General features: G+C 38.2%; 8 protein-coding genes across 16 annotated transcripts; all 8 read right to left on the bottom strand.

Moving 5' to 3' along the window:
- Positions 1 to 3,212: 3,212 nt before the first annotated feature.
- Positions 3,213 to 5,870, bottom strand: LOC131330696 (uncharacterized). Its single transcript, XM_058364373.1, has 2 exons — positions 5,443 to 5,870; positions 3,213 to 3,727 (listed from the first exon to the last, which is right to left on the bottom strand). Exons 1-2 carry the CDS (start codon positions 5,717 to 5,719, stop codon positions 3,477 to 3,479), a joined length of 528 nt encoding a protein of 175 aa, XP_058220356.1. The 5' UTR covers positions 5,720 to 5,870; the 3' UTR covers positions 3,213 to 3,476.
- A 4,437-nt stretch (positions 5,871 to 10,307) lies between these two features.
- On the bottom strand, positions 10,308 to 14,782 carry LOC131330700 (uncharacterized). Its single transcript, XM_058364376.1, has 2 exons — positions 13,442 to 14,782; positions 10,308 to 11,123 (listed from the first exon to the last, which is right to left on the bottom strand). The coding sequence occupies exons 1-2, from the start codon at positions 13,716 to 13,718 to the stop codon at positions 10,903 to 10,905; spliced, it is 498 nt and encodes a 165-aa protein (XP_058220359.1). The 5' UTR covers positions 13,719 to 14,782; the 3' UTR covers positions 10,308 to 10,902.
- Positions 14,783 to 16,415: 1,633 nt separating this feature from the next.
- Positions 16,416 to 29,324, bottom strand: LOC131330648 (DNA repair protein RAD16). Of its 3 annotated transcripts, none has more exons than XM_058364299.1 (16): positions 28,919 to 29,324; positions 28,230 to 28,328; positions 26,759 to 28,065; positions 25,486 to 25,608; positions 25,325 to 25,398; positions 23,598 to 23,661; positions 23,361 to 23,507; positions 23,172 to 23,257; positions 22,473 to 22,542; positions 20,915 to 21,040; positions 19,404 to 19,634; positions 17,829 to 17,933; positions 17,594 to 17,746; positions 17,007 to 17,095; positions 16,843 to 16,923; positions 16,416 to 16,741 (listed from the first exon to the last, which is right to left on the bottom strand). In XM_058364299.1, the coding sequence occupies exons 1-16, from the start codon at positions 28,956 to 28,958 to the stop codon at positions 16,669 to 16,671; spliced, it is 2,868 nt and encodes a 955-aa protein (XP_058220282.1). In that variant the 5' UTR covers positions 28,959 to 29,324; the 3' UTR covers positions 16,416 to 16,668. The 3 variants fall into 3 exon arrangements, with proteins under 3 accessions (XP_058220282.1, XP_058220285.1, XP_058220283.1); XM_058364302.1 differs by having other exon boundaries at positions 26,759 to 28,053; positions 28,239 to 28,328; positions 28,919 to 29,274; XM_058364300.1 differs by having other exon boundaries at positions 26,759 to 28,053; positions 28,919 to 29,273.
- Positions 29,325 to 37,138: 7,814 nt separating this feature from the next.
- On the bottom strand, positions 37,139 to 38,446 carry LOC131328650 (glycine-rich cell wall structural protein 1-like). The gene has a single exon (XM_058361567.1). The coding sequence runs from the start codon at positions 38,444 to 38,446 to the stop codon at positions 37,139 to 37,141; it is 1,308 nt and encodes a 435-aa protein (XP_058217550.1).
- A 10,948-nt stretch (positions 38,447 to 49,394) lies between these two features.
- Positions 49,395 to 50,970, bottom strand: LOC131330674 (glycine-rich cell wall structural protein 1-like). 6 transcript variants are annotated; one of them, XM_058364343.1, is made up of 2 exons: positions 49,902 to 50,970; positions 49,395 to 49,865 (listed from the first exon to the last, which is right to left on the bottom strand). In XM_058364343.1, the coding sequence occupies exons 1-2, from the start codon at positions 50,875 to 50,877 to the stop codon at positions 49,576 to 49,578; spliced, it is 1,266 nt and encodes a 421-aa protein (XP_058220326.1). In that variant the 5' UTR covers positions 50,878 to 50,970; the 3' UTR covers positions 49,395 to 49,575. The 6 variants fall into 6 exon arrangements, with proteins under 6 accessions (XP_058220326.1, XP_058220327.1, XP_058220329.1 ...); XM_058364344.1 differs by having other exon boundaries at positions 49,395 to 49,859; XM_058364346.1 differs by having other exon boundaries at positions 49,395 to 49,847; positions 49,914 to 50,970.
- Positions 50,971 to 57,975: 7,005 nt separating this feature from the next.
- LOC131330659 (L-ascorbate oxidase homolog) lies at positions 57,976 to 64,173 on the bottom strand. Its single transcript, XM_058364324.1, has 8 exons — positions 62,455 to 64,173; positions 62,248 to 62,357; positions 60,921 to 61,191; positions 60,431 to 60,533; positions 60,002 to 60,347; positions 59,074 to 59,439; positions 58,804 to 58,882; positions 57,976 to 58,446 (listed from the first exon to the last, which is right to left on the bottom strand). The coding sequence occupies exons 1-8, from the start codon at positions 62,602 to 62,604 to the stop codon at positions 58,195 to 58,197; spliced, it is 1,677 nt and encodes a 558-aa protein (XP_058220307.1). The 5' UTR covers positions 62,605 to 64,173; the 3' UTR covers positions 57,976 to 58,194.
- A 3,046-nt stretch (positions 64,174 to 67,219) lies between these two features.
- On the bottom strand, positions 67,220 to 77,086 carry LOC131330679 (arogenate dehydratase/prephenate dehydratase 1, chloroplastic-like). Its single transcript, XM_058364353.1, has 11 exons — positions 76,383 to 77,086; positions 74,680 to 74,738; positions 74,436 to 74,528; positions 73,914 to 74,114; positions 72,973 to 73,053; positions 72,724 to 72,819; positions 69,512 to 69,589; positions 69,338 to 69,427; positions 69,194 to 69,261; positions 68,206 to 68,287; positions 67,220 to 67,745 (listed from the first exon to the last, which is right to left on the bottom strand). The coding sequence occupies exons 1-11, from the start codon at positions 76,672 to 76,674 to the stop codon at positions 67,689 to 67,691; spliced, it is 1,197 nt and encodes a 398-aa protein (XP_058220336.1). The 5' UTR covers positions 76,675 to 77,086; the 3' UTR covers positions 67,220 to 67,688.
- Positions 77,087 to 92,135: 15,049 nt separating this feature from the next.
- Positions 92,136 to 95,093, bottom strand: LOC131330673 (transcription factor MYB101-like). 2 transcript variants are annotated; one of them, XM_058364341.1, is made up of 3 exons: positions 94,320 to 95,093; positions 93,203 to 93,971; positions 92,136 to 92,637 (listed from the first exon to the last, which is right to left on the bottom strand). In XM_058364341.1, the coding sequence occupies exons 1-3, from the start codon at positions 94,626 to 94,628 to the stop codon at positions 92,351 to 92,353; spliced, it is 1,365 nt and encodes a 454-aa protein (XP_058220324.1). In that variant the 5' UTR covers positions 94,629 to 95,093; the 3' UTR covers positions 92,136 to 92,350. The 2 variants fall into 2 exon arrangements, with proteins under 2 accessions (XP_058220324.1, XP_058220325.1); XM_058364342.1 differs by having other exon boundaries at positions 92,456 to 92,637; positions 93,181 to 93,971.
- Between the last annotated feature and the right edge of the window lie 14,680 nt (positions 95,094 to 109,773).

The raw sequence follows: 109,773 nt of genomic DNA, 5'->3' as shown, positions 1-109,773 counted from the left end.
CAAAATTTTTAAAAGTATAGTAGCACAATAAAACATAATACCACTCTGTATTGCCCCAAGACTAACCAATAACTTTTCGTATTGACATAACATTGAAATTTCTATGTTAATAACAAGTAGCATGGTATATGGAGTACTATCGAATTTATCAGTACTATTTTGGTGGGGCTAATAGTTTATTGTGAAGGCCATAACTCTTTCTCACATTTTTTTATTTTTTACTTTGGCCGGATTGGACGGTTTGAGCAGATTGGGCAGCTCCAATCTGCATCCGATCCGCTCGCGGCGGATTGTTGTTTTTTTCATCCGCATCTATCCGTCACATACCTCAGTTTGGTTCACAGACGGATCGAATTCGGCGGAATGGTCGATTTTGGCAGTTCGGTTGATTAGTTGGGCAGCCCTAGTGGGGCCTACTTTGAACCCCACAAAAATATAATAGAAAAATATCTCTAAATTTAAAAAAAAAAAAAAACTGGACTCTGTAAAAAATCGGCTCGATAAGGACACAACATTCCACTACAATACCAAGACATCTGACTACGTGACACTGCATAATTGGTAATGGAAAAACAATCATATTGTAACCACTTTGTAACCACCAATCATATTGTAACCACTTTGTAACCACCAATCATATAGTGCCCACTTAGGTGGATGTGATGGTGTTGTGATGAAATTTTTGTATATGTGACATTATAGATGCAAATTATGAAATGCTATTGGAGCACCACACATGCCTTTTTTTTTACCACGCATTAGTGTGAGTTCCCTCACACTTATTGTATCTAAATTTGTATGGTAAAAAATGACTCTAGAGCACCACGTTCCGGCGCTCAAGAGGATTGAGTAATCACTCGAGAGGCACACTACACCATGCCTCAGACTCGATGGTAGGGTTCAAGAAAAAGTCTATGGGCAATTACTCATATTTTTTAGTCTTCTAAAACAATTGTATAGGTAATTGTTTTAATTTTTTTGTCACATTCTTTGAAATTAAGTTTCTTTCTTAACGAAATGAATTAAAAAATGTAAAAATATGAACTAAACTTTCAAAAAGCCGAGAAAAGACAAATTAAAGACAGCAATACTATCGTTTTTGGATTTTCAATGCATCATGAATCACCCACATATTCTGATAATAAAAAAAAGTACGTAACCATTTTGTTTAACTGATTGTGTAGAACAAAGGACAAATGTCAATTTTATGCTTTAATTGTACTTAATGAGCTCTTATAGAGCACTTATACCAACACGACACGATCATATGTTGGAATTTTGACACGTAAACTTCAAAATATTAAAGCATACAACACATTGACCAATACATATTAAAACATAGAATCATACTATATATATATATATATATATATATATATATATATAGAGAGAGAGAGAGAGAGAGAGAGAGAGAGAGAGAGAGAGAAAAGAAGCTCTGATTGTGTGTACACGTAGCGGATTTGGATCCTCCATCCTTTTTTTTCTCTTATTGTATCAATATCGGCTGAAGTTTGACAGGTAGCTGCCACAGCATTAAAGAATGTATCAAACGGCCGAGAAGTAAGCCACGCAAGCCCGCCAAAGAGATACAGAAGCAACGCGTCGTCCAACCAACATTTATCGTTGCATCATTCACAAAAGTATTTCAACAACAAAAAACCTCATATATAATCCCCGTAAACGATCATTGTCGCACAAAAACAATACTCCAATTTTACTACCCTTTTAATTGGAGTCTATTGGAGTATTTCGTTTCAGACATCAGGACTTTTATTATGCAAGTGTCCCGAGTGTCCAAAGGGAAAACATTAAGCATAATAAGACACTTTGAAGTACAAGTGTTTGGAAAGTATCGGCATTCAACAAGTTTCCGACACCGATGCGTGACCTTTGATGAAAAATTCATACTGCATAGATGAGGTTGATCTAATTTATTTACATATAAAAATACAAATAGGAAAATAATAATACTAAAACCCATTTTGTTGCTGCCGAAACCCAAATAGAATTTCCACTTAAATGACTTATTTGTCCTCCTAAATATTAACCCGTTCAATGCTCTCTCTTTTTGTTTTTGATCCGTAACCCATTCAATACTAGCACTATTCTACAGTTGCTTCGTCCTCTGTTTCTCATCCCCAATTCTACTATGGGATTATTCTATCTTCTTGCAACTCAACTACAAACATCCCCAATTTTATTTTGTCATTTATATAGCCACAAATCGATTTGAACAACGTTCTCCCTTCTTTACTTTTGAATCCCAGTTTTATGACCTTTATACTATCCATTTATCTCGAATTTGAAGAAATTTGTCAAACCCACTCAGCTCAGCAATGGAGAAAGCAACTTATTCTCTCACATAATTCGAGTTCTTCAAATTACAACACACATTCGAACTTTGAAAACAGCTTCGATTTATAATTAAATCCTACAATTGGCGATTTAACCATTGACGAAGCCGTTACTTGAACTGGGTTATTCAGAGCTCAAGCTCGAGAATTGCCAGCTTCAAAGATGGAGGCCACCTGGTTTTTTTGAAATGGTCCAACATTTGGAAAAGGATATTCCTAAATCTCGTACTTTATCAAACAACCAACTTTTGTTCCGTGGTTCGTTGTGACTTGACGAGTTAGCGTTGTGACTTGACGAGTCAGCCTCTATCGACGGTTGCTCAAGATTTATCGACGGTTGCTCAAGATTTCTGATCACTCTCGCTCAAGCTTGATGAGGGCTTTAATGGTATAGGATGAATTTGGAATGGGGTAATGGAGCAGTAAGGGAGGAAGAAAAAACATTGAAAAGAGGGGGCATTGGCGTTGAAGGTTGGTTCAGGACTTACAAGTTACAAGGACAAATGAATCAGTTATAGATATATTTAGTATGAGTATTGGCAGCAACAAAATGAATTTTGGTATTATCATCTCCCATAGAAATACTATACCATGTAAAAAAAACAAACAGAGAAATACTTTACATGAGCTTGTGTTGTGCACCCGTGCCAGTGTAATTCTTTGCTTTATCAGGCTAGTGCTGTGCCCAAGTTGCTTAACCAAAACGACGGCCAAACTCAGCCCACCTATATTGTTTGTGCAGTTCGACCCATATCGTGTCGGGTCCAGGGTCCGGTGGCACGTAAGCATAACATTTTCTCTTTTGAACACTTTCTCAACATAACCTTTTTTCTTCAAAGTTTATACCAAAAAAGAAAAGAAAGAGGAATACAACACATTGATTGACATTAAAATCAAACATGTTTCCCAGAAACTATAGCCACATTACCAAATGCATAAAAGACGGACTATTGCTTCAACCAGTTTTGGCACTTCTGAACTGATCTTCAGAGTTTCACTCACAGAGTACAAGTAAATTGGTTGTTAGCTTATGTGATCTTCTTGCTATCAGAATCAGACAAGCTCCGGTCAATTGGCTGCAGCTGATTTTGGAAGTTTGATTCTCCTCCGGTAAGCAAGCGATCATATGTCGGCTTCTGCAGCCTTCACCTCTTTCCCTTTTGATTCACATTCAGATTCCAGCTGCTTGATCTTTGTTTTCAATGAGGAGATCTCCTCATCCAAGACTTTGAGCTCGTCTGAACTGCCACTTTTTGCATCTTCCATAGCTCGGTTTTGCTTCTTTGCAGCCTCCATGGTTTTCCTGAGTATGCGAAATTCCCTTATGTAGTGGTGTAGTCTATCAATCACTAGCAAGAGAAACAGCAAAAATCCTGCATGCCATCATACCCTCATGAACTCAAATCCACAGATAGATTTAGATCTTTACTCTTCGTCAAAGACAAACCTACAATGAAAGAACCAGGCACCAAAAATAGAATCTACCAAAGTCTTACTCTGGGTGCAGACCAGTTCAATGCTCTTATTCAGAATCACTCAAACTATAGTCTACTACCCAAGCAAACCAATCTGTATTCAAGAGAAACTGTTCTCTCTTGCCAGGAGACGTTACTTCTGACACCACAACCATGGGGTTTTCAGTTGTAGCATATCGTAAAACATACAACACAAGGACTTGAGTTTAGAAAGAGCATATCGTAAAACATACAACACAAGGGACTGAGTTGAGTTTAGAAAGAGCAAATCAACTTATACTAGCAAATATAAGTATATTGTGAGGGAAACACATTCAAGGAGCTATCAACCATCAAGTACCAAAATACTAGCCAGTCATCACTACTTCTACTCGGCTTAACTGCTTTACGCACAGAAAGCAAGCAAGTGCATGGACATGGACATGTTGACGACCTCTTCCTAAACAAGAAGCCACCCACAGTTGCAGAGGGGGCAACATATAAGGTACCAAATTCCTATATGGACAAATATTCACTGTAGTTTTTCCAGATGACGATATCACTCTCTTTGAGATGCTCCAATGCAAGGGTGAAGCTGTCTATGGCCCGCTCCCAATTTCTGCATAACCCCCGTCTGTACAATATATGTGATCGATCTCCGACAAAGGAGATGTTATTGGCAATCTTTCCACAATCTGCTAAATCCTCTTGAAATTAATTTTCTTATAATGGGCCGGGTGTTCCAAGGTCCAAGTTCCAACTATTTTTGTGAATGTCCTAAACGGCTAAACCAAACAAAAGAAGAAATTTATAGTTATGCTTTAATCAGTTAAATGTACTCCAACTCAAACAATAAGCCTAGCCATCAAGTATGAGCAAATGGGTAAAAGGAATCTCACATGTAAGATAAAATATAAAGCTCAAAAAGAACAGGTCAATAGGATGAGGATTTTGCACTCCATTTCACCGAATATACAACTATGTTTTTGTTTCATGTTTTTTGTTAAGCAAAGTAAACCAGAAAAATGCCATTCTAAGCACTGAGGGTTTTGAATTAGTTACAGTGAGAACGAGGTCGTTTTTGTTTGGCCACCATTGAGTCAAAATCATGCTCCATCCCTACTCCAAAATCATTCAAACGAAAAGAGCACCCACATAGAACTGTTATTTACCTGCTCAAAATAAATTACAAAACCATGTATCGACTATTTGGATCTTCGTATAGCAGTACAATAGAGTTCAGGCGTCAAGTCCCGCGGCCACAAGTTCTGCCCATCTATCACAATCAAAGAAAAGTCACCTCCATTTGACAGATCATTGAATTTTCTATTAGAAACTCTTACTTCCACTTCACTTTCATACATACTTTAATTTTACACTCATGCTTGAGCTTCTAAATTTTGGCACCCCCAAAAGGAAATCCTGGTCCCCTACAATAAGGTAGGCTTTTAGATCAAAACAATAATTGATCTCTCCCTTACCTGAAAAGGCACATAATTGAGCCACATTCTACAAACAAATGCAGCTACCTAAAATGTGACACTCAAACATGGTCACATGGTCACAGTAGCATTGGTCAGATGAACATCCAATATAAACCTTTATATATAGAGATGGAGTACGAGATTTTGTACCCATAAGAGAAGCTTCAAGCATATGCCTGCCGAGGAGGATCTGGTCCGTGGGATTGAGGGACTCGATCGGACGGCTATGGATTTCGGTAATGTTGTAGACGGTGGTCGACATCATGAGGAAGACGACCCCGGCGACGGTTTTCGCGACGAGAGGCCCAGCACCTCGCTTCAGGCGGTTCAACGCCATGACCGCGAGCTTCCTCAGAGGGGTATTGAAGAGGAGGATCAGGATCACCACCATTTCCCCCAGTATCGCCGAGAAGAATAGCTGTATCATTTTCAATACTCTCTCTCTCTCTCTCTCTCTCTCTCTCAGTATTCCCACAGTTCACACTTACTTCTCACCCCAGTCTACATTCAACCAGCTCTGGTAAATTAGGGTTTAAGCGCAGAGAGAGAAAGAGAGACTGGTGGTTATATCTGCCAGTCCGTCGAAGTTAACAACATTTATGAATATTAAAAATATTCTCCGTAGATATTAATTATCAAAACACGTTATTGGCTGTTATTTTTTCCATTTAATTTAATTTTGTTCACCGTCCATCGGATCCCCTCAATTTTGTTCGGACCAATTTGGTCCATTTAGTGCATCCGAGCCGTCTATTTTGAACGACTCAGATTTAAAGGTGTTTTTGTTTTTTTTATTTAAAAAATGTTCCTTTAAATCTAGGCCATCCAAAATACTTTTGGACGGCTCAGATGCACTAAATGGACCGAACTAGTCCGAAGTCAAATTGACCGGATCCAACCCCTTTAAGATAGTGAACACTGTCCTCCTTCCTATTGGTTAAAATGTTATGTACCCCACCACATATTGATATCATGCTTACCAAAAAGTGTATTGCATAGTAGAATCAACACCATTTCAACCAATAAATAAATGATAATATTCACCAATTTTTTAAAGAAAGTAAATAAAATTGCACTATTTATTCCATTAATAAAATTGCACTATTTATTCCATTTAGTTTAGCGGTAATACCCCTAGGCTTGCTTTGGTTTATTTTATGGGAAGGAAGAGGAGACGAGGGAAAAAAAAAAAGTACCCAAAACAATTCTTTCCCATTATAGCATATCCCGCGTTTACCATTTTTTCACTCAAAGCCCAGAATAGGAGCAAACCAAACCCCCCCCCCCCCCCCCCCCCCCGTTCACCAACAATAGGTGAAATACCTAGCCAAAAATATAGGTCCATTTCTATTTTGTCTACTTCTATTTCTCTCCCAAACTGCAGTAGCCTCTCTACTATTTTCTCTATTTCCATTAAACAAAATAAAATTTATAGTATAAAACAGAGCGATTTTTGTTGAAAATGTCTAAGTATATAAACGAAAACAACCTTTACAACTGTGCTTCCTGTTAACTTGTGACACCACAATCAAGGGGTTTCCAAAATTAGCATTATAATACGTAGTAGTGTACTACCAAGGAGCTGAGCTGAGTTGAGTTATAGAAAAGAGCAAATGACCTTATAATCGCTTATTGAGCCTAGCCGTCAACATGAATACATGATCAAATGGGTATGAGGAGTCTCACATGTAAGAGAAAATGTAAAGCTCAAAAGGAATAGGGTGGTCTGTGTTTCTTCCTTTTTCCGTCTTCCTGTCCGGAGGCCCGGCTCCAGTGACGGGGTTCCGTACGATTTTCCGGCGATTCTGGTGCAGAGCGGTTCTGTGAAGGCGACGTGCGGTGGTCCAGCAAGCGGGGGCCGATGATGTGGTTAATAATTAATGGTAAGGTCAGGGTTTGGGGTTTTGTTGTGTGCTTTTTTCTTTTGCCATCTCTTTGGCTCGGTTTTTCCACCGGCTGGTCTCCCCAATCCGGTCTATACCGGTCTAGTCTCCCTAGATCCGATGGGTGTTGGTGGTGGGCGAATAATTTCTTAGTTTAAGCTTTTTATTGTTTGGCCGGAGTTTTCAACTGCGTTAGGGCTTTGTTCATTGTCTGGGCTGTGCCGGTAGTTTGGTTGTGCGATTGGGTTGTAGCTGGGTTCATCGGCTAGTGTAGGTTTCACGGCCGTGATGCCGTTCAAATTTCATATGTGCTTTCTCGGGTTTGAGCTGGGGGTCCATTTGAGATTCTCTACTATCTGGACCTAGATTGGTTCTCATCTGGTGATTTTGTTAGTCTTGCTTTTGCAAAGGTGCCTGTGTTGCAATCAGTGGCGGACCCAGAAATTTCATATACTAGTGGCACCTATTATTCACAATCTTAAAAAAAACTTCTCTAAATGTATACCATTAAATTATCGGTCAACTATTGAATATTGATCACTCATTCTATTCCAAAATCGATTTTTCACAATCTTTATGATTGAAAATACCTTTTCAACTATCGCAATGACAACCGTAAGATTAATGTCAAAGTCAAGAGCAAGTAAACTAAACAATATATAGTAATTTAGTAATTTGATTTTTGTAATATTTTGGATTGGGAGGAAAACAAAAAGAGGTAGAACAAACATGGAGAAATAAAAGAAAGAGGTAGAATAAAAATGGAGAAATAAAAAAAAGTGGTAAAACAAAAATGAAGAAATAAAAGAAAGAGATAGAACAAAAATAGAAAAATGAAAAACATTTTAGCATCAAATCCTGCTTCGTCTCTAGCCACTTCTATACCACAACTCTAAATTCTACCACGTGTCCCGAATTCTCAGCCAAATGTAATCTCAAGACTTAACACCCATTAATTTCTATTAATAAAGGTGGCTCTTAGCCCATCTGTTATAATCCCTGTCTTCCGGGGGATGTTTATAGGGAGACACGTCAAATTTTCTTTGATTGTTACTCACTAATTTCCACCCCTAATGATGTAAAGTTGTAAACAATATTGGTAAAAGAAGAAACGAAAAGAAGAACTCTATTCAATGTATAAGCCCTGTCAAGTGTAATAATTAGGCGAATTCCGGTGATTAAGTAGTTTTTGTGTGCTTTGATGAAGTGTGAAAAAACTTATGAACTAACTCTTTGGAACCCAAAAGATATGAATGAATACCTTATAACTAGAAATGGGAGTACAGAATGGAACTTAGAATGAGTGAAAGGGCGCAAAAATGTGTTTTAGCCTCAGTGGCTCCGACAATCTTTGAATTGGTCTACTTTTGACCAACTTTTTATAAACCAAAATCTATTATTCTCATGATTAGGTCCCACCATCTTTTGGTAGGTTGAATACCCTCTTTATCGATATATAATAGGTTTTGATCCGATTTGAAATGAGGGAGATGCGAGCGTTTTATGGAACCGATTTATTTTTCGACTCACTAAGGATAAAATAGTCATACATATTGATTTACAAATAACTTTGGATCCAAACTACTTTAATTAGAAAATTAGACTCAACAAGCTTTTTAATGGTTCAAACTTTGATAAAATAAGAGTTCAGGAGTGTCTGTAGCAAGACTGCAAAATTTGGTCGATTTTGAAATTCGAGAATGCGCTTGGGGCACAATGAAATGCGCTTAAAAATTCCACAATTTGGTTGATATTGCAATTTGAGAATTCGCCCAAGCGTAATGAAATGCGCCCGAGGCTCAACAAACTTTTTAACGGTTCAAATCTTGAAAAAATAAGAAGTTCGGGAGTAACCATATCAAGACTATAAAGTTTTGGTCGATTTTGAAGTTCGAGAATGCACCCGGGGCGCAATGAAATGCGCCCAGGTGCATTAAAACCCCACAATTTATCAAATTTCGCGGGTTTGTTCCGGACACTCCCAGACTCCGATTTTTGCAATGTTTGAACCGTTAAAAAAGTTTGTCGAGTCTACTTTCTAACACAAGTAGTTTGGATCCAAATTTGTTTTGACTTCAAAAGATATGACTATTTTTACCCTCAGTGAGTCAAATAATAAATTATTTTTGTAAAACACTCTCATCTCCTTCCTTTTAAATCAGATAAAGCCCTATTATATATCGATAAAAGAGATTTTCAAATCACTAAAAGATGGCAAAATCAAACCGTAAAAAGAATAATATTTAGTTCATAAAAAGTTGATAGAAATGAGACCACTACAAAGATCATGTGAACACTATCACCCTTCCACCCCCAACATTGTTACCGTAACACAACCCCTCCGCCGCCGTCACTTGACAACCTTCCACACCGCTACAAAGATGATGTAATGATCTTTCTTCAATCAACGAAACTCTTCTTAACCTTTGGCCAAAAAAAAAAAACACATTGACCAATACGTATTAAAACATAAATTTATACTCCTATATATAGAGAAAAGAAGCTCTGATTGTGTACGTACACGTTACAGATTTGGATCCTCCATCCTTTTTTTTTCCCCCTATCAATGTTGTCCGAAGGTTTGACAGGTTGCTGCCATGGCATTAAAGAATGTATCAAATGGCCAAGCAGTAAGCCACGCAAGCCAGCCAAAGAGATACAGAAGGAACACGTCGTTCAACCAACATTTAGCGTTGCATTATTCACAAAAGTATTTGAACAACAAAAAGCTTCATTATTCAACCAACATTTGTCGTGATGCTTTTCTCTTGCCCCGTTTAATCATTGTATCCTATTACATTTTTTTTATTTATCAACAGTCATATCCTTTTACATTTGATTAATAAAATTTCTTCGTTGCTAAAAAAAAAAATAGTAAAACATCATAGTCACACAAAAATAAAAAAAAACAAGAGTTTTACTACAGTTTTAATTGGAATCTACTATTTCGTTCCACACGTGACACAACAGGACTTTTATTGTGCAAGTGTCCCGAGGGTCTGTGGAGCATTTTTCAAAGTGTCCTCCGAGTGTCCAAACGGAAAATATGAAAAAAAATAAGACAGTTTGAAGGACAAGTGTCGGCATCCAACAAGTTTCCGACACCGGTATGTGACTTCCGACGAAAAATCCGTACTACATAGATGAGTTGGATCTAATTTATAGTAGTACATAAACAGTAATACGATACCATGTCAAGAAAAAAAAAAATACATGAGCTTGAGTTGTGCCCCCGTGACAATGTCATTCTTTGCTTTATCAGGCTAGTGATGTGCCCACGTTGCTTAACCAAAACGACGGCCAAGTCAGCCCACCTTTACTGTTTGTGCCGTGCTGGCCCATATCATGTCGCGCTAGTGCTAGGCCTGGTCTGGTGGCACCCGTAAGTAAATACCATTTTCTCTTTTGAACACTTTCTCAACATAACCCTTTTTTCTTCAAAGTTTTTAGAAAAAAAAAAGAGAAGAAGAAGAATATGAACACATTGATTGACATTAAAATCAAATATGTTTCCCCGAAACTATACCCAAAATTACCAAATGCATAAAAGCTGAACTATTGCTTCAATCAGTTTTGCCACTTCTGAACTGATCTTCAGAGTTTCACTCACAGAATACAAGTAAACTGGTTGTTAGCTTATGCAATCATTCTTGATATCAGAATGAGACAAGCTCCGGTCAATTGGCTGCAGCTGATTTTGGAAGTTTGATTCTCGTCCAGTAAGCCATCATACATCGGCTTCTGCAGCCTTCACCTCTTTCCCTTTTGATTCACATTCAGATTCCAGCTGCTTGATCTTTGTTTTCAATGAGGAGATCTCCTCACCCAAGACTTTGAGCTCGTCTGAACTGCCACTTTTTGCATCTTCCATGGCTTGGTTTTGCTTCTTTGCAGCCTCCACGGTTTGGTGTAGTCTATCAATCACTAGCGAGAGAAACAGCAAAAATCCTGCATGCCATCATATACTCATGAACTCAAGTCCACAGATCGATTTACATCTTTACTCTTCATCAAAGACAAACATACAATGAATGAATGAGGCACCAAAAATATAATCTACCAAAGTCTTACTCTGTGTGCAGACCAGTTCAATGCTCTTATTCTGAATCACTCAAACTATAATCCACTACCCAAGCAAACCAATCTGTACTCAGGAGAAACTATTCTCATTCCTGCCAGGATACGTTACTTCTGACACCACAACCATGGGGTTTTCAGAAGTTGCATATCGTACAACATACAACACAAGGGACTGAGTTGAGTTAGAAAGAGCAAATCACTTTATACTACCAAATATAGCAAATATAAGTATATTGTAGTATCAAGTAGCAAAATACTAGCCACTCATCACTACTTTTACTCGGCGTAACTGCTTTACGCACAGAAAGCAAGCAAGTGCATGGACATGGACATGTTGACTACCTCCTCCTAAACAAGAAGCCACCCATAGAACACTTGCAGAGGGGGCAACATATAAGGTACCAAATTCCTATATGGACAAATATTCACCGCAGTCCTTCCAGATGACGATGTCAATCTCTCTGAGATGCTCCAATGCAAGGGTGAAGCTGTCTATGGCCCCCTCCCAATTTCTGCATAACCCTCTTCTATACAATATACGTGATCAATCTCCAACAAAGGAGATGTTATTGGCAATCTTTCCACAATCTGCTAAATCCTCTTGAAATGAAATTTCTTATAATGGGTTGGGTGTTCAAAGGTCCAACTATTTTTGTGAATGTCCTAAACGGCTAAACCAAACAAAAGAAGAAAAATATAGTTATGCATTAATGTACTCCAACTCAAATAATGACCCTAGCCATCAAGTATGAGCAAATGAGTAAAAGGGATAAAACATAAAGCTCAAAAAGAACAGGTCAATAGGGTAAGGATTTTGCACTCCATTTCACCGAATATACAACTATTTTTTGTTTCCTGTGTTTTGTTAGGCAAAGTAAACCAGAAATATGCCATTCTAAGCACTGAGGGTTTTTGAATTAGTTACAGTGAGAACGAGGTTGTTTTAGATTGGCCACCATTGAGTCAAAATCATGCTCCATCCCTACACCAAAATCATTCAAATGAAAAGAGCACCCACATAGAACTATTATTTACCAGCTCAAAATAAATTACAAAACCATGTATCCACTATTTGGATCTTTGTATAGCGGTCCAATAGAGTTCAGGCGTCAAGTCACACAGCCACAAATTATGCACATCTATCAAAATCAAAGAACAGTCACCTCTATTTGACAGATCATTGAATTTTATCTATTAGAAATTCTTACTTTCACTTCACTTTCATACGTATTTCAAATTTTCTCTCATGCTCGAGCTTCTAAATTTTGGCACCTCCAAAAGAATTCCTGGCCCCCCTACAATAAGGTAGGCTTTTAGATCAAAATAATAATTGATCTCTCCCTTACTTGAAAAAGCACGTCATTACGCCACATTCTACAAAGAGGTTTTTATTTCTTAAACTATAATGCATTTGTCTACTTTCTCCTTAAACCACAAAAATCACCTATTTCCTCCCTCAACTTTCTGATTGGAACCGATTAGGTCTAATTGTTAAAACCTTGTTCGTTTTGATATTTGGATTTTGGATAATGAGTGGAGGGAGATAGAGTGAGAAATTATTAGGAACCGTGCACAGAGAGAGAATAGGTCTAATGGATTCCCCCTTTTTGGACGGAAAAGTTACCAGATTCTCCAATTTAGTCTAATATTTTATCCCTAAACTGTACTCTGTTTGTCTACATCGTCCTTAAATCATTCTCTGTTTGTCTATTTCGTGAACTATCAGACCAATCAGGAAGTCGAGAAATGAAATAGGTGAACATGATTCCAATCAGGAAGTTGAGAGATGAAAGGGGTGATTTTTGTAATTTAAGAATAAAGTAGACAAATGAAACATAGTTTAGGGGATAAAAACAAAAAAAAATTAAAAAAAAAACCTCTTCTACAAATGCAATGATAACATCTTACATGCTATGGAGCTACCTACGAAAATGTAAGACTCAAACATAATCGCCGTTGACAACCACTGCTTAGTGCAGTGTGTCATTCATTGTCTTTCCTTTGTGGAATGTCTTGGGTTCGAGCTCCACAGAGGACAGGCCCTTTAGGGGACCAGAGCGTTGGATAGCTTCTGATCTCCTCGTGTTAACTCTAATACCCCACTAACCCCCGCTGATGACCGTAGTATTGCTCGATGAATATACAATATGAACTTTTATATAGAGATGTAGTACGAGATTTTGTACCCATAAGAGAAGCTTCGAGCATCTGCCTGCCGAGGAGGACCTGGTCCGTGGGATTGAGGGACTCGATGGGACGGCTATGGATTTCGGTAATGTTGTAGACGGAGGTCGACATCATGACGAAGACGACCCCGGCAACGGTTTTCGCGACGAGAGGGCCAGCGTCTCGCTTCAGGCGGCTCAACGCCATGACCGCGAGGTTCCTCAGAGGGGTTTTGAAGAGGAGGATCAGGATCACCACCATTTCCCCCAGTATCGCCCAGAAGAATAGCTGTATCATTTTCAATACTCTCTCTCTCTCAGTTTTCTCACAGTTCACACTTTCTTTTCACCCTAGTCTACATTCTACAAGCTCTGGTAAATTAGGGTTTAAGCGCAGAGAGAGAAAGAGAGACCTTTGGTTATATCGGCCAGTCCGTCGGCCACTGGCTACAGAGAAATAGAAATTGTATCAAGATCAATACTCAATCAGATCGATTCAAGAAGTAGAGAGAGAAAATCTCAAGAACAAGAGAAAGAAGGCGTGGTTCAAAAGTCCAATCTCAGGTGGTTTTTTCCCAAATAACAACTCTGCTCTCTCCTGGTCTATTACTGCGAAAGGTATATCTGGTTTTTGGCAATAGCAATCTTTATCGCTTGGTATATCTGGATCGCCAGGAATGAGATGGTCTTTCAGGGTAAGGTTGCGTCTCCTCACGTAGTGCTGGCTCGTGCTTTGGGTGCGTGGGGTGAATTCATAGCTGCTAGAGAAGCCATCCAGATTCGTGTCCCTCCTTCCGACAGGCCTCCCCGAGCTCCCAAGCTCTGGTTAGCCCCCTCCTCCTGGAACTCTCAAGATCAACTGTGATGCCTCACTCAGAAAGGTTTGGGGGGCATTATCCTCAGGAATTCTAGAGGTTGTTTACTTGATGGTAGGAGATTTATTTGTTTCTCTGCTAATTCGGCTTTCCTTGCAAAGGCCTATATTCTTAGAGAAGCATGCCTCTTTGTCAAAGCCTTGAATCTGCGAAAAGCGTCGTTTGAAAATGATTGTGCTAATCTTATATCGCTGAGTGTTTCGGAATTGGTCCCGAGTGTTTCGGAATTGGTCCCGCCATGGGAGGTGTCGGCATTGATTACAGATATTCGTAAAATTAGTGCAGATTTGGAGTTGTCTTTTTCTTGGACTCCAAGGGAAGGAAATGAAGCTGCCCAATGGATTGCTTCCTCCAGGGCCTCTCTGCTTTAGGTTGTAATTGGGTGTCTATTCCACCTGTTTCTCTTTTGACTGTCCTTTGCAATGACGCTTCTGTTTATCAATGAAATTATGTTTCTGATAAAAAAAAAAAAAGATCTTTTCTGTTTCTGCATTTCATTTCATTTCATTTCACCTTTGCATTACAACTGAATCTCAGATAGAGTTTCTATATCCTTTCCAGTTTCCACTAACTCAAACTTACTTTACTAAAATATCAGTCACTAAAAAACCAGTTAAAGTGACGACGAGGCAAGTTGTTGGGCTGAGATCTGGTACTGCAGCTACAGAAACTTATTGTACTGCATTCCTTAGCTGAGAGACCTTCCTTTACGCCCCCTGCAAACTCATGGGAGGATCATGAACCTGAGTTTGGTCTTGAGAAGCTGAAAACGTGATACAAATGAGGCCTTGGTAAAGATATCTGCAACTTGAGCGTCAGAAGAAACATGATGAATGACAAGCTGTGTGGATAGCACTCGCTCTCGAATGGAATGGTAATCAAGTTCCATGTGTTTTGTGCGAGCATGAAACACGGGATTGCAGAGGTATTATCACACCATAATAGTGTGGTACTGTGGTAGTTGTGATGTGAAGATTTCAGAATTTGAAAAAATTCTCAAAAGTTTTCAGACTATTCTTTAGGTTGAAAAAATTCTCATTCGTTTTTGTGGATGGTGTGATTTTGGCCATGGTGGAGGTGGTTGTGAGAGGTGAAATTAAAAAAATTTCGAATCACAAAAATTATTTTTTCATTAACTTTTCCACAGATACCCGGCACAAACCCTAAATCTTTTTTCTTATTTTCCCATTCAAGTTTTTCCTCAGAGAACTAGAGAAGCAGACTTTCCAAGTAAGTTTCTTTCCTTCTTTTTTTTTTTTTTTTTCCCACATTGCAGAATTACAAGACCTCGTGTGCATGTCCAAATGTTCTGAAAAAAAGCTACCACAGCCAAGATCTTCATTATCCTACTTATTGCAAATTGCAAAATGCATTCTTGAAACCATTTGATTTTTATACTTTCTTGCTCTGGACGGGTCACCCTGCGTATTTATTTTGCACTTGACCAGAAATAGACCAAATGTCTTCCCCCGAAACAAATATTTTGTTTTCGTCACCTAATACAAATTAGCGGTGCATTTTTTTCACTTAGAAAGCGTAAGAAATTGCATAGATAGTAGTGCGTTATTTTTCTTTTCTTTTTTCAATTAAAAAACATAAGAAATTGCATACTCCATATTAGTGAAACATCTTCCTCACTGCTTGTTGCGCTTGCAATCAGTTGGTACAAAAGTTTTGTTTTCCCTATTTCTTTACGTGAAAATAAAACTGTCTAGGACTTTGCCAACAAATCCCGGTACATTAAGGTACCCGCTTTATATACTGTACTAAATCTAAGAGCATCTCCAATAGAAATCTAACTTAGCAGTTGCCTCCTAATTTACCTTTTTGGAGCTAACAAACATTAAACGGTTTTTTTTTCCTCCTCCAACGAAATAGCCAAAGTGACTCAAACTCCCACGTTTGGCTTCTTATCGCAAATTCTAAAGTGCTCCAGGTCTATGTTTTCATCTTTTTGATACAATTTAACAAATGTTTGAGCTGATCTACTAAGTACCCTTCTACTTCTAAATTAACCAACTCTTAACACACAAAAATAGACCACATTGTACTGGAAGATACACTTTAGGAGCCAGTTTTAAAGACTCCATTGGAAATGCACAACTCTCAAGGTCAACCAGTGAGAAATAAATCATTCAACCATTAATCAAACCCTTCCAGATTCGAACCCACGACTTGTCATTTGACAATCATAGGCTCTGGCCAACAAGCAAAACCCATCTAACAGACAGCAGCATTGCGATAACAAAGAGAAACGCAAGTCAAAAGAAGTTGATGTTAACCTTTAGGTCAAAAGAACAGCAGATGTCAAGTCAAAAGATGGTTTGAACTCTTTCCCACTAGTGGGATCATTCAACAGGCAGTTTCTTTCGTTTAGGTCATAAAGAGAAACCGCAAGTCTGCCTCTGTTAGTTTCGCAAGTGCTTCAGAAGAGCCACCCACGGTCCTGTAACAAGCAAAAATGACAGAAAGGTTAAGCAGTTTACATAGGTGTGGATCCTTCACAATTTGGCAATTGCAACATTCAAGTAAAGAATTCGAACTAACCCTTCAAAGACTAGTTCCTTCTTCTCTTGCAACTTCAAAATTCTTTCCTCAATTGTGTTCTCAATGACAAATCTCACAATCCTACACAATCACCCACTAACTTTAAACAACTATAGAAGGTTTATAATGAGTAATGGGAAGTGGTATGAACAGACTAGGGGCACCTGATGGGCTTGTATTGGCCTATCCGATGGATTCTATCTTGGGCTTGTCGTTCCACTGCTGGATTCCACCAGGGGTCCATCAAGAAAACCTGCAACGAAAAACAAGAAAAGCCAGTCATGGATCAAGATTACCGGAGAAGTGATAAAAAAGGATGAAACGGAAGAAATCAGTAGTGGGAGAGAAACATGGAGCAGATATAAAAAGAGGCAACATGCTTCATGGAGATGGCACAGATGGCTATTCCATCAAGATTCATGAGAGAGAGAGAGAGAGAGAGAGAGAGAGAGAGAGAGAGAGAGAGAGAGAGAGAGAGAGAGTCTAATTACAAGGGTCAAATAAAAATTCGAGAAACCAAAAAGAAAAGAGAAACAATAAGCTTCATGCTCAAATGATTCAACAACTGAGTTCATCATAAACTGGAGCAGCTACATTATAGCAAAACAAGAAACGAAAAATTCAATAAATGGAAGACAACGAAGATGGACAATGTAAGCAGGAACAAAATTACAGGGGTAAATGGCTTCAATCACCAGTCACCACTAGTCAACTTGATTTCAGAAACTATTATGAAAAGCAGCTTTCTTACATGCGAAGCAACGGTGAGATTCAGAGCAACACCTCCAGCTTTTAAGCTCATAAGGAAGATTCTGCAATCTGGATCATTGGTAAATCTTGAAATTGCAGCATCCCTAGCAGCCATGGACATGGACCCCACCAATTGAACGCAAGTAACGCCAGACTGCAAAATGTTGGATCACATCACGATGGCTACATTTTTTGGTGTATTGAATGGAACGGTAAACACTAAATATTATATTTACCTTCCGGAGGGAGTAGTGTATCAAATCCAAGAATGATGTGAATTGGCTGAAAACAATTCCTTTTGCTGAACCATCCCTTTCAACCATGAATCGGATTTCTTCCCTCTGGAACCAATCACATCAGTTGACAGAAATGGAAAGAATATGAGCGGTGATAAAAACATGTGATAACCAAAATCGACAATTTAGTAACCAAAACATTAGGTACCAAAAGTATCAGTAAAAACCTATGCATGCTTAATTTTCCCTTTTCTTTTCATATTCATTGTTCAGTTTTTCTGCACCCAGATAGGTGGAAAATAGAAGCAAAGGGGCTGTACATCAAATTTTCCAATTCATTCTGGTTTTGGGGGGTGTTCACTGTGTGGAAGGTGGTTTAATGGTTCAAATGGTCTACCATATAACTTAGTTGACCATTAAAATGGTGATAGGAAATGCCAACCTTAACAAGGTGTTTCTATTCCAATAAATAAACAAAACAAGGTGTTTCTATAGTTACGTTTAACATTGTTAGAAATTTAACGTCCTGATATGGTATTGTCAGAAGAACTTGAATACTAACACAAAACGCAACATTCTTATGTTGAGAGACATGTTCTAAAAATCGCCAGGTGCAATTGGGCGGAAGAGAGGCGCCTAGCGCCTAGGTCCACTAGTCGGGGACTACTTGGGTCTGAGAGATTAGTTTGTTTTTCTACTTTTTTTTCTTTCAAAAAATATCCCAACCTCCCCCAAGTTTGATTAAAAAATAACATAACCCTAGGAAGGAAAGAATTAAGACTAAAATAACAACTAGAGTAAGTAATAACTCGTTTTAATAAATATTTAAGTACAACGTTCGATTGTTAAAGTTCAAAACAAAATGAAATCAAGTACTTAACACATAAAATAGATATATTGCCTATATTTTGTTTTTGTTAATCACTTAACCCCCAATTTTTTTAATGTTGCACATTCAACCCTAAAATTTTTAAATACTACACATATACCCGCCAACTAGCTAACTAATCATAGACTAATGTACCAAACGCCTAATCAATGCCTAGACCCCAGATCTAGGAGTTGGGTCGCCGCATAGCGCCTAGGCCGACTTTTAAAACACTGGTTGAGAGATATTGAAGGAGTGTTATTGGCTTACACAGCCTTGCCTTGTTTCCACCCCATCTACAAGAAATATGATACTGACTTGTATTAACTCTTAAACATGCAATGCAACTAGTTACATGTTGAGGCATATTCTACGAGGCAATAGACATTCCCTGATCTCTCAGCGTAAGCGGTAAAGCATTTTGCAACATGGTAATTGTACACGGAGATAAGTGGTGGATGTAAACAACTGCCAAGAGATTCCATTTCTCAGAAGAACAAGCTGAAAAAATCTCACTTCCAAACTGCCAAAAAAGTTCAGCTCGAATTGTATTTACAGATCAACCACAGTTATTATTGCGCTCACAGGCATACTTGGCCTTCTTTAGCATCTTAATAAAGCTTCTGATGACCAATATTGATGATAAAAATTATAATTCATAGCAACTATGATAACAACATCAAATGAACAATTTTATTTCAACATACCAAAGCATCAATTTTCGTGCTTGTCTTGAAATTGTCAAGCCTGATCCTGTTTAGAATACTTGATGATTTAAAACCTTTAATAGTTGTTTTAGCATTTGGCTCTCCATGGCCCACATTTGTACTGAAGTCAACAGTAAGTGGTTTTGAACATGAAGGGCAAGAGACTCGTCCCCTACTTGCAGAGAAATCGATCAAACATGACTTGCAGAAGACATGTGCACATGACGTGACCTGAAAAAAAATTAGAGAATGACATCACTGTCAATGTCAGGAGACAATGCATCTAGGCATATGTCGAAATTACTTCTCTTCAAAATACTAGGAAGGTGTAGCCAATAGCACTCCTCAGTATATTGTTGGAAATTAAGATCTAGTCATTTAGTTGAGAATCAACAGTTGAACTGTTTATTGCATTGTAACTTATAGAATCATGAGGTTACTGAAGAGAATACTCTAGTCATTTATGTCCAACATAGCTCGTCATTCTTGTGTGTCCAATGGAAAACTGCATCTTGAGATTCTTGGAAAATTAAGAGGTACATACGTAGAAATCCACCTTAATAAACGAGAAACCCAAAACATGGGAGCAAGGAAAAAACCATAAAATTTCTATTCTCACAAATTACAGCCACCATAAACCTTGTGTTAAGTACCTTCAAGGCCATGGCATGGGGTAAAATAACGGTCCCAGAAACATAGTTTGAATCTGCGGATTTAACCAAGGTGCTCACATTCGGAATTGTCATTTTCTCAGATTCATCATTAGAGGCAAGATGACTTGGTCACCCAAGCAAAATGTCACCACCAACGACATGATTACAAGTTGAGAGAGAGAGAGAGAGAGAGAGTTTTAGGGATGAAATGTAGACTATGTAGTACAAAGAACATGTAATTGTACAACACACGGCGCCTTCTCTATTTTTGACCAAAAAAACCCCGAAAAATTCAACGTCAAACAAGGAAATAAAAACTTAGATACTTTATACTCAAAGTTCTTGAGAAAAGTCGTTTGGGTAAATTAACCTTCTGAACTAATGGAGCATCAAACGTCTATGCACTAAGTACCCCCGTGCATTAATAAAGCACCGAACTTCTATATACTAAGCACCAAATTTCATTTCCAAAGTGTGGAAATGACTTTTCAGAAATGAACACTTTTAGATTTTCTTTGCCAAATAATTTGTCGTATCACCTATTCATACAATCACAAATATTTGAGATTTTTAATCTTCAGAATGGATCTATTGGTTGAATGTACGATTCATAAAATTGTTTTGCAGAAAAGTCACGTAAACCATCTCGCCGTGTATCGCATGGGTTTCGTCGCTTGTCATAACTAAGTTTCTGTACAACTTCCCTGAGATGTCAGTCTACTCTGTTATCCATCAAGAAGATTAACACTGGGGTCTTGCAAAAGAAAATTTCCAAACAGAATTGGCTAACAATTTGTAAATCCCAAACGAAAAGAACAAGCTAAACCATGAGAATCGGAGACAAATATGACAACTCACCACAGGATCTTCTACTGTCTCATGACATAAGCCACATACTTGTTCATCACCACTGGAATCAGCCTCGAGTCCAAGTCTTTCCATAGCAGTTTTAGAATATACCACAAGGTAAGGGTGATCAACGGCCTGTGGTGTCAAAAGATAGGTTAATTAGAGATGCCAGCTCTCCCTGTGCCAAGAACTAACAGCAGACAACAGCAATCCATTTTCAAAAGCTTAGTATACATCTAATGACAACATAACCACATAACCACATAACCGGTGCATAGAACAGATCTCTTGTATGTATAGTTGAACTAAAAATCACAGACATTTGGGTTGTTCTTTTCGAACAGTTTATCCAGGAAAAATACTAAGTAACAGTACAATTTCTTCCTCCAGATTATAACTCTCAACATACAAATAAAAAAAGTATTTGGACAACGTGGAATGGCATTTCTAATAACCCACTTTAAGATAATCAGGATGCGAATTGTTATATAACTAATATTCGGAACGGAATGAATAATTAGCAGCTCATAGGCCTTTTTCTTCCTTCCTTTTGCATCCATAGAAACTCAAATTAGCCATTTTGGTCAGGCACCCCTTCTCCCAAAATTACGGGGCACAGTAAATCTAAAATCAACCCATGGATTTTTGTTAATGTGGCTATAAAAACTAAATAACAGGATGAGTCCCCAACAAAATTGATAGATCCTGGCAAATATGCACACTAATCAAGCTCAAATGCCAAAGTACATCACAAATACTTGTACGAATCAATCCCATAATTCCTGAAGTGCATGTGAATTGCTTCGTACTTATTTTAGGTTATATTTCAGGAAAGATCCGGCGGGGTAATGTTCAATGAAGCAGCCACTTTCCCCTGTACTGAGTGGACTTATTGGCACTTCAAGAAAATTGGCCTTCATTTATGCATGAGTTGCAAAAAAACACATTCCTGACAAGTTCACAACTATAGAGTGTGTCCTAGGCGAGGGATTACAAAATATCTTAACTTTGGGTCAGGGTTCGGTGAAGAATGCATAACAAGAATGTATCTTTAACACCATTGCCTTAGGGCCTTACATAATGCAATATGTAAACAAGAATGTTGTCTTTTAAGTTTTACGGAGTGTTCTGTGAAATGAATTTCTCATCCCATGAAGACAAAACTTCATCCCAAGAGCAAGAGCCAAGTAGGCTCCTCTGAGTTTCACTAGTAATTTAAATTGGTTCAATGAAATGCTGGGTTCCTTGGCTGGCGAATCCAACTGTAGGTGCTTCAGAGTATATGGAGCACATGTTGCCATGTGTATGTGAGTGTAAGCCAATATCAATGCAAGAGTTAAGAGGTGACATATGATAACATTTTAGTTAAGTACAGTCAACCAGCGACCCATTCAGCCCTGTCTGTGTTTCTCTTGTCAAGCTGCATTGCCAATTTGGGAACTGTGTTTTTCAGTTAATCCCTCCAAAACTGGCCTTGAAAACAGTTGCACCTTGTCCAACCTACCACGTTGCTTTCTATAAGAGTATCAAAGACATCTACAAATACTATACTCAAATGATCTTTAACCTGTCTCAGTCGAGTAAGGAGGTCAAATATATGAGCATAGTTATTCATCAAAGTTCCTGCCTCAACATATCTGCACATCAGAAAGAGACACATACAAAAGGTTAAACGGGGGGGGGGGGGGGGGGGGGGGGGGGGGAGATGTTGGAATATCACTTAAGAAAATATGGATTCCTAAATCCTAAGCAAAGAAGGACCTAGAGGTGACCCAAATTAACTTGATAAATGACATTCTTTCCATCTAAGTGCAGGAAGACTTGAAGAACATGCATGACAGATATAAAAAACCATCTTTTGAACCAGAACTGCAAAAACCATGAAAATACAAATAGTCCTATTTTGACAGCCTAAAAATTATTGATTGGCCACCCCAAAATCCAACACAGCCGTAGCATAAAAAGACCAAGTTGACCAATGCCTGTGTAAAATAAAAGAGCCCTGACAAGTGACAACTCCAAGCCCATGTCAAATGAAGTCTCATTAAAAAAATCCTATTACTTCAACATCCAATCCACTCTAAGAGTCTAAATCAAAGTGCAAACTCAAGAAAGTTTAAATGCAGTGGCTGGAGATGCATAGTTTCTTCACACTCAAGAAAAAACCACGAAAATCAATCCATCACATCCGTGGAGAGGGAGGATAATACAAGACACCTCAACAACCAAACTATGAGCAAAACTATGGATAAAGAAGGTAACTTACGTATTAAATTGTGATTGACTTTCATTGTACAATGATGTGTAATAGTCTTCTTCTTTCATATCAAGCATGTCCCGTCTTAATGAAACCTGTAGAAGAAAGTCAAGATAAACGGTGAAAAGTTGATATCAGAAAATATCAAAAGTTGGCTGCTACTTCTAATGCAGTGGTGGCACATAGCAAAATACATACGATTCTTGGAGGAAGTGCAAGATCTGCTGCCCGGCCCTTTTTAGTGCGTCTTAGCACTAGGCTCTTCAACATTTTATGCTTTAGCAAGATCATGGCTCTTTTACCATCACCAATATTCCCTTGAGCTTGTATTGGTGTCGCAACATACTTTCATAAATTGCAAATTGGAATATATTACAGCACCGCAAGATCTCAAAAATATGACAAAAGAACAGAAGAACTGAATACATTACTCACCTTGTTCCACCAGCAAAAGTGCCTCACAGATTTATGAGGGCAGTTCGAACACTCGGTTGAGGAACTGTAATGGGACAAAGTTACAAGGAGAAAACTTACTTTTCATTCCAACCGTAATAAATACAAAGCTACATGAAAGAGGGAGAACAAATAATTAATGTTTAGCAGCTGCAAAATTTTACAGAGTTGGAATCGAGGGACAGTAGATATGAAGATGGAGAAAAGGCACAACATAGGATGTCGTTTGACAGCTCTACAACAAGCTGACATGGAATACTTTGGGCTATCTAAATTTACCATAGTAACACATTTTTTTAACGAAAACTAAATTTCCGGGATGAAGTCTGCATTGGCCTCAATAAAAAAACAAGTCTCCAAAATTGTCCCCCTGAATTTTTTAGATAGCTTCATATAAATTGTTGGGCCTATTTCTCAAAAGTTTAAGCGCTTTTGGGACTACTGATAACTTAACATGGTACCAAATCTCTCTGGTTGGGAGATCTCTGCTTGCAGTTTCCCTGTTTGCATTCTGCTCCTTCACATCGTATTCTCTTTCGCTCTATCTATGAAAATTTGGATCTCCACGTGCAAGGCAGGATTGCATGTGAGGAAGGGTGTTAGATAGTTTGATATACATTGCTGGGCACATTTCCAAACAGTTAAGCTTTTGGGACCCTAGTAACTTAACAAAATTATCAAAAGAGGGAATACAGTTTTGCAGACTACAATTCACCTAAAGAAGAACCTTCCTAAAATTTCTTCATCATAAAGTTTCCAAATTATAAGGGAGGATGCAAATGTCTCACAACCTAATAAAAAAACACAGCAACCAAAACTGTACGGAGTTAAACCATAAGAGCATCCACAGTGGTATAATCAAAAACCAAAAGGTTGCTAAGGTTAGCAACCTTTGCTCAAAAAAGAGCTCACATTGGAATAACCAAACTTAGCAACCTCTTAGTAACTCATCAAATTTTGGCCCATTGGATAACCAAAACTAGCAACATTTTGCCAATAACCAAATTTAATTGTCCCACATTTCCTCAATCAAGTACACCATCATTACACAAAAATCTTCTCTCTCTTTCATTTTCAACATGTTTCTAAGAAAAATACTTCTAAAAACAGTTTTTATTTTTTTGCAAAAAACTGTTTTTTTCAAAACTTTTTTTTCAAAAACTGTTCTTTTTTATTTAATTTTTTTTTTCAAAAACTGTTTTTTTTAACTTTTTCCCAAAATTTTTTTTTTTTTAAATCAAAGTTTTCAAAAAACTATTTTCTCTTTTTCTAATAACATGTTTTATTAGTTTGAAAACTATTTTAAAAAAATTGTTTTCTATGTTACAATTTTTAGATTTTTATAAGTTGAAAAGGTGATGTGGTAAGTTTTGATTATTCAATTTTAATTGTACCATTGTGGACCTCTACATTGCTAACTTTAGCAACCGTCTAAATGAATAATCAAAAGCTGACGTGACAAGTTTTGATTATTCACTTTTGATTATTACTTTGCGGATGCTCTTAGCAACCCCTTAAATGGTGGATAACCAAAAGATGATGTGACAACTTTTGATTATTGACTTTTGGTTATTCCACTACGGATGCTCTAATAGCTTTTTCCTGATGGGTCAAAGGTATCAAATTCAGATAGGTATGGAATCTGCCAAGTTCCTTTACTCATAGAAAGTCAGACTGGTGCATAAAGCATATACAATGTTATGTCATACCTGTAATCAAGTGTCCTACAATCACAATCTTTACAGAAGTAATATGAGTATGGGACTATCTGCAGGAAGCGAACCTGTGAAAATAAAACAAAATCTATGACATGCTTTAGGTGCAAAAGCTATATAGCAGATGTTAGCCCACATAAATGCAATATACAAACCAGTGAATAAAGCTCTCCGACACGATTCTGCAGAGGAGTTCCACTTAAAGCCCATTTGAACGAAGATTCCAAAGCAAGGACAGCCTTTGCAGTATTACAATGTCTATCTTTAATATAATGAGCCTACATTTCAAACCAAAAAAGTTACTGAAGTCACAAATCAACTTCTTCTGAGAACAATAATTGTAGTAAGATGCTGAAAGTGTGACTATTGTTTGATCATAAAGAGTTAATGAGAAAAAACATTATCAAAGACAAGTGTTAAAAAGGCAGAACTTCTTTTTTAATGATTTTTCTCTTTTTCGATTGGCCTCTTTTAATGACTCTGCTATCAGACATCCGTTGCTGAAGAATCCTGATGAATCTTTACAACTTTGAATCATGACAGATACAATAGAAAGAAAGAATTATATTTGTTGCCATTGCCACTAGCAAAAGAAATGTTATTCTTACACGTTACAAGATATATAATGCAACATTGTGCCAATAACAAGTATATTAATCCAAAACGAATGTTGTTGTAGTGATCCCTTCAAATGAAACTAAATCTTCTACAAACATGTTAATCCAAAGTGAATAAAGTCGTAGCGATAGTATCATAAACGTAATACATGATTTGCCTAATGTTGAAGTTTTGAAGTTGTCAAATAGGCATGCGAGCTTCATACCTATCTTACATGGTTTTTGTAAAATGTGTGCAAGTATCTGTACCATACACTCAAATGCATATTCTTGTGTATAACATGTAAATAAATGTCTACAAATGCATATTCTTGGTTTTTCTGTAGCTGTGTTCGTCTTTTTTCCCCTCTCGTTAGCTATAGGTTATAAGGCCTGCAACAGTCTATTTGTGGCAAAATAATTAATGTAGAAGATGTAAGTATGTAACTATAAGTCTACAATTGGTTTCATCTAGTTGTATTCTTTCTTTTTTTCTTTGGTTGGCTTAGGTTTTAAGGCCTGTGAGGGGTCTATTTCTGACAAAATTGCAACGCATGTGCACTCACCACTACTACATGTATATTTATTTATACCTATGGATGGTGTCGCATGCAGTAATTCGGAAATCCCAGACACATCAAATATTATGTTCCCATAATCTTTGTTACCAATCCCTCAATGACAAATTCATAGAGAATCTAATGCATTTCTTAGGAGGACAGAGACATTAACCTGCACTTGACTGCGAAGTCACAAATATCCCAAGTTCAAGCAAACTTGATAAAGAACAAGCACATACGAAAGACTTACTTAAAGAGCAAGCTGAACGCACCTCATCTAAAATAATTCGGTCCCATTTAACAGCGTGCAAAATAGAGTTCTTTCTGAGTATGCTTTCTTCAATGTCTGCTGAATTATCCTTGGATGAACAAACTCCTGGTTCTTTTTCCGTATTGTCCCGCTTCCCAGACTTCTTGCAAGTGCCCTTATCCTTGACACCCATTGATTCATCTTCCTGGCCTTCAGTAGATGCTGACTTATGCTTTAATTTGTTCAGTGAAAGTTTTGGTCCCTTCCTCTTTTGTTTTGACTGCTTATCGGTCTTAACAGCATCAGGGCCACAGAAATATTTCAGGTGAATATTCATCTTACGATCGTAAAATGCCTTCCCACACCACTCGCACTTCTTTTTCGGCGGCATCACATTTTTCCTGTATTCAGACTCGACGATGGAGTATGTAGTTATGACAAAGTCATATTCAGAGAACTGCTGAAGACTCTTTCCCCTTTTAGCCCCATGATAGACAAGTATCTTGTTGCTTCCTTTTGTGGTGAAACGTTCAATCTCACTTACCCACTGAATTACAGCAACCAGGGGACAAATAACAAGTGTGCCTTTGATTTCAGGTAATCCACTGGATGAACAGGGTAAAGGTTGTCCATCAGGGTCACCAATTGCTCGTCTGATTTCCCGTTTAGCAAGGACGAGGGCAATTGCTTGAATAGTCTTCCCCATCCCCATCTCATCCGCAAGGATCCCGCCTCTGGTTGCAGATTCTTCTTGCTTCAAAGCCCAAGCTAACCATTCCTTTTGGTACCTCAGCAGAGGCATAACCACATCTGAAGGAGCATCAACAGTTTCAGCAACCACTTCATTGTGATTCTCTAAATCAACATCCTTCAGTATATTCTCTTCAATCCATTTCTCTTGTTCTTCTTCCCAAACTTCCCACAACAAGATTGGCCCTTCCCCTTTCTTCTTTTTCCTCCTTTTCAGTTTTATCTTCCTCTCCACTTCAAGAAAATCAATCCCCAGATTATAATCTCCATATGCTTGATAATTATTATAATCTCCACATGCTTGATAATTGTTTCTGACAGCACCCTCTTGCTCAACTTCTCGTTCCCCTCTCTTGGAACTTGAATGCACCTCATCTTTCTTCATGCCCACTTTCCTCCTTTTCGTCACATAATCCTCGAGATCAGAATCACTAGAACTACCTCCCTGATAACTAGGTCCAGCAATATCCTTCAGTGCAGAGTTTAGCGAGGCTATTATTTTGCGTGGTGGGGAGAAGGCCTTCACGTTTCGCATCATCTTGTTCAAATTGTTTTCCATAAGTTCACCTATATTTACACCTATATTTGCACACACTTAAGCTAAATCCCCTCCTACTCAACCAAATAAATTTACGACTCTGACTCTCAACATTTACATAAAACAAAAGTTCATCGCAATTCACCAAAACCTTCTTACGAAAACTTCAATGCAACGCAAAAACCAACAGAGAAAGAAAGAATACCTTCATCACTTTCATCACTGGTGGCACTATAATCAGAATCTGAATATGACAGAGGATCATCATCTTCCTCAGTGCTATCTATAAAACCGGGATCTGCGCCTGCATTCACAACGGTACATCTTAAACTCCACATACGGACAGAGGGAGAGCCCAGCGGCGGGGGGAAAGCCCTTCCCTGATAAACTCTTTCAAAGCCAAATCTTTTTTGTCAATGATAGAAGAACCTACTTTTACTCGGCAAACAAAAAAAAAAACCTATTTTTTACGATAACCAAGCGCCCACTGGCCTAACCAATCACAACTGTATCAAACTCCTCTCCATAGAATTCGAGCCCGCAACCTCACAGCACTTAGTACTTCTGCTCCAACCACTGGGCCAACTGCCTGGTAAATCCTAATCCTAATAGCAGCAGCACTGTTAAAAGCTCGTTTCATACATTTCTCTACCCAAGGTCAAAATCGCGCGTCCGTCCATGAAAACCATCCAATAGAAATCAATAAACTTAAAAACACACAAATAAGAAACTAAACAACAACCTAGTTTTCGACCCTGTGATCATGCTTGTCCCCGCATTAAACCAGAGACTAAACCGAACACCGATCGCGTAACAAACAAGATTGTTCCACATAACACACATCGTAATTGGGGGAGAAAGTGATCAACAAAAAAGAGTGGATTCGAAAGGTACCGTGCTTTGAAGTCCCAACGCGACGAGAGCGAAGCTTCATGGCGGTGAATCGAAGGCGAACGGGCTGCAGGAATTAGGGTTTCGTGAAGTGTACCTAACCGGTTCACACCAATAGTCGTGCCCAGAGAGAGAGAGTGTGAACTGTGAAGCGTTGTAGGAGTATTTTAGTGTGGGACGAATGGGCGGCGGGAAAGTGCTTACTGGGGGCGCGAATTCGGTGGGGCCAGCAGTCAGTCTACGCCGTGATCAATCGCTGTTGACGGACACGTGGTGGATGGAGATGGACGGACGATGCTGTTCGTGATTTTTCTTGTAAAGGTGGGGCCTGAGATCACGACAGTGGATCACAATGCAGGCCTGCAATTAGAGAGTTGTCACTTCCACGGGAAGCCGCTAATTTTTTTTTGTCAAACGGAAATTCACGGGAAGCCGCAAATGTATATACTCAAATATTAGAAGAAAAAAAGAAAAAAAAAAAAGGACTTAGGACTCTACTCCCATCCAGTTTGGGCTGCTGGTGAGCTCTTTTCGGATCCACAATAATAATCACTACCGTCCACTTTAAAGAGCTCGCCAAAAAAATTGACCACGTCTAAATTCAGGTTGATCGAATACCATTTTGATATAATATTTGAAATGCATTAAGTTTCAGACAATTTTGTTAAATAGGTGTGTTGCACACTATTTTTTCTGAACAAGGCTAATTCATTTCAAAATCTTACAATCAACTAGATTTTCGACGTGGTCAATTTTTTTTCCGGCAATCTCTAAATAGTGAAATGATTCGAATCATTGTCGTAAGCCCGAAAAGGGCTCATATGAGAGAACTAGTAATTGCCCGTGCCTGAAGGCACGACGCAACACCTTTTGAGCACAACTAAATGGAATTACCCTCTCTTCTGACCAACCCAACAACAAATCCAGATTTCACAATCTTATTGTTATCTTAAATAAGCTTCAAACAATATCCATCTAATTAGATTCAATTAAGCAGATATAAGAAGGAAAAAATTGATCTACAACAACCAATAAAAAGAAACCTGTCTAAATTTTAGGACAAAGTATAGTATCAACTTAGGCGAATTAAACCACTAAATAATGACATGCCCTTTCTTTCCAACCGCCCTAACTTCCGCCAAAACATATATGCAAAGGGTCGAGACAATGCCTACCTACTGCTTTTTTTTTTTGTTTTTTTGCTTCAACATACAATGCCACAAAATCAATCAATCACCGATATGAAAACCAAGAAAAATTAAAAGAAAGATGAATATAGGCAATAGAGTCGAAACTAATATGATTACAATAGCTCGTATGTTTGGGCGCGGATATCAATTCCCTTCCTTGAGGGTCTTCTTAATGGTGATCATAGACATGCATAGAGGCACAATTTTTCAATTTGAAGGAGGCACCTCCCTCGAAGCTATCTAAAGATGACATGGCATAACACAACCGAGCAACAAAAGCAAAATACGTTGAGCACATTATGAGAGTTCAAAAGGCTGAACACTTACAACTCCATCTCAATTTTCCTCTATCTATAAAACTTTCTAGACCAATTAAAATTTTTAGCATACATTCAAAGTACCTACCCGTGTTCGATCCAAATACTTCTGACTTCGAACTTTCTACTTACACTTTTTCAATGAACATACTTCTGACATCAAATTTCGTACTTAACGTATTTACTTAACAAACGATCTAATTGAAATCATCCAAGAAACAAATAGATTTTTACATGAAAAATATGAACCAACAGCTCTGAGCTACAACTTATGATCACTAAGGAATATTTCAACAACCTTGAAATGCTAACTTTGAACATTGCCTTCTATGCCTTCAATTTCAATCCTGGCTCATTTGCGTTCCTTTTAATATTGCATATCTGACCATGAATAAAGAATTACCCTGAGTATTCTGTTTAAACTTTAAAATTTTGAGAGAGGAATATTTCTCTTCACCAAGGTTATAAACAAATCTAATTTGATTGAACAATACATAAGCAAGAAGGAGATAAATTAATTATGCTTGAAAAATGAGATGTGAAATTGGTTGTTTTTTTCCTACTAAAATTCGTGTTTTAAAATAAGCTTCAGATATCCAAATGGTCAATTCAATGCAAAGAATATGAGTAGCAACATATCGGAGACGAATCCAATGTTACCCATTTTGCTCTCTTTTTAATCACATGCAAAAGTCAATCAATGATTCAAATTTTCTTTCCATTAGTCAAATTTCTTCAACATTGATATCAAAACTTTAATAGAAACATACAACAATTTTTTTCAATCCTAAAACAAACATCAATTGAATTGATTAGAACTCAATAACAAAAACTAATGAAGAACTCGTAAAATAGAGATTCTTACTGTTAATGATGGATTAGTGAGAAGCTGATTGCTATTGTGTGAAGTTCTCGATTCAAGCTTCACTTTGCCAGTCAAATCCCAGGGCTACAATAAAAATGAAAGTCTGGGCCTTATCAAAGACATTGAATGCAATGAGAAAGTTAGGTTGGTTTTTTAAATATAACTTACAGTGTCATTCCCATCCGATTAATCGTCATCATAGAAACCTGCAAAGTAGGAAATAACATCCATTCAATATTCAAGCAATTATCACATATTGTGTAAATGCACAAAGATTCTCATTACTGAATGGTGTTTAATTCAATGTAGTATACTACGACTGAAGGGAAAAAAATAAATGGACACGGAAAAAATGGCCATAATCGAGTACTTATATAGATTTGCAAAGAAAGAGAGAAATTATAAAGTCAACTTTGATAATGGACTTTAACGTTAATATACAAATATGTTAATTCTAATTGTGGTAAGATTTGACCCGATTGGTGATTTTTTTATTTTTTTTTGCAAATGTATTTACAGGGTGATATTTTTTCCATTGAAAATGCATAAATAATGGTTGCGATACATTACTTTTCCAGAACATTTCCAAATTATAAGCATGATTTAAGAAAGACGTATACCAAATGTGTGTCCTAACATCTTTGACCTGAAATCCATTCAGCGCATGCATAGGTATACTACACACAGATATCTTCTATCTTATAAAACAGGAGGGTCTTTGGGAATATTCCTAAAGAATATTCTCTTTCAACGGTTCAGATTTCTCATTTTATCTACTCATACAAACAAATCCAACGATCTAGATTTTTCTTCCCTTCACATATAAGGTAATGACATGTTTTTGTAAATAGTGTGCAATCCTAGGGCTTAAAATCCTGGGGCTAACTATTCAATAATGGAAAACAACTATACGGAGCCTATTGATTGAGGCACGAATGGTGGAGATAAAGGAAAACTTCTTTTTTTATCAAAATGAAGGAAACCTAATTTGATTTTTATGATAAAGATGGGTAAATTATTGGGATTAAATTACAAAGAATACAAACTTCAGTTTCTCATTTCCTTAAAGTACACCATATTGATTTACATAAGTTTCCTATCTTAAGAAAGAAGTTATGTTAGATGGCCTAAGACATGTGATTTTGCATCCTATATTGCAATCAAATTTTAGCACACATGAGTTCGACTTAGTTTATTTATTTTTGGCAGAATGATACAAAAATTATTGAGATTGATTGTGGAGTATTCAACAATGCAAGGGCTAAATAAATTCTTCAGATTGAGATTGAATTGATTTCTTCATATGTTGTCACTCTTAAATTTTCGTGTCACTAAGAAGAGAATCACATGCTACACACTAATGTTTGAGCCATTAGTTAGCAAGTGCCGTAGGCACAGACAATTTCAACCGGAGTGCGTAGTGCCGTAGGCACGGGCAAGCACTAGTTTTCTAATAAATTCCAAAACTGATTGTTCTACTTCCATAATAAATAAAATAACTCAAAAAAATGGAAGGGGAAACGTGTAAGACTTAAAAGGAATGTTGAATGAATGGTCTAGATTTATGCAGAAGGAGGATAAATATTGAGCATTGATTATCTATTGAATTAAAAAACAGCTTTATTTTATTATATGGATTTGGCAAAATGCCATTTGGTGAATTGATCTGATGGGGGAGTAGCACACTTACCATTTTTTACTAAATGACGCACGTTTTTCATTGCCAAAAAATAGAAATGGCAATGATAGCTTTGGTCTTATGGGTGCGGTGCGGGTGCTCTTAGAGATTTAGTGTAATTGAAAACATCTTCATGTTGGATTTATTTCCCATTCCAATTTGACATCTTAAAAAAAAAATTTACATACTCCAACTAATATGACAAACTTACTATCATCGTATAATGTATTTTAACATTTTTATTAATCTTTTATTTTAACAAGATTTGGACATGATAATATTGTGGGTTTCATAAAATAACGTAACCAAAGAAAAACATTTACTATCACATTTTCTCATCCTCATAAGTCGGCCCATCGGATTTCTACCACTTTGGGCTAACTTATAGTAAGAGTTTAAATTCTTTCTACTTAAATTAAGGTGGAAAACCCCACGATTTTCGTCACCAATTGTGAGCTACACCATGCATTCATTGTAGTAGTAATTAATATGATTCGTTCATCTTGTAAGGTCCCGCACAACAGTATATCCATGTAAAAAACTAGTTTGATTGATCAGACAATAATAAATACATCAAAAATTGAATTTTTATTTATAGAATAGACGATCATGAACAATTTAATTTTAAACTTATTGACCGTCTATTTTATAAACTGTTGCTCTCATACAGTCATTAACTTAATATGTTACGTGCCGAATTTCAAAAACTGTTGCTCTATTTGATGACTTTTACCACAAGCAATAGAGAGAAAATTGTGAAAAAGTATAGATGCAATCTAAGGACCTGTTTGATAAAACTGAAAACTGAAATTGAATGCTGAAAAATTAAGTACTAAAAGTTGAATGTTGAATTTTTTAAGCTGAAAAGCTGTTTGATAAATATATTAAGTACTGAATTAAAAAAATGATAAATTAATTTTAGTTTCGATTCTCTCTTAATTTACTAATGGTTACAATGTACTTATAATAATTGTGGAATGGTGGTGGTTTGTTGGTGGTGGCGGCTGCGGCGGTGGTGGTGTTGGAGTGCTGACGATAGTAGTGTAATGGTGGTGGAGTGGTCACTACAAGAAAAAGTATGTTTAGTGACAAAAAAAGTGGCGACAAAATTTAATTTCATCGCTAAATGAGTATATTTGGCGACAAAAAAATAAATTCGTCACTGTTTTGATAACTTCCTTGACGAAATTATTTTGTCACCAATTATAACTATTTAGCGACGAAAAAGATATTTTTGTCACCAAAGGCTCTTATTTGGCGACGAAATAAAATTTTCGTCGCCAATGAGTAAAAAAGGAGACGAAATTATTTTTTGTCGCCAAAGATAACTATTCAGTGACGGAAAAAATATTTTGTCGCCAAATGAACCAATTTGGCGACGAAAAATATTTCGTCTTCTTTTTACGTTTTCAGTGACGAAAAATTTATCCTTTGGTGACGAAATTTATGAATTACGCTTTGTCACCAAATATATTTCGGGCATAACTCTTTGCTCAGAACTCCGATTGAGATAATTTAAATTGGGTTTGAACAATAACATAAAGAGCAACGACTTTCATGTTTATTAAAATTCCTAATTTCAATGTTTAATAGTTCAAAATGCCGTTCAAAATATATTTTAGTGTTCAATGTATGTGTTATATATTAGATATTTCAAACATATGCTGAAAAGTTTGTGTGGTGTAGTTGGTTAAAGCTTGCGTGCAAAACTTAGGAGACTCGGGTTTGAAATCCCGCAGGAGCAAGAAAGTGAGATTTATTTCACATATAAGAATGTCTTTTGCGACGAAAATTTTTGTCACCGATGGGTCACCTTTGACGAGCCAAAGAAAATAATTTGTGACGAAATTTTTTGTCATAAAAAAAGCACAATAGGTGATGAAGAAAATTTCGCCACCAAGTCATTTTTCCGTGACGAAATTTTTCGTCACCAAAAGGCATTATAGGTGACGAAAAATAAATTTCCTCGACAACCTTTAGTCGACAAATTTTTTTTCATCACCTATATTATTTTTGACGAAAAACATACAATTTGCGACGATTTTCATTCGTCACTCAATGCAATTTTTCTTGTAGTGGGTGATGGTGATGTAAATGTGGCAGTGACTGGTGGTGGTGGCGGCGGTGGAATGATGGTGACAGTGAGTGTTGTCGGTGGAATAATAGTTGTGCAATGGTGGCATTGTGGTAGTGGCGGCGACGACGGTGTGGTAGTGGTGGTGGCAGTATGATAATGGTGGTGGTGGTGATAGAGTGATAGGGGAGTGGTGGTGGTGGTGGAGTGGTGGTGGAAGTGATGGTGGTGGTGGAGTGGGGGTGAGAGTGATGGTGGAGTGGTGGTGAGAGTGATGGTGGTGGTGGTGGCGGCGGCGAAGTGGTGGTGGTGATGGTGGCGAAGTGGTGGTGGTAGTGGTGGTGGAGTGGTTGTAGGAGTGGTGGTGGTGGTGGTATGGTAATTAAATACAAGTACACAAGAATTCAGCCATAATTAAGTAGCTCAAAGATACTTAATTTTTTTCAACTTTTTAGCCTACATTTTAAGTAGCACTTAATTTATTAAGCAATGTATAATGTCGTTATCAAACCTATTGAATCACTTATTACTTAATTGATTCAGTTTTAAGTGCTGAATTTAGGTTATCAAACAAGCCCTAAGTCACGGGAAATTCTATAATACACACCCCTTAAAAAGATGTACTATATGTACCTATTTTGTGGTTCATTCATAACATATTTTATAGTGTTTCATAACTTTTGTTCTAGAATTCATAATTTTTCAGCAGTACGATTCGTAACATTTTCATTATGATTCAAAATATTTTGGTGTATCTCGTAACCTTTATACGATTCGTAACTTTTTAGCAATACGATTCGTAACATTTTCTCTATAATTCATAAGATTTTGGAAGGTGCATATGATACACACCCAAATTAGGGGTGTGTATTGTAGTCTTTCCCCTAAGTCACATAATTTGCGTGAGCGAGGGTGTGAAAGTGTCTTCAAAAATATCCCAAGCCGCTAAAATTCACGAGAGTAAAAATCGAAAGCTTGCATGACAGAGCGATGATTAAGAGCAAGAGCGAAGAACATTCTCGAAAATTATGTAACGAAAGTTACAATAATATGACTTTTGGCAACTTTTTCGTTGTTACCTGGCCTCCTTCTATGCGTTTTGATGGTAAAAAGTTTTCGCAAGTCCCATTGAGAAACTAAACTAGCTACAAGAATTGAAGAAGGAAAAAATCTAAAAAAAGTTATTGAAGATTTCTGAAGAGTCCTTTGAACACAGCTCTTCTATGAACTTGACCCACAAAATTAGTAATTTTTTTTTTTGAACAGACACAAAATTAGTAATTAATCTTCCATATCTAACGTACTCACGGAAAACTTTTCAATGATCTAGGCAGATCTAGGCAAGTACGGAGTAATTTAGACTGATGAAGTTACTCAGTGAAAAACCTTTTCCTCCGTAAGCTATTAATTGTAACTAGTACTCCTGTATTTTGTTATAAAATCAAAAATCATTATTGAAAAAGGCTCTCTCACATTATTAACAAACATTTTTAAAAATTTATTTTGCCCCTACATTTTGCTTGGGAGTTGTCAAAGAAAGACTTAATTATCACATCATTTTGTAGGTCAAAGGCTGGGAAATTAAGATCGATGAAAATGGATTAGTTTTTTTTTATAACCAGATGACTGGACCACATTGCGCGCACCTCGATCAATTTCGGGAGTTTTAAAGGTAACGACCGAACATAATTCTCAGTAGCTCCAATGTTTAGAATTGTAAACCTCTATAGAATTCGAACACGTGACCTTATGGTCCACCACTTATTACTTTCTTTGCCAACCCATTCAGGTTTGAATTAGCTCCACACAAACATAAAAGGAAGCCATTTCAGATGAGGATAATAGATGGAGTAAATACTTAGCAACCAGTAAAAACTTTTTCAAATGATCAACATTAATAAGATGAAAATATTAATATAGTGTGGCATTGACAACTTATTAATTCACAGTTTGAAGTGACACAACAACTCAAATTCTCTCTCTCTCTTTATCAGGGGAAAAAAAACACTCTTTGGCTGAGATTAAAGCTCAACGTACAAACTCATGCAAACATTTTATAAGGTGTGCAACTGGAGGGGACCCAAGCATGGGTTTACCGTTTACCGTCCACCACCACCACCAACACCGGTGCCAGATCCAACTCCAGCACCAGTACCACCACCAGCACCTCCTCCAACTCCAATACCAACGCCCACACCGATTCCGATTCCGATTCCTCCACCACCACCAATTCCATGACCACCGCCCAAACCTCCACCGCCACCTCGGCCGCCTCCCAAACCTCCACCAGCTCCTCCTCCTAGACCGCTGCCTCCACCAACTCCTCCGCCTTGCCCTGCTCCACCACCTACTCCACCACCAGCTCCGAATCCTCCACCTTGGCCTCCGCCTCCACCACCACCTCCTCCACCACCGCCACCACCCAAACCTCCTCCTGCACCACCTACACCTCCCCCGGCTCCGAAACCACCACCATGACCTGAACCGCCCCCGACGCCACCGCCACCTCCACTACCGCCACCTCCACCACCACCGACTCCCACTCCTCCCGCACCACCGCCTACACCGCCCCCCGCTCCAAACCCACCACCTTGACCAGAACCACCTCCAAGACCGCCGCCGCCTCCGCTACCACCTCCTCCACCACCACCGACGCCCACTCCTCCTGTGCCACCACCTACACCACCCCCCGCTCCAAACCCACCACCTTTACCAGAACCACCCCCAAGACCGCCACCGCCTCCACTACCTCCACCTCCACCACCACCGACACCCACTCCTCCCGCACCACCACCTACACCTCCACCGGCTCCAAACCCACCACCATGACCCGAGCCACCTCCAAGACCCCCACCACCTCCACTACCTCCGCCTCCACCCCCACCAACACCTACACCTCCTCCTGCACCACCACCTACTCCTCCGCCAGCACCAAACCCACCGCCTTGACCTGAACCACCTCCAACACCGCCGCCACCACCACCTCCTAAGCCACCGCCCCCACCAACACCTCCTCCAGGACCCCCACCAACGCCGCCACCAGCTCCACCCGAACCACCTCCAAGACCTCCACCACCTCCACCCCCAAGCCCTCCTCCACCACCCACACCACCTCCGGGTCCTCCACCAAAACCTCCTCCAGGTCTTCCACCGCCACCAGGTCCTCCACCAAAACCTCCTCCAGGTCCTCCACCACCGCCCCTACCACCACCATAACGGCCACCGCCCTCGCGTCCACCCCAACCGCCACGACCACCGCCCTCACGTCCGCCCCACCCACCACCGCAACCCCTTCGACCAAACCGGCCGCAATCATCACCATAGCCAAGAGCGAGGGCACTCAAATGCAGAACAATGCTGAAGAAAAGAAGAGAAACACAAGCCCATTTTTGAGAAACACTACCCATAATTGCTAGATAATGCTTCTCTCACAGTAAGTACTAGTACTTCACTTGCCTTGTTGTCTTTCTGGAATGAAAAGAGAACTCCTTATATAGTATAGGCCACGGCCCATCTGCTATGCTCTGAACTGGTCCACTGGGGGAGTCATTAATTTGGGCAATTTGCATGGTTATGTGACGCGTTGAGGCCGTTGGGGGAATGGTTGTTTTGAGAGGGAGCATTGAATGAGTTGTTTTAGAGTTGAGATCGAGGGAGAGAGAGTGAACAATCCATTGAGTGCGAGTGATGTTAGTCAACCCACCGAGTCACCGACACTTCATCATTTAGTAGATCGACATGGAATGGATATGGCATATGGGTTGAAATATTTTCAACGTTGTGATGTATTTTTTGATTGTCAAAGAAGATGACAGATGTCCCGGTCAATTTGGACGTACCTCAACGAATTTCGAGGCCGTAAAATTAACGACCTGACAAACCTTCGGTTGTCTCAATATCGCCTATCAAAAGAAATAAAAAAACCTCTGGCTGTCCTAATGTATGTTTGACTTTTATGGAATTCAAACTTGTGAACTCATGGGGGAAGTCTTTTAATTGTTTTCTCATACTTAGTTGGCCAAATCTCATTGGTTAACTATATAGTACATTGATAGTTAATTTAGACATCTCATAAATTTCTATTTGTACTAAACATTTATTGTAATGAGTTATTAGTATGTGATTATACGTATCAAAATATAAAGTCTCCTTGTCCCGTGGTTGACCATGCAATCCGAGTGAATTGATATCTCTCCTCAACTAACTTAATAATTCATGTCTGGGACAACTTAATAATAATAGATGTAAGTCCCACTTCGTATTTAATTTCTAGCCAAATTGAGAATGAGGTTGATTGGAAGCCAGATTTTTTTTTTTTTTTTTTAATTGGATCCAGATCTCCCAAGACTAATACCATAAACTAGGCCCAACTTTAGGCCAATTGGGGGATGGTGCTTTCTCTCTCGTTGTGTTGAAGTGATACTTAGAAAGAGTTTGGATTAAATTGTTGAAGTTAAATTTTTTTTCTATATATATCCTGAATTATTGTTAAATTGGGGTTAATTTCTTGAGTTTCGCCATTCATCTAGATGTCCCAAGACGTATAAAATTCACGTATAAAATTCGGACAAAAAAGCAGAAAAAGAAGTTCACAACATACAAAATAAGTCACTTTTTATATAAATAAGTTGGGAAAATTTCTTTTATATTCCTTCGACTTTGACTAAGAATTTATTTTGGTCATTCACCTTTCGATTTCGACATAAAAATACTTTGACTTTCTAATTTTTTTCAATGTCATCCTTTTGAAGGAATCCGTTTTCTTTTTGGACGGAAAAAACGACGTGCCCAGCACGTGACTCCTTATGAGGGGCATTATTGCCCTTTCCCCTCCTCCCTCTCCCCTCCCCTTCCTTACCTTAGGTCCATTGGAGGGAACATTTGCCGAAAAAATGGCCCCCCTTTAAATTATAAGTCATTTTGTCTTATTTTTTTTGTTTTTATTCATTTTTTTCCGCATTAGTTAATTTTGTGTGAAACTTTTGTGACTTATTGATTCGTCTCGACGAGAGAAATCGGAAAAGTAAAAAATTTGGATCGAAACTCTTATTGACTTATTTTTGTCTTTATTCAAAAAATTATGAGTTTCGATCCAAATTTTTTACTTTTTCGATTTCTCTCGTCAAGACGAATCAATAAGTCACAAAATTTTAACACAAAATTAACAAATGAATTTTTTTTTGAATAAGGACAATAAAATACAAAGTCATTTAACTTTTTAATCCAAACCGAACTCCTTCTCCCAAAATCTTGGTCAGCTTTTCGCCCAAAAAAAAAAATATAGTTTCAACAAATTGTTTCAACACAGTTTCAACAAAACTTCTATACATTGGCCAAACCAAAAAATAGTTTCACGTTTTTGTCAAAATAAAAAACAAAAAAAAAAACAGTCTACACATTGGCCTACTTGCATATATATACCTCTGGTTCAACACAGTTTCAACAAAAAAAGCAATTTCAACACATAATATTCAATGCATATACCTGCTTCCCATTGTCTCACAAATCACAGGGGGACCATTTTATATATAGGGGAACCATTTTTGGTAGCAAATGTTCCCTCCAATGGACCTAGGGTAAGGGAGGGGAGAGGGAGGAGGGGAAAGGGCAATAATGCCCCTCAAAATGAGTCACGTGTTGGGCACGTCATTTTTTTCATCCAAAAAGAAAACGGATTCCTTCTAAAGGATGATATTGAAAAAAATTGGAAAGTCGAAGTATTTTTTATGTCGAAATTGAAAGGTGAATGACCAAAATAAATTTTTTATCAAAGTCGAAAGGATATAAAAGAATTTTTCCAAATAAGTTTATTATTGTTGACAACTAGTGCTACCATACTAAATTCATGGATCAACCACTGATTACAAATTTAAGCCCTAATTAGGGCTAACACGATCTTCATTGTTGGCATTGAACATATACAGAAGTAGTTTAAGAGAGTGTCGATTTATTTGTTGTTGAGATTGTTCTTACCGCGCATTCTTCTTCTGCACCACTTTTTAAATAACTTTGTCCTTATTTAATTCATGTGGAAAATCAGGGACACAATTAGAAGAAAAAGAATAATTTTTTTTATTATTGCTGAATGGAGCTTTTCTTTAAAAGTGGAAATGTATATGGCACCAACTACCAATTAATTGCTGCTCATCTTTCACGTAGAGATTGAACTCTAGGAATCAAAATCCACGGCTTATAATGCATTCACTCTAGTACTGGCACTCGAGTATACAATTGTTGTGCTTTTATTTATTTTTACGTAAAATCGCCAAAAAAAGAGAGATGAAAAAGATGTTATAGATCGACGGTTTTATTGTTTCATTTTACCCTGGATGATTTACAACCTAAACAGCTCGTTAAGGGCCAATTAAACTATTGCTTATTTGCCTAATGCCTCATATTAGCGCTCATATTTCATAAATATTAGTGTTTGTGCGCAAGACCAACTTTTAATTAGAGTTTGTGTTTGGATTATAAATTTGTGAAGCCAATTTAATTAGTCCCTAAACTAAACTTGTTTGTGGAGTTCCTGTAAAGACCCGGTATTTTTAATAAATAATTATTATTATTATCAAAACAAAAATACTATTTTTGTTAATTTATTTAATGCGAAAAATTATTTATGTCGTTACACCAAAATTTTATTCCATAATCGATTGTGCGCGCAAGTGCCCGATGAATTAATTCTTTATTGTGTGTGTGTACACTGGATCATTTTACCCAAACCTTAATCCAACTAAATCCTAAACTAGAATCCTAACCAAACTATTACTAAACCCATACTCAACCCTCACCATCACCTCACATCTCCTTTTTCCCCAAAATCAGCCGAACCTCCACCCTCTCCTCTGCCATTTGCAGCAACCCATTTATTTTCCCTACACTGCATACTCTTTTTTTTCCCTGCAAAAGTAAACCCCATTTCCTTTCCCATTTATTTTTGGCAGAGAACAAGAGAGAGAGAGAATACATCACCTTATATACAACCTTATCTCCTCCACCACCCTCTCGGCCTCCCATCCTCACCGCCCGACACCTTCTCCTTCCACCACCTCCGGCACCACCGGCCCATCCCAGTCACGAAACCCACCTTTTAATCAAATCCTTTCGAGCTCTGAATCAGCCCCATTCTGGCTCCGAAACACAGCTTCGTTTTCTCTCCGAATGGGCCCGAAAAGTCTGCTCGTTCCGGCCCCGGTACTAGCTGCAAAACAGTCCGGAAAACAGCCACAAAAACAGCCGAGTTCCGCCGCCGCCGAAATCCCTCCGAAAATCGTATCACCGGACGAGAGGTAGTTCGGGACTCACCTCCCTAAGTATATATTGTGTTTCTATTATGATTTTTAGCGTTACGGTATGATATTAATCGAATCCGACGTTGCCGGTCGAAGTCCGGCGGAAGCCCACTGATTTCCGTTGAAAACAGTACTGGAATTTGAAATAGAAAATAGAATAATTACAGTTTAACCCCTCGTGATTTAAGAGCTTATAAATCTAACTCTTAAATGGTAAAAGTTAATATTAAGCCCCGAAGTTAATTAGTTTCATTCCGATGCCGCCGGTCGAACCGGCCGAAACCCACTGTTTTTCCAGAAAATGGTAGCCACTGGATTTGAAAATTTCTTAGAATATTTGCTGTTTAGTCCCTCAAATAGATTAGCTCATAAATCTAACCCTTGAGTATTAAAGGCTAAGATTATAAGTCCCGAGGTGATTAAGAGTAAATCGTAGACTTTAGTTTCAAAAAAAGAAAAGAGAAAATAAAAGGAATAACTTAATTTGTTTTAATCGCATAATTAGTGTTGTCGCACGATTAAATAGTTTTTGCATGTTGGTATGTTTAGTTGGATTATTGAATTGCATGATTAGATTTAACGTATGATAAATTATTCGCGTGTTTAGCCTCATCGCATGATTTGTTTTTATTGCGAATTTAATTGTTGTTATAGACCATGAGCATGTTTCGAAAAATGTTGAACTGTGTGAAATGCTGTTATACTGATAGATTGGACAAATAGGATCCTGGGATGGTTGCGATGTGCGGATTTATCATCTTAGACATTGAAATATGGTTAAAAGGAAAAATTGAATAAAGTGAGAGACTGTGATTGGGATTCCGGACAAGGAATCCGGGGATTTGAATTGTTGAAGGTTGATTGGTGGTGATCTGTTGAAAATATGGATTTACGAACCCTAGGTACGGCATGGTGGTGGTCGGCTCTCGGATGTTGGGACGGGACATAAGGGTGGCATTGTGCTTGCGTCACAACCCGGGCTAGACGGCGCTTGAGCGTTGCCGGTGAAGTTCAACCCGGGCTAGACGGCGCTTGAGCGTTGCCGGTGAAGTTTTATCCAAACTTATGGTTGCGGATGGGATACCCGGGTATATAACTTAGGTATCTTTCATTCGGATCTGGAAAAGGGGAGTCGGACCACACCAGTGTTTGTGCCAGAGGTTATGGGTAGGAACGGATCTGTGGATAAGATCTGAGATTTCACTTAGGTTAAAGAATAGTGATGAAATAATAGATTTGTTATCTTCTGATGTTATTTTTATTGCATTCCTATTATATATCTCGTTGCTTGTAAGTTATGGGTTCGGGTGGGTTTTGGCTACTGAGCGTCATCGCTCACGGTACTATGTTGTCCTGGTAACTCAAATGCCAGGTACCGAAGATGGGACAGAAGTGTCGTACGATTCGATCGAGTTAAATCCTACTGAGGAAGAAGCTGAAAACCTTGGTTTCCGTGCGCATAGTCGCTCTGATTAATTTAAGTCTACTTTATTTTGGAAGCTTCTAAGTGTATTTGGATATTGTAATATTTTGATTTATTCGAAACGGTTGTAAAATAATGACATCTGCTTTTGAAATGGTGACGCAGTAAATCTATGAATTTCTTTTGTGGAAATAATCTTTTCATTATTATTTTTAATGTCTCCGAATATTCGGGGCGTTACAAATGGTATCAGAGCTCTAGGTTCAAACCCTCGGCCTTGGGTAGATTGGGTAGAACATTTTCCAATAGTGTTGTCCGGGGTAGTTATATGCTTAATCTACCTATTGTCTTAGCTACTATACGATATTTTATTTTATTATAAGAGTAGCATATGAATATGTTTTGTCGCCCGAAGCAACTCATCAAAGTACTGAAGTCGACAACTCCAAGAAAGAGATAGAAGAACTCGCCTTATTGTATATGTAAGCCAATCAACACGGTCAAAAAGTTCTCGTTCGAAAACGATGTGGTAGGCCTTGACAATCGTGGGAGAAGCGATCGAGGTCGTCGAAGAGGCTACCTATGAAATTAAGTACCTGTTGAAAGATGATTTTTCCTTCCTCTTCTAGGCTGCGATCAAAGATAAGTTGGAAAGGATAGGGTCGTTGTGTGAACGTACCATGAGAAAACTTAAGTCTTGCATGTTTGACTAGCAGTAAGGGCAAACTGTAGTAAGCATGCATTTCTGGCCCATGTGGCACTCTATGCATAGATACTTTCAATAGTTCTTGTTCATTTTATGTGTGTTTAAAAAAAAAAGGGGGGGGTTTTGTTTAAAAAAAAAGAAAAGGAAAAGAAATTATTTGCATGTCATTGTATAGAAAAAATTCAATTTTTTTTTATTCTTGCAATTTCAAAATCCTTTGCTACGAATCCGTAGTAGAAACCCTTTAACAACTTCGCATGAACACTACTGTCGACGCCGCCCACATTATCAACATGTTAACTCCAATCTCGAGGTCAACGCAACACGAAGTTCAATGAGATATCGAGTAACATGGAGGTTATGCAACTTCTACAAGCGATTGCCAGATCGACTATTTTGACACCCCAACCTCCAGCGTCGTACACCCCTCGAGCAAGTAGATAGATCAACGAATAAAATCATGATGTTGTCAGAGATTCAAAATCATCACCCAGCTATATACTATGCAAACTACATCCAATGAAGGCACCATCATAGTTCAAACAGATCATGAAGAGCTCAAGGTCGTCAATATCTGAGAAAGCAGCAACCATTCTCTTGCAATGAGGTTCTATTTTTTTTTTAAGGGGGATAGACGAGCTATTAACGAATATTCATCTAAGTCACCATTCTCATTCAATCGATTGTATCCTAACTGTCCGCTACCTTCAATCTCTCTTGGCTCTTCTTAAAATCACCTTCATTATGGCTCTTCATTGTTAGAGCTGCAACTTCAACTAAAGCTCAAATCGTTGAACTTCTTGTCTATTCCAAGCACCTAACTCTCGTGACATTTTCTTTTGTGAGTTGGGTATTCCTAAAGATCATATTGTTCCAACCTTTTTTAATTTGATTTGAAGTCAACAAATTACTCAATTATGAGTATAACCTTTCTGATCCATTGAATACTGCATGTTTAGAGCAATTCTCGTTTATTTTGATCAGCGCACTATCAACTATCCACAACTTTCAATTCTTTTGATATCGCAATAAGATATGTGTCCGACCTTTCAAAACTCTAAAATTCCATAACCTAGTTCCGTTTCAATATTGGAGATGTCAAGTCCTTGAACATGTTGTTGTTATACTCCACTTTCCTTGAGCTTTGTATAATGTCTTGAGCTAGTAAGATCCAATCATTGTTCTATTAATGACTTTTTCTATTTTTGGATTCGAAAGTCATCGTTTGCTCTTCACTCGTGTTGATTATTTTTTCCTTTCTTTTAAATAACTAGAGTTAGATGCTTGTTTTGAAACACATTTGGCCAATGTGGTGCAAAATAAATATCTAGTTCAGTTTCATCATTGAACCTTGTAATCCTTTAGCACCTATTGCAGTTGATCTGTATTTCTTAAGAGGACCCGCCTTGTTTGTTCCATAGCAATGCTTGAAAGCCCAAGTACGTGTTTGTTTCACTCGCATAATAAATCTTTAATCAGAACTATTACAATGATGAAACTCTTCTTCCAAATCATTGAGTTTACTTCGTCTAACTTGATCCTTATTCTCATCATGTTCCAACTCCAACTCAAAAACTACTCATACTTCTGACTCTTGGAGGAGGATTTATTGTACTTTTATTTGGTGCTTTAACCTTCGAATATTTGATTCATGCTTAAAAACCTCTTGAAATTTTTTGTAATCTCATCATTTTCTTTTGGAGAAAAGTACCACCCATCTTTTAGGAGACATGGACCAAACTTTCAAGAATTGATCAAGGAAGACGATTGCTGACGACTCAACTTATACAAGAGTTACGCCAACAAGAAAATGAAATCGTAGACTTTCAATGTACTTTTTGTTCAAGTCGCTCCGTGAGATCATCCAATTTGGCAAGAAAGGAAAGTTATCGCCTCACTACATTATTCCGTTCGAGATCTTGAAGCGAATTGAGAGGTAGACTATCGCCTAGCTTTATCGCCGCAGATTGCCAAAGTTCACAATGTCTTCCCCGTTTCTATGCTACGGAAATACATGGCTCATCCCACTCGCGTACTCAATTGAGAGGAAGTCACACTGGACGAGGAAACGATCTATAAAGAGCAATCGGTGAAATTTAGGATAATAGAGAAAAAGTTACCCGAGGACGAACAATCAATTATTCAAGATCCTATAGAGACACCGAGCATTGGAGGAATCAACTGGGGGACAAGAAGACATGATTCATGCCAACTACTGACGATTGCATTCACTACGGAGTATGCTTTAATTTCGAGGACGAAATTATTTTAAGGGGGATAGATTGTAAAGACCCGGTATTTTTAATAAATAATTATTATTATTATCAAAACAAAAATACTATTTTTGTTAATTTATTTAATGCGAAAAATTATTTATGTCGTTACACCAAAATTTTATTCCATAATCGATTGTGCGCGCAAGTGCCCGATGAATTAATTCTTTATTGTGTGTGTGTGTACACTGGATCATTTTACCCAAACCTTAATCCAACTAAATCCTAAACTAGAATCCTAACCAAACTATTACTAAACCCATACTCAACCCTCACCATCACCTCACATCTCCTTTTTCCCCAAAATCAGCCGAACCTCCACCCTCTCCTCTGCCATTTGCAGCAACCCATTTATTTTCCCTACACTGCATACTCTTTTTTTTCCCTGCAAAAGTAAACCCCATTTCCTTTCCCATTTATTTTTGGCAGAGAACAAGAGAGAGAGAGAATACATCACCTTATATACAACCTTATCTCCTCCACCACCCTCTCGGCCTCCCATCCTCACCGCCCGACACCTTCTCCTTCCACCACCTCCGGCACCACCGGCCCATCCCAGTCACGAAACCCACCTTTTAATCAAATCCTTTCGAGCTCTGAATCAGCCCCATTCTGGCTCCGAAACACAGCTTCGTTTTCTCTCCGAATGGGCCCGAAAAGTCTGCTCGTTCCGGCCCCGGTACTAGCTGCAAAACAGTCCGGAAAACAGCCACAAAAACAGCCGAGTTCCGCCGCCGCCGAAATCCCTCCGAAAATCGTATCACCGGACGAGAGGTAGTTCGGGACTCACCTCCCTAAGTATATATTGTGTTTCTATTATGATTTTTAGCGTTACGGTATGATATTAATCGAATCCGACGTTGCCGGTCGAAGTCCGGCGGAAGCCCACTGATTTCCGTTGAAAACAGTACTGGAATTTGAAATAGAAAATAGAATAATTACAGTTTAACCCCTCGTGATTTAAGAGCTTATAAATCTAACTCTTAAATGGTAAAAGTTAATATTAAGCCCCGAAGTTAATTAGTTTCATTCCGATGCCGCCGGTCGAACCGGCCGAAACCCACTGTTTTTCCAGAAAATGGTAGCCACTGGATTTGAAAATTTCTTAGAATATTTGCTGTTTAGTCCCTCAAATAGATTAGCTCATAAATCTAACCCTTGAGTATTAAAGGCTAAGATTATAAGTCCCGAGGTGATTAAGAGTAAATCGTAGACTTTAGTTTCAAAAAAAGAAAAGAGAAAATAAAAGGAATAACTTAATTTGTTTTAATCGCATAATTAGTGTTGTCGCACGATTAAATAGTTTTTGCATGTTGGTATGTTTAGTTGGATTATTGAATTGCATGATTAGATTTAACGTATGATAAATTATTCGCGTGTTTAGCCTCATCGCATGATTTGTTTTTATTGCGAATTTAATTGTTGTTATAGACCATGAGCATGTTTCGAAAAATGTTGAACTGTGTGAAATGCTGTTATACTGATAGATTGGACAAATAGGATCCTGAGATGGTTGCGATGTGCGGATTTATCATCTTAGACATTGAAATATGGTTAAAAGGAAAAATTGAATAAAGTGAGAGACTGTGATTGGGATTCCGGACAAGGAATCCGGGGATTTGAATTGTTGAAGGTTGATTGGTGGTGATCTGTTGAAAATATGGATTTACGAACCCTAGGTACGGCATGGTGGTGGTCGGCTCTCGGATGTTGGGACGAGACATAAGGGTGGCATTGTGCTTGCGTCACAACCCGGGCTAGACGGCGCTTGAGCGTTGCCGGTGAAGTTTTATCCAAACTTATGGTTGCGGATGGGATACCCGGGTATATAACTTAGGTATCTTTCATTCGGATCTGGAAAAGGGGAGTCGGACCACACCAGTGTTTGTGCCAGAGGTTATGGGTAGGAACGGATCTGTGGATAAGATCTGAGATTTCACTTAGGTTAAAGAATAGTGATGAAATAATAGATTTGTTATCTTCTGATGTTATTTTTATTGCATTGATGTTATTTTTATTGCATTCCTATTATATATCTCGTTGCTTGTAAGTTATGGGTTCGGGTGGGTTTTGGCTACTGAGCGTTATCGCTCACGGTACTATGTTGTTCTGGTAACTCAAATGCCAGGTACCGAAGATGGGACAGAAGTGTCGTACGATTCGATCGAGTTAAATCCTACTGAGGAAGAAGCTGAAAACCTTGGTTTCCGTGCGCATAGTCGCTCTGATTAATTTAAGTCTACTTTATTTTGGAAGCTTCTAAGTGTATTTGGATATTGTAATATTTTGATTTATTCGAAACGGTTGTAAAATAATGACATCTGCTTTTGAAATGGTGACGCAGTAAATCTTTGAATTTCTTTTGTGGAAATAATCTTTTCATTATTATTTTTAATGTCTCCGAATATTCGGGGCGTTACAGTTCCCTATCATAAGTCAAACACAGCCTTAACAAAAAGTATTAAGAATGGAAATTAAGTCACAATTCCAAGATTTATAAAAACGTACACTGGAATTTAATTGATTTTGTATGATATTATAATTATTGATGAAATATATATTACCGTGTCCTGACCAGGAGTACTCTCCTTTTGGTTAAGGGTGCGAAAATCAAACACGGTGCACGCATTTCAGATGAACATAAATTATGGAGTACTAGTATGCGGTTAATATTGTTTCTTATTAGTGACAATTAAACCACCCTCAATTGATTAAGGGATGACAATATATCATAGGAGTAATACATTGATTGGCTTTAGCAGCTTAAAGCTCTTTTCACGATTTATAAGCTACACAAAAACAGTCTTTTGCTTAGATAGATTTCAAATATTCATGCAAAACTTCATGCCCCACCGCCAATACCTCCGCCTGCGCCAAACCCACCGCCTTTTCCTGATCCACCACCAACTCCGCCGCCACCTCCTCCTCCAAACCCACCTCCACCTCCAACACCTCCACCAACTCCACTTCCTCCACCTACACCTCCACCAGCGCCAAATCCACCACCATGGCCTGATCCGCCTCCAAGACCGCCGCCACTTCCTCCTCCTCCTCCGCCACCTCCACCTGCACCTCCTCCAATACCACCACCTACACCACCTCCAGCTCCAAATCCTCCACCTTTGCCTGACCCTCCTCCGACACCGCTGCCTCCCCCACCACCAACACCTCCTCCAACACCACCACCTGACCCTCCTCCTACACCACTGCCTCCCCCGCCACCAAGGCCGCCACCTCCACCCACACCTCCTCCAGCACCACCGCCAACACCACCCCCAGCTCCAACGCCACCACCCTTACCTGACCCTCCTCCAACACCGCCACCGCCCCCACCTCCAATGCCGCCACCCCCACCAACACCTCCTCCAGCACCTCCACCGACACCGCCCCCAGCTCCAACGCCGCCACCCTTACCTGACCCTCCTCCAACACCACCGCCGCTCCCACCTCCAATGCCACCACCCCCACCAACACCTCCTCCAGCACCTCCACCGACACCGCCCCCAGCTCCAACGCCGCCACCCTTACCTGACCCTCCTCCAACACCGCCGCCTCCCCCACCTCCAATGCCACCACCCCCACCAACACCTCCTCCAGCACCTCCGCCGACACCGCCCCCAGCTCCAACGCCGCCACCCTTACCTGACCCTCCTCCAACACCGCCGCCTCCCCCACCTCCAATGCCACCACCCCCACCAACACCTCCTCCAGCACCTCCTCCTACACCGCCTCCAGCTCCAACGCCACCACCCTTACCTGACCCTCCTCCAACACCGCCGCCTCCCCCACCTCCAATGCCACCACCCCCACCAACACCTCCTCCAGCACCTCCACCGACACCGCCTCCAGCTCCAACACCACCACCCTTACCTGACCCTCCTCCAACACCGCCGCCTCCCCCACCTCCAAAGCCACCACCTCCTCCAGCACCCCCGCCACCTTTTCCTGACCCACCTCCAAGCCCACCCCCACTACCACCACCACCACCGAAGCCACCACCGCCTCGTCCTCCCCAGCCATGATTGCCGCCGCCGCAGCCCCTCCGACCTCCAAAACCACAATCTCCGAGAGAGAAAGCACTCAAATTTAACTCAATGCTCAACAGAAGAAGAAAAACGAAAATCCATCTGCGAGAAGCACCCATTGCGAAATGCTTTCTCAGTTCACTAGTGTACTTGTTCTCTTTGAACCGAAAGAGCTACGTACCCTTATATATATATATTAAGGCAACCCCACCTGCCAAACTATGAACTAATTAGTCCACTGGGTCGCGCCAGTAGTGTGTGTAATTTTGTCCACGGCTAATTATGTCACGCGTTAGAAACCGTTGGGCGAATTGCTGGGGAACATTAATGTTGGATGGATCCAAAGTCAAAAGTTCGCTCCAATTGTACACTTGGTTAATTTTGCCTTCCTGGATTGGGGCCTTAAAGCATAAATGCTGTAATGTACGTACTGAAGGGGTGGGTCAACTAAAACTAGGCTCCACTGGGCGGATCCAGTAATTGTATACAAATGGGTCACCTCTCAATCATAGCCTTGATCAAACAATAGATAGTGAAGAACATTAAGAAAAAATAAACGGAATACTTTCTCCGTCCCAATTTAAATGCTCGCTACCGAAATTAATTCGTGCAATTTTGAACTTAAAAAAAAAACATATTTCTGCATATTATTATTTTTTATTTTCTTACACTAAATTAAAGTATTCAATAAGACTTTAATTTGATGTAATAAAAAAATAATATGTGAAAAAATATATTTTTTGGATTCAAAACTGCAAGGGTTTTTTGTTTTTCAGTCGTTTGAGCATCATCAATAAAAAGAAAAGTTGGAGGAAGCTGCACCTATGGCATAACAGCCAACGTTCTTAAACTGCTTGTACAAGGCGCCAGTCTTGCTATAATTTGGGTAATTATATATATATTACTTATTTTCTCAGTTAAAAAAACATAATTCCAACCATTTCAGGTGGGTCACGTGACCCACCTGTGCTTTACTTAAATCCACCCCTGACAATAATGACAATCAAAACCATTGATTTCGTTAAATTTGTTGATTAAATAATTCACGTAATTTTTTGACTCGATAGGATTTAGAAAGCCCTTTCATCGGCACTTGAATTCAATATTAAAAGGATTTTTTTTGTCTGATTAAGGGTCTAATAATAAGCGATCAACTTTATTCTTGGTACATGTGATCTATTCATATTATGTAAAAGATAGACGGTTCCGATCAGAAAAAAAATGCCTTAGATGGGGCTCGGGTGGTGCATTATTAGACTTTAATGTATTTGGATACATTAAATATTTTTCGATTACGTAGTTGTCGATATCTGATGATATCTAATTTTGGTGACAATGCTGAATATCATATGACTTGATATTCTAACAGTTATGATCGATTATTCTAAAAATATACTCACTAACGACATTTAGTTATGATATGATATTTTGCCGATTACAACTATCGTTAACTAAATATTCTAATTGAATTTTTTTATACGACACGTTGTGGGTATGAAAACGTCAATTTATAGTGTTGTCATAATAAATTTGATTATATTACTGAATTTGTGGTATTTTAGACATATTTTACTTGAGTATAACTATTGTTGTTCATGGTACGACATATTTTAGTCTTATTACGGAATATTTTAATCAATTTTTCTTTGGTACAACACATTGTGGTAAGAAAACGTCAATTTATAGTATTGTCAAAACAATTGTGGTTTGTTATACAATTTGTGGTATTTACATTTTTTTTTTGATACGACACATTGTGGTAAGAAAACACGGAGTAACAATTTTAGGTGTTGTCATAACGATTGTGGTTATTTTATATAATTTGCAGTATTTTAAAAATATTTTTGGCTTGGGTATAACAATTGTTGATTCTGGTACGACATATTTTGATTTTGTTACGGAATATCATATGAGTTAAATAATTTTTGGTACGACTTATTGTGGTAAGATAATGCCAATTTATGGTGTTGTTATAACATTTGTAGGTAGCATTATTTAATTTTTGATATTGTATGCATATATTTGATTAGGGTACAAGAATTATGAAATTTGGTACGAATAATTATAGTTACATGATAACAATATTTTTTAATTATGGGTAACCTGCTAATGACCTGTTCAACAGGTAAATTTTAAAGTATAAGTCGTAACTAGCGCCATAAATATGCATTAGAAAACCAAAAATCGGCATAATGAAAATCACAATTTATCATAATTTAGACATACGGTATACCCTATGTACCATAACTTCTCCCATTATGCTCTTCCCTTCCAATTTACTGCATGTAAAGATCAATACATTAAATAGAAGGCCATGTGGCCCAATACCAGAAACTTCTATATTTTGAAGGAGGACAAGAAGGTAATTTCACGTACCAACTCACTTAGGCAATTGCTTACTAGGGAGAGGCATAATGGATCCTTTAAACAACAAAAACTTCGATGTTATGGGAGCCCTTTCTATCATTTTGACTGGATTGGTAGTTCTTCCATAATTTGCGTGAGCGGGCTCGAATGCGTCTTTCAAACTCATGCCAAACTATTTAAATTCTTGGGGAAAATTTCAAAATAACACCTGAACTTTGCACCAAATGTCACAGAGACACCCGAACTTAAGTTTATTTCAATTAAACACCTGTACTAACAAAATCTACAAATTTAGATACCTGAACTTAAATTTATTTCAATTAAACACCTGTACTAACAAAATTCCCAAATTTAGACCCTCGCCGTTATACTCCGTCCCAAAAATTGCTGACATGGCATCTCCAACCCGTTTAAGTTGCCTCATTGCACATATTTCTAACAAAGGATGATGCACCCAAGCGAAACTCATAGGCAGACTTCAGGTCTAGGGTTGAAGTGAGGGAGATGGTGGAACAATAGGCAGACTTATGGAGAGAGAAATGGAGGGAAATCAATTAGGTTAAGGCCATTTTCCCTCCAACCCATGTTTTTTGGCCAAACCCAGTTCTTCTTTCTGCTCGGCATACTTCTAATGATGGGTTTCGCTTGGTTGCATTGTTCCTTGTTGGAAACATGTGCAATGGGGCAACTTAAACGGGTTGAAGATGCCATATCAACAATTTTTGGGACGGAGTATAACGGCGGGGGTCTAAATTTGAAAATTTTGTTAGTACAAGTGTTTAATTGAAATAAACTTAAATTCAGGTGTCTAAATTTGGAGATTTTGTTAGTACATATGTTTAATTGAAATAAACTTAAGTTCAGGTATCTCTGTGACATTTGGTACAAAGTTCATGTGTCATTTTGAAATTTTCCCAAATTCTTGAGAGTAAGGTTTGAGAGCGCAAGTGCGGTGCGAGGATTGAAAGGGTAGAACATTTTAAAGGAGATTATGTGATTATGGTTCTTCCCTAGTGAAATAGGCTTTGTTTAAGGTTCATTCGTGGAAACTCAAGACCCAGTTGGACAAGGCCCAAGCTTAGCCCTTTATGGGGCCTACACATACTCCTAAGTCCTACCACTAATCATATGTGGTGAGATTTTAGCTTCAGTCATAACATAAGTGCAGTGGAATCCTCTACAAATAGTAGTATGGTGAGATGAGACAATACTTCATGCATGATGGAGGTAACACCGTAACAGGTTACCACTTCCATCTTTCGGGGGGGAAAAAAAAGGCTTTTCAAAAACAGGCTAGCCACAATCGGAGCAAACGAAAAGGAAATGGAGCAAAAAAGAGAGAGGCTGCCTCATCATAGAGTCAACCTTTTTTTTGGCTAAGCCATCATAGAGTCAACCTAAGTTCCATAATGTAATATCTCAGCTGTGGAAAATGACCCAAATGAGAGGTTTTTGAGTCCCTCTCTAGATACAATTTTTTTTCCTCCATTGTATATATCAGAAGAGGTTAGTGGGAGAGTTAGTAGGTTAGTGCACGAGGAGTTTCAGAGACTATCCATAGCTTTAAAGCCCCAAACGCCCCCGACGGAAATAAAAAATCAAATGGACCAGGGTAAAAAATACAAACATAACCATTATATGTTTAACCCTCACTTTTTCTACTAATAAGTAATAACAAATCCTACACTAGCACCAAATTTTCACATTTGGCGGCCAATTTCCCCCCAATCCGTCCTTTTACTTTCACAAACGTACAAAGCCATTCCTATATTATTTGTAAATGTTAATATTTTAAGGGATTTGTTCCTTCCCAAGTTTTCAAGTTCGAAACATCTTAGGTGCTATCAATTTTTTTGGGACTAATCCATATAAAATATTGCCCTAACTTTAATTGGGATCCTCAAGTGGGCGATGAGATTGATCTCCAAAGATTAATCAAAGTGCGCAAAATTTGGCCCGGACACCTGAGTTATAAAAAAAGAAGAGGAGGAAAGTGGCAAAGACACAAGTATTCTTAAGGTTAAATATTCATACCACCCACAAAGATATACATTTTCATTTGTAATCATCTATCAACATAATTAGAGTACTAGAAAAACACACATATTCTAGAACTACTACTCATAATACCCAAAAAAAAAACTTGCACATTTTCATCGATTAATTACTCATTAGACATCAACATACTTAATACCCGCAAATAATACCCACGTTCCGTTGAATAATGTTGTTTTTTCAACATGAATTTTTTTCTCTGACGCGGGAGGTGCCACGTGCCACCCCAGCCCCTTGTTACCTCCGTCCCACCTCAATGATCTATTTCTTGGGTTTGAATCTTACGATAGATTACGAATTCGACGAGAAGAATCGAAAAAATAAAAAAAATTATGACTTTTACACAAGTATTTTTGAAAATATCCAAGAAAAGTCCAAAAGCTGACCTTTTTCAGTTTTCTTGGATATTTTCAAAATACGGATATTTCTATTTTTTCATTTTTCGATTCCTCTTGTCAAAACAAACCAATAATATATAAAAATTTGTTGCAAAATTAACAAAAGCAATAATTTTTTTTTGGAATAAAGACAAATTCCAAAAGTTGTAGTGGTTAGTGGAAAGGGCCCATTTAGGCCCCATTCCATTTAATTTTTAGCACTTTTTTTTTTTTGGAGGCTTTGTCCTTTTTGAAAAAAAAAATCATGTTTGTTGTTAGGTGTTTTCGGTAGTGAATAAGTTGTTGTCTCAAGTTGTTTCCGGTAGTGAATAAGTTGTTGATGGGTTCGTGAGTAAAGTTACTGTAACAAAAAAAGTTCTTATTGAAAACTTTTTCGTTAGTGAGAACGAGATGGTAAATTGCTAAAAAAAAATTGTTAATGAAAATGAGATGGTAAAATGCGTTAAATTTTGTGTATTTTTTTAAGTAAAAACACCCCCCAAGTGGAGAAGAACTCAGCCTTGGTAGAGACCTGGCCTAAGGAAATGGAGTAATTTGTTTGACTAAACCGTGGAAGGTTACAAGGGTAGACTTGTCATATAATAAAAGAGACTTGAATGCCATCAATTATTTTGCTGAAAGGACAGTGCTTTTCAAGCCGGTGGCTTTCTCCCAAGAGAGAGAAACAATAGAGTATTATCCGCACGGAAATTTAAGCTATGCGCATTGAGCGGAGAATAGCGGAACCGTTATTAATATTGAAGCAATTGCTTAATAAATCCATCGCTAACTTACCATAAACGTTTACCGATGTCTTAAGTCTGAACAGCAGGAAAGAATTAAACAGTGAAAGAATAAGAAGGGTCAAACGTAACTGATCACACAAGCAAACCAAGAGATTTCATAGATAACTAAAGGTTATCTGCTTTCTACTACACAAATTGGACAAAAAAAACTTAAATTTTCAACCCAATATCATTATCCCCTTACAGTACCTTTCCTACAAAGTAAAAGTTCCAATAAATTCCACTCCAAATTCTCCTAGTGGGGAAAAAAAAAAAAACCTATGTGAAAATTCCAAAAATGAGAAAAACTTTCTTCTTCAACGTAATTCCAAGCAAGGCAGAGGAAGATGCAGCAAAAGCCACCAACACCCAGTTCCAGGCGACCCGGGTGTTGGTGGAAATAAGAGACTTGTACCCACCACCACCACCGGACCCTGCCAACCCGTGGGTGATCCGAAAGCGGCCCACCTCAAGCGATGTTGTGACCGGAAGGCTAATGTTGTCATACATCGAAACGTTTGAACACATCTTTAGGCACTGGACCCTGGACATGGCAAATTATGTGTTGTTTGGAAACAAGGCTCCCGTGTTCGTGTGGGATTTGACTGAGGAGAACAATCCGTTGAGTTACCGGAACGAAAGTGTGTTTTTTGAGAGAGGGGCTAGTGAGGAATTTTATATTCTTGGGTGGATGGATTTGGTGAGAAACAGAGCTGTCAATGGTGGAGATGAGATTGGGTTGTATTGGGATAGAGGGTCTGCTAGCTTTCATTTCAAGTTGTTTCATAGGCAAGTCCCAAATGTAAGTGGATGAATTTTGCTTGGTTTTCTTAACAAAAATGATTTTCTTTAAGAGAAGTTCTTTGGGAATGGTTGAGACACCATTTCAGATGAGATGCGATTTTCAGAAGAGTGCACGGCTGCTTTGAGAACCGTGTGAACGGAGAATGGGATCAGTCTTTAGTATTACTATGATCCAGTTTTACAACGATATTCTGTCTGTTCTTTGCTTGTGCGAAAGCATAACAAAAGATAAACAGATCGATCGCCTCATTGTATCTTAAAAGTAGATTTGTTGTTATCCAGCGCGCACCTACTCCTAGTCTGTCTTTCAGAAAGCGGCTCCGGCCCTACTGCACCTCAAAAGCTGTTTCTATCAGTTTAGTCATCGACAGACCGACATCAAGTTTCGGATTCCAGAAGTTTTAAGCCAACCAGCATTCTTATGTCAATTTTGTTATCAGTAAAAACTGACAATAGTTTTACCCACAATTGCAATGTGTGGTGGATTGAAAGTCACACTGCGTCGAGTTTGAATCTCTACCGTCGGCTTCACTTCTCGGGTAATTATTCCAGCACCTCGAGTTATTTGTTTTATTTGCTGACCTTCGGAATTTGAATGAGCATGTACTAACTTTTGGTTTAGTTTTCAACTTGTGTCCCTCGTACTGAGAGAACAAATGATCTCATTTGTAGTATAATGTGAGTAACCTCGCTGAATCTGATTACCGATGCTACACCAAGAAATCGCTAGCACAAGGGGAATGTGACAATGAAGAGTTGCATGTTTAGTGAAGCTAAGCACAGATAAACGAGGGCTGAAAAGAACGACAAAATCGCAGGACAATGAAACGGTGGTTAGAAACATTACAAACTTGAATTCATGAATTATGATTTGGTTACAGGGAAAAACATGGAACAATTTCTGCTATCTAAGTACTGCAAAACGCAGATCTGAGTCTTGAGAGAACTTAACGCATTGAAAAATAAGAGCGAAAACACGCGCTCAAGCAGAGCTGTGGCAGTATCAGAGAATGTCACCCTTTCGTGACAATCTACAGATTGTAACATTCTATAAGCGAGTACCTACTCCAGCCCTGTATTGCCAGCCAGCTTGAGGCCGAGTCTTACGGCCTAATGCTCGACCACAGACAAGAGCGTTTGTCGGGATTGGGTACTCATCTCTAATTGAGTTTACAGGGGAATAAACGCGGAGATAGAATTGCTGACCTAAATACTGTCGAGCCCAGTTCGCAGATCTTATGTTCCACATTCCCACATTGTCCAAAGGCATGTAAACTGCAGTCCACGAATTCGGATACACCTGCAATTACATCGAATGATTTCAAACTCTTTCAGCATGAGATTGATATCAATCACATTGGCTTAAAACTGCGATTCATAATACAAAAGTACATGTTCTAAAAGATTTTCTATCTCTACAAAATAGTGTTCAAAAGTCATCAGGAAGCTAGTGATTTGGATGATTAGAATGAAGCTGGAATTGAATTCTCATTCCCAGGCATGGTTCACTACTAAATCACGATTTTATTTCACAAAAATGGAATCATCATTCACCAGTTTAGGTGAATGACCATTCCGTTGGGATACCAACAAATGGTCATTCTTTTCACTCCCACACTCATTTCCAGTGAACGAAAAACACCGAAATAGCATATACCTGAACCGTGGAACGAGAAATTGTGTCCCTTAAGTTGTAGCTTGATCTGCTGGCGGATGACCATTGTCCTCCATTCATTCTGGTCATAGCACAAGATTGACAAAGAAATTTTCATTTCATTTTCGCTGGGAGATTGGAAACTAGCATTTCCTCTTCTGATTTTGCAACCTCTTTATGATAGCATGATTGTGTACTTTAAGTACAACGCTAAACCATAGGCCAAACATGGCAATTAGCACCTCCTAACCAACATGAGCCAAAAGAACTTACCCCACAACAAACAAAATGTGGCCATCAATGTGCCATGACTGCACCGTGCCTTCTGTATTCTCAAACACAATCTCAAGATAAGCTCGAAAATTGGCTGCCATGACAGAAGTCTGGAGAAAACCACCACCTCCGGTGGGGTTGTCTGAGATGCTTCCCAGGGAGAAGACACCTGGAATCTTGAAGTAGTCAGCGAGTTTTAGAGGAGTGTCAGCTGGGATGAATGACACGCTATTGACAGCATATCTCTGCTTGCCGTTGATGATTGGAGCTGAGTTTGCAAGTCTAATTGTGCGGGTAGTGTTGACCATACCATAGTGGTACGAGCCTTGTGGATTTGGCCTCGGTCCACTTGCTGTTAGATTTTGCCTGGTTTAACGTATGACATGACAAAACGTGAGAGGTCCCGTGTGTGTACCCAAGAAAAGGGGAGGAAAAAACTGAACAAAGAAATTCCAAGGTGAGACTGAATGCAGAGGCCTTCTTATCTCATCAAGGGTTCATAACATGGAGGGAACTAGGACAAAATGTGGGATTGACTTTACGACAATATTTTCCTTCAATGTAAACTTCTTGCTGCTAATTGAATACAACTCGGATGAACGATGATAGAGAAAATGGAACTGCTTTCTTTGCATTTCGTACAGAGTAAATGCAGGCATGTACAATCAAGACGAAAATAATACAAGAACTGAATTTTTAAAGAGAAGTGCACATAATGACTACATTGATTAGTGCATCCGTTCTTGGTGGAACCCGTAGACTTATAGGACAAGCGTAGACTTATAGGACAAGTACAATGCAGCCACATTGCAATCTGGACCTTTTGCTGTGAATATTTTCTGGGTGAGACATTTGATCTAGGAAGTGCGAATTTATGTGTTACTTTAATCAGAGGACTAACATCTATGAGAAATAACAACTAACGTACCTAATGGACAGTGCTTGGTTAAGCGACCAATCAACCTCAATTGTCGGTCCAGCAGGGGGAGGGCCGGAAGCACTTCCTCCAGAGTTACTGTAATGAAGGATAGATGTGGCTGTGAGCACTTGAGAGGTGAAACGAGTTGAGACCACAATAAAGTAGTCTTGTGCAGGTTGATCGGCAGTAACCAATACAGAATAGGACTGTCCCAAATGGATATCGAGGGAATCATAAGTATTCTGCAGTGTGTGGGTGCCTTCTACCTCAACTAGCAGCATCTTATGCCCCTGGATTCTGAAGTTAATGGAAGTAGTCAGCCCGACGTTTGATATCCGGAACCTGTAGGTCTTGCCTGGCAATTGCAAGAACATAGTTATCAAAATAGGCAAAAAATGGAAGATGGCGATTCCATTCCTGTTGGGAAGATAAGTTTACCCTGATCAACTGTGAATGTGTTGCCGTTTGATCCACGACCGTTTATCAGAAGACCATCAGGGAAGGGAAGACCATTTCCACCATCCAAAATGGCTTTTAAATCCTGTTAGAACCAAGAGAGGCTCATCATGAAAAACTCAAGACGTCGTAGACTTCAGCTAAGCAATTATCAAGTGGTGTAGGTCAAATTGTAATGCCATAACGAATTCCAGAATGCATTGTAGATGGCGCCCAGAATTTTGTAGGGACGAATGCATGCTGTCAAAGTGTATTCTGGACACTTTGTTTTTTCTGAACATCAAAAAATATCATTCATAATGCCAACGAAATGTAGAAAGTGATTCTATCACAACAATATGAAAATCGGGACACATTGTGGTGACATTTTCGTAATGTTTTCAGCAGATCAAAAAGATCTCATTTTTCTTCCATACCAACTAACCATGCATATTTGGTACTCTTTTTCCTCTCTCTCATATACAAAACTTACCGTGTGATTTTTTTTGAACCAGTCACCGGCTAGTACAGTGTAATCTCCAGCAGGGGGATCAAAGGGAACGGGGATCAAAGGACGGCTAGAAATTTTGATGCCACCGAACCCTCCCGCAGCCCTGTGGAAGGCAAGAGAGGGGAAGTAGAAGTAGCTACCAATCTGATCCTTTACTTGAAGGATGTAAGTGAAGTTCTGCCCCGGTGGGATGGGGCAGTTGGTGCCATACACTCCATCCTGCCACGAGTTCCTTCTCTGCTGCACCCCATTCCTACGCATCAATCACAGCACTTCCCGTAAGTTTCCAACAGTTAAAATCCCGTTATTGGTTCATGACAAGAATTGCAAAACCTTGCATGTGTATTCAAGGATATGGAAACCAAAATCAATACAGAACTGAAAGCTGTGTAATCGTGGTGACTTCCCAGTTGAATCGCACGGTCCACTCCAATTTCCAACTCCGCATCATGATTTCAAACGGCTGGTCGAAACTCTTATGAGTCGTACAAACTTTATAGGAAATCGCTTCGATTTCTAACAACTTGGTCAGTGCAACTTAGCTAATTTTGGTTATGCTATTCAAAAAAGGGTGGGAAAACTTCTCCTCCAAGGCTAGTATATCACTTTATCAGCACTGGGAAGTTCATGTCTATATAGCTCTTTTTGGTGGGCCAGTGAGCACACTTTCTAAGATTGTAGATCAAGTATTAATCCGCAGTCCTAATTAAGAACAACAACTGTCTCCCTTGCTCATAGATTGAGATCAACCTGTTCAAATCCGTTTAGAAAACACTTTTGACCAAAAAAAAAATACTTGTCGCTAAACGAAGAACCACCACTACCAATACACAACTCGGTTTAAAAACGAAACCAGAATTACATTCTTCTGGCAAAATGCTTGTTCATTTGTTTTGTTTACATTTCTTCTTCCTATCTGGTGTTTTTCGCTTATAAGATCCTAGATTCAGACAGAGGGTTGTTTGAACTTCAATATGATCAAAGCTCAACTACGTCATATGTTATTATAGCAAAGCATTATAGTAATATAAAGGGCGCGAAAGTTGTTTTCCAGAAAGAGAAACGATAAACTGGAATTACGCTAGCTGCGATGATCTCTACGCAATGCCAAGCGTCTAACACCCAAGTTACTGGAAATTACAGCGGTACGATAGGCTACTAAGAAGCAAGGTAGTACATAGTTTCCTGTCTATATCTGATAATCAAATTGATTATCAAGATATTGGATTAGCTGAGTTGCACTCAGGCTGGTCGGGGGAAAAAAAAAGAAGAAGCAGCAGCAGCAGCAGCAAGTGTAAGAGTAACTAACCAAGTGAGGAGAAAGGGCTGGTCCAAATTGTTGAAGACACTGACAATCAAATTGTCATTAGTCACCGACTCGATGGCTGGCCCCGGAAACTGCCCGTTAATCAATATCCCCTGCCATAATACGATGAATTTTCATGTCTAGTTGAATACTAAAGATGGAGAAATAAAATTACAGAAGAAGAAGAAGAAAAGAGAGTATATTAAGTACCTGTTGTTTAACACCAAGAGGGTAAATATCACCAAAAGTGACATTCCACGTAAAGAACCTGTATGGATCGTCCCCATTTATGCACTTGAACACCACCAGTGTTAGGCATATCAACAATCTCACACCCCACCATCTCCTCTTCTCTTCCATCTCTCTCTCTCTCTCTCTCTCTCTCTCTCTCTCTCTCTCTCTCTCTCTCTCTCCCCCCCAATGCAATGAGTGATCTCCCGAACAGAGCCTTCTTTCTTTCCTTCCTTTTCTTTTTTCTCTTTTGCTTTGTACAAGAGAGAGAGAGAGAGAGATAACAGTCTCTCAGCGCCAAAAAAACTGCTGGGTATTTATGCAAGCATTCAAGCAGAGCAAATGAGCTGTGCTCTAATAAAAGTTAGCCGCAGACACTTTTACCAGCATTGAGGAATGTGAAATATACTCATGGCAAGTGTTAAATTACTACATACCCCTTTCGGATCTGTTGAAACTACAGCTTTGTCCTTGTGGAAGCCATTACACGGTATAGTTACGAATGGTCAATGGATCAATGGTAAATACTAGTACTACTACGGAGTAGTAAATTGTCAACTCGGCTAGTCTTCCCGCCGTAGAAGAGGGGAAATAAATACACCGCCGGCGGGAGGGTTCACAATAACTAACGAACGAGCAATACTACAAATACAACTTTAAAACCCAACTCCGGACACATCCGTATCGAAACTATTAGATGCACATGTATTCACATACACCAAACGGTTCCAGACACAGTTTTTGTGTACAGAATTGTGTTTTAGAGGCGTGTTCCTAGACTTTTTGGTAACTAAATTACAGTTGTATTAGGCTATTAGCCAATTGGTTCACACTTCACAGTACTAATACATATCGTTCCTTGCTATCTGTCCAAGCTGAAAAATGTTAATTGTAAGATTTAGACTTTATGTTGAGAAAGTTGCCATGAGAGTTATAGAAAGAGAAAAAATTTGCAGTTATGGTCGTAATGCTAGTTCCTTTTTATACTAAAAAATAAAACACGCACAAATATGTGTCGAGATTGCCTGTCAAATTAATTTTTGCATGGTTGGTTAACTTGCGGAGCCTAGCAAAATGAGCTGCGATAAATCTAGAATTCAATACGTTTTACTTTCGTTATTATTAGTCCATTGTTTTCTCAAAACTTCCAGAATGCATCAATTTTAGCCATCAACTTAAGCGATATCATTCGGTTTCCCTCGTTTGTTTTAATTTTTTAGTATACAATTATTTTTTTCAAAGCAAAGAGAGAAGAGATAGGGAACACACCGCGTCGGCACCCATCCTCTTGTGATTGATTGGTTGGAATTCTTTATTAAGAGCTCCAAACACAAGGAAGAATATTCTTTCAAAAATAGACTTGTTTTTTTAAGCCAAAAAAATTGAATTCAGTGCTACTTTTGGAAAAGACAAGAGTCATGTGGAGTTTACTAAACATACTAGATTTCTTAAGGATGACTTCTCCTGCATAACACGTTTGCTTCTTCCCTATTATTATTTCTTGATTGTTAGTACAATTATGTCCCCATGCACGTGCAGAATCTATAAATCTCTCTTCTTCTTCTTTTTATATCCTTTAAAATTTCGACCCACACCGACAAGATGCCGTAGCACACTTTCATCTCCAGTAGGACAAATTTGTTCTTAATTGATGTCGTATTTTTAGTAAGCTCGTATGTGCCAACCTTGTTGGGATACTATTCATCTTTCTCCTATTAGCTTGTCATAATTCTCAGGTTACTAAAATTTTCTCTTTTCTTACCAAAAAGAATATTTAGTAGGAGGAATTTGTAGCTGAATATGAGTATAGGACTTTTTGTGTGTTGGGTTGGGTAAAAAAAAATATGGGACATGTACATTGTACACGATATATAGTAGTATGTTTTATGTTGACGAATCTAAAAAACACGGGAGTTATGTGTATGTAGGCGTCAATTATTTTTTAAATTTCTAAGTTCTAAATTCTAACCTGTAGATTATAAATTTTTATGTTATAATCATGAAAATATGTAAAAGCGCTTTGATAATAATGTGCAAAATAGATTTTAGAGAAGGTTAGCAAGTGAATTTATATTAAGAATTCAAAATACTTTCCGGATGTGATTTTTGACAGAATTCCATTACACGTACAATTGGGTCCAAATGGGCAGACAAACGCCTCCTTAGGTTTATGGTCATTAACCTTATACACTTGTTATTTATTTATTTATTTATATAATCGTTTAATAGTCTCTAGAGGGACAGAAATAAACATCAACTATAATGTACTATTTAAAACGAAGTGTAAATATGATTGATTCTAAAATTGCTTGATGGGGGTCCATAATTTTTGGGAGAAGTACATGATTGGTGATAAATAAATAAATATAAAAAACAAAAAACAAAAACGAAAACGTACATGATTGCCTAACCACTAAGTAAACAACTTTGAACATATGCCCCATAGCCTTCCGTATCTTTTGAGTGTGAACTTTAGGTCAAAAAGCATATATATAATGGAGGGTGGAACAGGGATGCTGCTTGCAAAGTAATGTCAAGCGGTCGATTCGGCTATTCATCTCGATACGGATGGTTCGGATTGAATCTGAATGCATATAAATCTAAACCGTCAATTGCTCAGCAAAGATTCAAGCCGACAATTACCGAGATGAACAATCGAATTGATCGCTCTACACCCTTTGCAGGGAGCTTGGAAGCATCCCATTCCGGAACGGATATTATATAGTAGGAGTAGATTATAGAGATGTCTCAAGGACCCCTTCTCTCTCTCTGCATGTGCTTTCTCCATTTCTTGCATTAATTAAAAGACATTGAGTGACAGTATGAAATTGAAGGGTTAGGTAAGATTTACCCATACGAATTTATAATGGCTTTGACTAAATATGGTGGAGAAGTTCATGCTGTAGGCGGCTGCTTGAATCAAATCAGCCCTAAAATAAGAGGGATTATTCAGTGCTCTTGCAGTGTTTTTAAATGGAGATGCGCATCGTATATCTTTTTTCATTTCATAAATTGTATCGGAATATCTATCGCATATCGTAAGATATGTTAACTATAATTTATATGGAATTAAAACTTAATTATACCTTATAACACAAAGAAATTATGCAGATATTTACTGATAAAAAAAAAAAAAAACCTATGCAGTTATTGAAAGAAAAAGTTTTTTAGATGCAAAATTCCAAGTTCTCAACTAGGGTCTATCACATTGAGACTTTTTTTTTTTTTTTTTGATAAGCACAATTCCATTGAAAAGCTCAAACGAAATACAAACTAAAAGGGGCATCCCCCAGTATGAACTCTACAGACGTAAAAGGGGCATTCCTGTAGGAAACACAATCTACTTTAAGGTATCTACTGTCTATACAAAGAAACAACATTTACATTGGAGAAAAGATACTATCCGGAAGCCTCCATTTGTCACCCAAAGCCCTGTTCAAAGTGGAGTTCTTAACACGTCTTCTGGAGCATAGAAAATCTCTGATAGAGAATCACACAATCGAAGAAAAGAAGAGACCTTAGTGATGAAAGAAAAGAAGAAACCTTATATGATTCAGGCAAGGCAAAACACAATCGAAGTATGATTCTTTCTTTTACTCAAATTCTAAGTATGATTCTTTCTTTAACTCAAGCCCTATATTGAGGTTGAATTTTTTCTTTCAAATGGTTTGAATGTCACCATTATTAGATCAAACGCCTTAGATTATTGCATTATGAGTTGCTTCTTATAATAAGGGCCGACTTTTTCCCAATAAGCAATCATAAGGTACATTATACATACCGAATCGGGACATGCGTAGATATTGTAGGGCACACCATCACATCGTAGGATTTCTATTCAAAAAGGATTCGGGATGTAATATAAATTGTTTTTCAAAGGAGACAATACAAAGCGTAGGATTCGTATCCTGTGTCGCAGGTTTTTTAACAACTATGCTCTTGAGATAATGTGGGGAAGGGGACCATTGCGCTCGAAATATTTTTCCCTAGAATGTGAAAGGTGCTGTCAAATTAAAATAATTTGTTAGGAGTATTTCACATTGTGAAAGTTAAGAAATGAGTAATTTTGATCAAGAGAGAGTTTGCGTGAACAGATTTGAATTTACACACATTAGCACAAATCAATGGTCCAAATTGTTCATTCCCGCGAGCCTCAAACCAATAACGGGAATGTTCGTAGATCGGACGATAACGAGGAACCCTTGTACATCGAACGCTCGAACGATTTCAAATATTATGCACATGCTTCGAACGACTTGAGACATTAACGTCTGGGGATTGGGACAGCTCTGTTTTATTATTTGGGCACAGAGATTCCAAATCTTTAGACCTCTGCCTTTCACAACTGGCAATCAATTACTTCTACGCGTTTTTTCTACCACCGTCTTTAATTTCTTATGGTCCTTTTTATGTGATCTGACGTAAACCAAGAAGCTTTGATATCTGTCTTTGATTCTCTTTCACTTTTTGTTCTTCCTTTCTGCCAAAGAAGATGTTAACAGGTTCACAAAAGACACCAATAGGAAGGGCATTTCTGGCAGAAACTTCACTGGGGAGAGTAGACAGACAGAGAGAAAGAAACTCCGTTTTATCAAACCATAGAGAAAACAAAGGTCTCGGCATCAAACATCTCCAGCCAATTTTTCGCAGGTCAGAGATAACCTATTGGTTGAAGTTACCGTGCCCGTTTATATGCCCGAGATTTCCCTACTGCCTATTCAATATGGAATTGAGGAGACCGCGGTGACAAGTTACTCAACTTAAAAAATTGCACTTTATGGAGTATATATGTCAGTTTACACAATGTTATAACGACAAGTCATCGCCTGAGCTACGAATTTGAAACACAAATGGTCCATTTACACTTTAGTGGGAGCTAACTGCTCTTTTTCTCATGTATACAGTAAAATGTATTTGTAATCAAATCATGCAAGCCAGATTGTTAGACTAGGGTTCAATCTCAACCCGTGGAGACGTCTTCTACGCACAAACAAAGTTGTTTCATGTTGATACATTTCTTACCTCAATTGGCTGTAACACACTGGAAAATGGATTCAAAATCAGTGGATCTTATCCTTCAATCTTGTGGTTTCAACTATCTTGATGTCTGGAGGAAAGAATGTAGGTCACTGCAACAAATTCTGGACAAATCTATTTTGTCGCTAGCTTCAATAGGGCATAAATATTAATTACGTCGCGAGCATGATGGATATTCATAGAGCTGTATCCATGGGATAGCAACCAAGAACACGAAGAAAGGTTGCGAATTCCTGAAAAGAAACAACAGATAATCTGAGGGGTTTGGTACAACTGCGTCATTGCGAAGGTATTGTTAAACAAAATAGTCATCGATGCTAGCAGAGAAAAAAGGTTCTTGCCTTACAACTCTTGACAAGGCAGTAACAAAGAAGTAGAATGACAATTCCATGTCTTGTGGGATGTTTTGAAGGATTATGTTATACTCATTTAGTACTTCGCAAAAGGCAACTTGTACTGCTCCGAGGAGTCTATACCTTAGAATTTCGTTTTGATGAGTTGTTTGATAATCTAATTGGATTCAGAAGATAGGCTTCAGTTTAAGGTTGTGCCTAGAGTATTCTGTTTCAGTTAAATGAATAAGAGCTGTCTAGAATATTTTCAAATATGGCAGACAGTTGTGAGGAATTTAATGGCATCCTACGTGAAAAACAAAATGAGAAGGCATAGCTGGATTCAGCGTAAATAACAAACCTGCAAATGTCCCAAAGCACTTTGTGCACGAGGCTCCGCCATAGAAGCCTCAAAATCAATATAGAATAGGTAATCAAAATACCTGCAACAATAAATAGTCAACTAATCTGAAAAGGATATCTCAAAGTAAATCATAATCCCAAGACAAAGTAGGACAAGTTAAAACATAGTTTACGGGAAGAAAAGGATACACAGTTTCAAACAACAGCAGAGTATGATCATCGACAGAGAAGTAAGTCCATAGACACAACTGGGAAGACATGTTTCAAATTCTCAAACTTGATAAAGAATAAGGGTAGTAAATTATCGATTTCCTCGAAGGATGTCACAGAATAATAATCTGCACTTAAATCTCTATGATGACAACTTGCTTATTAATAAAAGTTGAATGAACTAATCAGGTTTTGGTTATACACTCTCTCCTAACACACCAAATCTTTGGTAGGTCTGCTTTCACCATCATGACTCAAAGTTAAAGAGTTCTTGTAAATAACTCAAAAACCAGCCTTCATGGACAGAGGAAAATATTACTAATAGACAACTCAAGACTCATGAGAAATCACAATACCTGAAAACACTGAGAGGACATCAATTTGGGTTAATGCTTATTATAACCTAAACCTAACACAATATTTCGCTCTGCATAGAAACATTAGCATGATGTATATTATGTTTGCCTTTGCCCATTTCACTCTGCATAGAAACATTAGCATGATGTATAATATGTTTGCCTTTGCCCTGTTTACAATTGTACTTCAAACTTTTAAGCACTCAATGAGCCAGCAATTCTGACTACCCACTATATTTCCCATGTCAATATCCATCTAATGTAGCCTTCAACCAAAACATGTCAAATGCATCAAAAGACATTTTGGGAATGTACCCATATGGTTGTAGTGATCAGCTTTTTGGTACTTTATCCAAGGGAAATTATATGGGTTCCATGTGGTCTTCTTCTAGCCTACTCAAATTGAATGCAAATACTCACTTGGCAGTTCCAGTGTTCGAGTCATCAACTACCCTCAAAGGGCGCTTTCTCTGTGGCCGGCTTTCAATCTAAAATCGCAAAAGTTGTAAGCATGGGACTTTTCTACAGAAGAATAACTTAATAGAGACAGCAAGTTTAAGTTACCTTCGTCAAATTGATGCCCCTCAATGCAAACACTGCCAAGGCTTTAAACAACACTCCAGGCCCTTCTTGCAAAGTGAATACGATGCTCGTCTGGAATAATGGGCATAAAAAAGTTCAATATGGAAGAACATCAAGCAATGATTAAACCAATAAGAATAGCGAACAGAATTCTACCTTAAAGGGCTTATCAGCTCTTGGAATGATGGGATCCCTTGCAAGTACCAAATAACGAGTAATAATAGCAGAGTCATCCTGAGAGGTCATGTACAAGCAACCTGTTTAGAATCAACCAGACTAAACCAAACTGAAGCTCCATAGGCCGAGCTCCCTTTTGGTTGGCACATTCATGACCAAATAACACCTTTCCGTGTATCCCCATTTTATCGAGGTGTAATTTTTTTCTTTTGATTAGAAGCGTCTGTTTAGGATGAGGAAAGGAATCATTATATTGTATTTATATTTTGAGTGCGGTAGTTGTTAGTCAAGTAAAAGGGTATGTTCTTGATATGTTGAAGGAAGGATAACGGGCTCAGCATTTTTACCCAGACACGGCAACACTAGATAATTTTCTAAATACATCAAGGTGTTGCCGCTGTATTGATTTGGCGTGACTGACCTAAGTTTTATTTTAACGGAGGCCACCAACGCTATTGAGATTATGCAATTAGGTCAGAATAACGGTGGTGCGGCCGTGAGTTTTCTTGGTGCTTGAGAGAGTATATCAAAACAAGTCTGGAGAGCTTCAATTGGGGATCTCGAAGAACTATAAAGATTGATAGAATCTCCATGCAACAGAGTCATCTTCGAGAGGTTTTTGCTACACAACAAAATCGTCTTTTTTGAGTAAAGTCCTTTCGTGAGTTCGAAAGGCAATCGTTTGGAAGGCTTGAGGATTCAAGATATGGTGATCATGCAGAGGTACGATGAACGTGGATTCGGCAAATAGTTCTTAGGACTCGTGGAGAGTATACACAGTCAATTAGTAAGAATATTTGTAATCGTACATTTGTTTTGGTGCATGATTCCTTCCCGTGATTTTTACCCGATTTTGGGGTTTTCCACGTAACTTTGGTGTCTAGTTCTTTGGTTGATTTTTGCTGTGGGATTGAAGTAATATAGTAAGGCGAAGTTAATACTCCTAGCATCACTTCAGAGATTTCACAAACCAAACCAAACCAAGCCTTATGTCCCAATCACTTGGGGTCGGCTACATGAATCCTTTTCCAGAATCAACCAGACTACAACAAAAAAAACTCAAACAGCATATAACGTATGGTTAGCAAATTATATTGCATAATTCGGGTTATTTGGTGCCACCCCTTCAGAATATTCGATGGACAATTGAAATAGATTGTATCACCGCATTCATATTGTACAGACCATCAAGTCAGCAACCCCATCGAGGATATATATTTCTCAGAAACTGAAAACACAGTAGCCAGTAGGGGCCATAGTGTAATGACCCGACCCGACCTAGCGTGATAGTGTCCTCTTTGCCCACCACACGGTCCACACCCCATGCACTCGCCCATATAAGTACGTCTATGAAGAAAGTTCACAGTTTTGTTCTACCTAAGTTTCCTTGGGAAAAATCTACCGAGAAAGTTCAAGTTCCTACATATAGAGTGCCAAGTAGGGATGGCAATCTCGACCAAACCGATGGGTACCCGAACCGTAACCGCTTTTTTTCCCCGAACCATAACCGAAATATTCCTCATTGGTGCGGATATGGTGGAAGGTGGGAGCTAACTGAACGGGTTCGGTTCAGTTATGGTTCAGCTGATACCCAAATCGAACCGTTACCCGAACCGAAACAATTTATTTACCAAAACACCCCTACATATATATATGCACTTATACCACTAAGGGTTTGTTCTCATTTCATTTTCCCCACTCCTCCACATCAGGTTAGACCAGACGCTGAGAAGCCGAGAGCGGCGATCGTGAGTGACTCCTAGATCTCTCTCTCTCTCGATCTGTAACTCTATTTTTGCAGGTTGAGCGATCATGAGATCTCTCTCTCTCTCAGCTGATTGTTGTTTGTATGTTTGGTGTGAAGCAGAAACTGAAGACTCGAGTAGTGAAGAAAAGTTTGAATCCAGAGTGGAACGAAGATTTGACACTTTCTATTGCAGATTCAAATACCCCAATCAAGCTTGTATGTGCTTTTTCATGTATTTTACTCTTTGATAGCCCATAAACGACCCCATCCGCCGTAACTTCAGGTCGGTGACTGTGATGTAAGTTGTAACTGTCATGAGAGACATTATCCTCCTCATCCACCATAACTTCATGTATTTTGTTTTTTTTGAAGAATTTCCGAATTATCCAAAAAAGAATGGCTGAATGTTGGTTTTTTTCCTCTTTTTTGATCTGGTTCGGTTACCCATTCTGTTCGGGGATTACCTGAAAACCGAATGGTTCGGTTATGGTTCCTTTTCCCCCTCTCCGTTCGGTTATCGGGGCGGATATGGGTAGTACATCGGTTTCGGAAATCGGGGACGGAAATCCCCATATTTGCTCCAAATGCCATCGCTAGTGCCAAGAACTTACCCTCCAAGCGATTTGGGACAATTTGAGGCTCTCATCCCCATATCCCGTGGCTTGGGTCAACCTTGTTATGTGGGGTTATTACCCTACCACAGGCAATTCAATATCTGACTAAAGGTAAGTGCATACGATGTTCAAAACAATAGGCTCGTCAGAAAATACAGTAGAAAGGAGCAAACAAAGGGAAGTTAGAGATCTACTTTTAACAATCGACTTGTACAAATGCCGAATGATAAACTTGCTTGCAATGTCATTTAACTATGCACTTACACATATAGGTATATATATTTTTATATAGTAAGTATGTTCATATCCTCTTCGTGGGTGAGAAGTTCTGCCCTGTTGAACATTAAAAGCCCTAAAGGGCAAATTATACATACATTCTCAGTGTAAATACCCTCCTCTCAACCTGACGGATATTTATAATGCCAAAGGCACTACAGCTCCAACTCAAGCTCCATGTTTGGGTAGATCATCAAAACGCTTCTTGGCTCCACCAAATTATACTCCTAGCATGAACCATACATTCTTTTATTTGCTGTAAGCTTTTTTCCACTATAACAAAAAAAAATAAGGTTGTACCAACTCGACAAGGAAACCGCTTATGGTCTGGGAGATATGGTCCATATGGAAGGTAAGCATCCTAAGTTCCTTACCCCACTTCTTTTTGGATAGTGTTATTCTAGTGATATGAACCCCAACCTTCGCACTGGTGCCATCACACCAGTTCTTTCTTTCTATGCTTTCAATTTCCTTTGTCCAATTTCTTGGCAATCGAGGTTAAAAGATTAGGGAAATTGGAGGCTATTTTATGGAAGGGTCAAGGAGAAACTAACCTGAATTCCCTCAGCAAGTATAGTTAGGCCATAAATTTCTGCAGCTCGAGCACTTGCAACAACACCAGCATCCCTAAGTCCAGTTGAGGCTACCAACTGAAAAAAATTGACACGGTTTGAATTAGACTTTGACCTAGAATGGTATGATGAGGTTAAAAGATGCCAAAAAGTATTCCACACAGACACACACCCCTAAAAAACAAAAAAAAAATAATAATATTACTGGCTAAATGGACAATCGTATTTCACCTGGGCAGCACCAGCTGTATCATCGACGTTTTCTCTGACAACACCTAACTTGGTCAGGAAAATATCACTTTGGGCAAGTGCCTGGAAACGAAATGTCAAACTGTAAAACTCAGACAAAGCTTAAAAAATTCACAGTATCTTCATCACATAGACACCAATTTTTTTGGATGAAAAATATCTGCAAAATACAGAATACGTCCCACATATAAAACAAGCATTCCTCCACCATGACCAGCAGAAGCGAGGTAAGAGGTGGTTGGTTGTTCATTAAATATAACATCTCAGTCAATATATTTCAGCAATAATTGTTCTAGGCTTGCCTCCTCTACGTATAACTAATGTATTAGTCACTATCACTAATCGAGATCTCTATTTAACTCGAATTCCAAATTCAAACAATGTCCAGCAGTACACAGTTGGATATTCTAGCTTGCTTCAACTTCTGTTCACAAGTACAACTCAATTCCTGCCAAAAAAGACTGAACCTTACTTTTAAATTGAAGTTTACTCCAATACAAATTTAGAACACTGGCAACTCTTTAATCATCACAGAGTTTGTTTTACTATTTTATTTTTTAACATAGGGAATACATACTCTACCTAGCCTAGGGGAGAGAGAAAGGGGAGGCGCTGGGAATTGGACCCCTAACCTTATGAGCTGGGGTGTGAAGCCCCGCCACTGGGTCAACTCCCATGCTCTACTCAACACAAAAATGAAACATCAGAAATTGATAGAAGCAATTGCTCCTCTAGGGAAGGAAAAAGATTTGCACATGAACAGTCGAGACACGTGAATAACAGTATAAAACAAGTCAAGGGTATGGAAGGTGTCTTATTCTCTTATAGTTAGATTATATGTTCAGTTAAACTCAACTCAGCAATGTATATCACAAGATCAGGGAAAAACAATGGGAAGGAAACTAACCCAAATAAAGCCTGACCTGGGCATGGCTGAGAACATGTTTCAAGTGCTCTGTTCGGACACCTGGTAATGCAAGAAGGCAGAGGTTAACTGTCAACTGCACCTCACCCACTATGTGAAGCCTATGACGAAGGAGTAAATCGTAGTTGCGGTGAATGCTTCCACCTAGCGTATTTTCAATAGGAAGAACTGCTTTATCAGCCAGCCAGAGCTCAACAGCCTGAAAATGAAATTCAAGAACAAAGGAAGCAGGGATGACTAATTTAACTTAGCAGAGGAGCCTTCTGGATACAGTACAAACCAAATGATTTGATTTCTTTTGTGCAGCATTTGAACAGGAAAATCCATTTTTTAGAATTCATTTGGTACCAAAAAGGGAGTTACTACACTTTATGGACTCGTTACAAAATAGTATTAATTAATATACGCAGAGATATAGCGGAAAAGTAAATGGAGTCTACTCAAATATTTTGAAATTTACGATGGAATCATCTGGTTTTTCTAAATCTGGCTCACAGGCTGTTAGAGTAAGATCTCCAACCTTGAATGCATCTTCAAACTCGTCACAAGGAACAGTTTCACATCCAGGATAGGCTTTGAGTGCAGCATCCTCACTGTAGGCACCTGGTAGCCCCTGCATCATGTATCGGATAGCAAGTAAATAAATGGCAAGAACTTAAAGCAAAACCAGAGACTTTACCCATGTGCCTTTCTATGTTGTAGTGGAAAAAAAATTTCTATTTTGCTGAGCATTGCCAGCTTGAAAATCTAACGCAATACCGTACCCTAAATGATATCCGCACTTTTGTTCCATCATTTGGAGACGAAGAAAGAGTTAATGGCCCTGCAATTGCAGATTATAGAAAATGAAAGTGAGAAAACTTACGAGTTATTAAACAAAATCAGCCAAACTCCAGATGCAAAAGACAGATTAAGCAAATCCATCAGAAGTGATTCAAACAAATACAAAGAGTCAAAGAGACCTTAGGCGTATTGGTGTGCCATAAAAGGGAACAGAAAAAGAAATAGGCAACTCACTACTAGATTGGAGAAGTTTACACACAGGTTACTTGCAATCATATAGCTACGATATGGACGTATGGAACTATGATTCTAACTTAAACTGGCATTTCTATATCTATTGCACAGATGATTTATTACTCATTTTCAACTGGTTAAAAACATCAACAACTCTAAAACTGATAACATGGGATTGCTTGAGCTGACATTCCATTATACCAAAAAAGTAGGTGTTCCACCTATAGGCATTCCTAAAGCAGGCATATATCGATGGACAACATATATAACATTGCCACGTCTTCCTCTTATGGCATCAAACCATTATTACTGCAAAATCAGGTAAAGAGATTCTATTTTATATCAGACAAATGAAACGTTGAATATGGCCAATGGGTAAGAGCACTTTTCGGTTGCACTGTGCCACCACTTGTTCCATCAACTCACTGTAAAGTCCCTTGGTTTTGCAAGTCAACAAGGCATATGATAATGACACGGTCCAAATAAAAGTAGATGGACAAGCCACATGGCGTGTCCTGGCAGGTACAGCAACCACTCAAGTGTATTGTTCCTTCATAGCAGGGCACCAAAACCGATCCTGTAAAATAAGTAACTACCACCGGCAATATGTGGAAAACAAGGTAAAAAATTCAAAAAAGAAAAAGGAAAAATAACCCCTCTTGGAGACCCTAAAACGTTATCATTACCAGGTGACACCTTATCAATTGGAACCAAGATAATGCACGCTAATCTAATATTACATCTTGTATCTACTTCCAAGTTGAATCATATCCTTCTCACTATCCAATATTAGGACATACGATTTTGTTCTCCATTCACTCGTGAGCGTTATACTGACAAACCTAAACCAGGCTGCATGCCCGATATTCAGCAAGCACTGTGAAATTCACCTATGCTATATATACTTTATTAATTAGCCATCTAGCACTCTTGATGCAAACGGAAAATCCATCAAGGTTACACTATCGGGCATGCAGCCCAAGGTTTTAAATCGCACCAAACAACTCAAAAAAAATAATTTAGAGTAAGATACCTCGTAAAAGGCAATCCTGCTTTCTTTCTGGTGCACGTTTAACTGACTACATCCCCAACCTACTACGTGAAATCCATTATCGCATGAATACAAAATCCTGGCTAAAAAAACAGTGAACCACCAATGTTGTACTACTTTTATCCACATAAGCCCAATCCTTTCTTTGCAAGTCGGATTCACACCCGCAAAACTCCCATTGGAAAGAAAATATTTGAGATATCAAAAGTACGACGTTCCAATGGATATTATAAAGCTTACAATATTCTTATTTCTTTCTCCTTTTGATTCTTGCTACTCTATGAACATACTTATTATACTTCCAGCGCGCAAGGTATGTAAAAGTGCGGGAGCTGTATAACCTGTGTTGCAATATTAATAAAACCCAAGCATTAAACTTGATGTGATTAGAAAACCCACTTGGAAGAGAGGAGCTCGAGTCTTTCTGCAGCTTCCTGGACCCATTTCCTTCTGTCTGATCAACCAATCGCTGCAATTCAGCCGCTGAATTTGAATTTGAAGAGCTCTCACCGTCAACAGATCGTATCGGCGATAAACCTGAAAACACACCACGACAATCCCACTTGCGACCTTTCTCCTTGTCTCTCACCCAACAAAATGCAAACCCAGAATGCTTAAAACCCAAATCTCCATAACCCAGACGAGGAACAGCACATCCCACCTTAACCTTAACAACACCCTCTAAAGCCATCACGAATAATTACTGCAAGAAAATTTCATATGGGTATTTCTTTTCTTTTTTTTCTGGAAAAAATGAGTTATTTATATGGAAGTGGAAAGCAAAAGTGGTGTTAGGAGTGGAAGAGTTGGTTGAGGACTTTGATCGACCAGGTGAGACGCACGGAGAAACGGGAGTAGGTGAAGAGGTCGTTTTCGACGCGTGTGAATGGTGATTGGCTTCAGCGGATCAAAAAAAAAAAATTGGTGATTGGCTTCTTCCAACAACAATGGTGATGAGTGATGACTAATGACGAGTGTTGTAGTTTTCGTGCAGATTTGAATATAGATGCCCCCATGGTGAAGGTGACGACGGTTCAAACAAGGAATCAACAACCTCTCGTTTTTAGCCTATTGGGTATTTTTCAAAACAACCTCGTCCATCTACCACAAAAAATCAAGGATCCCCTCCGTCTACTAATTGAAACAAGGATCCTCTTTTATTTTTTTTTAATTTGCAATATTCCACATTTTAACAATTCTGTTAAATTAACGGAAAAAAAATATTTCACATTTTAACTCCCTTAAATGCCCATCTCCCCCCTTATTCGTTTTTGGATAAAAGAAATATATCTACTCTCATCTATCTTCGTATCAGAGTCTTCTTCCTCCACATCTTCTTCCTCCACGTCTCTCCTCTCCGCCGCGTCTTCTTCCTCCTCCCGACGTCTCTGTTCGATCTCCACTATCTCTCCATTGTTCAATCATGTCTTCTTCAATGACATAGGGACTAAACTGTATTAAAAACACTTCTAATGCAATCTGTTTCATTTCCAGACACGCTCGTCCGGGCCACGCCAACTCCGGTCCGAACCAGGTAAACTGAAAACAGAGTATGGGTTCGATTGGATGGATTTTGATGCACAAGTCCAAAATCGAAAAAACACTCTACATGCAACTAACTATAATAAAACACTCTACATGCAACTGTTTTCATGTCCAGTCATGACCAAAACCGAAAAAACAGGGGATAGCTACTGTATTTTGGTTCTTGATGCTTGGGGTTTGATTTTTTACTACTTCTAAACATTAAACAACATACTGGAGACTAAATATACTTAGGGGTGGTAGAATAGAGATTATTCTACCTTGAATTCGATCAGAAATTACAGTGAACGGTTTCAGTAAATTTTCGGCAATCGAAGAAGACGACTAGAACGGGAGACTTCGGGGATGACTTAGGGTGAGTGGGTAACGGTTCCGAGATGCTCAAGGTTGTGCTAGAAGGTTGGAAGCTTCAATTTGGATGGTGAGGTGGTGTAGGTGAGAAACCCATTTTTCACACACTTTCTCTCTAAAACTCCGTTGGAGGACCTTGGAGCTTCTCTCATTTTTCTTTCTTTCCCACTGATTTTCTAGTGCGCGTGGGGGTGTAGGTGTGTAGAAATTTTCGGATTGAAGAAGGGGGGGGAGGGGGGCGCGGGGGGCTTTAGAAGAGTGGAGAGAGAGAGGGGTGTGGGAGCTACAAAAATGGCAAAGGCCAGAGGGAGGAGTTTTCCCGCCCAAGGATTTTAGGACCTTTTAGGGTTAATGAGGGTAATATTGTCCTTTTACGTTTTCCGTTAACCAAATCTGTTAAAATGTGGGACATTGCAAATTGAAAAAAGATGAAGGAGGCTCCTTGTTTCAATTGGTAGATGGAGGGGGGTCCTTGATTTTTGGTGGTAGATGAAGGGGGTTTTCTGAAAATTATATACCCTAGCCTATTTGGAAACTAGCCCTAAAAAAATTGAGAGTGCATAGTTTTTTAAAAGTGCTAAAAGTACTTTAAAAAGTTAAGATAAATTATACTCCAGTATTTAACACCTTTGGAAAATTAGGGTCTATTTTGGCTAAACAAGCCAAGTGATTTGTTTTTATTGAATTTTTTTTCCGCATTTGTTAGTTTCGTATTAATTTTTTTTTTGATCTCTATGAGAGAAATAGGAAAAGTAAAAATTTATTGTCTAAACTCAATTTTTTTAATAAAACCAAAAATTAGATTTATATTCACGAATTATATGAAATTTCGGCATTCTCTTATTTTAAAAATAGAGTATACAATTTGATGAAGTCTTTATCAGTGTATCATGTTTAGTATGAATCATTTATTTATTTTTCCAAAAATAAACGGATTGAATATTTAAACGAGAATGAGTCAATCTCACTAGATGGTTCTTGCACCCACCAAACCAAACCATTGCTTCAATCTTTGGGGAATGAGAATAACTTATACTATTATTATTCAACCAAAATACTCATATTTTACAACGAAATTAATTTCCATCGCCGGAAAGAGTACATTTGCATCGAAACTTAAATTTCCTTCTAAATGGATAACATTCGTAATTCTTTGTCGTCACATTTGGTGACGAAATTTGTTTTCCTCGCTAGCAAAGGCAAGAATTTGAAGGCAACAAAACCTATTTTCCTCACCTGGTTTAGTCACAGTAACATCCTGTATATTTCTTTCTTAAAAACAATTTTGATTTTAACCTGTATATATTTTATGTACTATCATTCTAGCTGATTTGGGTTTTGGTGAAAGTTGGAATTCCAGAGAATTTCATCAAAAGAAAAAGAGAATTGGTATATATATTACCGTATTGGTAAATTAGTTGCCGGTGGTGGAGTTATGTTTTAGTATATTGGATTCTTGTATTTATTATTGGAATTAAAATTGCATGTGGTGTTATTATTATGGTCATGTGGACAACTTATGAGAGAGAGAGAGAGAGAGAGAGAGAGAGAGAGAGAGAGAGAGAGACGTGGGGTTGTGTAGCTTGAGGTGTTAATGTGGTCAGTGGGGTTGGTGGAGTAGTAATTGGTAGCAGTTGAAAATTAATTTATTTGCTTAATTTTTATACATGCATATACATGCATTATGTAAGCATGAGAGAGAAGAGTGGGGAAATCCCCAAGAGAAAACAGCCATTTGGCCATCGGTTTTGGTGCTTGAGATGGTTTATGTTCGGATGGTCTAATTAGGGATTTTCATACCAAGTTCTTGATGAAAAAAATTCACATATCCTATGGCCACAATCGTCATTTGAGGTACCGGAAGCATACAATACGTTCTAAGAGCATCTCCATTATAATAAGCAAATGGGTATGGATAAGCAAATTTAACAATAATGTTCAAAAAATATCCCTACATTATAATAAGCAAAGTTACAGGTCTTTTAACAAATAACCAAATTTCATTCATTCCATAACCAAACTTTGAACAACTTTTACCAATAACCAAAATTCAAAACTCAATAATTCAAAAGCACCCCGCATTGGAATCGTCTCATCGAGACGAATAATTTGGTGTGATCGGGTGCGTAATTGAAACTCGTTTGTGATTGGACAAATGTACATTGTGGGGATTTTTTGGTTAGGGATACAAAAATAACCAATATGGAGGTCGATATTGTTAAGTTTGATTATGAACTAAATGGATAATGATCAAATACTGACGTAACACATTTTGGTTATTGATTATGATTATTACCATTGCGAATGCTCTAAGTCTCCAGAGTACGTAATTTCTATTTATCATTCCCTTTTTGTACTCTTTGGTATCACTAATCTTATGATTGACTCCAGTAATGGCATTATATTTGTAAGTGGTGGTACTCTATCATATTTGTGTGGTTGATTATATGGAACAAATTGGTATATGTGCAAGTTCACTGGGTCCATATATATATATAGTATTATTTTTATTATACAGCCTAATGACGTATGAAGTTTATTTTGACAACCTACTTGACATGTTATTGAGATGGGCTGCATGGGTACGAGGCTTATGTTACTTGTTGTGATGGAGGTTGATTCGGTTGAAGTTGTGAATATCGTTTCTGTTATGTTCTTTCATTGTCCTCGTATTGTATACTTCCCGTGTAGTTTATGGGCATGACACATAACAAAATAGGGATGGTTGGAGTTGGAGTATTTGAAGAATTTTAATTATTGGAGATTATTGAAAAATCGTTTTTGCTGTTATTCTGAGGTTGTAGAACACCCCTGCAATTGTTGTAATTTTTTAGGCTTAGATGAGATAATGGGCCTGGAAGCGTATAAATACCGGGTGTTTTTGAAGTTTTATTCTAGTAAAAGACAGGTCGTTACAATCACCGTAGCTCTTTTTTGTTGTAGTACTGCAAATTAACTATTAAACATTGTGAGAGCGATGATTGAAAGTGCGAGTTCAGAACAAAGATTGAAAACGGAAGTGGCCGGAGAGTCCTATTGAAGGTTTATGTAACTTACAAGTGTAAAATCTTCTTGGTCGAATATTTTTTCGGTAGGCTTCTCTACTCAGTGCTCTCAATAAACGCTATTGCAAATTTTGGTGCTTGTTCTAATTTCTCCAGTAACTTCCAACCGGGCAATTTACTTTGGTTCTTTGTTTCAATCAAATTACCAGGTGATATTCAAAAATAAAATAAAGTCAAACTGGGTACGTCTTAAAGAGCTAAAACCTACTTCACTCAAACCGAAACATGATCACAAATGCACTGTAAAGCAGACCGAACATAGTTCGGCTACATTGGTAGCCAAACTATGAGAAGATGAACAAGCTAGCTCCCTGAAGTCTCAAGTTCACATGTGCGGATTTCAAATAAAAGAAATAGAGGAAATTAAGATCCAAAACCTACATCACAAACACCGGAACATTAATATATTGCAAAGCAGAACGAACATAATTCAGGCATACATATATAGTGGTAGCCAACAACGAGAAAATGAACAAGCTCCCTGGAGTCCCAAGTTCACGTGTGCAAGTTTCAACCATATACTCCAACCAGAAATCTTATTGTTTTCCCATCTCTTTTCCAACCCTTGGCAGCAAAATTCCCCAAGCCTTCTCAAGTTTTTGATCGAACTACTCTCCTTCTTCTCGATCCCTATCTATAAATCAAACGTTGAAATTAATCAATAAAGAGTACAAGTCACTGACTTTTGGAGTCAGCGAGCGGAGAAACTTTTGCAAAGGTAGCTTGGGATTCTACCTACCAACCTAACCCAAGAATTTTTTCAAGGAGTGTATTTATATTTTTATACATAAAATAATTCCAGATTGGTATGGAAATTAAGAATTTTGTTTCCGCAATAATTTTGTTTACCCTCACGAGAGTATGCTTATTTTGGATCCCATCTAGATAAAGACATTACCGAAATCCCATTCGGATGCATTTTTGCATGATTAATCCTAACAAATGAATTTTGACATAATATGAAAGATTTGATCGAATTGAGAAAAGCAATGAGCATATATATATATATACACCCTTGCTGAGGGTGAACAAAATTATTTTCCCATTCCAAGGGAGATAGTAAAGTCCTACTCTAAATTTAGCTATAGTCCCACATAGGACAAGTAGAATAGTCGATTGCAACAAATGCACTTCAAAGATTTCATCAAACTTGAAGTTTCTTTTTTTTTTAATATTCTTGTGGCTTAAGGGAATCAATTTTAGCAAAAAGATTACTTACTTCAGCAATCAAAAATAGTAAATTAATTAGATAGTGTGACAATTTGAAAGCCATTTTCTCAATCTTCAAACTTGAGAGGAGAGAAGGTTTGAAGGGAGAGAAGGTACGCCAAAATTGTGCAGCAAAAATTTGCTACTTTTTCAAGAGAGCCTTTCGCTAAGGCCCCGTTCAGTTGCAAGAAAAAGATGAGAAAGAATACAAAAATCAACTTACATGTACTCTCTCCGTCCAAATTTAATAGTTCTTTTTTGAAATTTGTGTCATTTTTCAATCGATTATATTTTGTAATTTATAATATTTTATGTAATTTTAAAAACATCGTCTTATAGTACTAATTGAGATCTATCAAATAAAATCCATATTAGATATAAAATTCATTACTAATTGAAAGATATAACTCATTTTTTATCCGGTTAGAATTGAACTAGGGACTATTAAATCCGGATGGAGGAAGTAGTTTTCCGTGCGTTCAGTCACAGGAAAGTTGTATGACCCACAACTTCAAATTTTCCACGAAATAAAACACTTTCTTGCAAAATGTGAAAACTTTATGTCCATCGATCTCAAAACACTTGCTCATCTAATGGGTACCAAAACATGGCATAAAATTGTGGAGTTTTTTACATTTTATGCCCTGTTTGGTACCATTAGATGGGCAAGAGATTAATAATTTTTTTGATTTTTGTCAGGCTCCTTACGGGTCCCACAAAATGATTCAAACTGCAAGTTATTGTTAAAATGTCTATTTATGGAAACCTGAAAAAAATTAACACAATCCAATAATGGTAATGATTGTTTCAGATTTAAGAATTCGTAAAGTACCTTATAAATTTTGAAACAGCCCTTACCGATATTGGATTGAGCTAATTTTTAATAGGAACCCATAAAAAACATTTTAAGATGAATAACTTGCGGTTTAAATCATCTTTATAGAATCTATAATGGGTTGAAAAAAAAAATTACTCCTCATTTCTTGCCCATTTAATAGCTACCAAGCATGACATAAAAGCATAAATTAAAGGGTCGAAGGTGAGTGGATAGCAAAATGGTGTAGTTTTGGGTCACTACACCCATGTGGTGAGTTGGGTCACCACATGCCGCGGCTCCGGGAAAAATTTTCAGAGCCGAGCGGGTGCCACGTGGTGTCCGGTCGATGCCGGATGGGTATATTTCATGTTGTACCAGTTCGGCACATTCAGGCCGTCCAATACACTTTTGGACGGTTCGGATTGAAACTCTCTCTTCTCTCCTCTCAACCCAACACTTTCTCTCTCATTTTTCTCTATCTAAATCCGAGACGTGCAAAAATGCAATGAACAGCTCGGATGTGCCGACCGGACACCACTTGATACCCGCTCGGCAATTAAATTTTTCCCCCCCGCTCCCATCAAAAATGACATTACATGATGAAACTACTCCCTCTCTGACCTTTTATACTGTAAATGGTAGGAATCTAATTAACGGCCGACGTAGCATGGGACCTACAATGCTGTCTGCATTTGGTTTTCAATTGGGACTCCGAACTCATGTCCATACTCTTTTATTATCGAACACAACAAAACCCAGTTTGAACTCTCTCTCTCTCTCTCTCTCTCCCTCTGTGTGAAGCTGAGCATCGATCTCATGGGCTTAATGATCAGAAGATGAGTCGAATATGGGAGGTTCAACTGAGGTGGAAGGGTGTCAAATTAGAGGAGGTATTGGCGCGCCTCAATCTGAATACACGGTTAGATCGATGGAAACAGAAAAAATTAGCCATGTAATTGGATTGAGCCGCGTCAATATCTCCTTTCTCCATCTCCCACCCTTCAATTTCTTGGTATGAATTTCGGCTTCCTCATTGTACGTGTGTTACTTTTACTGCTCTTTCTCTTTGCCACCTTCCTTTTAGCTTTAGGTGTATAGATAGATCACGAAGATCACACAATTGATTCTTCTAACAGATCAATGGATAGGGTCTCTTTATATTCTTACAAGTATTATATTGCAAAGTTATGCGATAAAAGTTAGTAGAATTCAATTTAAGTGAACGAATTTATCAGGGACGTACATATATACCGTATGCATCCAAAAGGAGCGTGTATTTTAGCATCACGTCATACATATACGAAAGCATGAAAAAATATTTACAGGCAAACATGTATACTGATCCATTTCTCCCAGATTGCTAGTCCCCTCTCTACAAAGAGTACTCGTATTTTGAATATAATGTAAAGTATTGTCCGTGCGTAATTTTTTGAATTTCTTTGACTTGAACTACTTGACGAGCTCTTTAATCCGGTTCAAATAAATTCAACGAATTATGCATTTACTTTTTAATCTACAAATTGCAAAACCTTTAGTAGAGGCTCAGCAAGTTGGAACTGTGGGAGTATATAGGAGTATCTTTCTCTAAAAGCCAAACCTGTATCATTAGACGTCCTTGATCAAAACTCTAGAACAAGGTTGAAAGGTTGGTTTATTTGAGGAAGGTCCCCCACTGGATTGTTAGTAAATTACCAAGTGATGACACTTGTCACGCCGTATTTCGCCACGGAATTCTCACACACAATGATCTCTATGGCTTTTGTGAGTCTCATTTCAAATCAAACTAGGTATCAATGTGATTACTAATTAGACACTTAAAAAAATACATCATAGTTGTCAATCAAATTTTAATGATCTGAGCCGCTCAATGTGATCAGAATGTGATTTTATGAGGTACTCACTACAAATCAGCAAAAAATAAAAGACCGGAAAGAGCTTGATCTGAGCAGTTTTTAATTTAGATTTGACTGACGATTCAATTAAAAACTACTCAAAAGAAGCACTTTCGGGTCATATTTTTTGCTAATTTTCGTAGACACCCTTAAAATCACATTTTGCACATATTGAACGATTCAGATCATAAAAATTTGATCGAAAACTATGAGATTGAGATTTGGAGTGTTTTTTTAGGTGTTTAATTGGTTGTCCGCGGAACCGCCCCGTATATTTGTGTGTGTGTATTATTATTCTGAATGGTATGAAAGTTCTGTTTCAGATTAATCTCATGATTCATATGCAATTCTTTCTTTCCTCAATAGGCTTTTTTGCACTTGTTTTTAAATGAAATACATAAAGTCATTTTCTCTATAGATTTTGGTTTGGTTTGCTCTGGTACTGAAGTTCATAATTTTCTTTGATTTTCAACATAAAGGGTGATTGTAGATACATTCAAGTATTGCTGCACAAACTGTTTATGTTGCTTAATGACAAAATGCCAATGAAATTGGCATTTGTCCCTTTCGGCTATATCTTCTAACTTTTTGTTGGAATCCATTTCTCTAATCAAATGTTACTTTTGTCGATAAAAAAAATGTCAATGAAATTGTAAACATATGTATGCAATGTCAGAAAAATGAGGCCTCCACTTAATCTTCATGATTTGTTAATTATGTGTCATTCTTGTTACGATGTACGTATTTGACAAGATTTCTTTTTTCCCATTCTCCCCATCCTTATTAGCTTGTTGTAGTCCTACTCAGGTTAATAAAAACATAGAGGCCTTTGCCTAGGGATGCAAACAAGTCGAACTGAATTTTATAGTGTTCGAGCTCATGGCTCGTTTTATATGTAGACAAGTTGAGCCCTTAATGACTCGAGTCTGACTAATTTACTTAACGAGCCTCTTTAAACGAGCTGAACCTATAAAACGAGCTGAAATTTTGCGAGTCCAGCTAAGTTTTTGAATGTTGAGCTCGGCTCATTTAATAAACGAGTTTAAAACTCGAGGTCGAACTCACTCCATCACTAAACGAATCGAGCCACAGGCTGCTCGTGAAAATTAATTGTTATTCTCTCTCCTACTTACTACGTGATCAGAAAAAGTTGCCTAACACCCATTGAGAATATAATAATTAATTTGCTTTTAGGTGTGTGCTCAGGCCACCCAACTTTATGAAGAGGACGTCGTCATTAACCACTAATCTGCTAAAAGGGAAAGACACAATACAATAATCATCGGCCAATTTAGCTCATAAACCGTGCCTAATTGGAGAGGAATTAAGGAGTACTAGGTGGTGTACCAGGTTGGCCTTTTCGAATCTGAAATAGCAAATGAAATGGGGCTGGCGGATCAAAAATAAAATAAAATGGGGCTGTACTAACGAAAATGTTTATTAATTGCATTATGGTCCATAACGTTATATATACACAGCTGGGGAACAAACTAATTAATTTATAATTCCAGAAACACCTAATTAACCAACCCATTAGAAAAATAATGTAGAAAACCATTTACTAGTTAGGCCCTGGTACTGAGTGGGCATGAATCACGATGGTTATTAACTCTCACGATCATATGGCAATTAATTCAAGCTTGAAATTGCAATCACAAGTTTTCGGAGTTGATACCAGCTTGTAAATTAAAACGAGAACTTAATTAAAAAGAATGTATTTTGTCAAAAAATTAATTTTTTCAAAAGTCATGAGAACAAATTCTTACTATCTAGTAGTAACTTGTAAATAAATTTATTTATTTTTCAAAAAAATATGTCACTTTTTTGAATTCTCGTATTGTGGACCGGACAATAAAGTTTAGAAGGGACTGGAAAATGATAGTACAACTGGAATCTTTTTTTTTCCATGAGAAAAAGACAGATTTTAATGAAGGAAACATCATTCATTTCATGTGCAGTGGGAACCATAGCTATTAACTACGATGTCATTTGGGACCCGCAGCACAGTGCTTTCAATAGACTGCATTAAATTCTGCTCTATCCTTACCGGACCCCGGGGATCCTGCAGGAGTGCAAGGATCCGCCTGCGCAGCAATCTCAATTGTTCGTGAGTGTTTTTAACTACAGGATCTTGGGTCCATTCTTACCGTGCACTAGCCCTTGTGATGTTGATAGTTACAAAAATACTATACACACAATCGTTGTGTGTGTTGTGTAACTAATTATGGACGTCTCCTAAGGTTTATGTTTTTTTGTTCAAAAGCTTAGGTATTAGGGTTTTGTTCATTTCTTAAGGTTCCACCAAGGATTTGTGTTTTTCTTTTGGGTTCCAATAGAGATTTGTCCCTAGATATCTATTTGGTGCTTCATTGAGAGTTATGGGTATAGCCGGCTCTTTGTTTCTCTCCCTGCTTATAGTAAATCATCTTGCTATTTTCCCTGTGAAGTACGTTCTTACTTTGTGCTTGAGCGGAAACACATATATCTTTGTATTCTTGTTTATCCCTTATTGATTTGTTATATATTCTCAATTTCTTTTCCGGCACAACAGAGGAGGGAAGTGGCACATGCAACTCAGGATCCCGAAAATTAATAGATAAGTTGTGTGAAAAAAAATTTAGCAATCAAGTTGTTAGATGTTTTCGATAGTGAATAAGTTGTGGAGAAATGTCAAGTTGTAGATGCATTTGTGAGTAGAGTCACTGTAACAAAAAAAAAAGTTTTTATTGACAAATTGTTATTTTATGTGAACAAAATAGTAAAATGTCATAACTTATTGATTAGTGTGAACGATATAGTAAGAACACCTACGTTTTTTTTTCTTGAAATTACTACCGAAAACACCCCTTATTTTATACCAAGGGATTAAAGTCGATCAAATACTCAGTATTTGAGTAACTTGATTTGTATTAACAGGGATAGGTATATACATATCATTCCAACACAGTAATTTCCATACATGCTCAAAACCACAGGCCCTAAAATTTCATATTTTCTTCTTAGTTGTTCAAGTGAAGCTTCATCGAATTCGAATGACATAAGCCCTTCCATGTAATGATGTCAGAGATGCATCCATTGTATGGGAAATGCTAGGGTACAGACTTTCGTACCATATGCACCCGTATGATCAAACCATTGAAAAGCGTAACCAAACTATTGAATCCGACTCTTTACAAGCAAATTTTGTCAGGGCTTAGTTACAAAATCAAAATCAGGAGACCCACTTTAGAGATACGTGTGGATTTTTGCCTTAGCTTTTTCACTTTTGGAGAACAATTGATGGGGTAATGTCTCCATCAAAACCATACCCATTCATAGAGTTTATTAAAAGTTGTCTCTCTCTTCATTTTAGGATCACTTCCACAAGAAAACTTTTTGTTGTAATAAGTTCATGTATTGTAGTTGACGCTGACAAAAGAATTCTCACTTCAATGTACACCTGGGGGTTGAGACTGCTTGTTGATTGAAGGGAAAATCACGAATCAAAGGTGCGGACAAGGAAGGAATTGAATAAATACCGGTTCAGAGCTCTGGAATTTCGGAATTATACCTTGCTACGGACGGTCGGTCCGCCGACCGTGCACACCCGGCACGCGGGGTCCATTCCAGGTCGAGCACAGATAATTCGAAATCCGAATGAAAAAAAAAAATGAAAGATTAGGTCAAGCACCTACACGTATCGAATTGAGCTGATTTTTCACGGGCCCACTTGAAAAATTATTGAACGACTCAGATTACCCGTGCGAGACTCCGAGTGAGCTCCGTGTGCCGGGGTGTGCACGGTCGGCGCACACCTGGTCAGTGTCCAAAGGATTTCCGTTACAAAAAACATGGCATCGCCATGACTAATAACCAATACACGTTCGGTACCATTTTGATTCTGTCAATATCCCAATACCTCTCATCAAAACAATCAATGTGATGCAAAAATTTGACTCAAATTTAGTAAAAATTAAAAATAATAATAATTAAAAAGACCGTGTCGAAAAATCAAGAAAAAATTAGGCGGCAATGGCCCTTGGAGCTGATGGCTAGCCCTAGCCGGCTCTGTCCCATACTCCCAATATCCCCTACCTAATATTCCATGTTCTTACAAGAGGCCCAAAGCGCCTATGCCAGAAGGCTACTGGGAGTATATGGGCTTGATCTGCCCCAAGGCTCAAACCGATTACTTTTGTTCATTCTGTAATTTTGTTTTTTTGATAGGCAAAAATAATTTCATTTATCATGACAAAATCGGGATACAAAATGAAATCAGTACTTTGTTCATTCTGTAATTACGCCTTCTAGTCAAGAATTGGGTGGTGATCACGAGTTTTCTTTTTTCATTTCTTTCTTTCCTCCATTTGATTTAGTAGATGATTTTTTCTCTTATGATCAGCTTGATTTAGTAGAAGATAGCTAGTAAAGCATGATATATATGACTGCAAGAGATACTAATTCCCAAATGTTTTACCTTATACGCGTTTAAGATAAATTTAATGCGCACTACTTACAATGAGGATGCTTTCGGCTAAGAGCATCCGCAATGGAACTAATCAAAATCAATAATCAAAATGTGCCACGTCAGCATTTGATTATCCATGTAATCCATAATTAAACTTAACAACCTCTACTTTCACATTGGTTATTTTTGTATCCCTAACCAAAAAAAACCCCACAATACACAATGCACATTTGTCCAATCGCAAACGAGTTTTAATCAAGCACCCGACCACACCAAATTATTCGTCTCGATGAGACGATTCCAATATAGAGTGTTTTTTAGTTATTGAGTTTTGAGTTTAATTGTTGAGTTTGGTTATTGAGTTTTGGTTATTGGTAAAAGTTGTTAAGTATGGTTATGGAATGGGTGGAATTTGATTATTTACTAAAAGACTTGTAATTTTGATTATTACAATGTGGGGTGTTTTTTGAGCATTGTTGTTAAATTTGCTTATTCATATCCTTATTACAATGCGGATGCTCTAAGAAACTCCAAAGTAATAGTTAAGTGTCTAAATGGTAGTTAGAACACACGTACAACGTACAATGTAGTTGATGCAATTTATAAAGCCCCCCTGACATCGACACTCATAAACAACTAAACAAGTGAAGCTTAAATATATTTTTAAAGCTCGTTAAGTTCACAAACTAAGCTTGATCAATCCATTACTCGGCTTGCTCGACTTGTTTATCAAACCCATACCACCACCCTTGTTATTACACAGTACTGCAGAGGCACATTATCTGGGTTGTAACTTGTAAGCATGCAAAAATGAAGACAAAAACGTGTTTTGAGTACGTAATAATAATTATCAATTCTATCTAGTGTACAAAATGTTTGGAGAATAGCATGTTCCTCTTAGAAAAATGGTATATATTGCCAGCTGCCATACTCTTCTGGATATATCTTCACTTTCACTCCAAAAGCATAAGAGTTCTACTTGGAAAAGATCGACCTCTTGAGCCCTAAGAGTCAAAGACATCGTGGCAAAGTATGGCACAAGAAATGCCAGCCGAGGGCTATTTGTTTTCTTTTCTTTATTTTAATAAGCAAAAAGAATTTTATTTGTTTAATTTCCATTTGCTTACGTAACTTGATAATGTAGAATGAAAAAAAGATTATCAAAAAAAAAAGCGTGGTATATGTCACTATATGGAACGTGAGGCATGTTTGCTTGGTCATTTTATAAATTAAAGCCAAATGAGCGATGGGTTACCCTCTTTATGTGCTGATAACAGAAGACAAAAAGACAAAAAAAGTATCCGGTTTGGGTTAAGCTCGCTTCCATACTCCACCAAACTCAACTATTTTGAGTCCATCTAAGACCCAAAAAAGAAATTCGATCAAGCCGTTCCTCTCGTAACTCTTGCATTCAAGAATATGTGAGCGAAAAATCATCTTGATGGAAAACCGATACCAATATCAATAAATCCATTAAAGTTCTTCTAGCCTTATAAAGTCTTTATTATTTTAGGGCATAATACTTCCTTATTTTATGAACATAATATTTTGTTGTCACATAAAAGTTCTTCTAGCCTTATAAAGTCTTTATTATTTTATCCAAGGATTTTTATATAAACCAAAAAAAGCTAGGAAAGCATTTATTTTAATTTGGGAGTGTGAAAGTGATTGAGAACACGTAAAGGAGAAAAATTGAAAGCAAAACCCAAGCTGACGGCATTGTCTCATTTTAGAAGCTAACTAAATACGGATGCCTCCAAAAATAGCTGCTGCTACTTTTAGCGAGATTCCGGAGAAAAGAAAACGGGGTACTCCACACCCTATAGTACACCTTGTCGTTCGGCGGCGTCTGATTAGCCAATCGTCAATCTCGGCAATCAATGATTCAGATATGTTTGTCAATTTTTACAGGTGAAAGTTAATTTGGCCAACCAGTAAGAGTGCTTTGGCGTTTTGAATTATCGATTGCGAAAACGGATGGTCAGATGCCGCACTGCAGGCTGCACTGGTGTGCAATTTTCAGAATTGCAAGGCATGACGCTAGCTAGCTATTTGGACAGCGTTACTGAGGATAAAATTTCTTTGTTTGAAAATGGAAATTATGACAGCTGTTGTATGCGAGAAATCGCAGATGAAAATTTTGCATAGGACGAAAATAATTTGGTTTTCTTGGACACATATGCGAAAGACATTCAGCGCGCTAGATCGGTTACAGAGCAGAAAGTATTCTCTTTGCGCCTATTATTAGGTTCACTTCGGGTTCGACTTGTTGATGTGAATCGTTTATCTTTTTTTTTTGTCGTCGAGTAGATTAATAAAGTTTAGGTTGATCAAACACTCTTAGTCATGTGATCAAAGCACATTTGCTTTACAATTTATTTTGTGATTTCTTGTTGTTTTATTTTCAAGACAAATGTATTCTGATAACATGACTTTCGATCAACCTTGAGCTTTCTCATGGGACACCTACTTAGCAAGACGAAGAATGTGAACAATTCAGATTAACTAATTGAAGGCCGGAGCCAGAGCAGGTGCACTGTGCATAGCACAGACCCTTACTATAACATGGAGTGACAAATTTTGATATTCTACAAAGACCTTGTCGCATATCGTATAAACTGAGCATGATGATTCTAGAAAAGTGGCGATGAAATTTCTCTACAAAATTTGTGTTGTGAGCATGGATGAAGAAGGGCATTTTATTGATGACTTGTTTAAGAATTGACTTTCTAGTCTTTAGCCAGCAGAAATTAAACACCACAGATTTATCATCAACTAAAAAAGTTCTGTATACTTTGGAAAAACTTCACAAACAACAGAAGAAGAAAAAAAACACAACACGAACTTCGCACATTGTCTAACCAACAAAACGGCAGTACTCGTTGAATGGTAGAACTAATACATGTTCCGATTTTATTATCAGAACTCTAATTCAATGATCGTTACAACGACAGAATTGAAAGCCACCCGGAGATAGCTAGGGAAGTACAAGTTTCCCTATACTTGATCTATTTTGATCGAATAATTCTTCACCGAGTCCTTTAGCATATCCCGGGCATGTTGTTCCAACAGCCCGAACCCAGACTCCAATCAGGGCTTGCTGTTGCCGGGGCAGTTTTGCCAGGCGTGTGTGAACCGTCGGGTGAGTTGTCCATTGCAGAATCTCCATATTCCTTCATATTTGATGGTTTTCCATTCGAACTGTCTGCACTTGCATCATACCAAGGAGGAACTGGATCAGTCAATGGGAAGCTGTTGAACAGGCTGGAAAAATCATCCTCACTGTGATCCATCTCTTCTATTAATATTGGTTCCGTTTCCTTCATCCCTGTGTGACCAAAAATTAATTGCACAATTAGGTTAATTTAATGAACAAATTAAAATTCTATACAGTGCAATAAATTAACCAACGACAGCACTACAACAATCATCCACTATCTTTACACGATGATTAACATATGTGACCGTGACATTTTGATCTTTTTTATTTTATCAGCAAAGGAGAACTTCACTATCAGAGATAATAAACGATGAGTTCGAGTACAATAGGGAAAGAGATGCATTGGGAGAGCTTCGAAGAGTACAATGACTTTCGTGATGCTGCTTGCTGCAGCCAAAAATTTAAACCACCCCTCCTCCTCGTTTGTGACTATAATCAATTAACTTCATCCATTTAGGTAGCATAAGTTCATGACATCGAATAAAATCCAACATTGAAAGGACTACTTTGTGATTCACATTTTGAGCTAGTTTCTCTGCCTATAATTCACATTTCGTCTATGACGAAAACGATTCGAAAACCTGCTTAACCACTAGCAACAAGTAGTTCAAAAAATGAGGGCAAGGTTAACAGTAATTGCACTAACACTACCATGGAAAATAAGCCAACTGACCAACAGATGAGTTTGCAGAGCTCGAATCGTTGAAGAAATTGCCAGCATCCTCCTCCGTCAACCCATCCGGCTGGAAACTACTATGTGCCCCAAATGAAACTTCATTCCTCAAATTTTCTGATTGCACCAAAGCGTTAGACTCCTCCAAAAGAGCATCCAGCAGGCCACTATTGGCCGCTGCCTGATCAGGTGCGTCGCCTGTTGTCCCTATCACAGTGTAATCACCGCCGCAAGTAGTCCCGGAAGTAGCCGGTGTGGGCATTGCCACCGCCGGAGATTGGATTGAAGGGAGCTCTGTTTCGTTACAGGGCGGGTAAATCGCAAACGGGTTGATCTCAAAATCATCGGGCCTGAATTGGAATACCGGGTTTTGGTACGGTGGCAAAAATTCTGTCTTGATCAAGCTCTGATTGAACAAGGTTGAGGGAGAGAACGAAGATGATTGTGGCAAAGAAAAGTTTCGACCACTTCTTTCTATGTTGCGAAAAAACGCGAATTGTTGGCTGGGATTGGAGAGGAACGAGGAACTAGGACAGGGTGGTTGCGACGGGTTCGGGATTGTGGGGAAATTTGTGATTGGATCAAGGAGGGGGTGAGAGGGATTGAATTTCGATTTGTGGTAATTTTTATGTTGGTGTAGTTGAGGATACCGATCGTATTGTTGTTGTTGTTGAATATCGTCGGGGTATATGGGCAAACCGGCACGTTGGTGTCTCTTGACTCGGGTGTTCCAGTAATTCTTTATCTCGTTGTCTGTTCTACCGGGAAGCTACACACAAAAAAGAAAGAAAGAAACTAATAATGGTTGAGACATAGATTAAAAAAGTACAGACTAATAAAAGCCTTTTATTTGCTCTTCTTCTTCAATGAAAGTTTTTTGATTTTCTTTTTTTTAGATAGTGAATTCTAATTTTTGGCCTAATTCTTCTTGTGACGATCATCAACCAATGATAACAACATACAGTACTGCCTTTCTTAAAATCCATCACTTAACAAGTTTAATAATGAGCATAACGATCATATTGTTCCGATGGAGAGACAAAACTATAATTGGCTTTCCAGGTAGTAGTAATTTCCAAACGAACAATTTCGACCAAGAGAGAGAGAGGGAGAGAACCTGAGAGGCCATGCGAGCCCATTTGTTACCAAGCTGGGCGTGGAGCTCAATAATGAGCCTCTCTTCTTCGGCAGAAAACGAACCCTTCTTCAAATTAGGCCTCAGATGATTAGCCCATCTCAGCCTACAACTCTTCCCGCACCTCAACAGCCCGCAGTTCCTCTGGACCGCATTCCAATTCCCTTCCCCGTTCTTCCTCACGTACTCCACCAACATCGCGTCCTCCGTGGTCGTCCACGGCCCTTTCTTCACCCCCTTTCTCGACCCACCACCCTCCTCCCTCGATCCGCTTCCGCTGCTAGCCACCATCTTTACTCCTTATGGTTTTCCTTGTTTTCTGAATGAAATGTTGGCTTTGTGATAATTGTATGGGTGGGTGGTTTTTACCAAGAAAACAAATATTGAACCAATAAATCAAACCACGACAACGCACCGAAATTGTTACGTTTATCGTATCTACTTTGGTGTTACTTAGTGTTCTTTTTATGGGTTTTTAAAGAGAATCATACGAATTATATCATAATTGAGATATGATATAAGAACTCTCTTCTCTCCCGATTAGGAGAGATCGATGGAGAAAGGAGAGGTGGAGGGTTAGACCAAGGAGGGGTATTGTTTTTCCCCTGTTAATGATTTTTTTTAAAATTGTTGTTGAGAAGCAGAAAATGGGAGAGAGAAGGTGGAGAAATGGAGAGGAGATGAAATGGAGAGAGAGAGAGAGAGAGAGAGAGAGAGAGAGAGAGAGAAGGCGATAGGAGAGAGAACCCGCAAGAGTTTTCTGCGGATTTTAATGGGTGTGAGCTTATATTCCGCTCCGACTTGCATGCCGTCATTTTATTTTGTCAAAATAAAATATATCACCAGATTTTTTTATCCTTTTCTCTTCTTTTTTTTTTTTTTGAAATGCCGATTAATTTATACATACGTGCTAGATTATTATGCGGGTTAACTTTCTGTTCGTAGGAGAATCCTAGACGGCTGTACCTCACCGCACAAAGAATGGCTACAAAACCACTAGATCAAGCCCCATGATCTATCGGATACTAATGACTTAGCAACGTGATCCACATGTAATATCGTGCTCGTTGGATTTATTCGTGTGCGTACGTACATTTATTGTATTTTGTTGAGGTATACTGTCTAATTATTAACAAATTTAAGTGGATTTTGTTCATTTTGACTTCGTGTTATTGATTCAGTGCGCGCAAATAATACTAAAGAAAAATCAAATTGCATTTTGAAAAATATAAAAATAAATAAATTAGCGCATTTTCTAAACCCAAGGGGTGCTTAACTCCACAACCTCGCCTTTGAATAAGGTTGAAAACCCCAAGCGTAGGGTTAGATCGTCGATAGCATAATAACCGAAAAGTCCGGGATCGTACCCACAGAGAATCGAAAATAGCTTAATCGGATTGTAGGTTTTATGGTGGATTGCGGCGTTTAAGACGGCCAACTTGGTTTTACTTTGAAAGTGGAAATACTAAGGAAAAAGACTAGAAAAGAGCTTTATGAACTAAAAGAGGCAAGCCTAGGGATCATCCATCTCTTAAAAAAGGCCGTTATCGATTCTCGAATATAACTCAAATGTGAGTCACGACCGCGCGCTCACACTCGGAGGATTTAACTTTAACGACTACAATTATCAAAAGATGTGATTAAACGGAACTAAATCAACCTATTTTTGCTATTGTATCTAACACGTAGGAGGCCACGAGCCCTCGGCATATCGCTTGCTAAGACCACTTGACTAAACGACATACTAAGGAGTTAACACCCCCCGCTTAGACCGAAATGGCTAGGTTAGCTTAATTCAGAAAATTATAATTTTAAGCCCGAAGGTTTGAGAACCAAATAACCACCTAAGTCATTGGAAAAGATTAGTCCGAGACTTAGCCAAGAAACTACTCAACCATAGCTAAAAGACTAGACATGGTAAGAAATTGGAGCAAAAGATTTAATCGAAGAAAACGTAAATAAGCTTGATTTATGCAAAGATCTAATCCGTACAAACAATTTTAATGAACGAGAAATTAACAAACGAGAAAGACTTACAAATGTTCTTGAAGCAATTAACCTAGAAAGCTTGAAGAACATTAATGGAGTTCGTAGGAAAGCAAGAAATACTTAGGCCCAAAAAAAACTAGAAATGGCCATCCCTTCTATAAAAGGCATACAAACCTATTTGTAGGGCTTGCAAAATATCCCCTACAAAAGACCAAAAGATCCCTAAAATATCTCAAAAACATTCCACAAGTGAAAACTTTCCATAAATGGAAGGTTGAAAAGTTAACCAAAAATCTGTAGATTTTTCCAGGTTGTACCGGTACTGGAAATGCCTCAGTACCGATACAAAGCCTTCAAACAACTGAAAAAATTGAACTCTGGACATCATGTACCGATACTGGGAGTTGGCCAGTACTAGTAAAAGCTCAACAGATTTTTTTGGGTAACTTCGCGGGCTTGCTCCGGACACTCCCGAACTCGAATTTGGGTGTTCTTTAGACCATTAGAAAGCTTGTCGAGTCTACTTTCTAACCCAAATGGTTTGGATCAAAAGTAATTTGTACATCAAAAGTTATGACAATTCTACCCTTAGCTGGTCGGAAGATAATTTGCTTTGATAAAATCCTCACATGTCCTTCAATTTTCTTAACCCTTGGGCGACTCGAACAACCTCCAAACCAACTTTTCATGACTTTTCGGGCACTATCACGGGGTGACACGTGACCTTGAGTACTTGATTGCATCCGGAGCATTCCTTGGCGTTCAAACGCGCCTTATTATATGAATTACCTGAAATACACAAAAATCAACCTTACGTGCAATATCGCATAAAAACGACAACATATATGTACAAACACAACATACTAAAGGATTTAGGCACCAAAAATATGCATTATTGGGTGCTTATCACACCCCCCAACTTGAACTTTGCTAGTCCCTAGCAAACTAAAACAAAACACATTAAACTAAGCTATGCAACCTTCCCAAAATTCAAGATACAAAAATTATGCTCAACTACTGCAACTAGGCAAGAGTCCAAAACACCCCTTCAAATCCGAGCATACACAATCCACGCACAAACATGCCATGAACTAGGACGAACAAACTATGCCATATTAGAGTAGTCAAGCATGCATGCACCACAACGAATTTCGACTCCAAAACTCACAAGGATACGCTCTTATTCAACTTTTCACATAATAAGATACAAGACACATCCCATGACAAGCGCTAGCGAGTAAATATAATAGCCAGAGACAAAAAGCTACGCATGCTAACAAAAGGGCGCTTAGAATGAAATGAAAACTAATTATTGACAAGTATGGAACGACTAGAACAATCACAACTTAAGAAATAATAGATATCGACCATGCATCAAATTGAATTAATCAGCGTACAAAAGATCAACGAAGGACTTTATTAGCTTATAACGATCTTGGATACAAAGGAAAAGGGACTACAAAAATGTAGTGGTCATATACTCGCACAGTTCATCTACCATTGGCCACTACCGACCCTAAACTACCCAAGGCATGGCCACATATCGGCCAAACACCAAATAAAGTTACGAAGAAGAAATAAAGAATGACTACTAGATAAGTCATACAAAAACTACTACCATCAACTCAACCACACATAATCTTCATCCTCATCCGGCTCCTCTTGATATTGAGCATCGAACTCCTCCTTTCCATTGGACTCTTCCTCATCCTGAATGTAAACTAGCCCGAAGATCACACCAATCCTCTCATCATAGTATTCAACCCTCTTTCGAATATGATTTTACTCTTTCATAGCATTTCTTTGATCTTTCTTTGAGGAATAGGGTCATTTGAGGTGGGATTTGTAGTGAGAGAGATTAATGGGCCAATTTCGAGGGCTTGGAGAAGGAAATGAAAATTTGGGGCCTTAGCTTTTGTACTGGGAGAGAAGAGAAAGGAAATCACATACAACTTCTCCGCCTTTTGTATCCCAACCGCTTCTATCATATTCACACCACTCCAAACCTCCCTGAAACTGAAATCGCACTTCCACACAATCCTCCAAACATCCAGTTACCTAGGTTTAAACAATGGAAGAGACTCGGACTATGGTTCAAAATAAGGACGAGATGACTCTTATGTGGTTTAATCAAACAAAAATGCCTTGAATCATTTTCTAAGTACACCAACAACTCCAATAAGATGCATGAAAGATATATACACTATTCAAGCATGAACAAAATATATTATTTATGTAAATGAGAGAAATGAGAACAAAAAGTATGGGATGCTTAAAAAATGAATCTCTACTCTAGCTATACACAACACTTGACTTGACTTTTAGACTCAACTTGTTCAACAAAGTTCATGTATATGCATATGACATTGATTCAAACACAAAATCAAATTTGACGGGATAAACGACTCTTGCCATATTGACACAGTTGAACATAATTAAAGTATCTAGCAAGCGAAATCACTACTAACAAGGGAGGATTGCAAGTAAGAGTAAAAATTTTAAAATTTTAACTTAAAATTTTAACGAAAACAAAAAGAGATAAGTCTCAACAACATATATATAGCATATATATAACCCTCCCCCCAACTTAAAGGATGTTATGCCCTCATAGCATGCTTCATTTGCTCCGATATATGGAATAATACCCCAAGCGTAGGGTTTAACACGTCGTTTGAAGCATAATAAACCGAAAATCCGGGATCGTACCCAAGGGAATAATTATATGGCTTGATCGGATTTGTAGATGCAAGTAAGGGCTTTCGGCTTTTAGACAGCCAACTTTGTTTTACTTTAAACGGTGGAAATAAAAGGGCTAAATTAAAAACGAATTAACTAGAGAAAAGATAGGCTAGGTCTAGGAATTATTAACACTCAAGACTCAAGCTAAATCACACTTTTTCACCCAATTACACAATTTAAGATACTTGATTAAAGTTCTCAAATCGGAAGATAAAATGATTTGAGAACCAAGCTAGCTCTAGAATTCATTTGGGAAATACTTCGAGCGACAGAGTTCTAAGCATCATGTGTGGTGGGTAGGCGAAGCTCCCACCTACACATGATCAAAGAGGTTAACACCTCGGTGATTTGACAAACAAACCCGAACCCCACATCAATTTTCAAATCAAAGTTTAAAGCTTTATTGAGTGCAAAATGTAATTTTTTGCCCGAGCCATGAGGTGCTAATCACCCCATGACCTAACCCTTGAAACTACTCACTCATATCTAGAGAGATAAAAGCAAGCAAAAATCTACTCAACATAATTGAAAAGCAACATTAGAAAAAAATTAGAGATTAAGATAGATCGGGAGAAAATAAACAACTTTAATTAAGACGACAATATCAAAAAGTAACAACTAAGGGTAGAAATTGAAATATTCAAAACTGAAAAATGAAGAACACTCAAGAACACTCAAGAACAATTTGAATCTAGATCTAGATCTAAAATTAGGTAAGCAAATCTAATTCAACCCCCCCCCCCAACCCAATTTGTACAAAACAATGAAAAAAGCTTTTATACTTCTATGATCCGCGCCTGGAATATTCCCCAGATGCTCTGAAAATTCGACTTTAAGTCCTTCGGTATCGATCGCGAAGCCCTTAAGTTGCTGAGATAGGACCTCGGTACCGATTGGATAGAAAACATGGTATCAATACCGAACTAGTTAGGGGCTGTCACTGAAGAGCTCAGTACCGATTGACTATATTTCTTCCTACCGATGTCGAACCAGTTAGGGGCTGTTTTGAAGAGCTCGGTACCGATTGACTATATTTCTTCCTACCGATGCCGATCGATCTCAGCCCAGCCCTTAGTCTCTTGCTCTGCCTTGCCAGCCTGCCTCTTGCTCGGGCAAATCTGGTGCTCCTTGGGCAATGATAACTTTTGCTCGGGCAATCAACCTCTGCCTTGGCCATGACAGGTTCTGCTCGGGCAAAGACATGTCTTATGCAACGAACACTCCCTTTTGTGGCAATTTACCTACAAAATAGAACTAGAACACTATAAGAGCAAACAACGTTAATAATAACTAATAAGTAATTAAATTAAACTAAAACTAGATACTAGCGCACCCTACATTACATTCTCGGATGCTTATCATAGCATGAAGAACAATAGTATTGAAAGGAAAGAACAAAAGATTGTACATCCGGGGGAATGTCAACCCCCGTATACCTCGACTAAGTTGGAGGCTTTTGCGGCACCGTCTCCTTTCGTCATTCGAACGGCTTTCAAGGTCGATTCCTTCGGCTCTTCCAACAGAACCACAGCTAGTCACACAAGGTCATGGCCAAACCTTTATTGGACTAACAACCGCGACACGTAATCGCACCCATTCTTAGGGCTCCTGAATGCCTCATTCACTCCGACTTTAGACCCAATCCACCAAGGCTGGTGTGATAGCATGTATACCCTGTAAAAGACTTAAGCTCGAACTACCTACTAAGAGAAAAATAACATGAGAACCGCCCGGCTCGTGTTATCTGGGCCCAAAAACTGACAAGAAAAATTAAATCCACCAAATCGTCACGTGATTGAACGGGTACTACTTTTCTCCCCGAATCCAACTCATAGTGTCGTAGAGCAAGTCATGCAACAATTTTGAGCTAAAGACATGTGGCTATACCAGACCATTAAAAGAGAAAAAGAAAAGAGAGAGAAGGAAAGAAAGAGTTTATGTACGTTCAGCCAAACGCGAGCTCCGAACAATTAATATGCCAACAAGAGCTAATAAAATGAATATAGCACTCCATTCCACACTCTGCTTTAAAAATTGAATCCGACCATGCCACTAGATAAGATACTTTGAGTAGCGCATTTGCCGAATTCGTTTTAGACATTTATGTTCAACCAAGTGTGCATTCCAAACTAAATTAATTTTCAAAGAGTTGACAAAATCCACAATATAAGGATGGTAAACCAAATCAAATTCTTCAATACCAACAAAATCAATCAATTCAACTTTTAAAAGCTCTTGCATTGATGGAGACTCGGTATGAAGGGTGGTATCATCTAGAGCCGAGAGTATTTGATGGTTCAAAATTTCTATGGATGGTATCTCCTCAAAGGAAGGAGACAAACTTTCAGGTCTATTCACATTCTTCCCATCCTGCTCATTCAGCAGAGCATTCAAGAAGTCTATCTCCGCATTCGTGTCCTCAACAATGAGAAGTTTCTCCCCCGGATCGTTACACAGAGGGGGATCCATAGGGGGAGAACACTGGATATGAGAGTCAACATTTGGCTCACCACCCCAATCAGACTCTGAGGAGTTGTCAGAATCTAAACTAACATCTTCAACAAAGATATACGGCTCAATATCCTCTTTCATGGCATTTGAGTTGGAATCTTGAAAATCTTTAACAGAAACCCTAGATTGCAAAGTTTGAGCCAATAGATCAAAGAAATCTAATGCTTCAACGGGTTCTTTATCAAATAGTTTACCATCGCACAACACATTTATGAAAGCATGACTCTTGTGAGAAAGTCCATCATAAAAATAGTTAGCAATTTGAAAATTTTCAAAACCATAATTCGGGACCGCAATGAGCAAGTCCTTGTATCTTCCCCAACATGCATAAAACGACTCATTCTCTCTTTCAGCAAAAGTTTGAATTTGTTTCTTGAGAGCAAACCAATTGGTAATGATCATATGACATTTAAAAATATTGGCGTTATGAGTGGCTATGCAAGGGGGTATGAAAATTTGATTAGGACAAAGGTAATCCCGCAAAGTCTTGTGGAGTGTAATAATTTGATTGGGACAAAGGTACTCCCGCAAAGTCTTGTAGGGTATTTCCTAATTTGCTGCAACCATTCTATTAGATAGATAAGACATAAAGTAAACAGGCTAGAGGGGGCTATGCTGCCACCTCTTTTTCAAAACAGTTCCATGGGGTTATGCCACCACCACGCTATATAGATAAAATGCAGTAAAAAGGCAATTGATGCTCAATCTAGCTTCATTACACTTCAAGTCGAATTGGTGGCTCGGTTAGAGGTTCCGCTAAGTCGAGTTCAAATTACACAAAGGAAAAAAAATAAACGGAGTACTTACAGTGATTTGTCGAACCTCCAAATAAGCTATATTAAGATTCCTCAGCAACTGCGTCAAAAATGCTTAACTCCACAACCTCGCCTTCGAATAAGGTTGAAAACCCCAAGCGTAGGGCTAGATCGTCGATAGCATAATAACCGGAAAGTCCGAGATCGTACCCACAGAGAATCAAAAATAGCTTAATCGGATTGTAGATTTTATGGTGGATTGCGGCGTTTAAAACGGCCAACTTGGTTTTGCTTTGAAAGTGGAAATACTAAGGAAAAATACTAGAAAAAAGCTTTATGAACTAAAAGAGGCAAGCCTAGGGATCATCCATCTCTTAAAAAAGGCCGTTATCAGTTCTCGAATATAACTCAAGTGAGAGTCACGACCGCGCGCTCACACTCGGAGGATTTAACTTTAACGACTACAATTATCAAAAGATGTGATTAAACGGAACTAAACCAACCTATTTTTGCTAATGTATCTAACACGTAGGAGACCACGAGCCCTCAGCATGTCACTTGCCAAGACCACTTGACTAAACGACATACTAAAGAGTTAACACCCCTCGCTTAGATCGAAATGGCTAGTTTAGCTTAATTCCGAAAATCATGATTTTAAGCCCGAAGGTTTGAGAACCAAATAACCACCTAAGTCATTGGGAAAGATTAGCCCAAGACTTAGCCAAGAAACTACTCAACTACAGCTAAAAGGCTAGACATGGTAAGAAAATGTAGCAAAGATTTAACCGAAGAAAACGTAAATAAACTTGATTTATGCAAAGATCTAGTCCGTACAAGCAACTTTAATGAACCGAAAATTATCAAACAAGAAAGACTTACAAGTGTTCTTGAAGAAATTAACCTAGAAAGCTTGAAGAACATTAATGGAGTTCCTAGGAAAGCAAGAAAGACTTAGGTCTAAAAAATACTAGAAATGGCCATCTCTTCTATAAAAGGCATACAAGCCTGTTTATAGGGCTTGCAAAATATCCCCTACAAAAGACCAAAAGATCCCTAAAATATTCCACAAGTGGAAACTTTTCATAAATGGAAGGTTGAAAAGTTAACCAAAAATCTGCAAATTTTCCCAGGTTTTACCGGTACTAGAAATGCCTCAGTACCGGTACAAAGCCTTCAAACGGCTGAAAAAATTGAACTCTGGACATCATGTACCGGTACTGGGAGTTGGCCAGTACCGGTACAAGCTCGACAGATTTTTTTGGGCAACTTCGCTAGCTCGCTCCAGACACTCCCGAACTCGGATTTGAGTGTTCTTTGGACCGTTGGAAAGCTTGTCGAGTCTATTTTCTAACCCAAGTGGTTTGGATCAAAAGTAATTTGTACATCAAAAGTTATGACAATTATACCCTCAGCTGGTCGGAAGATAAATTGCTTTGGTAAAATCCTCACATGTCCTTCAATTCCTTTGACCCTTGGGCGACCCGAGCAACCTCCAAACCAACTTTTCATAACTTTTCGGGCACTATCACGGGGTGGCACGTGACCTTGAGTACTTGGTTGCACCCGAAACATTCCTTGGCGTTCAAACACGCCTTATTTATTCCAATTACCTGAAACACACAAAAATCTACCTTACGTGCAATATCGCATAAAAACGACAACATATATGTACAAACACAACATACTAGAGGACTTAAGCACCAAAAATATGCATTATTGGGTGCTTATCAAGGGGTTGAACCCCTTCAAGTAATAATGGAGCCGTCCATGTCAATCTATTCTCTCCTCATCTCTGTCACACTGCCATGGAAATATAGATGGATACAATTTTTAGCAAATATATTTGAACTGATTTTCGCACTCCACTTTTTACTCATGGCGTTCTAATTTTAATGTGAAGTTACTAGTAACTTCATCATAAACAAAGTGGAGCGCTATCAGTAAAAAGTGAAACGCAAATATCAATTTCCATTATGATTTTAATAGTCATTCTATAATTTGTAGAGTTAAAAATTCTACAACACGCCCAAATGTCCAAGCACAAATTTGTTGTGTCAAGCTTTCAATGGTTAAGATCAATTTTTTCAAGTACAATCTATTTCTTCAAATTAAAATCCTCACACTGCCATTGCCAGATTCAATAGGAATATTTATGCACTTCTTTGTCATTGGATAGAACTCGTATATGCATTCAGGTATTGATCTATAGATGCATCTATACATCGGCATTCTCTCTCTCTCTCTCTCTCTCTCTCTCTCTCTCTCTCTCTCTCATACACACATAGTTGAAAAGTAGAGTACCCCAGAATGTAGTCTTAAAGTGCCAAAAATAAAACCAAATATGCGCAAAACCCAGATCCCGAACTCAAAAAAAGACACGAAAATGTTGAAGAAGATTGAAGAAATACAACGAGGTTGTGCTTTGCAAGTGAATGTCGTTCCCGTTGGCTTTGTTTGTACGAATAAATTTTATTTTAGGGACCACTTATTGAATCATAACGAATCTGTTACATGTGCAAACTTTTGTTTCAATACTTATTTCGGGCTAGTATTTTATTGATGATTTTTTACTTTTTGGTTGATACAACCAGGGTCGGCCCAACCCCAAGGCCCAAGAGGTTCAGGTCTTGGGCATTTTAAAAATGTCAAATTTTAGGGACACTCTACTAATTTTTCTTTTTGGATTTGAGTAGAAGTCATTTTTAGCCCAATAAAAAAATGACCCAATATGAAACACAAAAAAAGGCTCATTTGTTATTCTGTGAACCAGTGGTAATAAAAAAGGACCCAAACGTGGTAACAAAAAAGATGGCCCAATCTCTTAGAATAAATACATCTCTATTATAAAAATAGAAGGGTGTATGGACAAATTGTTGGAACGACTTAGATTTATTTAATCCAACGGCTGTAGTGCATCCTCCCACTTCCCGATTAAGTGCCCATGGTTTTCACCTAAATCACACAACTGTCATCCCCTTCCAACCGGAATGCGTAGTGCCGTAGGCACGGGCTAGCACTAGTAGTTTTACAAATAACAAAATATTATGTACTAATTAAAAATTAGATTGTTTGTTTTGAGATCTTTGTTATTTTTGTTGGCTTCTGAAACTACCTACTTTATATAGATACGTATTTTTATATTTTTATTGTGACCCAACCCTTATAATTTGTTTTTGTCATGTATTAGTCAAGGGGATTTAATACTCTAGTTTTGGTTTTCTCGTATTGTGACTGTTTGTTTGTTTTTTTTCCCGTAAAAACTGTCAAGTGTTTAGGACACCATTTTTAGAATAGGTCTTGGGCATCCAAATACCTTGGGCTGGCTCTGGATACAACGTGGTATTTATGTAGTCGCACAATGTAAATTTATATATCTTGATATTCTTCTTGTTTACTTTTGGTGAATTATTTGTACCTACGGCACTCCGAACAAAAACCCTACATTGCTCAATCCATCGATGATCGCCACAGCCGATTCCTTGTTTCTTTTTTGCTGCTAAGCTACCCGATTCCTTTTGATGCATGCTTTAAGCATTATAGAGAGATCAAAACTTGATCTCTTTTACCAAAAATGAAAACTAAATTGCGCACAACAGTGCCATTGCCAGCTCCACCCACCTTGTCAGCCAAAATTGCTGATAAACATCCCCGATCCACTTCCTAATATTATTCCCATTGCACACTTCAAACCCTTACCTAGTATAGCACCTTAACAAAGTATTAGAAAATAATGTGTTTTGGGGTGAAAAAGAATTACTCTCAGCTTCGTCCCTAAATAAGTGTTCGGTGCACAAATTTAGGCCTTACAAAAGATGCACGTTTTTCGTTAAAAAAATCTTATGTTTTTTTTTTACAATCTAATAGAATTCATTGCTATCTATTTATTTGTGAAAAAATTTAATTTTTTAACCAAACAAATGCATCTTTTTAAAGGTTTAGATTTGCGTGCCGAACACTTAATTAGAGACGAAGGGAATAGTTGACACCGTTGATAAAAAAAATTAATGATCAAGCATATCCCAGCTTTGATACTACGAATTACTTTCTCTTTGTCAAGCCTACTTTGCTTCGCTATTCGAGGAGAAACAATAGAAAAAATGAGAGTTAGGAACCAATCACACTAGGTAGTGTTTCAGGTTCCATTCATACTAGTAATTAACTTGTGTACCACAACTTTTTGGTTTTGTTTTTATTCAAAAAATTCGCGTTTGTTAGTTTCCCGCTAAACCTTTATATGATATGGGTTTGTCTTGACGAGAGGAACCAGAAAAGTAAAAAATTATGACTTTGCACAAGTACTTTGGGAAATATACAAGAAAATTTCCAAAAATTGTTGAGCTTTTTTTGGATATTTTCCAAAATTCTAGTGAAAAAATTATAATTTTTTACTTTTTCAATTTCTCTTATCGAGGCAAACCTATATCACATAAAAGTTTGCCGTAAAACAAATAAACACAAATAAAATTTGAATAAAGACAAAACCCAAAAATTATGATGCATAAGTTAATCACTAACGAAAACACCCCCATATGTTATTTTAACATGTTAGAATTCTCGAACAAGATAACGAAATGGAACGACGGGCGTGAGGGTGCGTTCCTGCTTTAAATTAAATGGACTAAAAACTCATGTTTTTACAAATTTCTAGGCAGGTCATTAAATGGACTAAAATATGAGGTAGCAAAAAATACTTTAATGATCGCCATTAGACTGTAGTCCATTTATACTTGCGGAAATGCCCTGATATGCATTAATTCCTACAAAACAGGGATTTTTTTTCCCTGCTTGTTAGAATAGTTAGATTAGCACATTGGAAGACGAGTTGAACTTCAGACCTCATTTTTCCTAGCACCTAAGTGCACTCTCTGACGTCATTAGACCAAACGCCTCTTGGCTACAAACTGAGAATGTCTTTCTAGTTTTTTTTTTTAAATGAGACTTGGGGGAGATTTTTGTTTGGTTTGAGTTTGGAGAGAGGTTCTTGAGGTAATGAATGGATAACGATAGATGGAGAAATTAAATTAATAATTTAAGAGATTTTTTTTTGAAAACCATGCACAGTAGAAGAGTTGATTTTAAGAGACTCAAGGCGAACACAATTAGAGCTGAGTAACGGACACGAATCAAACACGAAGTTAGCAGGTTAGGGTTGAAGTGTTGAACTTTTTTGACACGAAACACGAAAATGACACGACTCGAGAACATGAATTCTAAATGGGTTGGGTTCGGGTTGAACACGCAAGACACGAAATTGATACGACAAACACGGTTACAAATATGTGTCACTCATTAACACGAACATATATATATAATATATGGTATATCTGTAATTCTATATAGAGTTGGGTAATAGACACGATGACACGACACGAACCGGACATGAAATTAACGGGTTAGGGTTGAACATTTTTTACACGAAACACGAAAATGACACGACTCAAGAAACAAGAATTCTAAATTAGTCGGGTTCTAGTTGGGTGATTTGTGACACGAACCCGATTGACACGACACGAATACGACTTGACATGACCTGTTACCCAGGTCTAAACACAATAACTTTGCAAAAAGGGCATGAATTCTTAATGGGGGACCATGTGGTTTAAGTTTCTCCCTAGTTGAAGATTATACTCCATCCGTCTCAATTTGTTTGTTCAATTTGGAGAACTAACTTTAACATTCTACAAATTTCCTTTAAAAACTTTAACTTTCTACAAATTTCCTTTAATTCAAATTTCACTTGTTACTTTAAATCAAGAGAGAAGCATAAAATAGTGTTTTTGTAAAAAATTTATCTTGATGCTTTCAAAATGGACAAACAATTTGAGACATTTAAACGGGTAAAAGTAGACCATCAGTATGGGACCGATGGAGTATGACAAAACTGCACGAGGTCATCTAGGAGAAGATTAAGATAGAAAAACCCCCCTCTCCCCCCACCCCACACACACACAAATTTAGGTTACTGCAATTAGGTCCATCCCTGCTACCACCAAGGCAGCAATTAAAAATTGTTACAACTTTCCTAAGTGGACATAAGAAAGTTAATATGCGTTTGTCCACAATTAAGTCGCATGTTCGAATCAAACGGTACGGAGACGGATATTCCACACCTTGAAGCCACTGAAAGATTTGCCGGTCGTTAACTTCAGGCCTCAAAATTAGTCGAGGTGCGTGCAAACTACACCGGACACCCGGTTATCAAAATTTTTTTTAAGTGCTACAAATTAACATTGCCATTTGAAGAAGCTGAAATATGCGGCAATGACAAATGATCCGGTTTCTCTGCAGTCAACTACAGAGAAGGTTGTGTGGTTTAATTTGAACCATTCATCTTAATAGATTGAAAACAAATTTGAACCATTAAAAATACCATCCGGTAATTGCGATCACTTAAACCGCATCTCTATGGTCCAAAATTGAACTGCAAACAAGCCAAATTCGTGGCAAACCATATAAAAAAACTAGTAGGTCTTTTAGCGGAACCAACATCCTCTGCCCTACCCTCCTCCATAAACCCCAATAAATGAAGAATTAAATGCTCTAGATTAATTGTCTCCCTCCGTGAGCTTTTTTTCAATTCTCACGATTCTTGTACCTTTTTTTTGACAAAACAATATTAAATAATTCCCCAACTTCCTCCTCTGTTTGTTGGGTAGTTGAAGAATTTAATGAGCCTCTTTCAATGCCCACTCCTACCCATTTGCCTTTGCCTTTGCCATTATCTCTCCTCTTCATTTTCATAATTTTCATAATTCCTCTCCACCCCTTATTCGAATATCTCACCTGTGATTTCTCAGTTCTTGGACATGGAGAATACAGGTGCTCTTTTTCAGGTATGTTCTTGATCAACAAGAAACACCTATTAAGAGCAAGTGAGGTTTATTTCCTTTTGCAGTGACCGAGCGTCCGAACAGCTTGCGCTCAACTCGTACTCCTTCAGTTCTTGAACTTTTGATGTTTTGACATTATTTTTTAGGTGTAGGAAACGCCGGTTAAGGTTTTGATGAGGTCGTGTTTGGAGACGCGATATTGGGGCGGTTCAATAAAAAAGCAGTGCTCTGGATATCGGAGCTCTGTTTTTTGATTGAGCCGTGCCAATATCACTAGCCGCGGATCTTAATCTTCAAAGCACCTGTCCTCAGTCACGATCTCTAGGTACTCTCTCTCTCTCTCTAGATTAGTTTTTGTATATCTGGTTGGGGGGGGGGGGGGGGGGGGATAAAGAATTACTCCTATATTTTTGTTTACTTGTAGATGAGATTCGTGAGAATGGAATATATCTAATACGGTTGAGCGGAACTAGGTATTATACCACCCTAGTTCTTACTTTTTTAATAATTAAAAAAAGAAAAAGAAAAAAGAAAAGTGCTTCTGAATTTTGTTGGGGAAGCAGCCTTGACCTTGAGGCAAGATGAATATGGTCTTTGGAAGGCCGACATTGG

Source organism: Rhododendron vialii, chromosome 6a (assembly GCF_030253575.1).
Source record: "Rhododendron vialii isolate Sample 1 chromosome 6a, ASM3025357v1".
NCBI lineage: Eukaryota > Viridiplantae > Streptophyta > Magnoliopsida > Ericales > Ericaceae > Rhododendron > Rhododendron vialii.
Note: the sequence above shows the minus strand (reverse complement) of the source record. Positions and strands in the feature narration are given on the sequence as shown.

Excerpts from the sequence above, each read along its gene's own strand:
- LOC131330696 (XM_058364373.1), bottom strand. The coding sequence starts at position 5,719 with ATGATACAGCTATTCTTCTCGGCGATACTGGGGGAAATGGTGGTGATC. Across the intron at positions 3,728-5,442 it reads GCTTGAAGCTTCTCTTATGG|GATTTTTGCTGTTTCTCTTG; the intron begins GTACAAAATCTC and ends GATGGCATGCAG.
- LOC131330700 (XM_058364376.1), bottom strand. The coding sequence starts at position 13,718 with ATGATACAGCTATTCTTCTGGGCGATACTGGGGGAAATGGTGGTGATC. Across the intron at positions 11,124-13,441 it reads GCTCGAAGCTTCTCTTATGG|GATTTTTGCTGTTTCTCTCG; the intron begins GTACAAAATCTC and ends GATGGCATGCAG.
- LOC131330648 (XM_058364299.1), bottom strand. The coding sequence starts at position 28,958 with ATGAAGCTTCGCTCTCGTCGCGTTGGGACTTCAAAGCACG. Across the intron at positions 25,609-26,758 it reads ACCGAATTATTTTAGATGAG|GCTCATTATATTAAAGATAG; the intron begins GTGCGTTCAGCT and ends TTTGAAATGTAG. Across the intron at positions 17,934-19,403 it reads GCACGAAAATTGATGCTTTG|AGGGAAGAAATCCGATTCAT; the intron begins GTATGTTGAAAT and ends GATTGGTTCCAG.
- LOC131328650 (XM_058361567.1), bottom strand. The coding sequence starts at position 38,446 with ATGGGTAGTGTTTCTCAAAAATGGGCTTGTGTTTCTCTTCTTTTCTTC.
- LOC131330674 (XM_058364343.1), bottom strand. The coding sequence starts at position 50,877 with ATGGGTGCTTCTCGCAGATGGATTTTCGTTTTTCTTCTTCTGTTGAGC. Across the intron at positions 49,866-49,901 it reads AGGTGGTGGTGTTGGAGGAG|GGTCAGGCAAAGGTGGAGGA; the intron begins GTGTTGGTGGTG and ends GTGTCGGAGGAG.
- LOC131330659 (XM_058364324.1), bottom strand. The coding sequence starts at position 62,604 with ATGGAAGAGAAGAGGAGATGGTGGGGTGTGAGATTGTTGATATGCCTA. Across the intron at positions 60,534-60,920 it reads GGTTCAAAAAAAATCACACG|GATTTAAAAGCCATTTTGGA; the intron begins GTAAGTTTTGTA and ends TGGTTCTAACAG. Across the intron at positions 60,348-60,430 it reads CACATTCACAGTTGATCAGG|GCAAGACCTACAGGTTCCGG; the intron begins GTAAACTTATCT and ends TGCAATTGCCAG.
- LOC131330679 (XM_058364353.1), bottom strand. The coding sequence starts at position 76,674 with ATGGCTTTAGAGGGTGTTGTTAAGGTTAAGGTGGGATGTGCTGTTCCT. Across the intron at positions 69,262-69,337 it reads GGGGCATCAATTTGACGAAG|ATTGAAAGCCGGCCACAGAG; the intron begins GTAACTTAAACT and ends TTGCGATTTTAG. Across the intron at positions 68,288-69,193 it reads TCGAACACTGGAACTGCCAA|GTATTTTGATTACCTATTCT; the intron begins GTGAGTATTTGC and ends TTATTGTTGCAG.
- LOC131330673 (XM_058364341.1), bottom strand. The coding sequence starts at position 94,628 with ATGGTGGCTAGCAGCGGAAGCGGATCGAGGGAGGAGGGTGGTGGGTCG. Across the intron at positions 93,972-94,319 it reads GGGCTCGCATGGCCTCTCAG|CTTCCCGGTAGAACAGACAA; the intron begins GTTCTCTCCCTC and ends TTTTGTGTGTAG. Across the intron at positions 92,638-93,202 it reads CTCTGCAAACTCATCTGTTG|GGATGAAGGAAACGGAACCA; the intron begins GTCAGTTGGCTT and ends TTGGTCACACAG.